General features: G+C 33.2%; 7 protein-coding genes, 1 long non-coding RNA gene and 1 pseudogene across 12 annotated transcripts; 5 read left to right on the forward strand and 4 right to left on the reverse strand.

The window, feature by feature from the left end:
• The first annotated feature begins 9,789 nt into the window (after window positions 1–9,789).
• Window positions 9,790–15,327, forward strand: LOC133310483 (nuclear transcription factor Y subunit A-1-like). 2 transcript variants are annotated; one of them, XM_061511415.1, is made up of 6 exons: window positions 9,790–9,945; window positions 10,725–11,013; window positions 11,167–11,279; window positions 11,469–11,540; window positions 12,824–12,988; window positions 14,774–15,327. In XM_061511415.1, exons 2-6 carry the CDS (start codon window positions 10,737–10,739, stop codon window positions 15,194–15,196), a joined length of 1,050 nt encoding a protein of 349 aa, XP_061367399.1. In that variant the 5' UTR covers window positions 9,790–9,945; window positions 10,725–10,736; the 3' UTR covers window positions 15,197–15,327. The 2 variants fall into 2 exon arrangements, with proteins under 2 accessions (XP_061367399.1, XP_061367398.1); XM_061511414.1 differs by lacking the exon at window positions 9,790–9,945 and adding an exon at window positions 10,245–10,314.
• A 2,703-nt stretch (window positions 15,328–18,030) lies between these two features.
• Window positions 18,031–23,203, reverse strand: LOC133310494 (uncharacterized). The gene is made up of 5 exons (XM_061511425.1): window positions 23,071–23,203; window positions 22,076–22,390; window positions 20,079–20,280; window positions 18,576–18,804; window positions 18,031–18,409 (listed from the first exon to the last, which is right to left on the reverse strand). Exons 1-5 carry the CDS (start codon window positions 23,155–23,157, stop codon window positions 18,148–18,150), a joined length of 1,095 nt encoding a protein of 364 aa, XP_061367409.1. The 5' UTR covers window positions 23,158–23,203; the 3' UTR covers window positions 18,031–18,147.
• Window positions 23,204–28,889: 5,686 nt separating this feature from the next.
• LOC133310500 (uncharacterized) lies at window positions 28,890–31,253 on the reverse strand. Of its 2 annotated transcripts, none has more exons than XR_009751465.1 (3): window positions 30,959–31,253; window positions 29,732–29,829; window positions 28,890–29,312 (listed from the first exon to the last, which is right to left on the reverse strand). It is a non-coding gene; the product is annotated as an uncharacterized LOC133310500 (long non-coding RNA). The 2 variants fall into 2 exon arrangements; XR_009751464.1 differs by having other exon boundaries at window positions 28,890–29,552.
• Window positions 31,254–39,895: 8,642 nt separating this feature from the next.
• On the forward strand, window positions 39,896–43,757 carry LOC133310471 (uncharacterized). The gene is made up of 3 exons (XM_061511400.1): window positions 39,896–40,061; window positions 42,320–42,646; window positions 43,402–43,757. The coding sequence occupies exons 1-3, from the start codon at window positions 39,896–39,898 to the stop codon at window positions 43,563–43,565; spliced, it is 657 nt and encodes a 218-aa protein (XP_061367384.1). The 3' UTR covers window positions 43,566–43,757.
• A 5,916-nt stretch (window positions 43,758–49,673) lies between these two features.
• LOC133310495 (mRNA export factor GLE1-like) lies at window positions 49,674–55,615 on the forward strand. Its single transcript, XM_061511426.1, has 15 exons — window positions 49,674–49,818; window positions 49,904–50,071; window positions 50,155–50,298; window positions 50,453–50,570; window positions 50,720–50,868; window positions 51,490–51,658; window positions 52,100–52,277; window positions 52,800–52,909; window positions 53,235–53,305; window positions 53,455–53,536; window positions 53,931–54,005; window positions 54,125–54,208; window positions 54,792–54,923; window positions 55,025–55,147; window positions 55,220–55,615. Coding segments are annotated over exons 1-15 (1,830 nt in total). The 5' UTR covers window positions 49,674–49,816; the 3' UTR covers window positions 55,445–55,615.
• A 99-nt stretch (window positions 55,616–55,714) lies between these two features.
• On the reverse strand, window positions 55,715–59,833 carry LOC133310472 (glycosyl hydrolase 5 family protein-like; annotated as a pseudogene).
• Window positions 59,834–61,600: 1,767 nt separating this feature from the next.
• Window positions 61,601–66,879, forward strand: LOC133310497 (THO complex subunit 3). The gene is made up of 11 exons (XM_061511429.1): window positions 61,601–61,825; window positions 62,013–62,108; window positions 63,217–63,346; window positions 63,713–63,804; window positions 63,971–64,039; window positions 65,096–65,153; window positions 65,283–65,382; window positions 65,569–65,655; window positions 65,755–65,833; window positions 65,969–66,101; window positions 66,643–66,879. The coding sequence occupies exons 1-11, from the start codon at window positions 61,763–61,765 to the stop codon at window positions 66,675–66,677; spliced, it is 942 nt and encodes a 313-aa protein (XP_061367413.1). The 5' UTR covers window positions 61,601–61,762; the 3' UTR covers window positions 66,678–66,879.
• A 2,114-nt stretch (window positions 66,880–68,993) lies between these two features.
• On the reverse strand, window positions 68,994–69,677 carry LOC133310473 (uncharacterized). The gene has a single exon (XM_061511402.1). The coding sequence runs from the start codon at window positions 69,675–69,677 to the stop codon at window positions 68,994–68,996; it is 684 nt and encodes a 227-aa protein (XP_061367386.1).
• Window positions 69,678–82,935: 13,258 nt separating this feature from the next.
• Window positions 82,936–87,951, forward strand: LOC133310498 (sugar transporter ERD6-like 5). 3 transcript variants are annotated; one of them, XM_061511430.1, is made up of 18 exons: window positions 82,936–83,381; window positions 83,468–83,530; window positions 83,612–83,701; window positions 84,116–84,175; window positions 84,459–84,524; window positions 84,619–84,684; window positions 84,805–84,880; window positions 84,975–85,039; window positions 85,203–85,295; window positions 85,434–85,514; window positions 85,596–85,680; window positions 85,806–85,849; window positions 85,966–86,028; window positions 86,107–86,166; window positions 86,250–86,303; window positions 86,857–86,916; window positions 87,013–87,127; window positions 87,507–87,951. In XM_061511430.1, exons 1-18 carry the CDS (start codon window positions 83,181–83,183, stop codon window positions 87,653–87,655), a joined length of 1,491 nt encoding a protein of 496 aa, XP_061367414.1. In that variant the 5' UTR covers window positions 82,936–83,180; the 3' UTR covers window positions 87,656–87,951. The 3 variants fall into 3 exon arrangements, with proteins under 3 accessions (XP_061367414.1, XP_061367415.1, XP_061367416.1); XM_061511432.1 differs by having other exon boundaries at window positions 83,249–83,381; window positions 83,453–83,530; XM_061511431.1 differs by lacking the exon at window positions 85,966–86,028.
• Window positions 87,952–120,797: the final 32,846 nt, after the last annotated feature.

A 120,797-nucleotide genomic window follows, 5' to 3' on the forward strand; every position in this document is an offset into this window, starting at 1 on the left:
AACATTAAAATTGGGAAGAACAGTAAGAGCAATAGAAGCAGGAACTGTAGATGCATTAGGGAAGCCAGGCTTAATATTCCATAGAGGAAATGGAAACCTATGTTCATTAAATAAAACATCCCTTGAAATAAAGACACGGCCATCTGGATTTTGACACAAGTAACCCTTATGATTGGGAGCATAGCCAAGGAAGATACACTCTTGAGATCTAAATTCCAGCTTGTGCTTATTGTATGGTCTGAGAAAGGGAAAACAAGCACAACCAAAAATTTTGAGAAATTAGTAATCAGGTATAACATGAAACAGCTTTGTATAGGGAGTTTGAAAATCCAGTACTGCTGTAGGTAACCTATTAATAAGATATACAGCAGAAATAAATGCATAATCCCAATACTTCATTGGTAGAGAGGCAGAAGAGAGCATAGTGAGACCAGTTTCAACAATATGCCTATGCTTTCTCTCTACCACTCCATTCTGATGATGGGTGTGAGGGCATGCTATTCTATGGTTGATTCCATGAAGAAGAAGAAACTGGGTAAAGGATCGAAACTCCCCTCCCTAATCGGTTTGGATGGACTTGATAGAGACATTGAATTGTGTTTGTACTAGAGAGTGAAATTTTTTGAAAGTTTGAAGTGCATCTGACTTCTGTTTCAAAGGATAAATCCATGTAAATCTAGTATTTGCATCAACAAAGGAAATATAGTACAAGTGTCCCATCATGGATTTTATAGGAGCAGGGCCCCATAGGTCACTGTATATCAATTCAAAGGGAGTATTGTAAACGGTATGTGAGGGGGAAGAGGGCAAACGATGGGTCTTACCAATGCAACAATCTGAACAAAACATCTCAACAGCTTTATTATTCACAGGTATATTACAAGCTTGAAGAACAGATTTAAGAATTTCTTTATGTGGATGTCCTAAACGACAATGCCACATTGAGTAAACAGAAGTTCCTAGCTCAGAAGACTGAGTAGCAGTCACTGGATTATTACTATTACAAACTAAGATACTGGTGAAGAAACAGTATTACAAATAGGAGATATCAAGCTTGAAGGCTGCTGAAAAAAAGTACATGAGACACTTTGTGGAGCATGAGTTGGTGTTTGATGAAGATTGATGCTGTTGAATTTATAAAGACCACTAGAGTCAAGGATACCTTCAAGCAAGACTTTGTGTGTCCCCTGTGATTTAACAAGACAAAAGGAAGGGTGAAATTCAAAGTACACAGAATTATCTTTGGCAAATTGGCTGACACTCACAAGATTTTTCATAATGGAAGGAACAAGAAGGAGATTTGTAAAACGCAAGTGCGTGTGTGTGTCAAAGGGATAAGAAAAATTGGAGGAACCAATAGCTGTGACAGCCAAACCTTGGCCATTGCCTAACAGTATTTGGTCTGCACCACTCAATTGCTGACTCTACATCAGATTCTGAGGGTTGGAGGTGACATGATGCGTTGCACCAGAATCAGGATACCACTCCAAGGCAGGTGCAGGTGTGGGCAGAATTCCAGGTTGAGCAGTAATCATAGCTTGTGGTTGCACACTCTGAGGACGAACATACTGGAAGGAATGACGTTGTTGAGGTATCTGATTTGTCTGAACCTGAGCAAACATCTGAGGAAAAAATTGAGAATGAGAAGTGATGTTGGGTGGGGGAAGAGTGGGAACAAAGTGCTCATCAAATCTATGCCAACAAGTTTGAACATCATGTCCAAACTTATAGCAAAGTTGGCAATAAACATTAGATCTTCCTCCACTTGCTCCACGTCCTCTTCCTCTATTGTAGTTGCGTCCTCCATAACGTCCTCTGCCTCTGTTTGGCACATATGAGCGACTGGAGTTGTGAAAACCAGTGCTCTGTTCCTGGTTACGTAAAACAAGGGCAAATAGAGTGTCATTGTTCATAGCATTGCTATTGTTACTCTGTTTTCCAGCTTCTGAATTGTGCTGAGTCAAATTCACTGCTGCAGATTCTGAAATCAACGCCTCTGATTGTCTCGTTAGTATTTGTTCATGAGTCATCAATTGAATACTCAAATCTTCAACGGAGTAAGCATTTTCGCGCGCATGAACAGACGCAACAAACGCCATGTATTCAGCTGGTAATCCTCCAAGTATAATATCTGAACACTCTTCATTACTAACTGGACTTCCTATTGACTTGAGAGAATTACAAATACCTTTGATTCGAGAAAGGAACTCCTTCACAGTCTTTGATCCTTTTTTGATGGTGTGTAATTCAGATCTCAGCAACCTTGCTTTTGATTTCATCATTCCTTGGAACAATTTGTGTATTTTGTCCCACGCTTCATATGAAAACTTTACTCCTAATATCTCGTTCAGAATCGATTCTGAAACGGTTGAAAGAAGCCAAGACAGAAGCATTGAGTCTTGTGTTATCCATTCCACATACTCAGGATTCTGGACATCACTGATTCGATCATCTTCTGACAGAAATTGAAGAGGTATCTTAGGATTAACCAAGAAACGATGCATCTGATGTGACGTGATGATTGGATCTACAATTTGATTCCATAGCAAGTAATTCTCTTCCGTCAATTTCACTGTTATCTGTTGATTGAACAGTTGTGGAGCTTTGTTCTCCATCTTCGAAACTGATTTTGCATGTGACGATGGATGAGATGAAGATTCGTGATGTGAAGATTCTCGATTAGAGGAAGGTGAATCCGAAGCGGAAGACATGAATAGGCTCTATATGGATCAGGCATTCAGATCGAAGGCTCTGATACCATAACAGAGATGAATACAGAAGAGAAAATGGGGGAGAGAGAGAGAAGTCATTGATATGATTCTGATGTAAAATGTATATTCCATAATGAACTGATACAGAGAGAGATCTATTTATAGATCAGGTGTTGCTGACTCAACAGATAACCATCCTAACAATCAGTAACAAACTCTAACAGAATCAAACTCTAACAGAATGAGTAATAATCAGGTGTGTGACACACCATAGAGACAATACTACAACAATACAGTAAAACTAGTAAACTAATACAAAGCCTTAGTTGTTTATATGCTAATATAACTCAGAATCTCCGTAAACATACTTCTCAATGACATTGAACTCATATTTTTCAAATTCAACTACATTAAAATGACATATGTCACACTCTCTAATTTATTATTCCACAAATTGCTTCAGTATTGGAAACTAAGAGGTCATTGTAGAAAAGTATACTAGCAAATAAAATTACAAAAAGTTTTTAAAATGAGTTTTACATTTTTCTTAATAACATAAAAACAGTTTTGTTTTTTTTTTTTAAAAAAAAAACTATATGATCCAACCGGGTCACCAGTTTGTCCAGGTTTTGACCGAGTTTGACCGGATTGATACATGACCGGTCCAATGCTTAACCCAAACAGGTCTGATAACTGGTTCTCCGAGTTTCGGGTCGAGCCGGGTTTTACAACAGTGCTCTCCCTTATTCATTTGCCGATTTTAACATTCAAATCATATATCATCAAATATTATCTATAAGGGCAAGCAAAGGAATCTCCCTCAAAAAATTTCAATTATAAACGAAGGAGACTCTGAAACATGTATATTAAGAGGAAAATTTTAATTAGAGCCAATTTTTCATCCCGTCCTTGTATATTAAATTTTAATTTAAAAAATATTATTTATTACTAATTATTAATGTAATTATAAATTTTTAAATAGCATACGAGATTGGGGTATATAAAATGTGAATCAAAATGAATTAAAAAATACATTAAATTCAATTTTTATAATTCTTTGGTATTTGGGAAGGACGGGACGGCACGCATGAGAGAGAATTTAGGGGTTAAAAAATATATTAACAGGACGGGTTTGTCTCATATCATCGTCACATGTGAAAATATTCAATCCGAACACGATGCATATTTATTTAAGCTTTTTCATCGTTTTGCTCCTCATTAATTATTTAGTAACTATTTTGTCATTTATTCAGAATTATCTACCAATCTGTCCCTCTTTAATCAATTAAATCAAAATTTAATCGATTAAATAATCAAAATAGGCAAAATTCGTTGACTGGAAGATTTAGTCGATTAAATCTCCCTATTTAATTGACTAAATCTCCCATACATAAGGTTGTTCTTCTGATAAAGAGGAAGATTTAGTCGATTAAGTTGAAGATTTAATCGATTAAATCTTTATTTGACTATTTAATCGATTAAATTTTTGATTTAATCGATTAAAGAAGGGCACATTAGTAGATAGTTTACAATAAGGGACAAAATGGTTATTAAATAATTAATGAAGGACAAAAAGGTAAAAAAGCCTATTTATCTACATATAAAAAATTCAAACACTTATACACACATTGCGAATTACATGGATTGAAATGTATACCAATATCAATAATATTTTTATCGCAAATAAATTCAAATCGGTGTTAGAAGAATTTAAATAAAAGATACGAAAAGATTAAAAAAAGATAAAATTAAAAATTAAGTGTATATATATATAATTTTTATTATTTTATTTTATTTTTTATTTTTTTGTCTTACTTTCTTTTCTGCTCTCCTATATATATATATATATATATATATATATATATATATAAAGAGGTAAACAATTAAAGGGGGTAGTATATTTACAAAAAATAAAAAAAAAAAAAAAAAAAAAAAAAAAAAAAAAAAAAAAAAAAAAAAAAAAAAAAATAAAAAAAAAAAAAAAATAAAATAAATAAAATAAAAGTTATATATATATATATATATATATATATATATATATATATATATATATATATATATAAGTAAAAATTAAAAAAGGTGTGAAAAAAATGGGAAGGGGAAAATAAAGAGGAAAATGACTAAAAAGGATTTGTCTGAAACCTAAAAATAACAAACAGGTGTAACCATTATCCATTCTTATATCTCATTTCAACAAGTTTTGTTTTACTACCTTTCCTCAAGTAGGTTTCAGTGTATCTCTATCTCTCTTTGTGTCGAGCTCTTAGTAACAAATTTTTGTTCTTATGAGAGCATCTAGAGGCCTTCTCATACTTTTCTTGGAACCCTATTGTATACTTTCTCAATATCTATGAACATCATATGTAAGTCCTTCTTCTTTTCTCAATTTCTTTCCATTAATTGTCGCATCAAGAAATGGCTTCCATGGTGCATCTTCCTGGCATAAATCCAAATTGATTTATAGAAACCTTGGTCTCTCTCATCAAGCAATGTTCAATAACTCTCTTCCACAACTTCATAGTATGGCTCATTAGCTTAATGCCTCTATAATTAAAACAATTCTGAATATCCCCATTGTTTTTGTAAATAGGCACAAGCATATTTTTCCTCCATGCATCAAACATCTTATTTGTCTGACAAATCTTATTGAAAAGATTGGCCAACCATTTTATTGTCACATCCCCAGGCCTCTCCACACTTCAATAGGGACATCATCGGGTACCAAGGCTTTTTTAGTCTTCATCCTCTTTAAAGCCTCCTTAACTTCATAAGTATTGATTCTACGCACAAATATTCTATTCAAATCATCACAAATGTCTTCCAAGTCCATCTCGCTTTTATCGTCATCTCTAACCCGCCAAAACAGGACGGGTTGGGTTGAGGTTTTCAATCCGCCAACCCCCTTCAACCTGCCCCGCTAAAAGTGGGTCAAAACGGATTCAACCGACCGGATCAGAATTAATTTTGTTTTTCATAATTAAGTAGTATTTTATTTGTCACTAAGCTTTTGTGATATCCAATTTTTTTTATCTTAGTATTCCCTAGAAAAATAAAGAATAAAAACTTTATTTATGACAGATGTTATCTATATAGGGAGACAAATGAGTTCTTAAAAAATGTTTAACTGAATATTAGTATATATTTAAGATTGAAATTGGAAATGTGAAATAAAATTAAGTAATATTATAAAATTCATAAAATATTATTTATTTTTGAATTTTAATTATTATTATTTTAATTGACGGGTTGGGGGTTAACCCGCCAATCCGCAAACCCACTATAAAACGGGGAGGGTTTATTTTTTTAACCTATATTCAATGGTGGGTCAACCCGCCCCATTTTTAGCGGGTTGATGGCGGGTCAGGACTGGCCAACCCGTATTGTCATCTCTAATTAAAATGCTTGTTAAAGTAGTTCTTCTATCTTTCATTTACATATTTTTCTCTTAGCAGAAGTTTTTGATTTTCATCTTTGTTGCATCTAACTTGGGTGAGATCTTTACTTTTATTATCTCTTATTTTTGCAAGCTTATATATACCTTTTTCACCATCTTTACTCCCAAGATTTTTATACAAATCAGCGAAAACCTTGCCTCTAACTTCTCGCACAACTTTCTTTACATTTTTCTCGCCAATCTAAACTTTGCAAGTTCTCATCATTGGGACTTTTATGCAAAGATCGAAAGCATTTCTCCTTTTGTTTAATTTCCTCCTGCACCTCTCCATTCCACCACCGTGTTTCCTTTGTATTAAATCTCATTTCCTTTGCTTTCTCCTAGCACCCTCTTTACCACATTTGGATACACATAATCTCATTCCATATTTCATTTGCTTCTCCATCAAATTCCTATGGTCCTTCATGCAATATTTTTTCCTTGAACTCTATTTGTTTTTCCTCTTTTAGCTTCCACCATCTTATCCTTGGGTTCTAAGCCATCTTCCTCATTTTAAGTACTTTGATGAACCGAACCTCTGGTTCTACCAGCTTATATTGCGTAGTGACACACTCTCCAAGATAGACTTTGCAGTCGACACAAGAAGTTCTATCTTCTCTTCTAGCCATAAAGAAATCAATCTGACTACGATTTTGGTCACTATGATATATGATTAGATGTGACTCCTTTTTTCGAAAAAAGTGTAAGCTAGCATCAAATCGTAGGCTAGTGCAATGTTCAAGATATCTTCTCCAGTCTCATTTCTCGTCCTATAGCCAAAACCTCCACGAATTCTATCGAAACATTCACTGCCAACATGACCATTTAGGTCTCCTCCTAAGAAAATCTTCTCCTCTCGTGGTATTCTCCTCAAAACCTCCTCCAAATCTTCCCAAAATTGGCTCTTATTGTTTGATTGCAATCCAACTTGGGGTGCATACACACGAAGAATATTCAAAATTAAGTCACCCACTACAAGCTTGTAGAAAATCAGAATTCAAATTCAAATATTTTTCCGTTTTTATTTATTAGGAATAATTAACATTAATTAGGATTGATTGTTTTTTATTTCCTAGTAGTTAGGATTATTGTAATTAATTAGGATTAATTGTAATTAATTAGGATTAATTGTAATTAATTAGAATTAATTGTGATTAGGTTTAGTGAGTCATAGCTGAGTCATTCTTATGATTGTGATTAGGTTTGGTGAGTCATAGCTGAGTCATGCTTAGCTATTTTTTCTTGTATAAATACTCCTCATTCCTCATGTAATTATTCAATATCGATATACTGAAAACCTTTCTCAATATGGTATCAGAGCAGGTTGGTTCTGAGAAAACTCAACCACCACAACCACCGTCAAACCGGCGGCACAACGCCGGAAAACTCAACCTCCAACCATTATTAAGGTTATTTTCCCTTCCTACAAAGTCCCAAGAGCAAAGTAAAGCTACCAATCATTGTAGAAGGCAAAATCCCAGCTTTCCACCGCCGTCAGCCACCGTCGGAAATTTTTTTTGACGACATTTCCGACCAAGATCCGCACCATTCGAAACAGAAGGAGCCGATCTACAAGTTTCAAGAAGGACCATCGGATTCTGCTGAGCCACGCGCCCCCACGCGCTAGAGAAAGGACGGAGCGTCCGCCCTACGCGTTACCACACGCAGCCACGTTGATTGAAAGTAAATTTCCATCCAGCAATGTTGCTCAACAAGGTATAGCGTTCCATGTTGATAATAGTAGTCGATGAATTCTTGATTCAGGGGCTTCAGATCATATGACAGGTAATGCAACCTTATTTTGTTCTTATACCCCTTACTATCAACAATCACGAATAAGAACAGCAGATGGAAGCTTATCTACTATTGCTGGAAATGGATCCATTAAACTTCCTGAACACATTACTTTGAACTCAGTCCTTCATGTTCCCTCTCTTACTTGTAACCTTATCTCTATCAGCAAACTTACGTCTGAGTTACATTGTGTTGCCAAGTTTTCTGTCAATGCTTGTGTTTTCCAGGAACATGACTCGGGACTGATGAGCAGATTGCAGATATTCTCACTAAGGGCCTACACCGGCCAGCCTTTGAAGACTTGATTGGCAAGTTGGGAATGATCAACATTTAAGTGTAGAAAATCAGAATTCAAATTCAAATATTTTTCCGTTTTTATTTATTAGGAATCATTAAGATTAATTAGGATTGATTGTCTTTTATTTCCTAGTAGTTAGAATTAATTGTAATTAATTAGGATTAATTGTAATTAATTAGGATTAATTGTAATTAATTAGAATTAATTGTGATTAGGTTTAGTGACTCATAACTGAGTCATTCTTATGATTGTGATTAGGTTTGGTGAGTCATAGCTAAGTCATGCTTAGCTATTTTTTCTTGTATAAATACTCCTCATTCCTCATGTAATTATTCAATATCGATATACTGAAAACCTTTCTCAATAAAGCTTAACCAGAATAATCCTATCGCCTTTCCTTTTGACGTTGACAATTTTATCTCTAAAACTTCTATCGATCATAATTTCAAAACCATTTCAACTATTGTTTATACCCGTATACTACAACTTGAAACCTATACCATCCACTTCCTTTGCCTTTTCTCCAACCCATTTAGTTTTTTTCAAGTAAACAATATTCATTTTCCTTCTAGAAAAAATATTTGCTAACTCCCTCAATTTACCCGTCAAGGTTCTTATGTTCCATATTCTCAATCGTATCCTTAAACCCTAGGCTATACTTGTCTGCCATGCTGGCTCATTTGCGTATTGGGACCCTGACTTACTTGTCACCAAATTCAGAAAAAGACCTGGCACCTTGCGTTAAGGCAAAGACCTAGCTCATTTATCACAATACATGTAAAAAATAAAAAAATTATTTTTAATAAAATCATAAATAAATTAAATAAAATATATGAATTATCCCATGATTCACAGCGGGTTGTATCAAAATTTTAATTTTTTTATTTTAGACAAAAAAAATTATAGACAAATCAACTCAGAACATGACACAATAATAATTATTGTCAATTTCTAAATACTGAAATACAGACACAATATATTTTATTTACAAGTTAACACGATACATATTTTGATATGTTATGTTGCAAGTAATGATAAATTTTGTTTCAAAAGAAATTAAATCGACAGTTGCTTCAAAAAGGAATTAATTAAAAAGAAATAGATAAATAAAGAAAAAAAATGTAATTTGAAACCAGAAGGGGACACGTGGCCAAGGTTGCTGTCAACGCTGGGACGATGTGGTCCCCACAGAGAGGCCACGCGTTTCGCGGATTTCTGCTTGTCAAGTGCGTGTCACGTGGGCCACAAATTACTCTATTTGGTTGCCTTTTAGAAGGGGCCCTGATAACCTCACCCGCCCCGCCACTCTTCACTCGCATCCCGCTGTCGCAAGTTCCTCTCACATCCGTTTTCCCATTACAGTCAACGTGTCCCAGCCGTAGAATGGGTGGACCCACAGGCAGGTGACGTCATCATTACCTCTGTCACTGAATGTGGAAAATAATTAAATAAGGCAAAATTGGAAAAGAAGAAGAAGAGGAGACTCAAGACTTAAAAAAGACCAAGACTTTTAGACTGTTACATTTTTATTTTATTTTATTTTCTCTATTATTATTTGTGTTGTTGTTTTTAATTTCTGGTTCTAAATTGAGAGAACTCAGGGAGAGAGAGAGAGAGTGAGAGAGGGAGGGAGGGAGAGGAATCTACCCTTTGAATTTCCTATCAGGCTCTGAGTGCCCAAAATCTAGGGTTTTTTTGTTCTTCACCAGGTAAGTGAGTGCTTTGATTTTGCTTCGATTTTTCTCTTGATTGATTTGGGGGATTTGGTTTGATTGCATGATTCGTTTCTTTCCGAGGCTTTTTGTGGATTAGGGTTTTTGGGTTCGTTCATCAGGGAAGAATTTTCCCTTTTTTATTGTTTTTTTGAATCTGGGTCGAAGAATTCTGTGGTTGCATGGGAATCAGGGAAGGAGTTTTTTTTTTTTCTGAGCTAGGGCTGATTGTGAATGTGGAAAAAAGGGGGAGAATTGGGGGGTTTTAAGGTGGTGTTAACTAACAAAATTGATGAAATTCTATGAAACAGAGCTTCGTAGATAGTGTCTATGGTTGTCCAGCCGACAGTAAGATTGCATGTGTTGGTATGTCCTATGGTTCTGTTTGGTTGTCTGTTTGACTAAATATGACTTAAAAAAATAAAATTGTTGCGTAGTTAGTGTTAGGTTTTTTGTTCCTCTGGTTTATATCTTTGCCTGTATCTAATAGTTGAAAGGTGTTCTGTTTCAAGAGTTGTAACTCTAATGTATGGTCAAGTAAAAACAAAATGAACACGAGTTTTGTAACTTCTGGTTGCCTAAGAAGATTTATCTATTTCCTTTCATGATGAATCGTAATCAATTTCACTGTTTTTTTTTTTTTTTTTGTATCGTGCATTATTTTAAAAGAATTAGATTTGCCCTTATGAAACATGTCAATGTTGTTTTACTATGATATAGCTTTGTTTTAGCATAAGGAATAACATTTGTATGTCACTATATTTCACATTTTGTAGGGATCTGAAGATATGCAGTCCAAGTCTGAAACTGCAAATCGACTGAGGTCGGATCCGCATTCCTTTCAACCTAGCAATGTTTATTCTGAACCTTGGTGGCGTGGTATTGGGTACAATCCCATGGCCCAAGCAATGTCTGGGGCAAATGCATCCCATTCATCCTCTCTTGAATGCCCGAATGGTGATTCAGAATCCAATGAAGAAGGCCAGTCTTTGGCCAATAGTGGGTTGAATGAGGAAGATGATGATGCAACTAAGGATTCACAGCCTGCTGCTCCTAATCAATCAGGTGCTTTAGTGTATCATGTAACTATTTACAAACAATGAAATAAGGGAAGATCAACATTGGAACATCGAATTATATTTGGGGTAATTTTTTCATTTATTCAAGTATTATAAACTCATGGAGATACTGAAATACAATTCTCTTTTTTCTTCGTAGGAAATGATGGGCTAGAACACCAAGGGATGCAGCGTACTTCATCATCTGCACCTTCCATGCGTGAAGAGTGCCTTACTCAGACGCCGCAGCTGGAACTTGTTGGTCATTCAATTGTAAGTCTTTGCCTTTATTGTTATCACTTTGTTAACATAAAGACATGGTGCAAATATCAATGAACTTATTCAATATCATATATCTATACTGATTCTTGTCTATCATTTTGATGGAAATTCTGTTATTATAGAACTAATAGTTGCATGCATTTGGATTGGATGGGTATTCTTCAAATTCTTTTGATGCAGGCATGTGCTACAAATCCTTATCAGGATCCATACTATGGGGGCATGATGGCAGCTTATGGTCACCAGCAGTTGGTATGTCACATTAGTCTGCTTTAATGCATGATTAGAGGTTGTCATGACCAGTGTTCTTAAAACGTAGTTTCTAACTAGAAACGAAAGGGATAAGCAAAAACGTAAAATCGTGAAACGTAAACGAAATGTATGAGTTTACTACGTACCAAACAGAAAAAGATATCCAACATATATATAATCAAAACATATAAATACATAAATCATCATACGTTTAATTCCAAATATTAAAGAAAATAAAAATTAAGTTCAATATTATTTATTTTTGGGAGACTTAAAAACAATATTAAATTGCAATTTTACATTTCATGTCACGTGTGCGCTGTAGTGTGTGAGGATGCAATTTTGTTACCCGTTATTGATTAACACACCCTCCGCCCTTCTTTCTCTCTCTCTTACCTCATCACTTCTTTTTCCCTTTCTTTTCTTTTTCTATTCTATTCCTTTTCCCTCTAATATTCCTTCTTTCTCTCTCTATTATCCTTCTTCAGTCCACTGTCATCTTCTTTCTCTCTCACTTTCCTCCTTCTTTTTCCTTCCATTTTCGGCTTCCCCTAAAACCATCCAATTTTCGCCATTTTTGTTTCTCTGTTTGGATCTGCTGCTAGCTACTAGTCAACTTTTTTATTTGAATTTCGCTTCTGCTTTTCTCAACTTGAGGTCATGATTTTTTCGTTCTTGGTTTCTCAAATTTTCTGCTTTGCTGAATCGGGTAAAGACAAAATTGATTGCTACTCTCTCTGTTTCTGTTCCAGGTATGGAGACCATGAATCTATTGTCGGTCGCTGTTTTGTTTTTAGTATTTTCCCCCCTTTCTGAAGTTGCATGTGTTTTTGCCACGAATCCGCTCTCGCTGTCTTTGCAATATAGTGTTGGTACAAAAAAGGTGAAAACCAAAACCTTTTAAAAGCTGAATTTTTTTTTAAAAAAAAAAAACTGAGTCAACTTGCGAGTTTACCGAGTTGACTCGTCGTTTCAACCGAGTCAACTCAAAATCCGTTTCAAGCATCGTTTCAACACGTTTTTTGGGTCAGAAATGTAGACTCTTCCGTTTCTACCGAGTCGACACTACGTTTTAACAACAATGGTCATGACAGAATTGCTGATTTACAATTTTCCATAAATTAGTATGATAATAAATGTAGGTTGTGCATAATCCTGAAGGGATATGCTTTTATTATAATGGTAAATTTGTTTAACTCCTTTTGTGCTATTGTCTTGTTCAAACCAATGGCGATATTTGGATAACAGTGAGATAAATAACCATATGATATTTTTACTCTTAGGGATATGCTCCTTTTATAGGAATGCCTCAGGCCAGAATGCCTTTGCCCCTTGAGATGACGCAGGAGCCTGTTTATGTAAATGCCAAACAATACCAAGGAATTCTGAGGCGAAGACAGGCTCGTGCTAAAGCAGAGCTTGAAAGGAAGCTAATAAAAGCTAGAAAGGTACTAATGCACAAGGGTTTATGCTTCTTTATGTATGTTTCTTACTTTTTTACTACTGTAGTTGAGTGCTGCTTTATTATTTGGACCAGTGATATCTAACTGCGTTGCAGGTGAGATATTTTTTGTGCTATGTTGCATTTTACTGTATTAAACCGTATTACTCTCTGCCAAGCTAAAAAAATTGTTTAGGACATGAAGGAATTTTAACTTATGGGTGAATGTTGTCTTTCATGGATAGAATATTAGTAGAAAAGAGGAGCCTACCTTTAAACATATTAAAATCACTAAAACAGCGTTCCATATGCTTCCTTAACATTTAATCTTCAAAGATTTTATGGATCTTAAAATCTAATAAAGTCATCACAAGAGCGAAGGCTAACCTCAAGTCCTTAAATCTTGATAAAGCCTTGTAATATCTGGGCCTTAAAACATGTTAAAAACTTAAGATCACTAAAAGAGCCTAGCATAGTGCTCCTTAACCTCAAATCTTAGAATCTTGTTTGGATCTTGAAAGATGATAAAGTTCCCACAAGAGCTAGGGCTAACCTGACTAGCTTCTTCCTCATGTCCCATTTCATCCCTCCATGTTTATCCATTTTTGGGCAATATTCTGCTTGCTTCAAACAATGATATTATCAAATTCTTCAGTTTTACTGCTGTCTAGCTAGTGAAGAAACCAGGGATTTACTATACACTTTGTGTGACCTGGCTGCTGCTCAATTTTTGTTCTCGTTTATTTACTGCATGAATGTGCTTCTGTGTTTGAAAGGGCATAACATGGCCACAAATATTGGACATCTTAAATGAAGAAGTCAAGAAGGATAAGGATGGATTGTGGCATAGTCGGGTGTTGGCCAAATAGGCATTGCATTCCTAGTAATGCATCCTTACTCATTAGAGCTGCATTTTATCATCTCAGATTTAGGAATTTGAGCTCTCCTTCTTGCAAATAACAGTGTCCTTTCTCCCCTGCCACCCACTCCCAAAGGAAAGCAGCAGAGTATTTGCGGGGAGTATTAGCAGAAGTTGGGGTTGGAATTGATAGATTTAGGCAAGACAGGCAGTCAAAATTATTTTTTAATTTCCTTTGGGAGATTTAGCTTTGTTTATCCTGGAAGTTGTGTATAATTTTTTACATGATATTATCTGATTATTTGCTTAGTCTTTAGTCTAGAAACTTCTGTGAAATATTTTAGTGTGCATGTGACTGGAGAAGTCTTTGTATTGAAAATCGTTCCTTATTTTATATAAAGAGAAAACAAGAAATTTGCTGCTAATACATAAGACTCAACAATAAAGCCCTTGCCACCTTTACACTGTTGTCTATTGCATCCATCACTAACTAATGATTGGAAAAATTGGTTCTCCTTTATTCCATTGGAACTATGAAAAGACTTACATGAACCACTATTACCCAATACTGAAAATCATATAAAACATAAATATGGTTCAACTTCTAATTTATTGTTCATAAGGATATGCTGGTGGAGGTTCAAGGAAGTCAGTTGTATCCTAGTCTGCAAGAATTTGGAAATATGACCTAGTAGCCTCAAATGATTTTGCTGCATTGATTTCTGTGGATTCCATTGTAACTTTGCCTGTGTATGCTCTCACCTTTATACAAATAGTAATTTGATTGAAAATGAGAAAAGCAAATAAGGAGTTATGTAATATGTCAAAAATAATGTTTTGAATGAGACATTGAATTTGGTTCTACTAGTAATATTATCTTGCTTAATGTTTTTGGGTCCTCCTCTGGGCTATGCTAATATCTTTTCTGCGCAGCCGTATCTTCATGAATCTCGGCATCAGCATGCTATGAGAAGGGCAAGGGGTACTGGAGGACGTTTTGCAAAGAAAAGTGACACTGAGGCCTCAAACAACTCAGGCAAGGAAAAGGATCATGGTTCTGGTCCAGTCCTGTCATCACAATCAATTAGTTCATCTGGTTCTGAACCATTACCTTCTGACACTGCTGAAACTTGGAATTCTCCCAACATGCAACAAGATGCAAGGGGATCAAAAGCACATGACAGATTTGAAGCACCCAATTATGAAAATGATAGAGGATCCTACCATGGACATAATGGTATGCAGTCTTCAATGTATACCTCAGGTGAAAGAGTGGAGGAAGGGGATTGTTCAGGTCAGCAAAGGGGAAGCATCTCTTCGAAGCACGCTTCACATAGGCGTGTTACTATTCAGTAGACCCCTGCATGCATGGGGGATAGATGCCAAGGTTGGTGGTATGTATACTGGAGATATATTTGATGAATACCTTGGTTATCTGTAATCACTCTTGGCAATATATATGTCAAGCGGCAAATCATTCTTGGCTTTGTTCTTGTGTTTATGGTGTGAATTATATGGAGGAAAGAATGAGTGATTGGCTATGTGGTTTCTGTTGAAGTCAATCAATCCACTTCATTCTTTTCTCATTTTTGCATTTTGTACAGTGTTGTAGTGGTTAGTCAAACTCATGCAGACATGGATTGTCAAGATCGGAGCAAACAAACACTTGATGTGCCAAGTCTAGTTTGACGGGTTTATCTTGTGTAACAACCGGTTGTTAAATGCTATTTACATGAGACATCGTAGGAAAATGTTATTTAGTCACATTATTTGTCAATTTTTAGCATTTCATTGTTTCTAAGAAAATTATATTTCCTTCGTCTCTGTAGCTAAAATGACAGAGAAAAAGAAGAAAAAAAACTCTAGTAGATTCCTGGACAATTCTTGATTTTTTTTAGGTGTTTGGTAGAGGAGAAATTTTTTTTTTATTGGAAAAAAATAATTTTTGAGAATATGATGAGAATTTTTTTTTTTGGGCAAGTTACTAAGAGGTGTGGTGTTTGGTAGGCTAATTTTTTTTTTGAAAATGTTAAGTTAATTTTAGTGATCTGTTAATTTTTTCAATCATATGGAAAAAATAATTTCATCCCTTCAATGATAATTTTTTTCAACTATTTAATGATAGGAGAAAAAAAAATTCAGCCATATTTTTATTTTATTTTTTATTAAATATAGGCTAATAATTATTTTTTTACCTCCTATCATACACCCTTTTAAGCATCGTAAAAGTGGTCACGAAACCCGTCCGAATATTCTATTCTTTGTACTTTTAAAAGTGGTCATGAAACCTTCGTCCGAATATTCTTGGTACTTTCGGATAAAAGGGGAATATGATTCTTTTATAACTTAGGGCAAGTTGCGGCTGATTTGATTCGAATTTATTTTGTACCCTCATGGTTAAGAAAGGGATATTTTGTCCCCATATAGTTTGCTCTGTTAGAACATAATTATTTTATAGATTTTTTGGTCCTAATTTTTAAAAGGGCACTTGTTAGAGTTTATGAATTTGGTACTCGTTAAGTTTGATGATTGTGATATCACACATTTGTTTTAGGGATTTATTATTCTTATGTTACATAAGAAAAAATTTATCTCCTACACACACAAATTCAAGACGAGTCTCACTTTATTTTATTTTTTCTCTTTCTTTAAAAGTGGACTCCACTTATACAAATGAGTCAGTAGGAGATAATTATTATCTCCTACTACATAAGAAAACTATTACCCTTTGTTTTATAATGAAAGTATGACATGAGAAATTCATTGATAATGTCTCCAAAAGAAATTCATTGATAATTTGTTTATTTGTTTAGACTCTTTTTTTGTGAGATTTGGTAATTTTTTTCCATTTTTTGGTAATTAAAACTTCCATGTTCCTTACATAAGTTTCTAAGGTTTATGAAGTTATTTTTATAGTTCTAAACTTCTAATACGTGATTTTATTTAGGAATTAGATATAAAAAAAATCACTAAGTAATTAATGTGTTTTTCATCAAGCAATGATAATGTTAATTGACTCAATTTAACATAGGGTAATATTTCTTACCTATAAGACTCTTACGAAATTTTCATAACTCTTATTAACACCATTCATTATTTCTCTTTCTCTCTTTTCCTTTTTCATACCCACGTCAAGCATCCACATTCCACACGTTATGTGATTTGTGATACATTGTGTACAAGTAATATTTCCCTCAAAAAAGAATCTAAGATGACAGATAACAAAAAAAAAATTAAAAAAAATCTGAAATATGGAGGGTTTCTAGCCAAAAGGAAAGAGTTTAAAATTTCTAAAATTACTTTAGATAAGTTTATCTAATGTTTACCAAAATAAACACAAAAAAATGTGTAGGATCCATGTTGACCCATGTGAAGAGAAGAGAGAGAGAAAAAAAACATGAGCCCACACATTTTTTTGTTTGTATTTTGATAAACATTATATAAAATTATTTAAAGTAATCAAAGTAATAACAAGTAATCTGTTTTAAACGGATGGGAGTTTCTTTCTGAAGAATAATAACAACTCGTCTATTTTGCCCAGAGGCAATAAAATGAAGCATTTAATTTTCATGTATGCATTAAGTGTCTGTGTGTGTTCAGGTTAGTTCTACACAACCTCTCTATATTTGCGTATTGAGACTGCATGTTGATTGCGCGTATAAATTCTACTTTCTGATTGTCACCCCTTCGTATTCTTTTTGTTAAAAAGAAAAAGAAAAAGACATGAATAGAAATTATTAAAGAAATTTTTTCTAATAGAATTACAAATACAACTACGTAAGTGCATGACTTCATATTACTTTGTTAACTAGTTTTTAACAATTACAGTTAGAGAATTAAAAGGACCAAATTCCAATCAACATGAGATTATTTTTCCAACCAATTGATCGGAAATTTGATTTGAAATGTAATTAGTCCAATTCGAGTTCTTCTCTATACATATAAAAGACATCTCTTACAACACGATTTTTTTTCATTTTTAGAATGAAAACTCGAGACTTCTTATTAAAAGGAACAAATTCCTTCCCACTTCATATGCTTCTTTTTAACCAAAAGTCTAATTCACATCAATGTGCCTATCGAGAATGTTATGTAAAAACCAGCTTAAAGTATAAAGCAACATGCTGTCAACCCCGTTGAGAAGCACAAGCACACTAGGAAGGAAAACACAATCCTTTAAAAAACATCAATTTGAAAACGAACCACTTTTACTGTTATTATTTCATACACGGTACTTTTACACTCAAATAAAAGGAAAATTGTGATCTAGTCACTAGATATATATGATTTAGGTATATAACTGCCATTTAATCATATTGTTTATCTTCACCTGCATCCTCTAAGTTATCAATGACTTCTTCAGTACTAAACTGTTCCGTGTAAGTCTTTGCATCATCACCATCATCAGGTGGAGCTGTGTGCTCCGGTGTTTTGCTCGGTTGTGAGTCAGCATCAGCGGACCCTGTGGCATTAACCACATTTGTTTGCTTCTCCATCATCCCAGACAAGGCTAAACTTGGAGACCATTCAAGAACATCATCAATGATGTTAGATACTCTCTTCTGGTACCTGCAGAAAGTCAAATATACAGCCAAAGATTAAACAATGAATTAGACAGAGCAACAGAATAGCCCTCCCATCATGTGTCTCATAGATCCAACCAAAAAGGAATTTAAGCTGTGAGTGAGAGCATGACTGCAAAAAAGTGCAAGGCTCCATCATGTTTAGGACTCACCTTGCTCTGGCAGCTTCATCAGGTGCATGATGCCTCAGCAATAAAATGAACAGCACAGCTACCACAGCATAGAATAGCCTCGTTGTCCACTTAGGTCTTTCCTCTTCATCTTTCTTAGGCCACAATCTGAACAACTCCCGCAGTGTTGCTTCCTCGGCAAGGATGTTTGGGAAAAACCAGATCCGCTTTCCAAGAATAATATATAAAGCGCCAAATATTGTACCTCTTACTGCAATATTAAAAAATATTCATGAGGCCCAAAGAACCACTGAAGCAGAATGGGTGCACTCATCCAGTATAATTTCACACAATTAATCACTTCTAATTGAAAAATTATAAGTGCCAGGGCACATAAATAAAGTAAAAACAATATCCGATTCCTTGAGCATTTAATGATTATGAATTGTACATTCTAGAAGTCTACAAAAGCTGAAAACAATTAGGAAGGTATAGGAGTCTAAAACAGTCATAAATTGGGACAACTCCTGCCAGTAAATACCAAAGTAACTAATAGATGTAATCCAGAACAAGGTGTATGCAAGAAAAAAATTGAAAGAGCCTTTTTCCATTTTGATAGATTATAATAGGATTGTAGGAGATATAAAAAGCCATTGGTCCATGTGGGACTGTAAGCAAAGAAACTAATATCAGGTATTAAGGTCCCCAAAAGTATACATAATAAAGATACAACATGTTAATACATACGTATTTCATAGGTCTAAACTCTAAAGCACCAGTTTTCAAGCCATACGATTCATGAAGGTGCATGTTCTTCTGTAAAAGGGTGAGAGCTATTCAATGATTATAAATTCACTGCAGCAGAGGTATCTTATGTCTCCATTATTGTTGAAAAATAACCACCTCTTTTAAGTTTATTATCGAAAAACAGAAAATTCACTTTTCCTTTTCTTCCTTCATGTATATTTATTTTGGGGCGAAAAACACCAAACCTCCCACATTTGCCTTTATTGTCACAAAAATCCCACTTTTTTTGAAAACGTATGCAAACCTCCCTTGAAACTACAGAAACCAACCATGAAAACCTACACAAACAAACCCTGGATTTTCCTGACTTTTCAAAAAGTGTTCCCGTTCATGGGAGGTTTGAGACAAATCAGAATAATCTAGGGGAATATATAAGATTGAAGAGTCTTTTATTATTATATTCTTCATCATGGATGAACGATTAACCATTCAAGTGCTAAACCTAAACCTTCAATTTTCTCTTCCTCATCCAAGGCCTAAATATCTGAATTATTGTCATGGTAGATTGACTTCCAATCACCTCACGTGAAAGTTTTTTTTTTTTCTCTGTTCATATTACATAGGTATCAGCAAATGAGTCAAGATTGTAATTGTACACATGGTAAAAAGCTACAACATATAATGGAATTGATGTGAGACATAAGCTTGGTAAAAACAGTCTAACAGGGTAATCAGAATTCAGAAGTGAAGAAACTAGGCAAAAACAATCAAATATTAAAAAAAAAAAGCAAAACTTACTCAAAAGTAGAGAGAGAATAAGAAACAGGATCCCAGCGCATGAGTAAAGTATTAATATCTTGCAGCGATGAGGGTACACAGGAAATAAGCAAATAGCCAATGTTAAGACAGGCCAGAAAAATGAGAGGAGCGTCTGCCAAAGTGGATGGCGTTTTACAAATGTCCATGCAAAAAAAGCATCATTTTCAGAAAATACTTGTTCCTGCCAAAGACAATCAAATTTTGTTAGATTCAAACACACAAAAAATCCAATCCCATAACCTACAATGGAGAAAAAAAAATCAACAGAGAATATGCATTTAAAATATATCTTCCTTAAAGTTTTTAAAAATGTTTTCTTTAAAAGAATAAAATATCCTTGATAGCAAAAATACACAAGGTAAATATAATTTTCTCAGTATACCATACAATATGTCATGCACATATAGCTAGCACAAAAAATAGACCTGTTTATAAATGGATCAGCTATTGATTAATTGGAATTCAAAAAACAGACACTCATTAATGCAAACATACATATACAAGATAAAACCAAAAAGAATAAGATGACCCCAAAAAAAGTGGCCAATAAATTGTTTGATTGAATCATCAGGTCATCCACTTTCAACATAGCACAAATAACCATGTCAGGCAGAGGCAAGAATACACTGTCCACTAAGAGCTATGTTGCACCGACACCAACACGGGACACGAGACACAACACTCCAACACGTTAATTCTAAAAAATGGTAGATTTCGACACGTTAGGACACGTTTTGGTATTAAATAATATTTTTAATTTATGTAGTGTATATTATATTTAATATTCAATAATTTATCAAAAAAATGAAGTTAAACTTATAATACTCATCAATTTTGCAAAGAAACATAAGATATCACAAATATTTATATTAAACTCAATAAAATGGTAATCGTAATCCAACGAATCTAATAGATGGAATTAAAAACGCAACGCAACATTTGAATCATTTTTGAGTCTCTGCAACGCGTGTTGGAGTGTCGGATACGACACATTAGGTTTTTTTTGAAGTGTCAGTGCATCATAGACTAAGAGTGACCATAAATTTCCAAAATAGAAACTTTTTTATGGATAACAAAAAACAAAACACAGAAAATAGAGATAGAAACTTGTAGTATATATTTAGTGTCCTGAAAAGATTATTACAATGACTAAGAGGTCAGTTGTCTCCCTCAGCACAAATGCTACCCAAAATACTCAACCCAATCAGGCAATCACTACCTATTGACTAACATGACCCCCCCCCCCCTTTCTCCCCTTCTTCTTGTAACATAACCCCCGATGCACAAGGCTCCCCAACGTGCGAGGGTAGGGAAGAGGGCTGATTGTACACAGCCTTACCCTTGTATTTTTGCAAAGAAACTGTTTCCCACATTGGAACCCGTGATCTTCCAGTCACAAGGAGCAACTTTAACACTGCTCCAAGGCTCGCCCTCTCCCATTTTTAACATGACATCATAACAGAATTACTCCCCTAACAGAATTGTTCTCTCACTCTCCAATCGGCCAATCCCATGTGTCCAAGTCAGCTATTGGGTGCTGGATTGTCTACATCCAGCTTACCCTTCCTAATGTATACTCCGGTCACAACAGGCCTACCCTTTACCCTTGTTGGCTATATTTTTGTACAATATAGTATTGGCTAAGTGTAGTGTTCTCTTAAAATCCTTCAATCACACTATTTTGGACATTCCCTGTAATTAAATCCTAGTTCCAACCCTTATCCTGGATAGCAGCAGTCTGAGAACTTCAGAAATAAAGCTTGCGAACTGAAGAAGAAGAAACAAAGAAAGAAAAGGATTTTGGTAACAGCTAATGAAGATCAAAGAAGAATATAATATCAAACAGGTTAGTATTGAAGATTCTGAAATATTGACACATCCACATGTAAGCACATCTAAGTTAAAATTTCTAACATAATCACGGCAACTCAATAATTGCAGTAAGTAGACTCAAACCAAAAATAAAAAGTACTCACAGGGAAAATTTCTAAATGCGCAGGCCAGGTAGACAACTTTTTCTTCCCAGGACGAAGAGTTTTAACCACACGATCACAGCGAACTAAAAGACTTTTTCCAAGTAGAATGTTGGCAATATCCTCTGTTTCTAAATTCTTATCTGATTCTAGAGTATCTTTGAGCTCAGGATGATTCTTCAAGAAGTTCACGAAATCCTTCCCTCTAAAATATTCAACACGTGTCTCCTGTAGAACAGCCCATCTAGAAACCAAATCCTTATTGTCTCTCACCTTCTCAGCAAAAACCTGAAACACATCTTTCTTGGCAGCTTGTTTCTGAAAGCAAAACAAAATCCCAATACAGTCACAAAATAACATAAACAACTTTTGCTTGTCAAATAAAAACGGGGCATAAAAAAGACCAAAACAGAGCGCAATTAAACATAACCCAACAAAATGATCTTGTGGGAAGAGGAAGAAAAAAGCTTTCAGAAAACCAGGTTTTGACATGATCAATATATAAATCTAAACACACACACACATTCACCAGATCAAATGTCAATAAGAATTACAGTACAGTTTCATGTTTCCCTATTAAAAACACTAGAGAAAAAGAAAACAAAAATTATAATTATAGCAAAAATCCTGTCTTGAACGACAAAATGGTATGCAAAAATTAAGCTAAAAATATGATTAACACCCACCAAAAAAAAAAATTCTTATAGTTTATTTCAAATATGCATATATTTTTGTGGTACCGAAGTTCCAATCAGCACATTTCTGAAATTCAAACTCCCAAAAAAAGCACAGAAAAAATAAAGAAACTGTAAAATTGATCTAAAATTTTTCCTTAGAAACGAACAATTATGAACAATACAAAACGCATTCAGTCCAGGTGAGTAAATAATGACTGCAATGCAATTCAAGCACATTTCGGAATGAAGAATTATGATGGGAAATTGCGAATTGGAAGAGGAATTGGAAACCCTAGAGAGAGAGAGGAGAGAGAGAGAAACCCTAGGAGGGACGTCGGAGTTGGGATCTGGTGCGGAGGAGCGTCGCACCCTCTTCTTCTCTGCTGCGCCTCCTGATGACTTCTTCATATTTTGTGTGTGTTACCCTACGCACTCACACTCTCTCTCTTTCAACATTCTAATAACGCTTAATATTCATGAGTAAAAACCAAGTTCCAATTTACAGTTATTATTAGGAAAAAATGTGTATCATTTCAATGGATATAAAATTGTGTGTGAGAAAAAAAAGATAAATCATTGGAGAGAGTGTGAGGGGAAAAAGTTTTAAAAATACAGGTCTCACTTCTTTGCGAGAGTGAAAGGATGTAAGATGAATCATTTAAAATGACACATTTTTTTCCCCATATTATTATCATCCTCGTCATCCAAAAATAAAAAGACTTACAAAATTGTAACCCCGCAATAATTTATAAAACAAGTGCTTTTAATGACATGATTAAAGAACAAAATTATAGTTACCAGGTTTAAAGATGAGTGATATCCACCAAGACGTGGATCAATTAGTAATGGTTATCAATGTTGTTAAAATTGAAATCTTACGTAAAATTGAGAGAGGATTAAAAAATCGTAAAATGTAAAATCGTAATATAAAAAAATCGTAAAAAATTATAAAAACGTAAAAGCATTTGAAATATTAGTAAAATCGTTTTGATGAAAAATATTGTAAAAACATAAAATGGTAATGATAAATCAAAATTTTAACAAGAATGATGATTATTTCAACTTAATTAATGATTTTATTTTTTTACATGCATGCTAGATACACATCTGGATAGAATTTGAATTAACTTGGTATATAATTTATAGGTTTGGTGTTTGTCATTTTAAATGATATAAGTTATGTCATTTTAGGAGAGAGAGATAGACACAAAAAAATGGAAATCATGGGAGAGAGAAAGTGGATAGTTTTTTTTATTTAAAATTTAAATAAAGTTTTTTTTCTGTGTTTGTCTCTCTCTTAAAAGGACAGAGTTTTATATTATTTAAAATGACAAACATTTTTCCTATAACTTAATTAAGATATATAATTATTAAAAATTTTATAGGGGAGAGATTTTATCGGTGAATACTTGTGCAACTCCATTAAATGAATAAAAGATTACATCAGTGTATATTTTATAAATACAAAAAAATGAATGAAGCTAAAAGTAAAGAATAACAAAGAACAAATTTTGGTAACCATGCTAACCAACTAAGCTAACAAAATAACTAACTAAACATCGCTATTAATATTATCATGTGGTGAATGGGCAACAATATCAACTGCATCTGCATCTTCTGTTGGGAACTCGGTTTCCTCAAGCTCGGCTCAGGGGCTTTTTTTTTGCAGAAGTCAGTTAGTCTGCAAGATCCTGATATCATCTCGACAATACCTCGGTCTGAACTTTACCAGGTCGGACAACGCAGCGGAAAATCAAAACAAAAGACTGGAGAGAGAGAGAGAAGGAGAGAGAGAATACAAGCAGTTTTTAACGTGGGAAAACCTTCTTCAATGAAGAAGTAAAAACTCACGGGACCTAGTCCAGATTAAAAATCCACTATGAAAATAATGGTTACAAAGAATCAAATACACCAATGTGGTGGTTAACTCAACCTCTCCAACAATGGTGATAATCAAACTACCCTAGAGATGTTTCACTCAAACTCTCTTTAGAGATCTCTCAAATGCAAAACATAAAGCTTTGCTCAAATCTCTCAAATAATTTTCTCTCAAATTTCTAATCTCTCAATCTAACCTAGCATCTACCCTCAACTAATGAATATATAGAGGAGGTGTAATTTAGGGTTTAGGGTTTTTGAGAAACCCCTCAATGAGCTTGGGCTTAGCATTGAAGGAGGAAGCCCAACAAATCTCCCCCTCCGACTTCAATGCGTCGGCTTCAGAATCAGCCCGGCTCCTTAATAGCAGTCTTCAAATTTCCTTGCTGGAACCAGCTTTGTCATCATGTCGGACCAATTTTGGTCAGTGTGAACTTTGACGAGTTCGAGCTCTCCACCTTCCACCACATCCCGGATCCAGTGATACCCCACATCAATGTGCTTAGTGCGGGAGTGATAGGTCGAATTCTTCGCAAGATGGATTGCGCTTTGATTGTCACAACCCAGCTCGTACTTGTCTTGATCATGGCCGAGTTCCATGAGGAACTTCTTCATCCACAACATCTCTTTGCTTGCCTCAGTAGTGGCAATGTACTTAGCCTCAGTTGTCGATAGTGCAACACATTTCTGAAGTCTTGATTGCCAAGAGACAGCTCCTCCAGCAAATCTCATCATGTATCCCATCGTCGACTTCCTTGAGTCGGAATCTACCCCTAAATCAGAATCCGAGTAGCCTTGCAACTCGGCTTTGCCTTCTCCAAATCGGAGGCATACATTGGTTGTACCTCGGGGTTTTCGTTTTTCATGCAACAAACGAAAACCCCATAAACAATTCTCGATTTGAAAGGCTGATGTTCATCAATCGATACAAACTGATTTAAATCACGGTGACTGAACCAAAAAATTGATAACTGGATTAATCAAAAACTGAAAAATAAAAAATCGAAAAAAAATCACAAATTTTAATGGGATTTGATCTATTTTCGATTTTGGTTGGTGAAAATCGACCAATATATTATGTATCTATTGTTTTTGAAAGACGGTGACTTGGAATCTTATTGTTTTGTAAACTTGGAATTTTGGATGTTATTAATAACAAACTATATTGTTTTAGTTTTTTATTGTCTATTAACCTATTTTAACTCTTCATGAGTTTAAGACTTGAATTTTTCAGTAGTTTGTAACTTTAAATGACTTTATTTTGATATAGCTAGTGATTTATATGACTGACATTTTAGACTTTTCGAAAAATCGAAAACTGATCCAATCAAAATCGAATAAAATTGGATTGGATCGTATCGTATCGAATTTTAAAAAAATATCCAAACCAAATGGACGATTAAATGATCGAACCGAAGCGATTGGATTGGATGACTTTTGCTTCAAAATCAATCTCGTCCGGACCTTAACACTCCTACTTCTGGGTAACCCAGAAAAGCACACTTATGTACTCTTGATAAGAACCTTAGGGCATGTTTGGTGCATAGTATAAGATAAGGCCTGATAGTATAAGACCTGATTGTATAAGACCTGATTAAATTTTAATACTATTCTGCGTTTGGTATGGTATTGTATAAGATAATATCATCCAATATTTTAAAAATTAATATATTAAAAAAAATTATTTTAATATATTAATATTGAAATAATATATTAGTTCTTGAGAATTGTACTTTAAAGCAACATTAATACATCAACCTTTTATCAGGCCTAATCCTACCCCTTAAGCTTGATTAAGTTATACATCATTTTAATGTATAAAGAAATAATGCTGTATAAGCTTATACTATACGATGATCACACCAAACAACTGAAAATGTTATAACGTATAAACAGGCCCTTATATGATGGGAGGAATTGGTGCTTGCATAACTAAGGCAACCAAACACTTCAAGATCAGTAAGTGTTGGAGCTAACCGATATAAGATTTCGTAAGGGTATATATGGTTGAGAAGTGGTGTGTTGAGCCCATTCATAAAGTAAACACATGTTTAATTGTGTAACACCACAAGCTTCGAGGAAGACCACATTGAAAAAGCAGACTTCGTGCAATATTTAATATATGTTGATGCTTCATCTCGATGATACTGTTTTGTTGAGGAGTATCAATACAACTCCTTTGGCAGATAATTTCTTAGCTATTATAGTAATCATGCATCGAGAATTTGATAGCATTGTCACCATGCTGGATCTTTAGTGTCGTCTTGAATAGATTTTCAACAAACTGACAAAATTTTGGATATGATTTCTACTTCAGCTTTAGTTTTCAGAGGTATTGACCAAGTGTAGCGTGAATGATCATCAACCATAGTTAGATTAAAACAATGCCCATGTATAGAAGGAAAATAGTAAGGGCTCTATATATCTACATCTAATATGTCAAAGATGTGTATACTTTTTGTATTATTGGAATGAAAAGGTAACTTTCGTGGCTTACCAAACCGACATACATTACATGGGTTTGTATGATTTGGAGGAATAAAAGGAAACTTTGTTGACATTTGTTGAAAAATTTAATAGGAAAGATTACCCAAGAGAAAGTGCCACAATTTTTTCATCGCTAAGCGAGCTTATTGCCAATGAAGATGATGTGTTTCCCAAGGCAACATCGTTGATGTTGAATTCTTGGAAGAACTAACATGTACAAGCAAGAGGAGTTATGAAACAACAAATGGTAGGAAAGGGAAGTAACAAGTTTACAAATGCATATCAAGTTAACATTGAATTCTGAAACGTAAAGTACATCAAGTAAAACGAGGGAATAAGAAATATGTATTGTTCTAGAAAAGGCAAGTCAGTTCTTGAGAACCATTAAGAAACACAATGGAGATGGCTATGATTCGACGAAATAAACGTGATATTACCAAACTGGTGTGATTAGTTTCTTCTACGTCAAAGAGCCAACAAATAGAATCATTACCTAGTACAATATTGGAAAGTTAGCTGCCATTACAGAGCTTCTAGTAAACTTAGTCTCTTGCATACGAGTGTCGTGAACTGCTGGTTGAACTTGTGTAGAATTTAGAAGATTGATGAAGTTATGTTACTGTTCATATGAAAAAGAAAGGCCACTCTTGACTTACCTTACTTCTTGACTAGTGGAGTCACGTTCAAGAGCATCATGCATAACAAAATTTGTTGATCCACGAGTCTTTGACATCGATGAAGATTTATAGCCCAGAGGGAATCATGCTTCCAATAAAATGTATTAATTGTGTGATTGTTCTTGCCACAATACGTACATGTTTTAGTACTGCTATGGCCAACAACTTTGGTATTGCAATCTTTGGTTTTGTTAGAGGAGAACTTTCAATTATTATCAGCGGTGTTCATGCATAGACGCGAATCAGCAAAATCAAAGCTCAACTCTGAGTAGAATTGCTTCTCCTATTGAGTAACCAAGGAGAAAGCCTTATTTATGTTGGGCATAGGATCTTGAAGCATGATTTGAGATCTCACATGAGCATATTGCTCTTTGAGCCCCTTTAAGAACTGATCATGTAGTCCCAGTCTCTCTATGATCTCACCAGAGCAAGTGCTCTACAAGAACAAAGCTCAACAAATATGCATCTTGGCAATGGCTTGAGGTACTCTAACTCGTCCTGTAATATCTTCAATTGTGTATAATAATCAATGATATTTGCACTTCCTTGTTGCAGCTTATAGATTTCCTCCTGGATATCTGACACTCAGAAAACATCTACCTATGCAAATCTATTCTTGAGATCAACCTAGGCTTAGTATGCCTCATCAATCCAGAGAATGAATTGCGCAATAGAATTGGTGATAGATGTAACATCCTCGTATCGAGCCGGTCAGTTAACATGCATATAGTATTAAAGCACAACGTAATTTAAATGCCTAAGCAAAAGACTTACTTTAAAGTTCACTGTTAACCTATGTAACTTCGAGAATTAACTTTTTCCTTCTCTTTTTATGATGTATCACATTGCAAATAACTTTTCCATAATATTACTGATTGTACAGTCTCATACCTGCACAACAGATTTACTTATTAATCCTGTGACCATAAGCAGCAGTCAAAGACCATCAGGGTATGATAACCTATACCAACCCCGACAAAGTCACACGAATAATATTTTCACTGTAAATTGGAAAATCTAGGGATTAAATCCCACTCTTATACTCAATATCTGTCAATCAGAAAAGTCCAGCATATATGCATATAACTGATAGCCCATTCATCGAACCTAGAATCCATCCACAGATTCAATCAACTATTGGCTCCGTGCCAATACACATCTTATCTAACTTGACAGTATAAATAATTATACATGCTACTAAAATATGCATCTCAATGAATAAATACATACATATATGCCTGAACTACCAAATATACATACACCATGTATGAACAAACATCTCAAAATAGTACAGACCATATACAACTGTAGTGGTCATATATCATGACCCAAAGTAATAGATGTACAATCTAAAAAGTACGACATCACAACCCAACTGAGTCCTCTAGCCCTGGACAGGGTTCTTGCTTTGGGAGGACTCTCCTGCTCTGGCACACCGAAAACATGTCCCCAAACGGGGTGAGATTACTATCTCAGTAAACTTAGGGTTTATAGAGTAGTCTCCACCCATGAGTCAACTTCCTACATGAGAGGTCAGATACAAAACATCATATATACATATCATCATACACATGTAACTTCCAAGAGCTTGGGTCCTCCAGTGGATAGTCTAAATAGAATCTCCTGAAGGCTTGGGTCCCCCCGAAAGTTCCAACATGATAATCCAAAGGCTTGAATCCCTAATAATTTCATGCACTTAAGGCTTGAGTCCCTTATGGAGGCTTGGGTCCCTCCGCATGATATACTCTTGAGGCTTGGTCCCTCAATGAAAGCATAGGCATGCAAATGTTCAATGGTTAAGAACCACAAAGCAAGCATATCATATCATATTACATACTTATCTATATAACATTCAATCACATAATTATCCATACCATAGCCTTATTGGACCATGGTGGAACATACAAGAAAATAGAAGGTTCCTTAAACCATAAGCTTACCTCTTGAAGTTCCCACACAAGGCTTACTTGTAACACAAGCAAGCTAGTCACCTCCTTCCACAACTTGATCTTCCAATTCAATATCTCTAGGCTCAAACCTAATTAGGAATCAACACCAATCATTACCATATATGTCATATTTCAAGTGTTACATACAAAGCTTCAACACTTTAATGATTCCTTAAATTTTCGTAAATGACATTCAAATTGGTTTAATAACATTCCATTCATGCCATAACACCCCTTAACATATTTTCATGCCAATATATGTCAAACACACAAGTCATTACTAATTAATTCACAAGTTAAAGAATGGACCTAACCTAGTTAGCTTTTACCACTAACTCAAAGTAGATATCTAACACTTTAAATAGGCTTATAATGTCATCAAAATAGCCTACAAATCATAACCAAAATCTAACATGCTTCCAATCAATTTATTCACATCATGGCCGAAATTTGTGAATTCATCAACTTTCAAGGTTCTCCAATACAAATCACTACCATGTTCCTTGAATCTCAACCACCAACAAACAACATTGAATTATTGTCCACATAATTTTCCTTAACATGTCATAAACATAACAATCAAACTTAATAAACTTAACAAGATTTTTAATGACAACCACTTAGTCCATTACACATTACATGATCTAAGGATCATTATCCATCATCATTCAATAATTAAACAACTTCCTACATAGTTGTTCTCTCACATGGTCGAATGCATACATATAGATTTCATAAACACTCTTAGCTTCACATAGTTTTTAAACACATCTTTCATCAATCCTTTGATCAATAATCATCATTTCTTATTCACAATTTATCAAACACATGATCTTCACTCGTTTTTATCCAAATGGCCAAATGACCACTTGTTCTTTAAACAATCCCACATGATTTTCTTTCAACATTTACTAGTTCTTTCAACTTTCAATGTATCCAACAACCAATAATCATCAATAAACACATTAAAATATTATGATCAAACCATCAAATATATAAGACTTAATACTTTTCATGACTAAAATCTCAAGGTGGTCTAAATGGTGAGCTCATCGATTTTTCCTTATCAAGAAGCAATCCTAAGCATATTTTGTAAAGGAACATTCATTTAAATCAACCTCTAACTCATCATACCATTAAAATTTCGAATTCACTATTCATAAAAACCTATAATTCTTAAAATTTCATGAAAACAAGAAAAAAGAGGTGATTCCTTACCACAATGGATCAACAATGGAGGGGAAAATGGACTCAAGCTCCCATTTTTCTCAAGAAATTCGAAATCTTTGAGGAAGAGGAACTCTCTCTACCGTGAACCCCACTTCAAAATATTGGTACCAATGGATTCCTCTCGAAATTTCTTTTGAGTTAGGCTTTGGAAGCACTTGATTTGCATGTCTAAAACTCAAAATATGATTTTGTGAAATTTTTCACTCAAAACTTTCTTTTTCCTCTCATGGTGGACGGGCTGCACGAAGGAGGAAGGGAAAATGGCTGAGTTTTTGTCTCTTTCTTATTTTCTTTAGTCACATAAGTGACCAGTAGATATTGGTTACACCACTAGACATACAAACTTCATGTTTTAACTTTGATTTCTTACTCATTTCTAGCCATGACTCAATATTTTTTTTATATGTGTGTGATAACTCATAACCCATAAATTTACTCATATATCATGGATTTTAGCATTTAATAATTTCATGAGATATTTTCTTGTATCTCATCTAAATTTTTCGGTAATTGTAAAAATTACTGTATTTACCTAAAATTACAGAAATTTCACTTTTATCTTAAAAGTGATTTTATTTCATTAATTATATTTCGTATCTATTAATTCATCTTAAACATAGCAAAAATCCTAATTTCTCATTTTACTGGTGTAGGCTATTATAATAGACCTATGAATCCAAGCTAAGACTGTAGTGTTGCAGCACTGCTACACATTATATAAAGGATCCCACCATAGATGGAACAATGCTTACATTAATGAAGCTAATCTTGTTCTTGGATGGGAGCGCCATACTCATTGCATAAGCCCAAATGTGATAATTCTCACTATTCATTAATGGAGAAATCAATATGAGAAAAGGATTTTCACTTGAATGCAAAAAGAAAGGGTGTGAAGGATTTGTGAGAAAGAAAAATGGTGAAAGAAGCAAGAGAATTCGCAAGAAAGCAGTGAAAAATAGTGAGTAGCAAAAATGGTGGATACCATAGCTTAAAGTTATGATACCTTATGACGAGTGAATATTGAGTGCAACTCTATTGAATGAATAAAATATTACATTAGGTGTATATTTTATAGATACAATAAAAGAATGAATGAAGCTAAAGCTAAAGAATAACAAATAACCAATCCGGCAATTGGGCTAACCAACTAAGGTAACAAACTAATTGACCATGGTTATGTAATATCATCACATGTGAATGAGTAGTAGTATCAATTACATCAGCATCTTCTGGTGTAATGAATGTTAGTGCACCAATATCATATTCGAGTTGTATATGTAATAAGAGTTTAGTGTTTTTTTTGTTGTTGCAAAAAGAGAGTTTAGTGTTTTTACATGTATAGTGAGAACCGAATCAGTCGAGAAATCGATGAATTGGTAAATAAAATCAAAGAAAGGATAGATGTGTTGGAAGTATTCAAGTATGAGTTGTAATGAAGTACCACATTGGCTAGACCTAGACCAAGTGATGACCATATAAGTGCAAAAGACCCATAAACTTACAGCCTTAAGGTTTTGGGTTAAAATGTGGTGTCGGCCCACTTATTGTGGTTTATCGCTTGGCCCATGGTTGTATCCCTTGCAATGGGTTTTGGGCTCCCTCATACCATTCCCAACAAGATGAAAAAAATATAATGAATAACTTGAATATTTTTTAACATAATAATAATAATAATAGATTTAAGAGATTAATGTTTCTCATGTCATAGGAGATAATTGTATCTCTTACACACATATAAAAAGTGTGTGGGGCCTATGTGAAAAGAAGAGAGAGAAAAATAGATCCACACACTTTTATATGTATGTAGAGATAAAATTATCTCCTATAACATAAAAAATATTAATCTTGAATTTAATTATATAATCTCATCAAAACTAGTGAAGTGCCTTACCACGAGTTCATATCTAATGCCTTGAGTAGTCTATATATAACCACTATAAAATTATATATATGAATGAGTTAAGGTTATATATATATATATATATGATTCGCTTTTTCTATATTAATTTTTTAATTCAAAACGATGCCGTTTTGAGAGCAAATATAGATAATTTAATCTACATTCAATGTAGAAACATTAAAGTCACACACACACACATATAGGTAAAATTGTTTCTGCAGCCGCTTTACGTACATCAAAGGCAGGTGTATGTTTATGATTTCTCACATTTAATGCTTTTATCTTTTGTATGGTTATGATTCCCAATATTTAATACTTTCACGTATATATATAGCAAGTATTTGACTAAGTGGCGGACCTAAAATTTTTTTTTTCATGTCTGCACCATTTAGTGATAAGGACTTATGTATGCCTTGCATATAAGATAATAAATGTAAACCTTTTAAGAACTTGTATGGATTAACAAGGTTTACATAAAAATGATATAAAAACAGCATGTTCGTGTAGGGGGTGGGGGTTAAACAATTTTTTTTTCATCCACATATAAGGGCACTGTTGGCACTTGGCACTCATTCATAGAAAGGATGGCACTTGGCACAAAGCCACAAACACTGAAACTACAGAGAAACATCAAAGGTCAGTGTAAACTAAAGCTGCATGCTAACTTCATATCATCTCTCTCCACTGTTTCCATTCTTCTATATATATTCACCTTCTAACCATGTCTATAGTCGTTCTCTGTTCACGTACCAAAGCTCGTTAAAATCTCGTGCCTTATGTGTTTGTGTCTGCACTTGCAGTCACTTGCACATGAGTAGGTCCGTATTGATTTGACCGTTGCACGTACATCAGTTGCAGAAATATATACTATATATATATATATATATATATATATATATATATATATAATGCAAGATATTCTTACATCGGTGTAAGAGTTAGAAGTCTTGCACCCAATCTTGAGCATTGATTCACTTGTATCCAACGGCTCACATTATCAAAAAATTAGAGCCCTTAGATATAATTGGAATCAATAGTTAAGATTAAAAGTTGTAAAATGATCCTAACCTTATATATATATATATATATATATATATGGAGAGAGAGATAGGATCATTTGACACCGGTGTCAAATTTAAAAGTTTGACATCTCATCTGAGAGCCGTTAGATAAAAAAGATCAATGGTGTAACATGCTTACAAATCAGAGTCGTTGATCTTTTTTTATCTAACGGCTCTCAGATGAGAGGTGTCAAACTTTAAATTTGACACCAGTGTCAAAGAATCCTGTCCCATATATATATCTATAGGGAAATATTTTTCTCATGTTGAATGAGACAAATTGTCTCATGCAACACACAAAATGAGTGAGATCCACTGAGAACAAGAGAGAGAAAGGAAAAAAGTGGGTCCTACCCACTTTTTTGTGTGTTGCATGAGATAATTTGTCTCATGCAACATGAGAAAAACATATCCCTTATATATATATATATATATATATATATATATATATATATATATATGGGTCAAGATCATTTTACACCAGTGTAAGTTACACTCTCAATCTTGTCCATTGATTCAACTTATATCTAAGGGCTCAATTTTTTTGGTAATGTGAGCCATTGGATACAAGTGGATCAATGGTCAAGATTGAGTGTAAGACTTCTAACTCTTATACCAATGTAAGAATATCCTACCCCTATATATATATACTAGTGAATTACCCGTGCGATGCCCGGGGAAAAAAGAACAAAATATTTGTCGTCCGCTGTGGTTGGTTAATCGCACTGCAAACCTTATACTTACAAAAACCTGTGTTGTTATCTTGTTCTATATTTATGGTGGAAAAAACTACAACATTGACACAGAACTTTACAAATGTCAACCATAAACAAAAATCTGCTATCTAGAGTGATCAATATTATGCAAATCAAATATAATTATCTACTCGATGAGTTATGTAAAAAATAAATACGCCATAGTAGACTATGTTAAAATGAGGATGGTTAAAAAAAGAAAAAATGCATACAACTTATTGCTAACTATAACAGTCACTAATAAAATCAAGGTAACAAACAGACCAAGCAAACATGGAATTAAAAGATCAGCTTGTACCTATACTATTAATTCAGTGTCATTCTGTAGCAATCATTGGAGGGATGAGTTTAACACATACCAAACATGTGATTTCCTATGTTTATGCATTATCAGGGACATCCTCTTCTACCATCATATTTATGCCTACGATACAAAATGCAAATGCTCATTAAATAAATTACGCTAATATGTTAACACCCAGAAGTAATAATCTCAACAAAAAAAAAATAGGTTATTTTTTTAGAACCCAAAAAACGTTGTCTGAAAGGGATTTGAAAGCAAATTATCCAAATGGTTATGTATGAGTCATATTTTTTGCTTACATTGGAACAAATGTGTCTAAACAGCATCGAATCAATACACATGTTAAAAACTTGTAACAATATAAAGAACCCACAATGATAAATTTTTAAAAAATAACAACATACATTTGGGTCCACCAAAGACTTAAAGAATGAGGTGACAATAGCTTCACTGCTTCAAACACTTGAAACTTGATATCTTGGCTCATTATATGACTCCAATTTTTTTTTTACGTTGACCTTAAATAACATGAATTTTTCATTAAGAGCGTTCAGTTTTCTTGGATAATGTTCCAAATCAGCACCCTAAGTAAAAAAGCTTCTTCAAAATTAAGTGTAACTCGTGCGATGCACAGGAAAAAAAGAAATTTGTTTGTTTGCTACCTATAACTAACGTTTTTATATTTATTCACAAAAAAGGCTCTTATAATTACGTCTAAGATTTTCTATTTTATCTCAGAGATGAACTTTCATTTATTATAATTAGATTTATAAAATAATAATAAATAATTATTTTTTTGCAAGGATTTGTGATTTTGTGTAGTTAGTATTTGGAATTTTATAAATTCGCATTTACAAAAATTGAAATCTGAATTAGGAATTTAATTATAAAAGGAGAAAAGTGAAATTTTAATTTAATTATTAAAACGTGTTGGCAGGCGAGGCGTGCAAGCCCTTTGGGCCAAGCCCATTTTGCAACCTCTAACTATAACTGTTTTATATAAATAATTATTCTTTGCAAGGATTGTGTCATTAGTATTTTGAATTTTACAAATTTGTATTTTCAAATTTTGTCTTTTTTAATGATTTTAATTTTGTGTCGTTATTATTTGAGATTTTATAAATTTGTATTTACAAAAATTGAAATATGAATTAGGAGTTTAATTATTAAAAAAGAATAACAGAATTTTAATTTAATTATAAAAATGTGTTGGAAGGTGGGGCGGGCAGGCCCTCTAGGCCCAGCCCAGTTTGCAACCTTTAACTATCGCTCTTTTATATAAATAATTATTTTTTTGCAAGGATTTGTGTCATTAGTATTTTGAATTTTACAAATTTGTATTTACAACAATTAAAATCAGATTTAAGAATTTAATTATAAAAGAAGAAAGATAAAACTTTAATTTAATTATAAAAATGTGTTGGTGGGCCGGCCCTTCGGGCCGATCCCAGTTTGCCACTTTAACTATCAGCATGCAATAGAATTTTATATTTATCCACACAAAAAGTTCTTATCGTCACATTTAAATTTTTATATTTTATCTCAGAGATGGACTTTCATTTATTACAATCAGATTTAAAAAATAATAATAAATAATTATTTTTTGCAAGAATTTGTGTCGTTTGTATTTTAAAGAATATTTTTATAATTTTAAATATTTTTTTCGTTTAATTAGTAATTTTTTTATTTAAATTAAGTTAATTTTATACAAATATTTTTTCCAGTTTGATAATAAATTCTAATAGTTATAATAATTAAGTCCAATAGACATAATAATAACTATCATTAATATGCTTAATAATTTCCCATACAGAAAGTAGTGATCAATATTAAATGCTGAATCTTTTCCCACCTCTCAAGTTCAAAATTCAAATTTAAAAAGTTTAAATTTTAAGTATTGAATATTTTCCCTCTCAATAGACATAGTTATAAATTAATAGGCTTAACAATTTTCTATGCAAAAAATAAAGGGAAACATGCATAGAAGTCTCTGCACATTCTCAAAGTAATAGCTTCTAGGTAATCATTCACGACATAGGAAATTGTGTTAATTACACTCTTACATTAAAAGAATGAAAGTTTGATTTCTTTATAATATATTTAATTTTAAAATTTAAAATTCAACATGATAATAGAATTAATTATACATACTTTTAAAAAATAATTTTTTCTTTTTTAATTTATATTATATACATATATATATAAATACATTTAAAATATTTATCTTAAGTATTTATTAAAAAGTTTCTTGTACGATTTTTTTCCTTTTTGTATCATTATTTTAACTTAAGATATTAATTTACTTTATTTTAAATTATATTTTTATAATTTTAAATATTTTTTCCGTTTAATTAATAATTTTTTATTAAAATTAAATTTACTTTATAGTGGTTTCATTGTTATTATAGTTTTTCTTGGATGTAGCGAAATTAATAGACTATATTTCCAAGGCAGAAAGTGTAATTTTATATTTGTAATAAAAGATGACCTATTTTCACACACATCATGTTTAAATTTCAAAATTCAAATCTGAAAAGTGAAATATTTTGTAATGAATGCTGAAATCTTTTCTCACTTATCAAATAAAAATTTAAATTTGCAACGTTTTTAAAAGTGGAAAAATTAAAGTGGTATGTAGTATGAATGTGGATATTGGAGGAGAGAGCAACAGTCAGCAACTTGCCAAATAATGATTTTCCTTTAAGTGTAGATATAGAAGATATGTCATTTCTTCTTTTTTATTTAAATTTTGAATTTAAATTATTTTTTAATCAACTATACATTATATATAATTTTAAATATTTTTTGTTTAATCTATAATTCCTTTAGTTTGACTTTGTAATTAGCTAATTTGTTTTATGATGCTTTTGATTTGAATTCTGGGTTTTGAGTCACCAGCCACTATTTATACACAAAAGAATTTTATTTTTGTTACTAATTAAGCTCAATAGTTGGATATTAATAGGGTTAAGAATTACTCATGCAAAAAAAATTTTAGGTATAATAATAAATATCATTAATAGACTTAACCAATTTCAATGCATCAAGAAGTGATAGAATTAAAAATTTGAATTAAAATTTTGAATTTTGAATCTTATTAAATAGGAAACATTTTAGAGTGATTTCATTGTTATTATAGTTTTTCTTGAATGTAGCGAAATTAATAGACTCAATTTCAAAGGTAGAAAGTAGTGTAATTTTATATTTGTAGTAAATGATGACCTATTTTTCCACACATCAAGTTCAAATTTCAAAATTCAAATCTGAAAAGTGAAATATTTTGTAATGAATGCTTAAATCTTTTCTCACTTATCTAATAAAAATTCAAATTTGCAACGTTTCTAAAAGTTGAAAAAATTAAAGTGGTCTATATATGAATGTGGATATTGGAGGAGAGAGCAACAGACATCAACTTGCCAAAGAATGATTTTCATTTAGTATAGATATAGAAGATATGTCATTTCATATTTTTTATTTAAATTATTTTTAATCAACTATACATTATATATAATTTTAAATATTTTTTTGTTTAATCTATAATTCCTTTAGTTTGACTTAGTAATTAACTAATTTGTTTTATGAGGCTTGTGACTTGAATTCTGGGTTTTGAGTCACCAGCCACTATTTATAAACAAAATAATTTTATTTTTTTACTAATTAAGCTCAATAGTGGGACATTAATAGGGTTAACAATTACTCATGCAATTATGTCTAATGGTCGATTTCAGTCAACGGATACATAATGGCTAAGCAAAAATTATTCACATATTCAACCATTGCCAACGATGCATGCATTATAATAAACACAATTCCATAATTAGTACATTATTGGTAGGATAAATTAAAAAAAAACTTTGCCTTTCTAAATCAACAAACTACGTCATTAAAGGGCGCAGCTCTTTTTTTTCTTTTTTTCCCCTTAATGTAACTATAATCGCACAAACTAATGATATAGAATATAGACTATAGAGGCGTTATAATTCAAAGAAACTAATCAAAAATTGACGACATGCTCCCTTAGGAAAGAAGAATGTTTGAAGACTTGACATCTCTATGTATAACAGGCTTCAAAGCTTCCCTGTGTAGGTAATCAAGGGCTTCTGCGATCCCAACAGCTATATTAAATCTCATTTCCCATGTTAAGATAGATCCATCCTTGTTCTTTCCTACATTCATTTCAAAATTCATATTAGCATCATTTCCATCTTCCAGCAATTCAAATGATGGGTGAAAAGGGAAAGCAAAAAACCACTGAAACATTACCATGTAGATTTTCCTCTAAGCTGTCTTTGGGGAAAAAAGATCAGATTACTTACCACCGTAATAATAGGCAGTGGACGGGTAACCATTCGGAAGATAAATCATGTTGGGATCAATGAAATCTTGTAACACTTGGGTTACAGACCGTTCATATGGAGGGATCTGGCCATTCAACTGAACCATATTGATTGCTATAGTAGCCTACACGGAATTTGAAAAATTAATTTAATACCACGGAAAGAACTGAAAATGCATATAGCCAGGTAAAAAGATCTCATTTTATTCTCAGCTGCTAATATTATAATGTTTCAAATGCTACACTAACATCAAGAGGGATGAAGTTCAATCATGAATCACTGACAGACATAAAAACCAAAAAAATTACCTTCTTGGCAGGCTCGGGAATTTCCCAGGCCTTGGGATGAGTATCTAATGATAATTTTTGTAGCAAATCGGTTGCTTCTGTGTAAACATGAAAGTGAAGGAAGACAAAACTCTGGCGTAATCAAAGTTTACAGCAAGTATAAAACCAATAACTCACAACTTACAAACACACAAGAAAAAGAAAAAAGAAAAACCCCAATACCCAAAACATGAATCATCAAATTACAATATCATTTATAAAAGACATCAAATATATATAAAATGTATTCCCGAAACAACATTGCTATAGAGAGCATTGAAGATGAGATCTATGTGCATCATTATCCGGTACCAGAACTCGAAGATCTGGAGAGGAAGAATGGTGACGGGGAAAAGGACCAGAGGGAGAGGGAAGAGAGGGAGTTCAACGATGTCGTCGGACTTGGGGGTTCAACTCTCATGCAATATATCTTCTATTAGGGGTTCAACCCTACAAAAAAGATGCCATCAAAAATTTGTCATCAGTAACCACACACAAAGAATTTCACAAACCCTATTGAACTGATACAACCAAGGAGAGCAAGAAAGCGTGAGAAGAAGAAACCTTGAAATGCTTGTGGAGACGCGAATGAGAAGCTTCGAGATCCTTGAGGATTTCAGAGTGAGAGCGATCGATCCGGCGCTTAAGATCGTCAACACCTGAAATGGCAAGGATCTTGAGGTCCAAGATGTTGTTCGAAGCCCTATGATTGCAAGGTGGAGAAGAGCTGTTTGCCAGAGCGTTAGTTAGAACAATATTAGAAGACGAAGAAGATAAAAAGACAGAGAATGGAAAAAATATGTGCACGATTAGCACATGAAAATATCCAGAAACATATCTTATTTATACACAAAATAATTTCGTAAATTAAACTTAATTTTGCGTATTAAAGATTTGAAAAAAAAAATTATTGCAAAAAAACCTATCAGTTTCCACTAAGGCATAACTCTGAAAAACTTCTCAACTCCCAATAAGATTCAATAATTTAAAAAACTTTTCAGCTCCCAATAAGATTCAATAAATTGTTGCAGCTTCCAACTTTCGCAGCTTCCAATAAAGAGATAGTGGAAATCTAATTATGTGTGTCAAAAACTATTTTTTTAATCGGTTTTCAATTTATTTTTTTAAAATTATAAGCCTAAAAACAATTTAAAAAGTTACTATAACAGGAAACATTTCAAATTCCTTTAAGTGTGAACACAAACCTCATATTCAAGGAGAATGCGACACATCATCAAAGTTTCCAATAAACGGTTTTACTTTAGAATAATATATATATATATATATATATATATATATGTATATATGTCAGGATCATTTTACACCTGTGTAAGTTACACTCTTAATCTTGTCCGTTAATCCCACTTATATCTAAGGGCTTAAATTTTTAAGTAATATGAGCCATTGGATACAAGTGGATCAGTGGTCAAGATACAAGTGGATACAAGTAATATGAGCACATGAATGGATTGCGTTGTCCTTACATAATTTAACTTTAACTTGAATTTTTGAGGAACTTCGTTTGTAACTAGGGATGGCAAAGCGGGCTGCCCGCCCCGCCCCAGCCCGTCATAAGCCCACCAAAAAATAGGCTGGTCCGCCCTGCCCTTGAAGGTGGGCAAGAAAACTCAGCTCGCCCCGTCCCATTTGGGCGGGCGAGGCGGGCTGCCCGCCAAGCCCATGACATTTACACTAAAAAAAATAAAAATAAAATAAAAATTCCAGCCCCGGGCGGGCTTGGCGAGCGGCGGATTTGACAAAATCAGTTTGTCCCGTCCCATTTGGCGGGCGAGGCCGGCCGGCCCGGCTCGGCGGACTGAGCCCGTTTTGCCATCTCTATTTGTAACTAAATAAACAAGTTCAAGTTTGTGTATGAATTTTATTGTATAAATAAATCAAGATTATACTTCAACATTAAAAGTTTCTCTCTATCTCTTTCTGTTTCTTTAACATTAAAATTTAAATTTAAAAGGGATATAAATAAATTTATATATTTCTGTTGCTTAATAAATTGTCAGTTTATCTTAAAAATTAATTAATATTCATATTTTAATAAATTTTCATTCTCTTTGTTGGCTATGTTTACTTCTTAGTGTAACATAAAAATGTCTATTAAATATCAAATTAACAAACTTAAAAATACTTGAACAATAGTTTTGATAAAAAGAAGGAAATAATCTGTACTAAAAAAAGAAGAAGTAAAAAATAAAATTATAAATGAGCAAAACAAGTTGAGCTCAAATTTTATATTTTACATTAACTAAAACTAAAAATTTAAACTTATAAATTAAATTTTTACATCATATTTTTCGTACAAGCTAACTTAAACATGCAATTTCAAATTTAGAATTTAAAGTTGTCTCATTTTCTTATCTGTATCTTTTATAACCAGAATACCCTCTAACTCTGTAGTGTGCCTTAGTTGCTTTAATTCCCGATATTTAAAAAGAAAAAAAGAAAAAAGAATACCATCTAACTGTATTCCATTTCTGCCCGTATTCCTGTTTACACCAGCACGCGTTACCAAACGCTGATATTAAAATATCAAAGAATGTCGCTGTCACACTGAATAACATTATTATTTATCAAAATAAAAATAATAATATAAAGGCATAACATTATCTTCAATTCCATGGCTTGTGTTGTGTTTTAGACATTTAGGTGAGTGAACACTGAACATTTGTGTTTTAGCCTAAACTTGCTTTTCTCAATGCAGCTTCTTTGCTTCTATAAGCATCCACCACCATTCTTTGCATCATTTTCTAGACAATTACTAGTACATAGTAGTGAACAAGGCATAATATTCAAGAAGAGGAAGCTAAGCACAAACCCTTATTATTCTTCATCTTCTTATTGCATAGTTCATGCAGTGAAGGAAGATTCACAGCAATATGAGATAGACCCAGATGAGGCCAGAGAAGCCCTTAAAAAGCTTGACCAACAATTCCAATCTCTCTCCAATAAACGAGTTTCATCCTCTCCAAAACTCACGGGTACCCTTTCTTTCTCTTGCTTACATCACTAAAATTGTTAATTCTTGTAGTGTTTTTCAATTTTGAGAGATTAATATAATATGGTATTAATTTTTTAAAATCATTACTTTTATATTAAATGTTACTGACTAAGTAATAAAAGTTATCAAATGAATAATAAAAATATATAGATTTATAAAAGTGATAGATTAAGAAATAAAATTTGAGAACTTTGTTTGAGGAGATAACAATCTTAGGTCACAGTTGTACAGAAACACACACCTTCATTTTCTTTTTTCAGCTTATGGGCTCCATATTTCTTATTATTAAACGAGAAAAGTATTGCCCATAAAATTTAGGAGTTTATAAATCTTGTATTGATGCACCAATTTTTTTTTTTTTTTTTACGGCTGAGACAATAAAAAAGAGAAAGAAACTGAAACGAAGTAGAGAAAAAAAATTTGTAGTCCCCACATGTTTATTATCTTAGCTGCAAAAAATTTTTTGGTGCAGTAAGATAAGATTTATAAACCCCTAAAATTTATAGGCTTTAATAAGCCAGTTTGTAATTTTAATTATTCAGTCTATACAATATTTAATAATTTCTTTTAAGGAGTAAATCTCATATCATCCATTTGATTTTTAACTGTAAAGAACCTTTATTGAATTTATTTAATAAATATTATGAATCATGCCTATGTTTACAATTATGGCATTAAGGTTGCTCACTAGCAATGAATCTTGACCTAAACATTTTTCGTTCAATCTTTATGCAGTTTCTGACGTGAAGCTTACCAAAGAGCAAGCCAGTGACACTGAAAAGCTAGGATTTTCAGAATCGTTTCTTTCATCTTTAGCTGTTGGTCTGGTTCTGTTTACTATATTTTACAATGTGCTATTTTACACTGTAATTAAGCCATCCATCGATGCGTACTACTAGTGTGTATGTATATATATACAAGGGCGAAGCATAAAGAACCTTGCTATATATATGTCGCAGCCGGATCGCGACCTGGCGAAAGAGATTGAATGTTAAAAATAATGGAGTTGCCAATAAGATTTATTTAGAAAAATATTGGAAAAACCTTTTTGTTTGAGAAAACTGGTCTTTCGAATAGAAAATTGATTCAGGAGTCCATTACGAGTAGGAAATGTGTTAGCACCTTACACCGTCCATTTAAAAAAAACGGTTACCTTATATTAATTGAGTAAATTAATGATAAGATTTTAATATTTTATTTCACCCTCAAGAATTAAATAAAATTGATTAAAGAAAAGAAAACTAATTTTTGTGCTTGACGGGGTGGGTCCCGTTCCGATGTATATAATAAGGAACTCAAAGCTACGTCGTTCTGTAAAAAAATATTTGTGTGTTGATTGAATTTAATTTTAAAAAAAAAATTAAAAGAAAATCAATTGGAAAGTTTTGGCTTTGATGATTTATATTTATTTTAATAATTTTATTTTTATTATTATAAATTTTACATTAAATTTTGAATTACCAAGCCGCCACGGCTAAAAGGAACCAACATAAAATATGCAGGATTAACAAACCGTCACGGTTAAATTAACCCTTTGATGAAAATCTTAATGTTACAAGTTTTATTATTATGTTTTTTTAGATAAATTTTGGATCATCAAACCATCATGGCTAAAATGAAACAAAATAAAATACGCGGGGTTAACAAATCGTCACTGTTAAATTACCCTTTTTTAACTGATATTGGATTAATTTGAAATTTATATACCCTAAATAATCTAAACTAAATGCTGTTATTTTTCTATTTAAAAGAAAAGTCAATTTTCATATTCTTATCATTTTATTTTTTTCTATTATTATAGTAATAAAAAGGTTTTAGTTTGAATTTATTATTACAAATTGATTTCAAATAAATTTTACTGTATTTATAACAAATCATGCGAAGTATTAGCAACTGATACGAGAAAGTCGGACAATGGAATCTTATTATTTCCTTTATTTTTTGTCTTTAGGTTTTTTTAGTTTCCTTTTTTTTAATAGAAAAAAATGTCCAATGTTGGCCTTGCTAAGGTTTATGCAAGTAGCGCGCAAGTATATGCGACAACAAGTAATATAGGGCGTATTTAAGACCCCAATATCGTTCCCACAAGGATCTTTTGGCGAAAAGTTCAAAAGCACAAAGTGCAATTGCTTAAGACTAAATTAATAAAAAGATAGTAACAGTAAAAATAACATAACACAAAACTGCTCTGAAATAGCAGTGACTACGCTACTGTTTTCTGTTTTCTTTTTTTTTTAGACTTTCTGAATTAATTTCTTGAATCAATTATTCTAAAGGATGAAAAATACTAGGAAATCAATTTAAGTACTGTTTTATTCATTTTTTATGTAAAAAGATTTTTTATAGAAAAAAATATAAAACAAAAAGATGATTAAAATTCTTAATCAGATAGAAACTGAGTTGGTGAAAATATTTAGAAAAATAGGTTTAGCTCCTATCCATAAGAATGGAGCTCAAAACAGTAAAAAAACAAAAAGAAATTACAACTAAAAAATAAAAATCAACAATGCAAAAGCTACAACCAAAGGAATAACTCTCCTATAGTACCCAAAAAATAAAATTAAAATTAAAATCTGACTTCTCAAGAAAAGTTCTCAACAAGAATGAAAAAGAGGAAGAAGAAGCTCCATACAGTGATGCTCTACCTTATTTTATATCCGCATCTTTTGCATGTGAAAACCTCATGACCCTTGCATCAACAGTCACGTGTACTCACTCTCACGCTTTGATCATCCCTTGTTCAAGCATCTTCTCTTTCCACGCCCACTCCTTGCAACAACCCGTAATCGCATAACAACCTCTAGCTAAAGATTCTGTATTTTTCTCCTTTTCTATTTTTTTTCAATGATGTGGTTGGTTGGTTGATCTATATGGGTGAGAATCAACGCACCAAAAGGTTTTTTGGCTCAATGCTTTTACACACTCAGAGACAAGTGAGGTTGGGTGACTCAATAAACCAAAGATTAAGAATGGCTAGGGTTTGGTTGAGCTTGATTTGGAGTGAATTTAGTTTATTATGATCGCTGCTCTTTCTTTTACTCAACCTTGATTTTCATTTACGTTTCTACCCTTGCATTGGGTCACTGACGTGGGCTGATTTTTGTATGCCATGCTCTCTGTATTGGCTTCTTTTGGACTTGGCCTTTTGGGTTTTCAACATTCTGCAATAACAACCAAATACAAGTCTCACAGCCCAATTTAAATCAAAACACACTAGAAATGAGACATAAATAGCAGTGAACAAGTCTTCTGATAAAGAGTTATTACACCCACAAACTTATGATGTTGCTTGTCCTCAAGTAACAAATACATTGCAACACAAAAAAGTTCTTGCAGCATACAATTGAGAAACATACAAACAAAGCTTTTCATTTCACACCAGATATGCATAAACAACACAATTCCGTAAAGAATCGACATATATGTTTTATTTTTCATCAAAAAAATCGACAGCTATGTTTTATTGACAAAATTTTTTAGGGAAATGATTCGAGAGAATTTAGATTCCGTAAAGAATTTTAACAAAAAAAAAATTGTTGGAATTTTTTACAGAAATATTTTTCGTCAAAATTGTCGTTGTAAATGCGTCCTGCTGAAAATTTTAATGGAAATATTTTTCGTCAAAAATTTTGACGGATATATTTTCCATAAAAAAAATTGACGAAATTATTTTCTGTCGAATTTTTTTAAGGAAATGTGTTTTGTCAAAATTTTCGACAGAATTATTTTTCGTTGAAAAGTTTGACGGAAATGTTTCTGTCGAAAGTTTCGACGGAATTTAGATTCTATCAAGAATTTTGATTGAATTTTTTTTTTCCTAAAAATATTATGTCAGTAGTTATAACAAAATCTTGTTTCGTCTCTAATTTCGTTTCTAGTTTTGACGGAAAATTTTTTCGTCTCTATTTTCAACATAATATGATTTTGGGATAGGATATTGTAACAACCAATTAGTGTTACTACCAATGTCACTACCAATCAATTTCACCGTTAGATCGACTGTGGATCCAACGGTTATATTTATTTCCATCTTTGTGTGTAATGAAAGTGTTTCTCAATATGGAGAGCAAATATGAAAACTCTTAGTATTTTGAATGCTTTAATAGTAGGGGAGGGATATACTTACCACCAGATAAGTTTACTACCTTTACAACCAATTTAATCACCGTTAGATTAGAAGTAAATCTAACGGTTCATGATTATCCCATATAATTCTAATTTTTTTCTCTCACATTCCCTCTCTGTCTCTCTCTAGGTTTCCTCCCCTCTCTGTCTCTCTTTATAGGTTTGAGAATCACCTCTCTACTACAATTCATTATTCATCCCGAACCGTTATATGTATATGTTGATTGATAATTCTCTCTCAAATACTATTCATTATTCACTATTCATTAATTATTCATAATACAATATATTTTGTGTGCTAATTGATAATTCTCCTTGGCAGCCATGAGTTTCTTCAAAGGAAAATCGTTGTCAACGTCGTTGGTATGAGGTTTAGGGCGACAAATAATGAATTGTATAATGGCACTAATAATTCATAATAAAAAAACGAATTCATAATACCCTCCCACCGGTATCATAAACGGATTCATGAAATATGTTAACAAATGGGAACAAATCTTGAATTTCGATAGAGTGCTAGTGAGAGAGAGACTGTAAGGATGAAGAAAGGATGGAAACCTAGAGAGAGACAGGAAGGGAATGTGAGAGAAAAATTAAGATTATAATGGATAATTATGAGCCGTTAGATTTAATTCTAATCTAACAATAATTAGATTGGTTGTAAAGGTGATAAACTTACTGGTGGTAAGTATAACCCTCCCCTTAATAGTATACACGAAATAATTTTGTTTTTTTACAAAATATTTATTATTTTTTTAAGATTATGCAGCATTAATAGATTCTCATGTAGAAAGTAGTGGGATATTAATATAGCTATCTGCCACCAAAAAATGTTAAACTCTTCTGCCACCTATATCAAGTTTAAAATTCAAAATTTAAAAAAACAGTGAGATATTAATACAGATGTTTACCACCAAATAATTTTGAACTCTTTCCCACTTACATAAAGTTTAAAATTCAAAATTTTAAAAAATAGTGGAATATTAATACAAATGTGTGCCACTAAATAATGTTGAACTCTCTCCTACCTTCCCAATAATTTTTGTTTGTGACATGATTTTACAATGCAATATGAAAACAACAGCAAACTTAAAATAACACCGAGAATGATAACAAAGCAAAATCAAAATACACTTAAACCAAACTCGAAGAAAACCAAACATAAATTAGTCAAACAAACTGAAACCTATGTCATCGTCAAATTCTTCAGTGGGCTCCTTTCTTTTCCTCTTCCTTGGCGCGACAGCAGCAGGGAAGCACTAGAATCTGCAGCAGGTGCGGCAAAAGCAGCTACAACAAATTTACGTGGGTCCTGCATTTAAAATAATTCGTATATAAGAAAGATAGAAATAATGGATCAAAATTTTAGTGTCAGTTCATCAAAATGTTAAATCCAATACCATTAGGAACTCTTTAACCTTGTCCGCATGAGGGCAAGAATATTTCGTTCTCAACTGCTACAGCAAATATAAATAATAAGAATTATAGAGAAAATACTTGTAGAAGAAAAGTAGATAGAGAAGAATGTCATACTTTCTTCTGAGGAATTACAGAAGTACATATCTTAGTGATTCCAAATCATTCCATCAGTTTTGCTCTACAACAGAGCTGCAAAAAAAAAACGAAAAATATCACATGTTCATTTAATAGAAGAACAGCTTGAGAAGATGAAGAAGATAAATAGATAAAGAAGAGAAGAGAAGAAATGTGTGCACAGAAGCTAATAACCAAATGAAAAGACCTAGTAACACATTCTATTTATATGTGAAATAACTTTATTTTTTTACAAAATATTTATTATTATTTTTAACATAATAATGTTTTTTTAATGCAGCAATAATAGGGTTAACAATTCCCATGTAGAAAGCAGTGGAATATTAATACAGTTGTCTGGCACAAAAAAAATATGTAACTCTTTTCCCACCTATATCAAGTTTAAAATTCGAAATTTTAAAAAAAGTGAGATATTAATACAAATGTTTGCCACCAAGTAATTTTGAACTCTTTCCTACTTATATCAAGTTTAAAATTCGAAATTTAAAAAAGCATTGGGATATTACTACTGAAGCAACAAAAGAAAAAAATGGAGCAAAAATCTGCCATGCATGATCCTATTTATACACGTAATTAAAGAATTTTTTTTAAATTAAATACAGATTGAAATAATATACACATTTAACAATTCCAATGTAAAAAGTAGTGGAACATTGAATGAGCTGTCTGCCACCATAATTGTTCAAATCTTTTCCCACTTATATCAAGTTTATAATTCAAAACTTAAAATCAAATTTTAAGAAAGTAGTGAGATAATAATTTAACAATTCAAATGTAGAAAGTAGTAAGACATTAAATGAGTTATCTGTTACCACAATTATTCAAATCTTTTTCCACCCAAGTTTAAAATTCAAAATTTAAAATCAAATTTAAGAAAGCAATGCAATATTAATACAAATGTTTCCCTGGCAATTAAGGATGAACTATTTTTCCTTTTAATTTATTTTAAAATTTCGAATTCAAAATTTATTTTAAAGGAAATTTTTTAAATGGCTTAACTTTATATATATATATATATATATATATATATATATATATAGTTATTGGGGAAATATTTTCTCATGTCGTTGAAGAAATTATTTCTCATGTCACTCCTACATCAATATGTGTGTTATATTTATTTTAATTTCTGAATGATGGTACTTACCTTGAACATGTGCGGGTAAGAAAATTTGTTAGGTTAAAGAAGAAAAACAAAGTGCATAGATATTTGGTTAACGGTAACGTATTGCTGGCAAGGTTAATTTATGAAACTAACCCTTCTATTTAATTTTGTTTATAATGTTTTTGCTTTTTCAGCCTCCATCAGCATCGTTCAATCCCCACTCTCCTCTCTCTCTCTCTCCGATCATAGTTGTCGTTTTCCCTATTGATTAACAAACGTACTACCTATCCAGGCAACTCTGCTTTGTTTTCTTCGCTGTCTCGAACCAAATCTCTTGTTGCCGGAAAGTCGTTTCGGTTATCGCAAATGTAAGATTTTTTTATTTATTTTTTTGCTTCCTGGTTTTGATTCGTATCGAGGGAGATGAATTTTAATTCATTATGTTATTTGCAGGGGAGCTTTGAAATTGGGTCTTCCTTTATCGCAAAGAGTTGATGGCATTGCTTTTGACCCTGAACCTGATTGGAGCTTTGATGCTCTTGTTTCGGAGCTTGATGCTTTGGAGATCAAGCTCGCTACTTCTTCTACCAAACCCTGGCCTTTGGATAAAACAATATCCAGGTACTTTAATTCTTTCTTTTATTTCTCCATGCACATGTTGCTGTCGATTAAATAAATCAATTCAATGTTTGGGACTTGTCTAGTGGGAATGAAATTGCGAAATCCTTTGTACTGCATGCCTACGAGTATGAGATGGAGGACACTGAGAGTGAGGACGACGATGATGATGATGACAGATCTTTAGTTGTTGCTGGCAAACGTATTACTTGTGATGAACTTTATCTGAGGTGTCTATTTCTTAAACCCTAGCTTTATTCACCAATTTTGAATAATAAAAAATGTCAATTTTGAACCCTATATTCATATTGTTTGTTGATTCAGTTGAATTTTTCTCCATTGGGTGTTTTGAGAGTAACATTTGCACTTCCTCGGGTGTTTCAGTGACAGTGATGATGATTCTGACGATGCCTCTGGTTTTGAAATGCAACTGATGGATGATGTGGGAGAGGTAGAAGGTGCCTTGTTTGAGTTGACCCATGAACATCAGGTCAGGGTTAAGGTGAGTGATCGTGTTGATATCAATGCACTTGTTAGTTACCTAACTGGGCATTCTTGATCACCATATAATGCATAGCAAATTGCAAAACAAACTCATGGTTTTGTTATACGCTGTATAGTAGACTTGTTTCTGATCTTCTGGATTGACAGGATGAAATTAGGAATAAGATCTCAGCATTGGAGACAGCTCTTGTGAATGAAAGTCAGAATTCTACTTCTGCCCTTCTTCAAGTTGAGAAATATAAAGAAACAAGGCAGGAATCGGATAAAAATTTTGACACTCAATATCAGCGCTGGATGTAAGATGTCACGGTCCCCCCTCACCCCTTTTTTACTTTTCTAGCCAATATGATTCTTTCCTTCACATATCTGTCTTGTCTGACTTTAATATAAGCAATGACTATGAATTGTTATGGACAAGGCAGGCTACTCTAGTATTATGTTCACGTTATCAATGTGTTTTATGAGAGCTTTGAACTATGGATTATTTGCATGAAATGATTTTGTTAATGTGTCATGCCATTTGTGGATATCCATTAAGTATTAATATTATTATTTTTACCATTTGTTTGCGCTGGAGCATGATATGTTTCACAAAAATACTGTTGAAAGGATACATGTTTAATTTTTTTTATAGGAGGAAGACAAACCGTCAGGATGCACACTAATTTAAAGCTGTGGAATCTGATTTTATTTGATGAATACATTTTTATGAATATTGAACTTGATTGTGCTTTTATATTGATGCTATTTCTCATTTTCATAACTAAATTTGACATGCATAGTATGTTTTCTATTTGTTCTCCACCCCCAAAACATTTTTCTCCTTTTCGTTTATTCTCTAGTGAGATAGTTATTAGTTGCTATATTTGAACTAGTTGAAAATGAAGAAACTGATGTTTATCTCCCAATTTTTGCAGTGCAGAAGCACTTGATAATCACTTGACAGCTGTTCAACGTGACCGTGAACTCAAATCACAAATAGAAGAAAGGAAAATAAGAAGTGATGCAGCTTCTGAAGATGCCAAGAGAAAGGCTGCTTTGCAAGAGGAAAAGCAGCAGCAAGAAAAGGCTAAAGCTGAAGCAGAGGTACCGTAACTTTATCTTTTAGTTGATTGTATTATTTGGCAAAATATATATGTTTCAAATTTCATTTGAGTTGAAGCTGCCGATGCTTAATGAGGTTAATTATCACCTGTTTACAATTGCAAATGCATGTTTTTTATATGAAGTCTATTGGTTTACTATTTCTTTATTTTTATTTACTTATTTTTTGTTACAATGATGTTCTGAGAGTCCTAAACTGCCACAAATAAATTTAGTGTTGCATTGGTTTGGATTGTACATTGCTTGACCTGCTACTAGCCTATGACTTGGTAATATTTTCACAGATATTCATGTGTCCACCACTATTTGTATCTTGTTAGTTGACACTTACCTTGCCAATTTTTTTTTAGTACATAATTTTCTTTATAGAAGCTTTAGCGCAAATGCTCTTTCATTCATTATTTTTCAATTTTGTGGGTGCAGGCCAAACTTAGAGCAGAGGAAGCAAAACAAGCTGCATTGGAAGCTGAAAAAAGAGCAGCAGCAGAAGCTGAAAGAAGAGCAGAAAAGGAAGCTATAGAAAGGAATGTTACTGAAAATTCCAAAAGTGTCAATTCAGATACTGCATCAAGCCTATCAAATGTTAAAACCAAGGAATCTGGTATTGGTTTTCTTTTTTTTCATATTCTTTCACATTTAGAATTTACTAGCCAATGTTGAAGTTTACCTGTTTTCCCACATCTGATATTCAGGAACGCTTTGCCTTCTCTTTTTTATTTGACTATTATTTAGTTGGAAAATTGTTTTTTTCCCCTATATTTCTATGCTAGTGAAATTAGTTTACTTCTTCCCTGTGTCATCAACATTTATTTGATGAAGCTATCTGCATAAGCAACAAATTTGGTGTCATTTAAGACATTTGAATCTTATATTTTATAATTAGTCACCACATTGTTAACTACTAAAGTTTCCTTCATACACTTTATTTATTTAAAATCTTTGCTGTAAAAAAACCATTGAAATATGGAACCCCTTCTAACGTTGTAAGGCTTTGGTGCAATTGGTGTTAATTTATAGTGCATGTGGGTATTCCCTTGCATTTCATGTCTAGATCTATGTATTAGTATTTAGTTTTTATATTGTTTTATCATCTGAGATTTCAACTGGCCTACACAATCTTTAGGTAATGTATACCGAGCTGCTGCAAGTGCTTCAAATCTAGAGCATGGGAGACTACAGAAATTGAAAGAGCTATCTGAGAGAAACCAAGTGATAAGATCAAGTTCTAACATGGTAATAATAATTAGATATTGCATCTGTTTATCTCAAGGCTGTTAGTTTATTATACTACATGCAATAAGCAATACGAATTATTTGTTGATTTTGCCTTTCGTTTGTTATCATATTTTTTAATTGAATGTTGTTCTAGATAATATAATGTATATTTTTCATGGTTTTTATTAGCACCTACATGTCTGAGGCATGAAATTTCTGCAGAACTGTTTTATATCACAAGAAATCTGCTTCTGCCCTTCATCATTTTGAAGACTAACTTGCCCATTAGCACACTCTTGATTTTGATGAGATAACTCGTTTCTTTGTGTCAACATCTGTTCAGGATTATACCCGCCATGAGAGTCATATTTCGCGGTTGATAAGGCAAATAAGGGGCACAAGAGACAGTGTTAGGTGAAGTGAATATTTTAATTTCACTATGCATAATGCTGATTATCAATTTATCATTCTTGCACTTCTTTAATTCCAAATAAAGGCAATCCAAATCCTTTAAACAGGGTATTAGTTTTGCACGTCTATTTACTCTTTTGAACATTATGTAGGTCAAAAGCAAGTGATCTCATTAAACTTTTGAATGATCCTCGATGTCCTCAATCAATTGGCATTGAGATATTTGCTAAAAAGGTTAGCCATTCTCTTGTTATAGTTTCTTTCTGCTTTATTGGACTAGAACAAAGATCATATGACAAACAATAGACTAATCTTATAATTGGGTTTATTTGTTTATTTTTTGCGTTAGTGGTATATGGATTATGGAAGATAGCAAATAAAAGGAAAAAGTATACAGCAATTAAAATGTTAAAGCTCTAAATTATGACTAGTCTGTATAAAACCTTTTTATTTTAAAATCCTTAAAAGAGGTATTTGGAAATATTTGTGATCAAAAAACATTTGGCTGAAATTGGCTAAAAATATTCAAAACGAGGAACAAAAACTAGTGAGATATGGTAGAATTTGTTACCGTCTATGTTTGTTAGTAAATGAATTTGTTTGTGACAAGTGACAACGCACTTCACAGGTTGTTTCATGCTGTGGAATCCCTGGTAATGCTCCCTTTGCAAGTGCCTATGTCATTGTTCTCGTTACATCTCAGGTACAAGTTTAATTTCTAGCCTTTAGGATTAGTTAGGAGGATGGTATAGAATCAAGCCTTCAAGGAATAATAATAATTTATTTGCTTTTGGTTTTAATTATTTTTCATTTGCAAGGCAGGTCCCACAGGCAATGGATGTTTTGCTGGCTGAGTTTCACAGGGCCTGCCTATACACCGTCCCAAAGCACATGGTTTACAAAAAAGTAATTTGATATAACATGAGAACATTGCTGAGCCATTTATTCTTTTTGTCTAGTTTCCTAGCCTCATGTTAAATAGATTGTGGTATAGTTGATTTGTTGAGGAGACAGTTAATATATTTTAACTTTCTTTAAACTCAATTTGAAGGAAGAAACACTTTTGCTACCTAAAATTCGTTTATTCGTCCTTTTTATACCACATTTTGCCTAAATAAGAGGTTTGAGTCCATTTTATCTCTGAGAGAAGCAATAAGATTTTGCTTTAACTGCTATAACGTAAACATTAGCTATCCAACTTTTTGATATAACAATGACATTTCTACAGAGAAAGATAAATTACTGCAAAAAGCATAATTTTGCAATATTGGATGAGGATAGATATATAAGAGAAATTTTTGTTTAGTTCTTACTAGTGCTAATTCTTCACTGCCTTGAATATTTTAACTCAATATATAATATTACTCATGGATGGAGGATAATTGTTTATTCTGATAATATATGCTCGCGGATGTGTTCTTTAAATATAATTTTATAGACATGGGGTACTTACATTATTGAATCTGGTTTCTTAATTTTCCCCCGTCAGGCTACCTTTCAATCAGAAGAGGCATACTTCAGAAGTATTGGTTATCGAGAAGATGATGGAAAGATGGAGAGTACAAAAAATTATTTAGAGCGGTTAGAATCATACATGAAGGTGTATGGTGCACTGGTTCAGGTCTGTCATGATTGTCTCAAATTTTTAACAAATTTACATGGACCAACTGTTTCTCATCTCACTGATCTCATTTGATCTGTTTTCCATGCTTCCTTTAACAGACTGAAATTCCAAACGTTCAAAATTTGCATGGCATGCAAGAAGGTTGGGCATGGCTTGCAAGGTTCTTGAATGCTCTCCCAGCCAATCAATATACAGCTGTTTCGCTCAATGCATTCTTGCAAGTAAGTAATTTAGAATGTTGAAGTGCTTTGTTATATACATCTTCTAAGGTTAACAAATTCTTACTTTTTCAGATGGCTGGATTTGCTCTCTATAGAAGATATAAATCTCAATTCTTAAAGATGCTGAAAGTCATCTATGAGAACTTTTTAGTTCAGCTGAAATCACGGCAAGTACCAGAATTGACAAGGACTGTTGTGGAAATACAGTCTTACATAGAAGATAAGAAGTTCCTTCAAGAGCCAGAGGGAAAGAGCCTACAGTCTAATTTGTTGTCAAATGCATCTGTTCATTATTGATGGTTGTCAAACTTTGTTGGCTTTTTTTTTTTTTTTTTTTTTTTTGTAGAAGAAAGTTTAGGGAGAAAGGAAGTTGTTTAAAGGAGAGTTGAGGAATACAATTACAACAAATAAAAATATAGCATTTTTGTAAATGAGTAACTTCAATATGGCATTTTTGTTGTTTAAATTCACAAACTACATCCGGCCACAAATAAAAACATAGCATTTCAGCATAATAAGAAGATTTCAATATGGCAAGTAAAAAAGGCTAAGGGAGTTACACAAAACCTAGAAATTGTCAAATGCTCGAGAAGGGATGTTATCATCAAATTCCCTCATCATATCCCATGATCCATCTCTAACTCCCGCCAAAACTATTGACAGTGGATACTCACTGCAATTTAAAAGGAATATAAGAATGCAGAATAGTACTACACATGAGAGAAAACTAGAAACTTACCTTGCTTTTACGTTTGCATCTACTGCCTTCTGTTCCTGTGGACTTAAGTGGCCATGTTGTGTGTCGATGCTTCGGGTCACCTGTGGCAACATGCTGTGTATCAGTTTTTGAAGCCCAACCACAGGGCAGAAGCAAGGGATGTCTATAATAGACTAATAATATTTTATCGTAGCATTGACAGAATTGAGGGCATTTAGTTTTCTTGTGCAGCTGGTAAGATGTAAATTATGATATCATGAGCTACAGTAGATATTAGCATTACCAAGGCAAACCAAATGAAACTATGCTTGCATGTTACAAATAAAGTACCGCAGTTTCTTAATTTATGATATGAGACTTAAGATGACTGATGTAGATACAAAGTACTTAAAAGTGTACCTCTCAACCAACCGTGTGAACTGTGAAATATGAATCAGAGAATTACCTGTCCATATGCAATTATTACAAATACATGGTTATACCCAACCTATATGGTTTGGCTTCTCATAAGCCTGTCCCTGCATGTCATGTCATGAGGAATACAATTACAACAAGGACTAGGATATATAAAATGGGAAATATTATTCTCCTTTTACATGGGGTAACTTATCTCATTTTCTCTCACTTCGATTTTCGCACCTCACTTTTTTTTTCTTTTTCTTTTTTCTTGTAATTGTGGGACCCACCCAGTTTCTCTCTACAACATAAGATACCCATCTTATGCAAAAGGAGATTAATAAAACCCATATAAAATTTACTTAACATACTTTAATCCTTGTCTAAGAATTACTTCAATTTAATCCAACCTATACAGGATGAATCAATCATTATAAACAGTAACATACGGTATAACAAAATATACCAAAGCTTTTCTTTTTTTTATTTTTTGGTTATACCCAAGCTGGTTAAAAATGAAATTTTACATAAAAACATAAAATCAGGATAAAAATCGTAATATAAAAATGTAAAAGCACTTGAAATATTGATAAAAATATTTTGATAAAAAAAATCACAAAAATATAAAAATATAATGATAAATTAAGATTTTAACTACCATCGATATACCTCGAAAAGGAAGTTGAATGTGATAGATCCTTTGTAAGAAACTTGTATTCCTAAGCTGGGTCCAGTCCGAATTGAGAAGACCATAATACTCGATCATTCCAATAACACCTTGTCTAATGTAATAACTGCCAACAAGTGTCCATAAGGCCCAATCAAAGTCAAGCTCAGCTGCCATTGCCATGAAGCAACTGAGGTACCTGTTGTCGTTTACATTGGTACCTCTCAAGTCCACCCCAAACTCACTAACAAACAATGGCCATCCTTGGTCCAATTAGAACCATGACTGTGTCATCATGTTCCATGTAACTTGGCCACACATTTGGTTTGGATTCCCTGATTTTCATGCTTCACCGTCACTGAAACTATACCAATGCACCTCGAATACTAGTTTCCCATTGAAGCTCAGTTTCACTGGCTAGTTCCCAAGGAATGCTAAGTTTGTGTCGAAATTTAGACCCGAGAGAAATGACAAGAACATTTGGGTTTGCAGCATGCTCGGCTTTTGCTCCTTTTTACATGTACCTATTGATCATAACAATATAATTAGAGAAAAATGTATATCATTTTAAAGGATATAAAGTTGTGTCATTTTAAGTGAGAGAAAGAGATAGATAAAGGAGAACAGAGAGTGAACAGAAAAATATAAAGTTGTGAGTCCCACCTCTTTGTGAAAGTGAAAGGATATAAAATCTGTCATTTAAAAGAGGACAAACACTTTTCCCATATAATTATTATTGCCAATTTGCCATGTTTGGTTTGAGGCTTTCAATGGAAGAAATAAAATGGAATTGAGAATATTAGAATAAATCTGCTATATCATTATGGGTAATATGTCTCTTGTGAAATAAGAGAGACAAAATTTCTCCAGCACACTCATCGAAAAAATACTTTTTTTCTTTACAAGAGATTCCACGTAAATTTGTCTCTGCAAGGAAAATAAAATTTCTCAAGTTACAAGAGAGAGATATTACCCTATTATTATTTAGATATTTAACAATGAAAATATAGGATGAAACCAATATATTATTAATTAATCTCCTTACCACTTCCCTTTCCTACTCAAAAAGTAACTTTACTTCATTCCATGCTTAACTATATTTTTCATTCCACGTATCAAAATACAATAGTAGTGTGACTTTGCTTGAAAATAATTTATCATTCATGTATTAAAACGTGGATGATAAATTGAGCTAGGCCTAACCCAAAAACAATTTACCTCTACCAATCATTAAGATTTTGTTTGGGACCTCGTAGCTCATTTCTCAAGCTCATGCCTACCACATTAGTGACCCCATTGAAAATGGTGGTCATCTTGGTAAGTCCCATAATCCAGAGATCTGGATCAAAATACTGGTCCCCAAAGAACCCATTTCCGTCAGTGTTACTGCAGCAGCACCTCGGCTGGGTCATGTGGTTGTCCAAAATCACCATTACCTCGTTTTCCCCAAGGCTTTTCACCACTGCCTAGGGTAATATAAATAACAATATTGCCTCATTTAAAACATAAACAAACCTACTAGGTATGGTAACGGTAGTTGGTGTATTGGTTCTAACTATTAAATACAGTATTCAATTTGATACTTACGAATAGTAATTTGATGACCAAGGAAATTCAAATAAATTTAACGAATCTTCATTAATAGGGGTGTAAATAGATTATACTAGGCTAAGCTCTGTCTTAAATAGATTAGACATGTGTTAAAAAAAAAACTTATATTTGGTCTGGCCTGTTAGTCTGTATAGGCCCCAAATTACAAGTCTAGTCTGACCTCTATTTAAAAAATAATAAACTTGACTTAGGCTTGTTAACATGTTTAAAAAACATGACGTAGGCCTGTTAACATGTTTAAGCCTATTAAACATTTAGCAATTAAAAAAAATAACTAAAATAATATTACTTTATTATTCAGAATTATTAAAATAATTTTTATTTATTTTATTTAAATAAATAATATCATATAGCCAGGCCTGTAGGCTTATAGGCCCGACATGTACAAAGAGCCTATGACTTGCTTTCTAAATATGTTTTTTTAAAAGTTTGGACTTGTTTTATTTGACTATTTGTAATAGGCCAAGTTTGACCTAATATAGACTAGGCCATAGGCCCCTGTAGCCAATTCATTAGTACAAGGTGATATCAATAGTTTGATTAAATACCAAATGTACTTAACGGCGATAACTTGATGCATAATTTTGAAAATATAGTAGATTGATAAATAATTTTTAAAATGAGAGTAAATTGATCATTCTCCCAGCTAAAGCACCATTCTACGACTTTTGAGCAACAGAATTGTCCAGTTAAAGCTAATTGGATAAGTTTTTCTAAACTAACACAGCCAAACACGTCACTAGTATTGACGGGACTAGTCTTGTTAATGATACTGACGGAACTTGTGCCATGTCAGCGCCACCTGGGCAGTCCCGTTAACGTAAACGTAGTTTGAATTTGCAACAATAGTTCCACAATTATAAGATCATTTAAATTCAAAAGATTCTGAGTTATTTTGGGACTCCGGTCCCCTTTTTGGGTTTGGGCTCCTTCTACGACTTCGCTACTTGCGCTTGTTATTTTTCTTTCCTTGAGTACGGATGAGATATTGCTTCAACTTTTCCTCCCTAATGTGTTTCTCAATAACATCTCGAAGGTCCCAGCATTCATCCGTAATATGGCCATTGGCATCGTGAAAGGCACAATATTTAGGTCGGTCCAAACCGCCCTTATTCCTGATGGGCCTATGTCTTTCGACATTACGCAGCTCGGTCTGGGAAACCTCTCTCCACATTCGAGATCTGGAAACATTGAGAGGTGTATAACTGTCAAACTTAGTTCTTGAGAAGCGTTCATCTGGTCTTTTATTGTGGGATCCAGCTGCCTTTTTTGGTCCCTGCCAATCTTTATCCATATTCTTCTTGTTTGGGCTTTGGCGACCTGGGCTTCAGCCTCGATCTTCACCACGTCAATGTATTTGTTCGACCTTCGTCTGAATTCCTCCAAATCATTGACTTGGCCAGAGGGGATTCGCCATCCAGTCCCGAGATAATTAGTTGCAGATGGACTGCTTTAGTTAAGTTTCGCTCTTTGAGTGCAGCTTCCTTGAAACGGTCGAGATACTTTTGCAACGTTTCTCCTTCCTTTTGTCGAATTCGACCTAATGCATAGGTCGACATAGGATGGGCTTTACTGGTAGCAAAGTTCAGATGGAATGTGCTAGCGAGGTTCTCGAATGAATCAATCGAGTTCCAGGGCAACCTCATGATCCATGTCATTGCCTGACCTGTCAGAGTAGTTGCTAAGATTCTGGCCTTGATGGGTCTAGTTATCCAGTTAAAGAGCATCTTCGTCTTGAAAGCCTCCAGATGGGCCTCAGGATCTTGACTCCAGTCATAGGGAGGCGTTTTGGCCTTCTTGAACCTCGGTAGAATTGCCATGTTCATGAGCCTCTCAGTGAACAGGCTATCATTTGCGTCTTCGTCATCATGAAAGTTATCGTTGTTGGCATCTCGGCCATTACCCCGACCTCCATCATCGTTATGAGTCTCGTCCTAAGTACCTCGGCCATTACTATCTCCTTGGTTCTGGCCTTCCTGTTCGGCTTGATTGTTGATATTCTGGTTTCGTAGCCTGTCTTCCAAGGCTTCCATCCTCTAAGAATCCTGTCTTTGTCGTGCTAGGAATTTGTCCTCCATCTCTTATATCCTTAACAAGATAGTGTTAAGGGCCTTGTTGGCAATATGGTTGTCAATTCCGAGTTGTTCATCCCAGGGGGCTGAAGTGCCTGATTTGGCGCAGGGTCACCTCGACTTATGATCAACATTGTTTCAGTCCCAGCCTCGCCTACCTCCACCTCCACCAATACTGGATTGCCTACATCCTGGAGTTGATCGATGGCGGGTTGATGCTGAGGATGGGGCTAAGTATTGCCTGCTATTCCATAAGTGTTTGTCATCGCGGAGTGGGATTCGAAATTTACTGTTCCCCACAGACGGCGCCATTGTTTGATCCTAGGTAGACTGTGAGTATTACCGTATAGGTATGCGCTCAGAGATATCTATGAGAGAAATATCTAATTGCTTCAAGGCCAATATATCAATCACTGGGGACAAACAATAGGCTTATAGTCAAGACGTGAGTGTGTGTGCTCAGTGTTGACAGCAAGAGTAAATAGATTAAAAGTGTGTACCTGAGAAGCTTTAACCCTTTATTTATAGAAGGGGTTACTTGTAGGCTTATTCACTAGTAGAAGTGTAATTCCTTGATCCAGTCCATAACAACTATATTTATTGTTTCCAATGTGAATTTACAATTATATCCCCACTTTTAACAAATTAAATTGTTTCTTAAAATCAAAGGAGATAATTGATCTAGCGAATAATCGTATATTTGGCGTTATTATTTAAGAATTTACATGAGTTTAATTAAATTATAACAATTTAGACTTGAATAATTAATTTATTTTTTATTTCATTTTAAATTTAAGAAATTATAACTCGGCCAAAAAAATACAAGAAATATTTTTTTTCTTTAATAGAATTATTCGAGTTTCACCGGTTTCCTACCTCAAAACAGTTTAGATGGAGGATGTGAAAATACAGGGAAATAAAAACAGAGTAAAAAATATAATGAAAATAAGAAATATCTATTTTGCTCTGTTATCGCGGGAATCATAATTGTTTTTCTATTGGTTTAGTCTGTAATAATTCTAAGGTAAAAAAACACAAACACTTTCTGTGCGTTTCGACTACCATCAGATACTGCTTAAAAACGATCACAGTCTCTGGGAATTTTTCTACTTTAAGTCTGAGAAAAGTGCCTCAGATTCGTTGCTTCCAACATGGAGGAACAAATCCAATTTAAGAATCTCCATAGCAGAGAGTATTCGGGTCACAAGAAGAAGGTACCCTTTTGCTCTTTCTTTTTCTCTCTCCCTCTTCTTTTCTCTTTGATGGTAAACGAGTTCAAAGTTCAAAACTTTTCATGCTTGTTGTGGTTTAATACCCCAGTTTATGCGAAAAACAAGCCCTCTCTCAACGTTTCTGTTTCAATTCTGAAATGGGTATTTTTTATTGTTTCCTTTCCAAAAGGTGCACTCTGTGGCCTGGAATTGCATTGGCACAAAACTTGCTTCTGGCTCTGTGGATCAAACTGCTCGAATCTGGCATATTGAGCAACATGGGCATGTAAGCTTACTCCTAAATTCTATTTTTGTGTCTTTTTTTTTGTCTAAAATTTCTGTTAATGTTCTTTCTGGTAATAGCTCTTAGAAGAACAATACCTCAGCATGTTCTTATTTTTTATTTTTTTTTATCACACTATGTCTGTTATAATTGACTCATTTCCAAATGGAAATTATTTTACTGTTTTATTTCATGGATTACAGGAGCAAAGACCATTTATATTAGCCTTTGACTTAGGCTAGTATTTTTATTTGTCCCACCTGAATATGGATTTAGGGCTAATAGAGTAAAAACTGACAGCTTAACTAGATAGAGATGGTGTCATTTGATTGGAGAAAACATAAGTTCATGTTTTACAAAGAAATGTGGTAGGTTTGCTGTTTGTTTACCCCTTAAGTATTGATATCTAGTTTGAATTCACCACTTTGAAATTTCTGCAAGAAATTTTAATGAATTTTAAGTTATGTCCTTCTCTTTTTTACTTTTGGTGGATGAGATAACATGACCTCTAAAGGATTTGGCTTTCAGTAAATATGTCATTTCATATGTGATGTTGATACTTTTTTGAATGTGACTTAACCAAGGGTTAATCCTTAACAACTGTTGGTCAAAAGAAGAGAAAAATATAATGTAGAGGTTCAGCCTTAGTATGAGAAGGACTAGGGATCAGTTGAGATCAATGGATGAGGGGTATCTAAGAATCACCACCCTTTGGTTGCCTTCCATGATCCAAATTGACCGTACTATCAGAGAGGATGTATCTATGAAAATTAGGACTTCTTGAATTAAATCAAGAAGCATTTTGAATCATGTATGATCAGAAATGAAATTGTTGGTGAAGCTATAGTGTAAATTAAGGCCAACTGTGAGTTTTTCCTTCTGCATCTTTTCAGAAATGAAACATTAGCCCATTATAAAAGTGAGATGGGGCGGGGGGGGTATCGAGAAGCTGAACTATGGTACCATTTTGCTTAGAGATTCTCTTCCACTTCTGGCTGCGACTTTTATGTAATTGTTAATGATTTTATCCTTCTCACTATTTTTTGGTTAGAAATTTGATTGTTCCATTTTGTGTGTGTGTGTTTTGGGGGGTGGGGGATGCTTATTATAGGGTAAGGTCAAAGATATTGAATTGAAGGGTCACACTGATAGTGTGGATCAGCTATGCTGGGACCCCAAACATGCGGATCTGATTGCAACTGCATCGGGTGACAAGACTGTTCGTTTGTGGGATGCTCGAAGTAAGTGATTCCAGTTTTACAAATTATCTTATTTTGTGATATTAGAAGGGAGGAAAATTCTTATAGCCTTTTATATTTTGGTTGTCTTGTAATGCATTTAATGGCTATATTCTCTTAATCCCATGCACAATTAACCATATATGGATAATGAACTAAGCAAACAATTGGATTCTTAATTTGAAAATACTTCTATAGGTAAGATAAATGCTTTTGTTGATGAATAGTAGGAAAAAAAAAAGGCTAAATTTTTCTCCTTTTGATTTAGCTTAAAGTAAGTCTAAAAATATATTAACAGATAATACTTATTATTCTTTGAGGGCCAGGGAGGGGGTTTGAAGGAAAGCTGCTCATATTTGGTTTCTGCAGGTGGAAAATGCTCACAACAGGCAGAACTTAGTGGTGAGAATATCAACATCACCTACAAACCTGATGGGACTCATGTAGCTGTAGGAAATAGGGTATGTTACACAATCCCTTTCATTTGCTTAAAGCTCTGAAGTACAAATGTTGTGACTGGAGACGTTAATATCTACTATATCTTGCATATGTTTGAATTGTTTCTTGTTCTGGAATCATTGTGCTTTGTAGTTACTAAATATTTCCTTGTTATTTTGTTTTTCGTAGGATGATGAATTAACAATACTAGATGTTCGGAAGTTCAAACCAATTCATAGGCGTAAGTTCAATTATGAGGTATTACCTAGTTTATACTTCATTCTTGCTGTCTGATCTGTTTCTGACAGTTTGTTAAGGCTTATTTTTAAGGCTAAGAAATGAAATTGAACCCTGAAAATTGTGAGCAACTTGAGTTTATACCACATTCTTATAAATTGTACATAAAATGTGAATATGCATTGACCTTAAAACAACTTATGTTAGTTTCATTTTCTTCTCTTCTAAACCACCCAGCTATGTTCAGGAATTGGAGTTGAAATCTACAGTCCAATAAAGAGTTTGTTAGTTGGAGTTTAAATTACACATTGCTATATAATTTGATATAAATTTGCAGTCAATTGGCAGAACACCAGAATTAACCATGAATTTCCATATTTTTGTTCTGTTTGACTTCCATATTGCTTGAATATGAGTGACTTGCAATTTCCATGCCTTGAAACCTGATATGCCTGTTAAAAATACAGAGAATGATGTTTTTACTTACAACCACACCAATGTTAGTTATAAGAAATCACCCTAGATAGAGAAGTTTGGATTCCTAAAGGTATGAAAATTATAAGTATATAGTATCTTTTGACTGTAGAGGTATTAGGCATTACCACCATAATGCTCCTGCTCCTGCTCCCTAGCACTTATCCTTACTTTCTGCAAAACCTGTGTTTTCTGGTTTCTAGCTCTTGTTTTCTTCTATGTTGGCTTTTGTCTCCCCTGAAGTTCCAACTCCTTCAACATCGTTCATTATGATGCTGTTTATGCCTGATTTATCGGGAGGTCATAACTGTCCATCCATGATTACTTAATTTTAATACCAAAAATTGCACAGCCTTGCCGTTTAGTTGTATAACTGATAATCAGTTGAAAACAGACATGAACTTAACTATTTAAGTGACCTTTCTTGTACTCGTGTTTCACACAATGGCAGATATTTAACTCTATTGAGAAGAATTAATTTCAATATACTCAATGATTCCATTGTATTTTTCCTAGTACATGTTTCACACAATGGCAGATGTTTAACTCTATTGAGAAAAATTAATTCCTATATACTCAATGATTCCATTGTATTTTTCCTAGGTAAATGAGATTGCTTGGAACATGACAGGCGAGATGTTCTTTCTAACAACAGGAAATGGTGAGTTCATTTTTTGACTTGGTGCCTTCTAAAATATGAACCTCAACTCAATACATTTTGTGTCATTGGGTTTGTATGGTGTAGAAGTAGAAAAATATCTTATATTTTATTACATGCTCACCTACTTAGGGACTGTGGAAGTACTGTCTTACCCGTCTCTTCGACCTCTTGAGACCCTCATGGCTCATACAGCTGGTTGTTATTGCATTGCAATTGACCCAACAGGAAGGTATGTTTCTGGTGTTTGTTATTTATAATCTTGGTAATTGCACTTGAATATATCTGATTATAAAAGTGATCTATTAGTGCATTTTGTTTTTCTTCATTTCACCCAGTAGAATATCTTCAGTTTCCATAGTTTAGTGTCTATATGAACATAAGAAACAGATATCCTCATATTATTGAGTTGAGACAGATATTTTGCTGTTGGGAGTGCTGATTCCCTTGTCAGCCTGTGGGATATCTCAGAGATGCTCTGTGTACGCACATTTACAAAGCTGGAGTGAGTTTTCTTGGTTTCTATGTATTCAGCTTTTGCTTTTCAGGTATATTTTGTTGTATTTAGCTTCTTGTGAAAAATGGGGCATGTTATATTTCTCAGATGGCCTGTCCGGACAATTAGTTTCAACCATACTGGGGAGTTTATTGCTTCTGCAAGTGAAGACTTGTTTATTGATATTGTAAGTTATGCATGACAATTTTGATAATTCTTTTTTAACAAACACGTGTTTTGCTAAACCTATTGGTTTTATTCATCTATGAAATGTAATATGCATAAAAAGATGATATTAAAAGTTTGCTACTTTATGAAACAGTCAAATGTTCAAACTGGACGAACAGTGCATCAGATTCCTTGTAGGGCTGCCATGAACAGTGTTGAGTGGAATCCTAAATACAATTTACTTGCATATGCTGGTGATGACAAAAACAAGTATCAGGCTGATGAAGGTACACACACACACACACATATATATATATATATATATATATATATATATATATAGGGTTTTATTAGTGTCATGTAACATGATGTAAGTGTTGTTTCCAACTCTCACATCAAAAGGGAGAGAGAAAGTGGAATGATGAAAGAAAAAGAAAAATATGTGTGTGTAGGAAAGTGAAGTTATATTATGTTAAATGATAAACATAAAACCCATATATATATATATATATATATATATATATGAGACAGGATCCTTTGACACCGGTGTCAAAGAAAAAGTTTGACACCTCATCTAAGAGCCGTTAGATTAAAAAAAATCAACGATTCTGATTTGTAAGCATGTGACACCATTGATTTTTTTTAATCTAACGGCACTCAGATGAGGTGTCAAACTTTTTCTTTGACACCGGTGTCAAAGGATCCTGCCTCTATATATATATATATATATATATATATATATATATATATATATATATTCCTTTTTTTTGGAAACACAAGACTCATAAGAGAAGCTGCAGTTAACTTTTCTGCATTTGATGTTTGCAGGTGTTTTCCGAATTTTTGGTTTTGAAAATGCCTAAGTTTTGGTAAACGAGGGAGAAAAGAACTCAAGAAAAAGGAGACTTGTTTGTCAGATCTTTACTGAGAGAGTCTGGTGGTGAACATGATTTGTAATCCGTATATTTATAAAATTATCTACTCTTGTTATACTTTTTTAGAAATATAGTTTTTGGAATTTATACCGTTATTAATCAATGCTACGCTTTTGGAAAAACTTCATTTTCACCCATTAATTTTATGATTTTATCAGTTAAACTCTTGTGGTTCTAAATTTGTCACTTAGATTTATTGTGCTTAAATAATTAATTATTTAATCTTATGTGATTTTAAATTTTTATTTACATTCATTGTGGTTATAAAAATATATCATTTAGGCTTCTTGTAGTCCTTCTTATAAATATAAAAATATGTACATTTTCTAAATTTTGTTTTATATAATTATGATATATTAAATTAAAAAATATTTCAAGTATTTTATTTTGAAATTATTTTATAAATTATCTTAATTTTTTATTTATTTTAAAAATATAATTAGAGGTTAAAAAATATTATTATTAATTTTTTTGATGACATAAAAAATATTATTTAAAATAAATTAAATATGTATTATCAAAATAAGATATTTAGTTTTTTAGATAATTTTATAATGATATAACGTAAAAAATAGATAAAATAAAATAATATTTGATTTTTATTTATTTTATGTTCATAATAAAAATAAGCGAATTTTTCTATAAATTTATATGTATAAAATTATAAGGTTATAGTTGATATTATTATAAATTAAAATTACTTTAAATTTGAATAAATAATTTATATTTCTGTACAAGGGAAAATAGTTTGTCATGTTACATGATAATAAACTATTTTTCCTACACACACAATCTAAGTTGGGTCTCACTTATAATTTTTTTTCTCACTTTACTATTTAATTCAAGTATTTTTATTTTGAAATTATTTTATAAATTATCTTAATTTTTTTATTTATTTTAAAAATATAATTAAAGATTAAAAAATATTATTATTAATTTTTTTGATGACATAAAAAATATTATTTAAAATAAATTAAATATGTATTATCAAAATAAGATATTTAGTTTTTTGGATAATTTTATAATGATATCGTGTAAAAAATAGATAAAATAAAATAATATTTGATTTTTATTTATTTTATGTTCATAATAAAAATAAGTGAATTTTTTTATAAATTTATATGTATAAAAATTATAAGGTTATAGTTGATATTATTATAAATTAAAATTACTTTAAATTTGAATAAATAATTTATATATTTCTGTACAAGGGAAAATAGTTTGTCATGTTACATGATAATAAACTATTTTTCCTACACACACAATTTAAGTTGAGTCTCACTCATAATTTTTTCTCTCACTTTACTATTTAATGGATCCCACATATATCATGAGTATGTAGGAAAATAATCTCTTGTCGTGATGTAACATTACAAAAACAAAACCCTTTAATCACAATAAATATAATTGAAAATTTGAATTCACGTGAGATTAAATAATGAATTATTTAAGCACAGTAGAAATGACAAATTTAAAAAATTACAGGGTCAAATAATAAATCATAAAACCAGAATGGATAAAAATAAAATTTTCCCTTAAAATCATAAGGGGGTTTCAAAAAAAGGTTGAATGGAATTATTTTTATTTTTATGGAAACAATGCGAAGTTATTGCAGACAATGCTATTTCAGAAGTATTTTCGCTCCCACTTGAACACGTAAAAGGAAAACGAAAAAAGATGTATTTTGCATATACACTAAAACAAAATTTTCTTTTATCTGAACAGTAGAAGTTCGAAAAATGAATTGTAGTGCTTTTATTTTATAAGATATTTCAACAAATAGCAGTACACAACGAGTCAAAACTGGAGCAGCTCGCAGATCAACAGCATCATCTTAGATAGAGAGTTCCCAAAATCAAATCAAGAACTCAGCACACAAGAGGTGTTGCTTCTTAACAGTATTACGCTCTTGAAGGATCTCCAGTCACATATGCCCCATCCTTGCAAAATTTGGAGTTTGCATTGAAATCTGAGGCCTTTTTTCTTATAGAAGTTCACTTGGTAACATAGTGACTTCAAAAGGTTTGCCTAATTTATCGGACCACAAATGCTTCATTCCCTGGCAGAGGCTAAAAATGCAAAAGACAGAAACCATAAAAAAATCAAAACCCATGAACAAATAGCATAAATGAAAATGAAATAAAAAATTGACCAAGATCTGATAACACAGAAAACTTTACCACAACCAGTCCCTCAGCAACATCCATCCAAATCCATGCTCCATGGAGAGAGCCCAATCCATCATCACAAGCAGCAAAGAACAAACTTGGAAGCAGGAAAAGCCAAACCTGTAAAGCAAACAAGACAAATGGTGAGTAAATTCTGATAACACCAAGTGAGTGGCTTCCATTTGATCTCAACACTAGAGCTCTTCATCCTCTTCACACTCTGAGGCTCCTTAGACAAATCAAAGCTTGCCCCTTTCATCCTCAACTCCTGAATGCACCTAGTCAAAGCCCTGCTATCATTCCTCTCCCTTTGCAACTGCCCCCACACCTTCCAATACCTATGCACCTTCACCTGAACAAGAAACACAAACACAAGGGATGTGCAGAGGGACACCATGGAAGGAACCCACCACTTCTTACAAACACTATGGTGTTGTTGTTGGGCACTGACCCAAGAAGTGAACAAGAGAGTTGAGAAGAACCCATGAAAGATGAAGAAAAAAGAGCATAGTTGGAAGAGTTCAGATTTTATAGAGTCCATTCTGGTCTCTTTTCTGGCAATGCGTTTAGCAAAGAGATCCTCTTCTCTCTGCCATAGCTTCAATAGCAAGAGATGACCAGGACTCTCTGAGATCTCGGTCAGAGGGTGATCTTCTATGGCCTCAATGATGTTGTTGGACAACATTGAAGATGAGAGCTTGTTGTTATGCTCTTCATCTATTGGGATTACAACAATGTGGGTGTCTTTTGTTTCTGCCATTGTTGTTATTGTCGTTGTTCTTCACACAAAAAGCTTAAAATGAAAATTGCAATAAAGAATGATGATGAAAATGAAATGAATGAACAGAGAAAAAAATGTGATAACGCAAATGTGAAAAGATTGAGACTTTGTTGAGAGAGAAGAGAGATATGTGGATTTGTTGAGAGAGAGAAACACATTTTGTAACATTTATATCAGTTTGATTTCCAACGGTTATATCAAAGTTCCAACGGTAACTTGGTTCTACGCCTCTCTCTCTCTTCAATTTTTATTTTTTAGTTTTATATTAATCTCAACGGCACTTCTTGAAGCCTTTTCTATCGCTCATGTCCTTACAAATTAATAATTGTCAATAAAAAATTTTATTTAAAAATAATTAATCCGTTGAAATATTTTAAATATTTTACTTAATTGATATTGATTAGTATCCGTTAAGATTTAATTAACAAATTATAACAGTTAACATTAATTGATAAATTAAAATGTACTCTAACCCAATTCAAATTATGTCGTATTTATATTCTGTGGTAAGCATTTATTTTTAAAATGTGTATTTTATGATCAATTCAAGAGAGATAACATTTTTAATATGGGTTTGATTTTGTCATTTTAAATGACATAAGTTATATCATTTTAGGATATAGATAGACACATGAAATGAAAATCATGGAAGAAAGAAAGTGGGTGATTTTTTTAATTTAAATTTTAAATAAAAAAATAAAATTATATGTCTATATTTATCTTAAAATGACGTAAGTTTATGTTATTTAAAATGACAAACATTTTTCCCTTTTAATATATATCTAAAAGTATTTTTCCAATACTTTAAAACGTGCTTATCTTGTGCATTTCTAATGAAGAAAGAAAGTGGGTATTTTTTTTAATTTAAATTTTAAATAAAAAATAAAATTATATGTTTATCTTTATCTTAAAATGACGTAAGTTTATGTTATTTAAGATGACAAATATTTTTCCCTTTTAATATATATCTAAAAGTATTTTTCCAATACTTTAAAGCGTGCTTATCTTGTGCATTTCTAATAATTTTAATATATATATATATATATATATATATATATATATATATATATATGGAAAAGTATTTCTACAGCCACTTTAGATAAAGTGGTCTACAGCTACCCTTTTTTACTAAGTACGACCGGTCGTACTTAGTTATAACAATAAAGCTGTTCTTTTTTTCTCTTTCATCAGACATTGTCGGCTGACGTGGCGGAGAGAGAAATTGCATTTTTTTTTTTTTTTTGATAACAAGAAATTGCATTTTTAATGTACGACCGGTCGTACTTAGTGAAAAAAGGTTAGTTGTAGACAACCTTATCTAAAGTGGCTGCAAAAATGTGTGTGTGTGTATATATATATATATATGGGAAAAATGTTTCTGCAGTTACTGCAGATAAGTTATCTGCATTTATTCCCAAAACGACGTCGTTTTGGTATTAAAATCTTCAAAAATTATAAATATAAAGACTATATATGTATATATATATATATATATATATATAGGGTTCGCTTTTTCTGCAGATAAGTTATTTGCAGTAAGCCCAATACGACGTCGTTTTGGGGCAGATATCATGGTGTTTTTATAGTTTTAATTTATTTTAGGGTTATAATAGTCTTTATATTTATAATTTTTTAACATTTCAATATCAAAATGACGTCATTTTTGAAATAAATGCAGATAACTTTTCTGCATTAACTGCAGAAACATTTTTCCCATATATATATATATAGGGCATGTTATATTTACAATCTATTTTCGTTTACAACTTCTTACAACCATATCTGAATCGTTGATTTCTGTTAATCAACGGTTAACATTTTCGCAAATCAAATTTATTAATTAATTATTGATTCACAATAAATGACAACCATTGATTGGCGAAAATCAACGGTTAAGATATGGTTGTAAGAGTTTGTAAACTATTTGGGTTGTAAATATAACCTCTCCCATATATATATATAATTGATATTTTTTATGATCACATTAAATTAAAATATGAAAAAATTCACCCGGAATTAATCTTAGGCATTCAAGCAAACCAATAACAAGAATCAAACCCAGAATTGATGCTTACCAATTAAGTAAAGGTGAAAATTGATTAAAAAAAAAAGTATAGGTGGAAATTATCACGGTCTTTAGTGAGTTGATGGGTTCTTCTTAACAAGACTCTCAAGTTGTTGGGCACTAATGGGTTAATAGCCCACCATTACGACAAATGTTGGAGTCAAGGCCATTAAATATATAATTGATATTTATCACGGTGTTTCGTGAGTTGATTGTCATAATAAATGGTCAGCATATTCTAAAAGTAAACTATCCAGTTTTCAAGGTCTTAAAAAATAAATATTTTTGTCATAAAATAACAGCTTTAAATTAAAAAAAAATAGAGAAAAGAAGCATACGCTATCAAGTGTCAAATAAATCCCAGTAACTTATGGATTCAACTAGAAAAACATAAAGGCGATTTACAACACAAGCCCAGTGAACAAGTGATTGGGCCAAAAACAAAATAAGTGAGATTTACAATTAAAACAAACTAAATCCAATAAAAAATCTTACAAAAAAAAAAAACAAAAAAAATGTAAAGGTCTGTTTGATTGTGTTTTTTTTTTTCTCTTAAAACTATTTTATAAAAGAGTTATGGAAACAAGCATTTTTTGTATTTTTTTTATTTTGAAAGTTAGAAGTTTAAACATAAAATAAAAATAACTCTTATATGTTCTCTAAATTTGATTCTAAAAATAAAAAAATAGTTATAATTTTTAATTTTTTTTCTTCGCAAAATGGCCTTATCAAATGTATTTTTCTTCTTCTGAAAATCAAACTTTTTAAAAATAATAAATTTCTTATAAGATAACATAATCTGACTATGTAAAAAAGTAAGAAATAAAAATTATATGAACTAAATAAATAAATATTGAGAAAGTTACACCTGCACATGGCAAGTGGCGATTGGGACCTTAGAATAAAAATAGGTAACTAAGATTTATATTTTTTTTTTCTATCAATTCTATTATCCAGATGAGGTGATTTAAAGAGTAAAACGCAAATAAGAAATCATGAAGGAGCCTATTTTAGAGTGAGAATATTTACACTAACTTGTATTCACGCTTTCTATTACTCACTACATGCCATTTGATAGATCACTACAATTTATTTGTAACATATTTTTTCCTGTGTTTTATATAATTTTATTATTTTAGTATTTGCATTTTATGTATAAAAAAAAGTATTTGCATTTTATGGATATTATTTTATATTTGCATTTTATGAATTAAATGTGCTTAAGTGAAAGAAAAAAAAAGATTGAATAGTTCAAATTTGAATCCATGACCAGACGCGTCTCACGTGAATCGTAACTCTTGATCATATGTGTTGGTTTGTATTTTATGAAAACGCAAATTATCTTTTTATTTTCATTAAAGCTTATATAATATCCATTTTATCTTGAGTGTGTTTGACCTTTTTTTAGGTAAAAGTTATTTTTAAGTCAAAGTTAAAAATAAGAGTTTAAAAAATAAAGCTAAAAGTTTTTTGTTTTTATATACATTTTTTAGTTTAATTTTTTTTGTTAAAATTCAATCTAAAAAGTTATTTGGTAAAATATCTTTCGTAAACTCTATTTTTACTTAAAAGGCTTTAATGTTCTTACAATGAATGTAAATAAGTTAATAAGTTATCTACATACATTTATTTCTAAAACGACGTCGTTTTGAGTTTGTTTTGTCTATGTGACAGAGATGTCTAGCCTAGGGCTAGTAGGTCAATATGGGATTTGTATTCTCTCTAGGTATCTATGGATTAAATACATTGGGGATAACGAATCACCATACACAATTATAAGGCTTTAGCCAATGGGATGATGTGTATGCACAGTGACAACATGATAATAAGAGAGAGATTAGTCCATAATTGTGGTCTTTACCTCTTATTTATGGAGTTTACCTTTAGGGTTTGAACAATCTGGACCCTTTGCTTCATGAGCCAAGTTGTCTTCTTGTATAGCTGTCAAGTGTCTGTCCTTTATTGGGCCTTTTAGGCATATGGGCCTTATGTAGGTCTATAATAGTTGCTCCCCAACTCGTTAGCATAGTTGTCCACGCTACCGGGATGCATGCGTTTTGCAAATAATTTTCTCTGCCTGGCTTTTTGCTTTGGCTTGGTTCAGGAATAAAAACTCTTTTAGCCGAGTCTTTTCTTTGATCCTGCTGGCTTAGGGGCTTTGTTTCCGCTTTTATATGCTTCATTACGAGTTTAGTATGATCCATATTTGGACTGTGTTGACCTGGGATGCAGCCTGAATCGAGGCATAAAAGCAGCTTGAATCGAGTTCACACAATTATAGAACCAAGGCATGGGGATATCCTATGATCCATATTTGAACTCTGTTGACCCGGGATGCAGACTGAACCGAGGTGTAAAAGCAGCTTGAACTGAGTGCACACAATTATAGAACCAAGGCATGGGGATATTCTATGATCTATATTTGGATTTTGTATACTTTCGTAACCGAGGTATTGATATTACCCCTGCTTAACTCCTTTAACAGTATAAACTCTTCATATCCCTGCTTATCAGGCTCAATTTGCTCCGCGAGACGTTATTTCTTCCAAGCAATGATAACTGCTTTCTACGTGGCATTTTTTTATAGGTCTGACATGCGTCGTTATCCCTTCCACGCCGTTTGCATTTAATACAAACTGTCAAGACGTCCCTCAATCGTATTGTCTGCTACATGATATTACCAAGATACCTTTGCCTTTTCACTTCACGGGCTTTAATCGTTTGATTTTTTTCCTTCCTTTTTATCACCCTCATGTTTCATTTTGCCCCCTTGTTTACATTTGTTTGCGTTGACATTTCTGCTACTCTGCATTTGCAGGTTGTCATTCTCCTGCTGAGGATTTACTCGATTCTTCATCCCTTTCTTCGTCTTTTCTGATAGAAAAATGACCTTGAAAGTCGAAGCATGTGAGAGGGAAAAACAAAATTTTTCAAGCGGAATAACACATGCAATCAAGATTCATGCTTTAAGACAACATGATGTTACCTTTGTTTGTGATTCAAACACCAAGGAGATCAGTGCCAGGTTTGAAGGGTTCAAACCTTCTAACGTTGATCCACACCACCCCACGTCAAGATGCAAGAACTCTTCTTGAAAAGCCACCAATTGATCACCACAAAAGCTTGCTAGGCGTCCAATGTGTGAAGGAGGAGGCTAGGTAAAGGTGTTTAGAAGAGTGAAGTCTTCAGCATAAAAACTTCACAAAAGTGGGGCATGGATGCTCTTAGAAAAGGCTAGGTTAATTCCAAAACACTTAGGGAAAAACCTAACTAAAGTGGCGCACCAAAAGGATGAGAGGAAACAAGGATGCAATCAAATTTTCTACTCCAAATTCTGATCACAAATGGCGCACATAAAGGGAGAGAAAGGGTGGAGTTGTTGCAATTCAAAATTCCCAACAACCTACCATACAATCCTCATGAGACTAGATCTTTATCTAGTCAAAATTCTGACCTAATGGCCATCATATGGCCAGCCATATGTGCCCCATTCAGCCCCAAAAGGGCTCCAGATATGTTGAGCAGTTGCATTCAAATTTGAACCAACTCACTCACTGATTCTCTCAACCAACCAAATCTGATTGGAGCTTATTTGGTTGACTAGATGACACTTATAATCACACCAAATCAGCGCCCCAAACAGCCCTTGGTGATCTCCAAAGATCTCCTCTTGATACAAGGGATTTGTTCCAACAAGATCTTATCTTATCCTTTTGTTATGAAACAACTTTTCATAGCCAATTCAAATTCAAACATTTAAATTCAAACGTTCAAACATTTAAATTCAAAATTCTAATTCAAAATTTAAATTCTAAACTCAAAATTCAAATTTCAAATTCAAATTTCAAAATTCAAAATTCAAATTTCAAAATTCAAATTCAAAATTCAAATTTCAAATTTCAAATTCAAAATTTAAATATTTGATAATTAATTTAACTAATTAAATTAATTAGTAATGTCTTGGACCATCCAAGCCCACTACACGATCCATGCGCCCTTTTCCCTTTTAGGTGGACTTCCAAACTTCTTCTTGGGCTAACAACCATTATTAGGCCCAATACCTTTAATGCTAGCTCATCATGACAATAAGGTGTTAGTGTGTGACCCATTAGGTCCAACATTGCCACTGACATAAATGGGCTCGGGCCCAACAAGCCCACAACTCATTTAATGACAACACAGAGCACTAGCAATGCTTTGTTGCCCCAGAACTAGTTAGATTAATGACTTGATCATCCTATTACACATATTTGGTTGTCGTATGTATTTCCTTTTGTCTCGGTTACCTTCCCTTTAAACCTAGGGTGAGGAAGTGTATCAACCCTTGCGGTTTAGGGTAAGCTTTAATTCGAAATAGGGAATCTTCAATTTACTGACTCTAAAGGCAGATCATCTCATGATCTCTTTTACTATGCATAGATTCCCGAGTCCTGTAAATGTCATCCCGATTTCTCCGATTTACAGATAACCTAATCCCTTACAGAGATTTGACGAATTCCTTCAGCTTATCACTCTAGGCCTGTGCTCTTTCAGGACATGCCCAAAAGTATATCTATGAGTCTCCATGTTTCAGGCAGACGAGGTATACAATCAAAATATGCCTTCTAGAACACAGTCTAGGTGACAACTTATGGTCTAAGGAAAGACATACCCAAATATTAAGAGACTGCTCTAATGATACTTTTGTAAGATTTCCTCATAGAGTCTCTTTGTGGGTCTGTTCAGTGGGAGCTATATCCTTATAAGTCCACCCACGACTTTAGCTAAGACATCTCCATATCTGTAGCTCATGAGGTCTTTACCTTGTATCTGAATACAAGTAGATAAGTCGTTCTAGTCTTATCCGAGATTACTGATCCCCATTCTCAGTGTCTCTAGACTAGGAACATAAAATTAGGAATAAATATCTGGTATCCTTAAATCTTCATGATCGTGATCTCATCACAGATACTCAATAGATACCTATTTTATTCCAAGGGGTTTATCCAGTTACTCATATAATATAATAACAATAATATTGAGACAAAATATGAAACAGGATAAAGAGTGCTTTTTACTTATTTGCGACAATATAAAAAGGTCCACATATGTCCTAATCTAATCAAAATATTGTCTCTAGGACATCCATATACTAACATTTTCTACCAAGTATTCCTCCTTAATCATAACTTCTCAAGCAATTTATGCATTCTGGTATGCTATTACGAATACCATTGCATTTTTCAAATGTTGCTTTATGATTCCACTGTTGAGTTGCCTATGAATACTTCTTTTGCATTGTGCTTTCTGGGTATGCATGCCTTTTTCTTTCTTTACTTTCATTATTAGTCACTAGACTTGCGAACATGTTTAATATGAGTTTTCCAAGTCACCCATTCTTACTCCTCCCTTCTGAACCCATTTCTTAATATGAGTGAGGGAAGTTCCAGTGGACGGGAGAAACCAACTTTCCCTCGTGGTTTTGGTCGAAGTGATGAGATTGATGAAGAAGATGAGAGATTTATCCAGAGCCTCCCTCCAGGTCCGAGGTTTTGGATTTTTGGGAGACCTCGGACCGAAGAAGAAAAGCAAGCAGCATTATTAGGGGGATACCGAGGAGGTGAAAGTAAAGTAACATTCTCGTGACTCATTTTGATCTCATCCAATGGTAATCAACGTATTTTGCTTGCTCACCATCTTTAATTTCTGATGTTTTGTGGATACCAACATATCCCAGTTATAGACAGTTGGCCTCCCCATAATGACATTATATGGTGAAGAGAAGTCGGTTACAATAAACCTTACCCTTTCTGACTTATATGCCTCATTTGACCCCAAAGTTAATCTACGGTTAATATATCCCTTAGGAGAGGTGTTTTGGCCATTGAATGCAATCAGGGTTGTTTTGCAAGGCTTCAAATATTCTTCATCCAAATTCATTTTCTTGAATGCATTCCATAGGATTATATCAGCACAACTGCCGTTATCTACAAACATCTTAACCCGGAAATTTACCAACGTGTCTGTAATTACCAGGCCATCCACATGCCCAGGCATCACATCCTCCAACTCTTCTTTTGTCAAATACAATAGTGGTGGTTCTGGCTTGCTGGAGTCTTCCTTAAATTTGGGCCTCTCTCTGACTGAGAGCATTTCCTTCAGATATTTTCTTCGAGCACTTCCTGTATCTCGACTACCCCTTAGTGCTCCACTAATCACGTTACATTCAAACTCTGGTTCTATGAACTCATCTTTGTCTTCATCTGGTTTCTTTCCTCTGTTTTCCTCCCTTGGTTTCTTTTCTCTTGCCGGGCTCCAATTACGGCCCTTTCTCTTTGTATTATTCCTTCATCCTTGTGTTTTGATTAGATACTAGTGTAATTTGCCATCTCTAATATATTTTCCAATTGCATCCCTTAAGTCCCAACATTCATCTGGGGTATGTCCTGGGCCATCGTGAAATACACAATATCTCGTCTAGTCTAAGCCATTCTTGTTTATTAGAGGCCGAGGTTTTTCTACCTTTTTCATCTTGGTTAGAGCTACCTTCCTCCAGAACTGGGAGCGCGACAAGTTGAGTGAAGCATATTTTTCATATCTTTCCCTTGGTGGTGGTCTTTCTTCTAGCTTTTTACCCAGGAAATCACCTTGCCTTCTATTTCCAGGCTTCTCCATTCTTCCCGGGCTTCTCTTTACATCAGAGTTCTCTATTTCCATTTGTTCCAGCTCAAGGTATTTTTTTTTTACCGAGCTGTGAATTCCACTAATGTCCTAACTGGGTCCTTGTAAATGGATTTGCCAATATAGAGGACCCATGCAACCCGGTCGCAACTAAGTGCCGTGAACGTTTTCAAATAATCCCGGGACTTGTAATGCCGCTTCTTTAAAGCGGTCTAGGTATTTCTGGAGGGATCCATCGGGTTGCTGTCTTATCTTTCCCAGAGCAAATTCTGACTTTGGCTGCTTTTTGCTGGTAGCGAAGTTTAACAGAAACCTCCCACTAAACTCCTCAAAAGACCTAATAGATCCTATCGGCAATGAAGAAAATCACATCTGAGCTGCTCCTGTTAGAGATGTCGCAAACAACCGCATAATCAATGGTTCTTCTATACCCTTGATATACATTGTAACGCCCGACCGCTTCAAGAATCAATGACTATCCCCACATATTAACACGAGACTTTTCAGTGTGCTTTTTCCTCACTCGCACACTTTCCGGAAAAACTTCCCAGGAGGTCACCCATCCCAGAATTGCTCCAAGTCAAGCACGCTTAACTGTGGAGTTCTTCCGATCCGGGCTACCGAAAAGCAGATGCATCTTGTTAGTATAGGTAGTACCAATTAATTCTTATAAGCTCTCCCAAACTGTGCAGTCTCATATATGCACAGTTTTTGAAATCTCTCTCTTTCGGGTGTCGATTCGATTCATTCATGCATATAACATCTCAAGCGCTGACGAGGGCGGGGAGTGATCGCCGGTGCAAAGAGGCACGAAGGCCGCTTTAAGAATCAACGACTATCCCCACATACTAACACGAGACTTCTCAGTGTGCTTTTTCCTCACTCGCACACTTCCTGGGCAAACTTCCCAGGAGGTCACCCATCCAGAATTGCTCCAAGTCAAGCACGCTTAACTGTGGAGTTCTTCCGTTCTGGGCTACTGAAAAACAGATGCATCTTGTTAGCATAGGTAGTACCAATTAATTCTTATAAGCTATCCCAAACTGTGCAGTCTTATACCTGCACAACCTTTGGAATCTCTCTCTTTCGGGTGTCGATTCGATTCATTCATGCATGTAACCCTCCGCTGGAAGCATGTCAGAAGCCGCTCCTTGTCCGTGCCTCTTTGCACCGGCGATCACTCCCCGCCCTCGTCAGCGCTCGGGATGTTACATGCCCACCAGCTTCCACCTGGTTCGTCCTCGAACCACACCGTACTGGATGAGAGGCCCTACTCTGATACCACTTGTAACGCTTGGCCGCTTCAAGAATCAACGACTATCCTCACATACTAACACGAGACTTTTCAGTGTGCTTTTTTCTCACTCGCACACTTCCTAGACAAACTTTCCAGGAGGTCACCTATCCCAGAATTGCTCCAAGTCAAACACGCTTAACTGTTGAGTTCTTTCATTCTGGGCTACCGAAAAGCAGATGCATCCTTTTAGTATAGGTAGTACCAATTAATTCTTATAAGCTCTCCCAAACTGTGCAGTCTCATGCATGCACAGTTTTTGGAATCTCTCTCTTTCGGGTGTCGATTCGATTCATTCATGCATGTAACCCCCCGCTGGAAGCCTGTCAAGAGCCGCTCCTTGTCCGTGCCTCTTTGCACCAGCGATCACTCCCCGCCCTCGTCAGCGCTTGGGATGTTACATACATGGTTGTATCAAAAGTTTCCAGATGAACCTGGGGTCCTGACTTCCATCATACTTTGACAACTCCGACAAGTTGAGATTCTCAAGAAAGGGTGCATCAACAATTCCGTCAATAAAAAGGCTATTATTGTCTTGCCCCCTGTGATATTTCCTCTTGTAAAGTTCTGTCACATCATCCGGGTTCCTTGGTTTCCTGGGTTGACCATGATGCAGCCGAGTATACTTAGCTCTCTTATGTGCTTCGGTATCATCCCCTTAGATATTGCCTCTTCCTCCATCTTGCAAGTGACTTATTCTTTCTTGCATACCGAATTGTTCATTCTGGATTGCCTTATTCATTGCGTCCTCTGGTTTTCCATCTCGTCTACCACTTGCATGATCAAACCATCTTCAACTTCCTTTGCCGACTTGTATTGTCTGGCTGAGGTCGTTTCTTCCCTAATCATTGTTTGGCTCAGTCACCCTTCGTGGAGGACTTGATATCGTCAGATCATTCATAACTCAAGTCATAGCTTGCCTAGGATCAAGGTTCCTTGAATGCAATAGTCTTGCTTCCAGACCCCGGATCGGATGCGCATCCTCCTCTTGTTGAAGCTGATTACGTCTCTCCATCTCTTCCATCCTTCTCAACACTGCAGCGACTACAAGATCTGTAACACATTGGTCTTCATTGATATCAGATGGGATCTGCACAACGTTTGCAATTTGCGCAATCAGTAGTTGCAATCCTTGTACATATGGTGCATTCTGATTCACCGCTGGGGTTGAAGCCGAATCAGAATGCACGTCACTGATATGAACAGCATTGTGGTCAACCGCTTGTTGATTCTCAGGGCCATGTTGATCCACTGGAACCTCCTCTATCACCGGGTTTTTTCGTGGCTCAGGATTTGGCAATAGTGGCTGTTGATAACCACTTCTGGTGCGTGTGGTACGTGCCATGATTTTCGTGGGATTTCGTGGGTTCATTTCCAACAGATGATGCCAATGTTTTGTCTATGTGACAGAGATGTCTATCCTAGGGCTAGTAGATCAATATGGAATTTTGTGCTCTCTGTAGGTATCTATGAATTAGATACCTTGGGAATAGCGAATCATCGTACACAACTATAAGGCTTTAGCCAATGGGGTGGTATGTGTGCACAGTGACAACATAATAGTAAGAGAGAAAGATTAATACATATATGTGGTCTTTATCTCTTATTTATAGAGTTTACCTTTAATGTTTGAATAATCTGAACCCTTTGCTTCATGGGTCCAATTGTCTTCTTGTATAGCTGTCAAGTGTTTGTCCTTTATTGAGCCTTTTAGGCATATGGGCTTTATGTAGGTCCATAACCGAGTTGAAAGTTTAAAAAATTGTAATGATAAAGACTGTTATAATCTTGAAATAAATTATAATTACAAAAATATCTTCATTTCCGTCCCAAATACTATGCCATTTTGATTCAATGCAGATAACTTATTTGCATTCACTACAAAAAAATGAACCCTAATTAAAATTATCATAAAGGGTATTAGATATCTCCATTATTTAGATAAATACAAATATAATAAGAAATAAAAGACAAAGGTTTTAAAGATGAAGATTTTAAAGGAAAAAATAAGTCCAAGAATGAAAAAAATATATTCATTCTTCTTGGGGACATTCTCAGCATTTTGGATGGAAAGAGGATATCGAATGATTTGTCATTAAGATAGAGAATAAAATTTATAAATATAATTTTAGAACAAGGGTATAAATGAAAAAAAAAAAAAACTAACGTACATCTTAAAAAAAAGCTCACGAGGGTATTTATTAAAAAAATTCTTTTTTTGAAAAGAACTTTTATAAAATATATTTGATTAAATTCATCCTTGAGAAGAGAAATTAAAACAAAAGACCCACCATACGAATAGTAAATAGGGATTAGCTTTGGACATACTCATTAATGGTGAAAAAAATTAAATAATTATATAACAAGTGTCTTTTTTTTAAATATTTAATTTTATACATGTTTAACTTGATTTACTCTTCCAAACATTAATGTATTTGTCTAAATATCACATGCCTCTCGTAATTTTGTTATATACACATTATTTGAACTATGTGTAAACAAATGAAATATTTCTTAAAACTATTTTGTAGAATAGTTAATGAAATATGTATTTTCTGTATTTTTTGTTTTGAAAATTAAAAGTCACAACACAAAATAAAAAACAAAAATAATTCAATATGTTTTTTAAATTTAATTCTAAAAACTATATATATATATATATAATTTTTAGAACTATTTTTATAAAACGTACATTATCAAACAAATTTTTTATTTTTTATTCTCAAAATCAAAAATCTGTTTCTTAGCTGCTTCATCAATTTGGTTCTTCAAGTAAGCATTTGATAATAGAATTTTTAAAATGGGTCGGCCCATATAGATAAGGGCCAAAAAGTTTGCATATTAAATAGTGGGCAAAATAAGTTTTCTGTTGCTGCAAAATTCATGTTCTCCTGCCAATACATCAGGGAGACCTATTTAACTGTGTCAGCCGCCAAAAAAGTCTCTTGTTCTACTGCTAGAGAAGATGCAATCCCTTAAATAATTTGTATAGGCTAAAAAAATATATAACTCAATAGGTTAGAGTCAACTCACTCACGAGCTAAAAACTTTGATTTTTTGAAATTTTACAATAAAATTATCAAAATTTTATAACACGTGTCAAATTAAATTCCTGCAAAACGACTTTGCTGTGTCACGTGTTCTGCTTAGTACTACAGACTGATTGACTCGCTATATCCGACTTCTGAGCTTCTTAGCCTCAGAAAATGTGTCATATCTGTAGCGAGTTTGGACGCGTTTGAAAAATTATATTCGCGTGACGTTTTGAAACTTTTTTTTCGCAACGATGTAAAGTTTTGGTGACTGTTCCTGAGATGTTGTTCAAAACACAATATCCATATCCGAAGACAAGTCTAATAATCTCACGTACTTTCCCATTTGTTGTTTTGGTCAACACGAGGAACCCCAATTTATAAACTCTGGGAACCACGTTGCTGTGTCTGGTTGTTTTAACACAGAAATCATGGATAGTAAAAGCAGTGAAGCAAGCGAATTTTCAAGTCCTCTGCTTTCGACAGGCAACGTTGAATCACAAGGTGATGGTGGCAGCAATGATGACGTTGACCGTGAGGGACAGAGTCAAAGAGGAAACTCTTCTATCCCAGCAACTCTTATACTTAGCACCCTTGTTGCTGTTCTTGGTTCTTTCGTTTTTGGGTCTGCTGTAAGTTAGTTAACCATTTTTCTCACATTTTAGTTTGGCAAATCCATCAATGACCACTGTCACATGAGTAGTGATTAATTTTGCAGGTGGCATATTCATCCCCTACTCAATCTAGAATCATGGATGACCTCAATCTCGGTGTGGCTGAGGTTTGAACATTGAATAACAATTCACAACCTTTTGCTTTTGTTATATTTTTTAGTACTTAATTATTCATTGCAATCATGTAGTTTTCACTTTTCGGTTCAATATTGACGATTGGAGCGATGATTGGTGCCGTTGGGAGTGGTAAAATAGCAGATTACGCAGGTCGTCGAGTTGTAAGTTTCTCTGATTTATTATGTCTTTTTCAAAAAGTGGCTACAATTAATTTTAGAGTAAATACTCTTTTTTGATCATCGTCAAATTTCCCGCTTTAATTTCTAGCAAATAAAAAGATTATTTGTATTCCCTAATAAATTCAAAATGAACCCATTTAGTTGAAATCGTGGTCCCTCACAAATTCAAAAAAGATCCATATTAGTCCCTCAAAAGAAAGGATTATAATGGGTCCACTCTGGATTTTTTCCCTCAAAAGAAAGGATTATAATGGGTCCACTCTGGATTTTTTAGGATCACAAATAGCCTTTTTATTTGCTAGGGACTAAAGCGGTCATAGTAAAATTTCACCAGGACCGAAAAATGTATTTACTCTTAATTTTAAATTGAATGTTATTTTGCGTTTTGCTGAGCAGGCCATGGGATTCTCGGAGGTATTCTGCATCTTGGGATGGCTTGCCATAACATTCTCAAAGGTTTTTTTTCTCTATGTTGCTGACATGGTAGTTGAATATGTCTCATAACTGGTAATTTTAGTAACCTTTCTACGGTAAGAAGGAAAGTAGTTACATATATATTTCAAGGAAAGGGAAAAAAGAATTCATTGTAACTATTGAAGATATGAAGTACATGTCATGGTGTTAACTATGAAACTTATTTGCCTGACAAAGAAAATTAGTAATCCTTTTAACAAGACTCCAGCACAAAATTTCTGTTGAGTAGCTGCTTTTTTTATAACGCTTGGTGGCTTGTTTGAAGGTTGCTTGGTCGCTCTATGTTGGAAGACTGTTGGTAGGATGTGGGATTGGTCTTCTATCTTATGTGGTAATTGTTGTGACGTGTAATTTGTTATAATTGCAGTTCAAACTATGTTCAGTCGCTCCAAAAATACAAATAAATAGTTCCTTTTGCATAGTAGGTACCGGTTTATATAGCAGAAATAACACCAAAGAATCTTCGAGGGGGATTCACCACAGTTCATCAGGTAAAGCAGTACTCTAATCTCTTAATATCATTTTACTCTTATTGTGTGTATATCTATCTATGTTTGGCATATGTCACGTGTAGGCTTATCTTAAATCCCTATTTGGTATTACTTTGACAGTTTATGAGTTGTTGTGGGATGTCATTAACTTATCTTATTGGAGCATTCTCGAATTGGCGGATTTTGGCTCTAGTAGGTAATATTCTTCTTTCTGGTGTTCACTTTACAAAATAAATAAAATTAAAAAGGGTGCCATGTAACTTAATTTTTTTTTTTTGTCTTTATCTCAGGAACTATTCCGTGTCTTTTACAGCTTCTGAGTCTTCCCTTCATCCCTGATTCTCCTAGGTGGCTGGTGAGTTGTTCATGGCTGCTGTAAGTTTGTTGTTTGGACTGTATTTGTTGGACACAGCTCTATCCCAAGCAAATGAAAATTTTCATCACTTTTGTCAAATGGTTGTAGTCAAGATATGTCATTAGGCTAACATATGACAAGTGGTACTTGCAATCTTTTGCAGGCAAAGGTTGGTCGCTTGAAAGAGAGTGATTCTGCTTTACAGCGCCTTAGGGGGAAGAATGCTGATGTGTATCAAGAGGCCACTGAAATTAGAGTATACAATCAAGTTTTTGTTCATTAGAATGTTACTATTGGCTTACAATCTAACCAGGAAGGAAAAGAAAGGAAATAAAAAAAAGAAGAAACCGAAGAATCTAATATATCATTTCATACATTGTACTTTTATTTGTAGGATTATACAGAAACCCTTCAGCGGCAAAAAGAAGCTAGCATTATTGGCTTATTTCAATTGAAGTATTTGAAGTCACTTACTGTGAGCATGCTAAATTAGCTCCATTCATGCTCCTTATCTTTACCTTTTGCAGACTCTTATGGTATTTATTTACTTGGTTAGGTTGGAGTTGGCTTGATGATACTGCAACAGTTTGGAGGGATTAATGGCATTGTTTTTTATGCAAATTCAATATTTACCTCTGCTGGTATGTGTAAGCCCTTTTATATGCATCTATCATTTGATTCATTTGACAAGTAAGGGAAGATGAATGTGAGAATATTAGATTTATGATACAATTCACATGAAAGCAAAGTTTCTTATCCATGACAGGGTTTTCGGATAGTATTGGAACGATAGCAATGGTTGCTGTTAAGGTTCTTATTTCTCTTTACACTATTTCATCATTTCTGTCAGCTTAATTCTGTATAAGATGAGATAGATGCAATTGTTCCGTAGTCTCTTCACACAAATCTGTCATTTGTATTTATAGTTCCCAATGACAACTTTGGGAGTACTTTTGATGGATAAATCTGGAAGACGACCACTTTTGCTGGTAAATAGGTTGAGCTTTTGTTTCTCCTTTTTATGGTGTTCTGTAAATTCTTAACCCAAAATTCTGACTCTTGTACAGGTGTCTGCACTCGGAACATGCTTAGGATGCTTCCTCGCGGCCCTATCATTCTTCATGCAGGTTCATTTAACAAAATAATATGCTCTACTAAGTTATTTTTCGCATGAATTATTTCCAAGAATAATTAAGTTTGCCTTATGCAGGACTTGCATAAATTGAAGGGCGTCAGTCCCATTCTGGTGCTTGTTGGTGTACTGGTAATACTTATGCCACTATGCCTATATATAAATCTTTTTTTTTTTATACAACGGTGATATTGAGATTTGAACCTATAATCTCATGTAAATTACTCAAACCCCTCACCACTAGACCAATGCTAATGGCTTTATATACAAATCTTCAACTATAGCACAAAATCTCATAAATTTAATTTCAAGCTCTAGGTACCTAACTTGAATGTATTCAATCATTACTCTGTTTTATGACCGTGAAAGAGTGATGTCAAACTATTAGCAAATTATCTTTTGGGCATTAATTGCACAATTGAGAGTAAAATTTCGTAGAAGATTTGTAGTACTAGGCTACTAGCATATCTAATGTAGTTCTCGAGTTCTTCCTTGAACTTAAATTTTGAGTTTTCATTGGCCTTTTATTTGCCTTCTCGAAATAGAATTGAATTTAATATTTGAATGATGCCCCTAAAGTTAGAAGTTTTAAAATATTAACTCAATTCCTGATGTCTATTCAGGCCAATTTACTTATAGATTGACATATAATGGTAATTGTCCTTTTGATTTTGTTAATGGCCAGGTATACGTAGGATCTTTCTCGATAGGCATGGGACCAATTCCCTGGATTATAATGTCCGAGGTAGCTTCGTCTTATTATGATTCAGCTCATGAAATAAAAATTCAAACATAAAAATCATCCGCATGATGAATTAATGGTTATATTTTTATTTTCCAGATATTTCCCATAAACGTGAAGGGCTCTGCTGGAAGCTTTGTGACCTTGGTTAGCTGGTTGTGTTCTTGGATTGTTTCATATGCTTTTAATTTCCTCATGAGTTGGAGTTCCGTAGGTAGGTTTGCATTTATTTTTGTTGATCCCTGCTTCCCATACATAAAAAATAGAAAAGTTTATAGAAATATTATTTCTCGTTTGCATTAAACAAATTCTCATGTTTTTTTTTCTTTTCTCCTTAGTAGTTCACACCTACTTTTTGGTGTGTTACATGAGACAATTTGTCTCATACAACATTAGAAACAATATCCCCTATATTTATAGGGAAATCTATCTCTACAGAAATTTTTTGTAGCTTTAATATTTTTATTATGTACTTCCGGGAGTATATAGTAAAAATTGGTTGTAGAAGACGATTTTTTTTGCAGTTAGAGTAGAAAATTTGAACCTATATTTATATATGAAATGAAATTAATTATAATGTTATGTTGTGGTAGGAACTTTCATCGTATTCTCTAGCATATGTGGCCTCACTGTTCTATTCGTAGCAAAACTAGTACCGGAGACCAAGGGGCGTACACTAGAAGAAATTCAAGCTTCTTTGAATCCATATTCAACAAAGACCGCAGTAGAATTCAATGCATAATAAACCCAGTAAGAATTTTTCGAAATGGATTGATAAAGGTTCCGTGAAACAAGGTTGTTCATTTTTTAAAAAAAGAAAGAAAGAGGGAAGGCTACGAATACTCAAGCGTGAATGAAGAAAATAGCAATCAGCAAGTCTAATGTAGTAGGCTCATGATTTACACATATTCTTACGATTAGGTGTTTATGAAAGGACACAACACAAATATTCTCTCATTCAATTATGTATATGTTTTTTCCTTCTCACACTCATCGTAATACTTATAATAAAAAGTCATTCTACTCATTTTTTCTCTCGATCCGATTGAGTGTTTACGTATATATATATATATATATATATATATATATATATATATATATATATATATATATATAGTGAGAGAAAGAGGTATTGATGCTTATCATTCTAGGTTGGCCGAAGATACCTTCTAAGCTTTAATATGTGGTAGAGATTGGTACGTAATAAGTATGACTTAAAGAAAAAATAAAAAGGTATAAAAATCTTTTTTTGTTTTTTAATCTTATTTTTTTTCTTTTTATTCTTTAATCTTATTTTTTGTTTTCTACATTTACAATTTGTTTGCCAACTTATGTAACCTTTGAATTGTATTTGAAGGGGAGAGAAGATGATGAGAAGTTTTTGGCTATTACAAGTATCATGATGTGTTTGTTGAATTCATGTAGCTATTTTAATTTAGCTAGTATGGATTGGTTTGTTGGATCTGATGAAACATATGTTATTTAGTTTGAGCATTTTGCTTCTGAAAGTGAGTAAAATTTTTTGGCATAGGCTTGAGCTTGTCGGGATAAAGTTTGGCTCAGCTCAACCCATTTTCATCCCTAAGCCACTCGTATCATTCAAAATAAATTTTATTTTTAAATTAAACTAATAAGAATATATTATTTTTATATTTTAACATATTATAATTATAATTATTTGAAATCAGATTAAAAGTATATAAATATTTAATTATATATATATATGGCATGATATTCTTACACCGATGTAAGAGTTAGAAGTCTTACACTCAATTTTAACCATTGATCCACTTGCATTCAATGGCTCACATTATTAAAAAAATTGAGTCCTTAGATATAAATGAAATCAGCGGACAAGTGGATACAAGTGGATCAATGATCAAGATTGAGTGTAAGACTTCTAACTCTTATACTGGTGTAAGAATATCCTATATATATATATATATGGCAAAATGTATTCTTCTATGACAGTAAATTGTTTATCTTATGTCACTCTTAGTTCGTAAAGCGTGCCTAATCTTTTTTTCTTTTTTTTTTTTACAAAAACTAGTGGGACCCAGCTTGTTTCTATGTGCAGAAAAACTTGGTGATCTTCGACTACTGTAGGAAAAACAAAGCCATATATATATATATATATATATATATATATATATTTGAAAGATTTTAATTGATAATATTAAAGACAAACAGACAAGCTTACGAAGACATCATCGACAGATTGAATGCCAATGGTTTCAGATTATGCAATGAAAAATTGTCCACTTATCTAGTTTCACCAGAGTAACAAAAAAAATCTCAAGGTACCTCCAATGAATCAAACTAATACTAATAATTGAAAGCAACACCATATCTATCTCAACTCAAGTCAAGACTTATCTCAAAGCACTGCACTCCCTGTCGTTTTGTGCAACACAAAGATGCATTAACTCTGTTCATTACCTTCAAAATGTGTGGTGCTCCTGAGTCTCGGTGTGGGTAATAATCATCGACACTAAGGGGGCGTTTAGTAGTGGAGAATTTTTTTTTTGTCCGGAAATCTCGATTTTCAAAAATATAATTTTTACACTCAATTTACAATAATATCTGAAAATTAAAAATTTAGAAAAATTCAGTTTTTCAAAAATTCTGAAAAATGATGTGTACCAAACGTCCCCTAAATGCACAAAACCAAGCGAATTTTCAAGTCCTCTGCTTTCCACAGAATCAAAAGGATATATGGCCGCAACGATGGCGTTGACTGTGAGGGACAGAGTCAAAGCAGAATTTATTCGTTACCACCTATCCTTATACTTAGCTCTCTGGTTGCTGTCTTTGGTTCCTTAGGTTTATATGTATAAAAAAAATATTGTTGGAAGAGCTATGAATCTAGTCTTTCACACAGGGACGAAGAGATACCATAAAAATAATAATCATTTAATCATATCAATATTTAAAGTAAATAATTTAATTAAACATTACTAAAATATAATTTCAGAAAAATAATTATTGAAATATCACTTTACAACAAAAAAAAAGTTTTTTTTCCCATGAAATCATGATATACAACTTACTTAACATTCTATATTTCACGGACTGCTATACCACATAGTTAATAACGAGTCACTTTCCAGAATTATTTTCCTAAAACCAGTATGTCAAGCTTCCTCTAAACCATGCAAAATATCCCATAGTTTCGCTCTAAAAGCCGAATAAAACCCCAGCTTGTAATCATACCCCCTCAACTAGATACCTTGTGAATTTCTGATCACACCCCCACATACTGCTAAACCAGGATTTCCATGTGCTGCTTCATTAGTATTAATCTTCACATAACCCTCCTCAGGGAATTGCCAGGCTATATTAATTTGAGTATGCCCCGCTCTAGACTGCAACCCCCTACTAGTAGACGCTTCCTTCACATACATAGCTAGCCTCCTAATAAGATTAATCTTGACCTCTAAGGGAGGCACATCTTCACCCTGATTAACCTTATTCCTCCAATTCCAGATCTTCCAGCAAGCTGAGAGAAATATAGTTAACCAGCCATCAAATGCATCATAGTTAATAGATACCCTAAAATTAGAAATAAACCACGTGACTGTTTCCTGACTAAAAAAACTTGAAACAAGGGTAGTAGGAATAAGAATCTTCCATACCCTTTTAACACTTGTACGATCCCTCAACGAATGCATCAATGATTCAGATTCCCTCTTACAGCACGGACATAAATTATCACCTCCACTCCATTGAGCAATTTTACATTTCGTTAGCAAGTTTTGACGCACCATCTTCCAAGCAAAAATTTTGATCTTCTACGGACCATTCCAAGACCAAAGCCTCTTCCAGGTATTCTGCTTGTTCTCATCTGTTATAGCATGAATTGATAGACATCTATATATTGCTCCAACCGAGGCTGAATTAGAATCAGGAAGACACCATATTCTTCTATCAGGACCATCCAGAGGAGTGGGTGGAAGACAACTACGAAACATATCAATGATATTACTTGGCAACCAGGAACTCATCAAACTAAAGTTCTATTCACCAGAAGGATTGACCATTTCAGAAACCTTTAGCTCAGTGTTCACCTCTTGATTATCACCAATAAACAAATCCTCCAAAGATCTCGAAATTAGAAGCCATCTATCTTTCCAAAATCAAGCTTCCCTTCCATCTTCCATCTCCCAAACCAGTTTATCCTCCAAATCATGCCACAACCCGCACATGTTAATCCAAAGACGAGAATCACACCTACGAGTCTGAAACAAGGCATCAGCTCTTATCCCTGTCATGTATTTTGCATGCATTACTTGAACTCAGAGTTAATGAGGTTCAGAATACAACCTCCATGCTTTCTTAGCTAAGAAAGCATCGTTCATGATCTCCAGACGTTTCAAACCCAAACCACCATCCTCTTTCAAAGACATAATAGTATCCCAACTGATGGAATAATGATTACGTTGATTCTCTGTGAAAGAAACTGAACTTGAAGGTCGAGGCATGTGAGAGAGAAAAACAAAATTTTTCGAGCGGAATAACACATACCATATCAAGAAACATGCTTTAGGGCATGGATGTTACCTTGTTTGCTTTCCAAAACTGGAGGATGATCAAGATGAGGCTTGAAGATGCAAGCCCTCTAATGTTGATCCACACCACCCTTTGTCAAGACGGAAGAACTCTTCTTCAAGGCCACCAACGAAAACACCAATGGAGGCAAGCTATGCGCCCAATGTGTGAAGGAGGAGGCTAGGTCAAGGTGTTTAGAAGAGTGTATATTCAGCAAGAATAGACACAAAAGTGGCGCATGGTTTTCTTTTTAAAAAGGCTAGGATATTTCGAAACTCTCTTAAGAAAAACCTCACAAAAGGAACCCACAAGGAGATGAGAGAATGAGTTAATTAAAATCTAATTTTCTTCACTCAAATAAGGCCCTATATATAGCGCACACTAGGGGGATGAGTGGAGTTGTTGCAAAATTCAAATCTTGTCAACAACCTCCTCTCACATCCTCATGATATCAAGTGAATATCTCAACAAGAATCTGACTCAACAACCATCATATGGCCAGCCATATGGTGCGCCCCACTTGGCCTCATAACAGTCCAGATACATTGAACAGTTGCATTCAAACTTGAACCAACTGTCTCACTTATTCTCTCAACAAACCAAATCTGACTGGAGCTCATTTGGTTGATCCTATGACCATCATCAGATACCTAAATCAGCGCCCCATATCCTCACTAGAAGATTCTCAAAGATCTCCTCTTGATATTTGGGATTTGTTCCAACAAGATCTTATCTTATCCTTTTGTTATGAAACAACTTTTCATAGCCAATTAAAATTCGAATTCAAACATTTGAATTCAAACGTTCAAATATTTAAATTTTAAATTCAAATTCAAATTCCAAATTCAAATTCAAATTTCAAATTCAAAATTCAAATTCAAAATTCAAAATTTCAAAATTTAAACATTTGATAATTAATTTAACTAATTAAATTAATTAGTAATGTCTTGGACCATCCAAGCCCATTAACTAACCATGCGCCCTTTTTTTCCTTTTGGTGGGCTTCCAAACTTCTTCTTGGGCTAACAACCATTATTAGGCCCAATACCTTTAATGCTATATTGTCATGACAATAAGGTGTTAGTGTGTGAACCATTAGGCCCAACATAGCTACTGACATAAATGGGCTTGGGCCCAATAAGCCCACAACCCATCTAATGACAACACAGAGCACTAGCAATGCTTTGTTGCCCCAGAGCTAGTTAGGTTAATGACATAATCATCCTATTACACATATTTGGTTGTCGTATGTATTTTCTTTCGTCTCGGTTACCTTCCCATAAAACCTAGGGTAAGGAAACGTATCAACCATTGTGGTTTAGGGTAAGCTTTATTCGAAATAGGGAATCTTCAATTTACTGACTCTAAAGGCAGATCATCTCATGATCTCTTTTACTATGCATAGATTCCTGAGTCCCTGTAAATGTCATCCCGATTTCTCCGGTTTACAGATAACCTAATCTCTCACAGAGATCTGACGAATTCCTTCAGCTTATCACCCTAGCCCTGTGCTCTTTCGGGACAAGCCCACCAGTATACCTATGAGTCTCCATGTTTCAGGCAGACGAGGTATACAGTCAAAGCATGCCTTCTAGAACACAGTCTAGGTAATAACTTCTGGTCTAAGGAAAGACATACCCAAATATAAAGAGACTACTCTAATGATACTCTCTGTGAGATTTCCTTATAGAGTCTCTTTTGTGGGTCTGTTCAGTGCGAGCTATACCCTTATAGGTCCACCCACGACTTTAGCTAAGACATCTCCATATTTGTAGCACATGAGGTCTATACCTTGTATCCATATACAAGTAGATAAGTCATGCTAGTCTTACCCGAGATTACTGACCCCATTCTCAGTATCTCTAGACTAGGAACATAAAATTAGGAATAAACATTCGGTATTCTTGAATCCTCATGATTGTGATCTCCTCACAGATACTCAAGAGATACCTATTTTATTCCACGGGGTTTATCAAGTTATTCATAATATATTAACATTAATATCGAGACAGAATTATGAAACAAGATAAAGAGTGCTTTCTTTTATTTGCGACAATATTAAAAAGGTCTACATCTATGTCCTTATTTATTCATAAGATTGTCTCTAGGACACCCAAATACTAACACTCTGATCTCCCCATATGAAATCTCTGCAATTTCTCCATTATTTGACAAACTGAAGAGGGAAACTTACAACTTTGCATCTAAAAGAAAGGAATCGATGCTAAAACTGATTGAGATAACGTTATACACCCTCTTGACAAAGACAAAGTTGATGAGACCTAGGTTCCTTTGACTGCGCAATGGCTCCAGTGTTTTCGCACAGCAACTGTATGGGCTCATCCATGCTTGGAACCACCCTAAGTTCAGATATGAACTTCTTGATCCACACGGCCTCCTTAGCCGCTTCTGAAGCAGCTATATATTCAGCTTCTGTTGTTGAATCTGCTGTTGTCTCTTGCTTGGAACTCTTCCAAGATACTGCCCCACCATTTAAGGTGAATACGAACCCTGACTGTGACTTGCAGCCATCTTTGTCACTCTGAAAGCTGGCATCAGTGAACCCTTTCACTGTTAGCTCATCAACCCCACCATAGACCAGAAACACATCCTTAGTTCTTCTTAAGTACTTAAGGATGGTCTTGACTGCCGTCCAGTGACCCTCTCCAGGGTCCGACTGGTATCTGCTCGTAATGCTTAAAGCATATGAGACATATGGTCTCGTACATATCATGGCATACATGATGGATCCAATAGCCGAAGCGTATCAAATTCCACTCATGTGATCCTTCTCATCCTGTGACTTAGGACACATGGCCTTTGAAAGATGTACCCCATAACTGACGGGAAGAAAACCCCTTTTCGACCCTTCCATGCTAAACCTCTTTAGCATCTTGTCAATATACGTGGATTGAGATAAACCCAGCAGCCTGTTTGATCTATCTCTATAGATTTTTATACCAAGTATAAAGGCTGCCTCTCCCAAATCCTTCATGGTGAAACTTTTTGAAAGCCACTCTTTCGTCGTTTGTAATGTGGGGATGTCATTTCCTATTAACAATATGTCATCTACATAAAGTACTAGGAAAACAACATTACTCCCACTAACCTTCTTGTAAACACAAGGTTCATCCTCGTTCTTGATAAAACTGTTACTCTTAACGACTTCATCAAAACGAATATTCCAACTTCTTGATGCTTGCTTTAGCCCATATATCGACCTTTGAAGTTTACATACCATATGCTCCTAATCTTTGATTTCAAAGCCTTCAGGTTGTGTCATGTACACATCCTCCTTCAAGAACCCATTCAAGAAGGCGGTCTTGACATCCATTTGCCAAATTTCATAGTCGTGATATGCCGCTATCGTAAGCATGATCCTAATAGATTTGATAATGGAAACAGGTGAGAAAGTCTCATCATAGTCAACTCCTTGTCTTTGACGATACCCTTTCGCAACCAACCTAGCTTTGTAGGTCTGAACGTTGCCATCTGCATCAGTCTTTCTTTTAAAGACCCATTTGTTACCAATAGGAACTATTCCTTGCGGTTTAGGAACCAAGGTCCATACCTTGTTTTGATACATCGAATCCATTTCAGATTCCATGGCTTCAAGCCATCTAGAAGAGTCAACATCCTTGACTGCTTCTTCGTAGTTACTTGGTTCATCATCCTCGACGGTTTGCTGATTCTCAATCACAAACCCATACCTCTCAGGTGGATGGATGCCCCTCGTTGACCTACAGAGTTGTGTGTTTACTTCTCCATTGGAGAACGTCGCCTGCGGAGCAAACTTGGGTTCCTCAATCTGTTCATGTGGTTCTTGAATTTCTTCAAGATCAATCTTACTCCTACTAGCTCCTTCAGAGATCAAATCCTTCTCAAGGAACTCAGCATTCTATGACACAAACACTTTGTGTTCATCCATGGAGTAAAAGTAGTATCCCTTAGTACCTTTGGGATACCCCACAAATAGACATTTAGTACTCTTAGTGTAACATCCCTGTCTCGAGCCGGTTCAATTAACATACACATGATATAAACAGAAACAGCGGAAGACTTAACTTACGAAAATATGAGCTAACTTTTTCTTTTTCTAACTTAATTCTTACTCGGTGTAAACGAAAATCGGGCAGAGTTTCCTCTATAAATCGGACAACTGGGGATTTTCCAATCCCACTCAGAAGCATTTCCTGATAAACAGTTTATACAACATATCAATTCAGAAATACCAGATATCCAAATATAATCAAATACCCATACATGGGCGCATGCATAACATGGCTCCGTGCCACTATATCTAACAACATGCCATTAAAACGTAAACCTATCTGAATACTACATCATCATATAACGTTCCTGAATACTCAAATGTACATGCATCAAACTGACATACATGTACAAAACATATACAGGCCATATACAAAATAAAGGATCAATGTCATGATCCATCAAAGGCGGAAATACAAAATGACATTAATATACTTCCAAAAAGTAGTAGCCTACGGCCACTCAAAAGCCGACCAGTCAACTGCCTCAGCCACGTGTCGCGTCCCTGCCTAGTGAGGACTCACCGGGAATCTGGGCACCTGAAAATATGTCCCCAACGAGGGGTGAGATTACAAATCTCAATAAGCTCCAGGTTTATAGAGAATTCTCCATACCCCTGGCTCACTCCTGCATGAAAGTCAGATACAGAGTATACAAATACAACATATAACAGATATCATAACAGAACAGAGCATATATCCATATCATATCAGAGATGTGCGCCGTCATTCCCAAGGGAGGACCCCAAGCGGAAATCAACGCACGTGTTCCCGAGGGACGACCCCAAAGCGAAACCAGACATATCAGAGGCGTACACCATCAGTCCCGAGGGAGGACCCCAAAGCGGACATCTGGGTACTATACAATCAATGGCCAGAGATTGTTACAGAAATCATATTACAGAAGTCATATCAGAGCAAAACATATCATGTTATCAAATAACTCTATATGAATGCATCTATACAAAGCATCTAAATCACAGTCATACAGTCCAACCATAGTTCACTAACCATGGTGGAGCACTCAAGCAGGAAAAGACTCCTTAAACATAGAGCTTACCTCTTGAAGCTTTACCAATACCCTTACTTGTTGCACAAGTTACTTATATATCTTCAAGAGATTCTGATTCCTTTTTAGTCCCTAGGTACACCTAGAGCAAGAATCCACAAATACCAATTAATAAAATGCCATCATGCCTAGTTTTCACATAAGGCATACATTTTATCGCTTCTTTTCATTTCTTAGCGTTTTTGCCAATCCTATGCCAATACACAAGTCTAGACCTCTTTATAACCGTTGGTGTTCTTTAATTTAATCACCTATTCCCTTAGGAATTTTCAACATAAATCATGCTATTTTTCTTCAAAACTCATCACTTTTATACAATTTATTACAACACATTTTATTTAAAATAAAATGTACAAAATATATCCCTAAACCACCCTATAGGTCGAATTCCACAATGACAATAGGCAAAAGGGTTCTTTTCTTTTTACTTATTCTTTCTTCACTTAGTTAGTAACTTACACACACATGTATATATTTATATATATACATATCCACAATGTCTAATTAAATTTTAAACATTAAACTCCTCCAATATACATCAAGGTCGAAACATAGGAGCATACTACATAGGATTTTTTCCCACTTTGGCATTCTCACTAATGCACCAAATTTTCACTTATTCCAACATATTAAACCTTCCCAATACATACAATAAATTTTGTACATCATCCCCTAATTACCCTATCAAGGTCGAAATCTAGGGCATCTCACCATGGGATTTTTTTTCCAATTTTATACATGTTTACATGCTTATTCCACCTTCCTACATCCAACACATCAACAATCCATCATCAATTCAAATTTTAAACTAATTTGTATCTCACTCAAAACATGCTCATAAATTCCAAGACATAAATCACAAAAATAAAACTATAGGATTAGAGGTTTATCACCTATAGTAGCTATTCCAAGCTCCAAAGAACAAACCCCAAGCTTTGCTCACTCAAAAGCCCCACTTTTCTACAAGCATGAATAGTGTCACGAATTGGGTTTGATGAATAACTCTCTCCACAAGCCAAATCAGCCCAAATGGAGTGGTGGAATGGATTCACTAGCCTTTTTCCTTAAAGATTCATGTATGGCATCATGGCTTTTGGTGAGAATTTGAGTGGAAATGAGAGGAAATAAAAAAAAAACTAACCTAGGTCCCTTTCTCCATGGAAGCGTCGAGCATCAGTGAGAGAGACGGAAAAGAAAGGAAACAGCGCGCAGAAAGAAGGAGAAATAAGGATTTCACGGTGTGTAAAATTTAAGTTACTTTAACTGGGTAAAGGTTTATCTATCTACACTCCTCTATTTATTACCAAACTTTACCTAATGGACTAGAATATTTTTCTAGTCATATTTTTAACTTTACTTTCACTTTTCGGGTAACTTTGTTTACCCTTATTTTTATTCCTTAACTGTCATTTTAACTCATTTTTCACTAAGGGTGACTTTATTTCTTTTACTTCTAATTATTCTTCAATATTAAATCCCCAATTACTAGTGAGGGTTATTATACTTAGCACTAAGCTTGTCTGATGCCAACGCTTTGACGTAAGCCGGCGATCCCCATACCCTGAGGTAACTCAGGTTGGGTCTCTTACCATTCCATATTTCATATGATGTGGTCTGAACAGATTTAGACGGTACCCTATTTAGAAGGTATGCCGCTGTGTCTAGGGCATATCCCCAAAACGATTTTGGAAGTTGAGTCTCATTCATCATAGACCTGACCATGTCTAACAAGGTCCTGTTTCTCCTTTCGGAGACACAATTTTGGCGTGGTGTGTAAAGTGCAGTAAACTGCGAGAGAATTCCATTTTCTCTCAGATAATCCTGAAACTCATGGCTCAGATATTCACCACCACGATCTGATCGTAATGTCTTAATCATCTTGCCACGCTGTTTCTCTACTTCATTACTAAACTCCTTGAACTTTTCAAAGGCTTCGGATTTATATCTCATTAGGTACACGTACCCAAATCTTGATTTGTCATCTGTAAAGGTAATAAAGTAGGAGTATCCTCCTTTAGCCTCTATAGACATTGGCCCACAAACATCAGTGTGAATGAGTTCTAATAACTCACTACCCCTATGACTCTCAATCCCATTGGGCTTGTGACAAGTCATTTTCCCAGCTAGACAAGATTCACATTGTCCATAGGATTCCAAATCCATGGAATCTAGGTATCCATCTGCATGCATCCTAGACAATCTTGTTTCGTTTATGTGCCCTAGTCTACAATGCCAAAGATAAGATTGATTATCTATCCTAGGTCGTTTCACAGCTACATTGAGCACTTCAGTTCCCATTTCCATAACATACAATCCATTTATTAATGAAGCAGTACCATAAACAATATCATTCAAAATGATAGAAAATGTACCATTCTTAATACTAAAAGTAAAACCATCTTGTTCTAAACAAGAAATAGAAATAATGTTTCTAGAAATGTTCAGAACATAAAGACAATTATTCAAATGCAGTAAAAGGCCCGTAGGCAAAATAAGGTCGGCATCTCCAACAGAATGAGCAGCAACCCTTGCTCCATTGCCAACGCGAAGATCCACCTCGTTTCTCTCCAATCTCCTTGGGCTTCTAAGCACCTGCAACATATTGCAGATATGAGAACCACAACCGGTATCCAATACCCATGAAGTCGGATTAGCACAAGAATAATTTATCTCAATCATGAAAGTACCTGAGGCAGAAGAATCACCATGCTTCTTGTCCTTCACACTCTTCAGGTAGTCTGGACAATTCCTCTTCCAATGGCCTTTCTTGCCACAATGGAAGCACTCAGCATCGCCTTTGTCCTTGGATGCTTTCTTACCCTTCTTGTTGCCCTCCTTCTTCTTGGATTTTCCTTTGGGCTTAAGGGAGTCACCTTTAGCAGGCTCCTTACCCTTACACTTACCCTTGGCCTTGTTAGGCCCATCAATCAGAAGAGCTTGTGTCCTATCCTTCTTGATAGACACTTCAGCAGTTGTTAACATGCTTAACAATTCAGGCAAGCTCACAAGCATCCATGCATGTTATAATTCATTATGAATTGACTGAAGGAAGGTGGAAGTGAGGCCAGGACTAAGTCATTACTCAGTTCGGCATCCATCAAGAAGCCTAGATTTCCTAGCTTCTCAATCAGCCCGATTATCTTAAGAACATGACTGTTAACAGACATGTTCTCAGACATCCTGCAAGAGAACAGTTCTCTAGAGGCCTCATACCTCTCATGCCTGCCTTTAACGTCATACAACTCCTTGAGATGTAAGACAATAAAGGGAGCATCCATATGCTCATGCTGCTTTTGCAGTTCAGGTGACATGGATGCCAACATGATGCATACTGCCATCGTATCGTCATCCATGTGTTGTTTGTGGGCCTCGAAATCATATTCTGCGAACCCATCTTCCCCTTCCCTAGGAGCTACGGGTAATGGACCATCAAGGACGTAGGCAATCTTTTCGGCCCTAAGAACAATTCTCAGGTTCCGATACCAGTCCATAAAGTTTGAACCGGTCAGTTTATTCGTATCAAGTATTGAGCGCAGTGACAGTGGATTAGTCATACTAAAAACTGAAAAATGTAAAGAAAGATTAATTAACATATTGTCGTGTTACAATTTATTAAAGACTTTAAATAAATTGGCCCTCCCACTATTTTATCTAAGTCAATGACCCTTACCATTTGACTTAGGGTTAATCTACTTTTAGATTTTACCTTAGTGAGATTAAGAGTGCGATTATTTATTTTAACCCTCGTCTGAGACCGCAAGATTAATTTAAATAATGGGTTGATCAACAGTATCTCATACCCTCTCTTAACATTAGGTTGACAACTCCTTGTCACTTAGTGGTGCATCTCATGCAACCAACCTAGCATATTACCCTAAGCCCATAAGCTCGGCTGGGCCTGCAACTTATGCCTTAGTTAAGCATCAACCAGCACCTTAAGTGTCTAACACTTCTAATACTACTCTTACTCAACGAAACAGTGGGTCCCAATTGAGTTGTGGAGCACCACTATGTAGAGGAGGTTCGAGTAATATTGGTGGTGGGAGGTAATCATATGCTTAATAATTTATTCCTATTAAGGGTTCCTTTTATTTAGGGATTTTATTAGGTCTCATCAAGCGTATTAGTATATTATCATGCTAGTCGTAACCTATGTCATATATCTATCGGTTTAGACTAGTCGAAATTGGACGTGCATAATAATACATACAAGCGTGCTTTGTCCAATTCATGCATACTAGTCGTTTAAAACATAAAAGCATACATGCTAATAAAACAATTTTATTTGAGACGGTTATGGTGCTCGTGCATTCGTCCTTCCGCTTCTCAAGCCATGGCTCCTTGTCGTCTAAATGCCACTAGCCTATTTCTCTAATTACATATAATTGAAGAAACTCCAAAACATCTTTGGAGGGACAAATACAAAATTTAAAATTCAAAATTACATTTTAATTCAAATCGAACAAAATTACACCTTTAATTTAAAATATAAAATTTGAAATTTAAACTCGGGCACCATGACCATCCCCTTCCAATTTGTACCTATAAATACAAATAACTAGCAAGCACATAATATCACATATTATATAACATGTTCATCCATACGTCAGATCATTTTAACATTTAAAATATCAACACAAGAATCATGATTCAAATTTTCTTAATGGCCGAATTATATAACAATTAATATAATTCAAATTTTGATGACTCTTTCTCAAAGGACACAAAATTAAACCACATATGCTGACACCACACATGGTATGGCCGAATCACATATCACATATATGATTAAATTTTTAACAAAATTTCATGTCTTTCTCATGGAAAGATTCACAGCGAAAATTAAGAAAACAATCAAGGTACTCATAGTACCCCTCATGGCCGATTTTAACCCTTTCAAAAAGGTGTTTCTTTTAAAACTTTCACAAAGAAAAGAAACAAAACCATGATCACATACAGACACATGAACATAGCAATCACATTAACATGTTCATAAAATAAAAACTTTAACGATTTAAAGCATAGTATTTCGAAATCCATATGCTATGATTCACGTTTTATTTCTTTAAAGAATTTTGACCGTAAAGAACAAGTTTTTACAAACAAGGTACCATCACCCGCCGATGGTAAAGCAACCGAGCTCTGATACCACTTGAAAGAAACTGACCTTGAAGGTCGAGGCATGTGAGAGGGAAAAACAAAATTTTTCGAGCGGAATAACACATACCATATCAAGAAACATGCTTTAGGACATTGATGTTACCTTGTTTGCTTTCCAAAACTGGAGGATGATCAAGATGAGGCTTGAAGATGCAAGCCCTCTAATGTTGATCCACACCACCCTTTGTCAAGACGGAAGAACTCTTCTTCAAGGCCACCAACGAAAACACCAATGGAGGCAAGCTATGCGCCCAATGTGTGAAGGAGGAGGCTAGGTCAAGGTGTTTAGAAGAGTGTATATTCAACAAGAATAGACACAAAAGTGGCGCATGGTTTTCTTTTTAAAAAAGCTAGGTTATTTCGAAACTCTCTTAAGAAAAACCTCACAAAAGGAACCTACAAGGAGATGAGAGAATGAGTTAAATAAAATCTAATTGTATTCACTCAAATAAGGCCCTATATATAGCGCACACTAGGGGGATGAGTGGAGATGTTGCAAAATTCAAATCTTGTCAACAACCTCCTCTCACATCCTCATGATATCAAGTGAATATCTCAACAAGAATCTGACTCAACAACCATCATATGGCCAGCCATATGGTGCGCCCCACTTGGCCTCATAACAGTCCAGATACATTGAACAGTTGCATTCAAACTTGAACCAACTGTCTCACTTATTCTCTCAACAAACCAAGTCTGACTAAGCTCATTTGGTTGATCCTATGACCATCATCAGATACCTAAATCAGCGCCCCATATCCTCACTAGAAGATTCTCAAAGATCTCCTCTTGATATTTGGGATTTGTTCCAACAAGATCTTATCTTATCCTTTTGTTATGAAACAACTTTTCATAGCCAATTCAAATTCGAATTCAAACATTTGAATTCAAACGTTCAAATATTTAAATTTTAAATTCAAATTCAAATTCCAAATTCAAATTCAAATTTCAAATTCAAAATTCAAAATTTCAAATTTCAAATTTCAAATTCAAAATTCAAAATTCGAATTTCAAAATTTAAATTCAAATTTCAAATTTCAAATTCAAAATTCAAAATTTAAACATTTGATAATTAATTTAACTAATTAAATTAATTAGTAATGTCTTGGACCATCCAAGCCCATTAACTAACCATGCGCTCTTTTTTTTCCTTTTGGTGGGCTTCCAAACTTCTTCTTGGGCTAACAACCATTATTAGGCCCAATACTTTTAATGCTATATTGTCATGACAATAAGGTGTTAGTGTGTGACCCATTAGGCCCAACATAGCTACTGACATAAATGGGCTTGGGCCCAATAAGCCCACAACCCATCTAATGACAAAACAGAGCACTAGCAATGCTTTGTTGCCCCAGAGCTAGTTAGGTTAATGACATAATCATCCTATTACACATATTTGGTTGTCGTATGTATTTTCTTTCGTCTCGGTTACCTTCCCATAAAACCTAGGGTAAGGAAACGTATCAACCCTTGCGGTTTAGGGTAAGCTTTATTCGAAATAGGGAATCTTCAATTTACTGACTCTAAAGGCAGATCATCTCATGATCTCTTTTACTATGCATAGATTCCCGAGTCCCTGTAAATGTCATCCTGATTTCTCCGGTTTACAGATAACCTAATCTCTCACAGAGATCTGATGAATTCCTTCAGCTTATCACCCTAGCCCTGTGCTCTTTCAGGACAAGCCCAACAGTATACCTATGAGTCTCCATGTTTCAGGCAGACGAGGTGTACAGTCAAAACATGCCTTCTAGAACACAGTCTAGGTAATAACTTCTGGTCTAAGGAAAGACATACCCAAATATAAAGAGACTACTCTAATGATACTCTCTGTGAGATTTCCCCATAGAGTCTCTTTTGTGGGTCTGTTCAGTGCGAGCTATACCCTTATAGGTCCACCCACGACTTTAGCTAAGACATCTCCATATCTGTAGCACATGAGGTCTATACCTTGTATCCATATACAAGTAGATAATTCGTGCTAGTCTTACCCGAGATTACTGACCCCATTCTCAGTATCTCTAGACTAGGAACATAAAATTAGGAATAAACATCCAGTATTCTTGAATCCTCATGATTGTGATCTTATCACAGATACTCAAGAGATACCTATTTTATTCCACGGGGTTTATCAAGTTATTCATAATATATTAACATTAATATCGAGACAGAACTATGAAACAAGATAAAGAGTGCTTTCTTTTATTTGCGACAATATTAAAAAGGTCTACATCTATGTCCTTATTTATTCATAAGATTGTCTCTAGGACACCCAAATACTAACACTCTGATCTCCCCATATGAAACCTCTCTGCAATTTCTCCATTATTTGACAAACTGAAGAGGGAAACTTACAACTTTGCATCTAAAAGAAAGGAATCGATGCTAAAACTGATTGAGATAACTTTATACACCCTCTTGAGAAAGACAAAGTTGATGCCAATTATTAAATCTATCTCTAACCTTCTGTATTATTTCTTCACATAAATTTTTTGAAACATTCCCATGTTGTATCGTTGCACCAAGATATCTACCCATGTTTTTAACTCTTTTAAAGCCACCGATTTGGGTTATTCTGTCTATAACTTCATTCGATGTATTTTTAGAAAAAAAATACACAAGTTTTTTCAACACTAAGTCTTTCACCTGATACTTCTTCAAAAAGATTCAAACACTTAAATAAAGTATGAATCTGATCCTCTTTTGCCTCCATAAAAACCATCAAGTCATCTGCAAAAACTAAATGAGAAATCTTTGGTCCTCCTTTACCAGCGCAAATGAGCTTCCATAACCTTCATTGAACGCAGTTGTGATAATGTATGACAATTTTTCCATGACCATGACAAATAGATACGGGAAGAAGGGATCCCTATGGCGTAATCCTCTCGAAGGTTCAAAATCACCAATTTTTTCCCCATTCCACAACACGTTAATATGAGTCGTTGTCACACATTTCATAATGATATTGATTAGAACATTTGGAAAATGAATCTCCTCCAAGGTTCTACGCAAAAATCGCCAAAAAACTCTATCATAAGCTTTGACTAAATCAATCTTAATGGCCATATATGCCTTTCTGCCTCTCATCTTATTCATGGAATGAATTAGTTGTTGCATAATTGTGATATTGTCTTGTATTTGCCGGTTGGGTATGAAATTGACCTGATAGGGTGAAACAATCTTCTCCATTACATGTTTAAGCCTTGAAACAATAGTCTTGGACAAAAGTTTATATGAGACTAGACATAATGCAATTGATCTAAACTAAGCAATTTTGTCTGGCTTCTTAGTCTTAGGAATCAGCACTAAGAGAGTTGAATTAATCTCTCTAATCACTTATGGATGATCCCACATTCTTTTGACTGCATCACAAACTTTATCTTTCACTTTGTGCCATTGCCTCTGAAAGAAAATGGAAAGGTATCCATCTATGTCAGGAGCTTTATAAGCTCCCATTGAGGATAGGAATTTCTATATTTCATAATCGTTGGGAGGGACCACTAACACATTTAGCTCTTCCTGATCCAGTCTTGGCCACATATTATCAGATATGATCCATCTATGATTATGCATTTCCTCCGAAAAAAGCTCTTTATAAAAACTACACACGTGCTCTTTTAATTCACAAAGGTCTTCTATCCACACATTCAAATTACTTTTGAGCCTTATAATCTTGTTACTGCACCTCCTCATCACAGTCTTAAGATGATATAATCTAGTATTCTTATCCCCCATCTACGATCTACTTGTGTCTAGATTTTTGAAACCACATAAGTTCCTCTTGATCAAGCGTTAAATTCGATTCATTCAATTGCTCCTCTATTTCTTGTAGTCTTGGACAATCTTCATATTCCTTTTGAATCTGAATATTTGCAATTTTATCAGCCAGATGTCTCTTTCTATTATTAATATTCCCATATACATCTCTATTCCACCTTTTAAATGAGGGGTTAAATTAGTGAGCATAAGGTTTACTTCCGTATCTGTATACCACTTGTCCTCTATAAGAATGCCAAATCCTAGGTGATCCATCCAAGATGCTATGAATCTAAACGGCCTATCACTCCAACCTTGCATACGATTTTTCATTGATAAAAAAAGGGGATTGTGATCCGATAGAATTCTGGGAAGAACTCGAACTGCAGCATCATCAAAGTTCAATCTCCACAACATATTTGCACAGACCCTATCAAGTTTCTTAAACACCCAATCAAGATGATTCCACTTTGGGCCCTGCCATGTAAATTTTGTTCCCAAACAAGTCACCTCCTTCATCTAACAACAATCTAGGAAAGATTGGAATCTTTGGCATTTTGCAATATCAGTATTCGAACCTCCTTTTTTTCACTGCTACACCTTATGTCATTAAAATCACCAGCCACTATCCAAGGCTCACTAATTGAGTTGACTGAGATGTTTCACTTCCTCCCATATTTCATGTCCAATCACCTCTTGAGGATTAGCATAGAAAGCTATTAATATTCTCAATCTCAATTCTCATGTGAATATATTGACTGCCTTGACTAATGACTTCCACTTTAGTTCTCCTAGAGTCCCACATAACCCAAATTCCACCTGAAAATCCAATAGCTTCTTCAACTATAACTTTATCAAAATTAATCTTTCTCATAAGCTTGCTACAATTACTTCCATTTGTCCTAGTTTCAGTTAAAGCAACTAGACAAGCATTATGTTTTTCAACCATCATTTTGAGTGTACTGCCTAATTTAGACTTGGTTACCCCTCTACAATTCCAAAAGATCAAAGACATTAAAAAGGCTTAGAGTTCAATGCAGGATGAGAGTGCACCCGCAACATATTATTCTTCAGCTTTGCTGTGTTCTTCTGTGAATCTTCGTTACCTTCCGAAAGCTCCATTGAATAGCCAATGGGACCAGGATCTGGAGGTCTGGGTTCCCTTGCTATATTACTCTCACTGGACATATTCTCTTCCACCATATAACCAACCACCTGACTAGATGATAACTTTGTGTTTGGCTGGGTGTTTTGGCTCTTTTGAGAAATGTCAACCTTCATTGTGTCTTCCTCTTGATTCTGATCAGCCAACACCTTGCTAACTACTTTATGCACCTTACTTATACCTTTAACCTCACTTGTTCTTTCAACATGGCACTGTAAATGGGTATTGACATCTTCCTTCACCTCCCACACAAGTTTGTACTCAGATTCTGGCTCTACCAATTGAACTTTATCCCTAGCTGCTCTTTTTTTTTGGACTTTCAACATGAATAGCTGGCCCTTGACTTCCTACTTTAGTTATTGCAATCTCTTGCCTATGATCAAATTTCTCCACCTCGTTTCTATCCTCCATATTTCCCAGGTTTATCAACTTAGTGTTTGATGTTCTTCTCGGTTGCATCTCTCTAACCTTATTCCTGTGAACACTCCGTCCTTTACCATTATGAAATCTTCCTCTTCGAGCCCTAGAGATGAGCATCCATGGACCAAAGTTGGAAATTATGTCCTCTCCATCTCTTTTGACCTCATCAGTTTGATCACCTTCCATGTTTGATGTTTCCACTCCATCTAGCAAAGCATGTGTTTCAGTTTGATAAGCAGAGGGACATGCTTTTGAGTTATGACTGTATTTTCCGCAATAAAAGTAAATGAGATGCAAACCCTCATACTCTACTTGCTTATATCTCCCTTCAATGTAATATTCACTCTTCAAAGGTTAATTAAGATCTAACTCCATGCTGATTCTAGTATATTTTCCTCTAACCAGCGTTGTAGTCGCAACATCTAGTCTTACAAACTTCCCTAACCAATTCCCCACACTTTTCATCAATAATGAATTCACATATTCAATAGGAAAACTTGGCAGTCTCACTTAGGAAATTGCATTGTTGATAGATGCTTGAAGGGCTTTAAAATCTGGTTCCCACGTTCTAATTGCCAGATAATGATCAAAGATTATCCATGGCCCAGCCAGTAAAGCAAAATCCATATCATCCTTATTCTTAAATCTAACCAAAAAATAATCATTCTCTATGTCTATAACAGTAATCCTACTTGCCCTTGCCCACATGTTCTCCAATCTTTTTTTCATGAAACTAACTGATACTTTCTTCCCTAGAAGCTTCACAATGAGAGTTTGTTTCCAGGATCTCCACGCCTTTTTCTTAAACTAATCTGACAACTTAAAATTTGTCTTTACATCCTCTCTAGTTTCTATCGTAACCTCTGTATGACTTGGCTAATTCTCCTATTGTTCCTCCTGGTTTCTCTCCACCAACATACCATCTTCCTCATCGGGATTTTGCTCCTCTTCAGACTCCCATTCTCCATTATGTTTCATTAAAATCTCCTTAAAACTTGCCTGGCCATCCATCCATTCCTCTTCTCGTTGTACCATAGTATGATCTTTAGAGAAAACATTGTTTCCCCCCTTGACTTTCTTCTTACTCCGTTAAAGGATATCTGTTTCATCTGACGACAAACCATGTTCAGCCGCCTTTTGCATGATTAGGGAACAAAACCTAAAACCCTAACAGAGCTCAATTTTTTTATTCTAATACACTTTAAAACATACTTTTTACAAAGACTGGGAGGTACATTTAAAACATACTTTAAAATTTTTGACTTTCTTCTTACTTTGTTGAATGATATATGTTTCGTCTTATATCTGATATACAGAACTGGATGAACAAAGACCGGGAGATACATTTACAATATACTTTTAGGGAAGGTAATATATGTGCTGATTGGATGACCAACTATTTGCTAAATCCACCTGAACACATTGATCATGTCTTCTTTGAGGAACCACCAAGAGGAATCCATTTGCTTTATGTGGCAGACCTTGCGTTTGTTGGGAGGGAATGTATTGTTTCCCTCTCTTGTTAGACTTTGTTTTGTTTTATTTTTTTGTTTGGGCTTTGCCCTTTTGATTACCAAAAAAGAGAGTCTATATTTCATACACATATGCCAAAGAGAGATAAATACTGAAAATGATCCCTCTTCCTCCCGTAACTTATTTTAATATTATGTGAAAAAAAATTCAGTCATTTATTCATAAATTAATTATTACAATTTTAATAACAAAATTCAAAAATTAAGAAAATAAAAATTAATTTTAATTGTTAACTAATTATCTCTAAATTAAATATATAATTGATATTTTTTATGATCACGTTAAATTAAAATATGAAAAAATTCATCCGAAATTAATCCTAGACATTCAAGCAAACCAATAACAAAAATCAAACCCAAAATTGATGCTTACCAATTAAGTAAGGGTTTGATTTTTCTCATATTGCATGAGACAATTTGTCTCATGCAATACACATAAAAGTGAGTGGAACCCACTAAGAAGGAGAGAGAAAAAGAAAAAAATAGATCTCTTTCACTTTTGTATGTGTTGTCTGAGATAAATTATCTCATTCAACATAAGAAACATATTTTCCATTAAGCAAAGGTGAAAATTGATTATAAAAAAAAAAACCAAAACAAGTAAAGGTGAAAATTATCGCGGTCTTTAGTGAGTTGATGGGTTCTTCTTTACAAGACTCTCAAGTTGTTGGGCACTAATGGGCTAATAGCCCAACATTACCATAAATGTTGGAGTCAAGACCATTAAATATATAACTGATATTTATCACGGTCTTTCATGAGTTGATTGTCATAATAAATGGCTAGCATATTCTAAATACTAATCTTAACAAATAAACTATCCAGTTTTCAAGATCCTTAAAAATAAATATTTTTGTCATAAAATAACAGCTTTAAATTAAAAAAAAAAAAACTAGAGAAAAGAAACTTACAATATCAATAAATCCCATTAACTTACGGATTGAACCAGAAAAACATAAAGGAGATTTACAACAAGCCCAGTCAACAAGGAATTGGGCTAAAAACAAAATAAGTGAGATTTACAATTAAAACAAACTAAATCCAATAAAAAATCTGACAAAAAAAAAAAAACCAATAAGAAATATAAAGGTATGTTTGATTATGTTTTTTTTCTTTCTTAAAACTATTTTATAGAATAGTTATGAAAACAAGTGTTTTTATATTTTTGTTATTTTAAAAGTTAAAAATTAAAACATAAAATAAAAATAACTTTGACATGTTTTCTAAATTTGATTCTAAAAATAAAAAAATAGTTATAATTTTTTTAAATTTTTTTACAAAAAATGTTATCAAACGAGTTTTTTTTTCTGAAAATCAAAAATCTATTTTTTAAAATAAGAAATTTCTTATGAGATAACATAATCTGACTATGTAAAAAAGTAAGAAATAAAAATCATATGAACCAAATAAATAAATAAATATTGAGAAAGTTACACCTGCACATGGCAAGTGGCGATTGGACCTTAGAATAAAAATAGGTAACTAAGATTTTTTTTTTTTCTATCAATTCTATTATCCAGATGGCTTGATTTAAAGAGTAAAACGTAAATAAGAAACCATGAAGGAGTCTATTTTAGAGTAACAATATTTACACTAACTTGTATTCACACTTTCTATTACTCACTACATGCCATTTGATAGATCACTACAATTTATTTATAACATATTTTTTTTTCCTGTTTTTATATAATTTTATTATTTTAGTATTTGCATTTTTTTGCTATGAAAGAGGTATGAACTAAAAGAGCTTAAGTGAAGGAAAAAAAATTGAATAGTTCAAATTTGAATCCATGACCAGACGCGTCACGTGAATCGTAACTCTTGATCATCTGTGTTGGTTTGTATTTTATGAAAACGTAAATTATCTTTTTATTTTCATTAAAGCTTATATAATATCCATTTTATCTTGAGCGTGTTTGACGTTTTTTTAGGTAAAAGTTATTTTTAAGTCAAAGTTAAAAATAAGAGTTTCAAAAATAAAGCTAAAAGTTGTTTGTGATTATATAAATTTTTTAGTTTAATTTTTTATTAAAATTCAATCTAAAAAGTTATTTGGTAAAATATCTTTCCTAAACTTTAATTTTAATTAAAAGAGCTTTAATGTTTCTACAATGAATGCAGATAAATAAATAAGTTATTTACATTTACTCCCAAAACGATGTCATTTTGAGTTGAACGATTAAAAAATTATAATGATAAAGACTGTTATATCTTTAAAATAAATTATAATTACAAAAAAATACCTTGATTTTCGCCTCAAAAATAATATCATTTTGATTTAATTCAGATAACTTATTTGCATTTACTGCAGAAAAAATGAACCCTAATTAAAATTATCATAAAAGACAGATTTTAAATATGATCAAGATTATAAAGAAAACAATAAGTCCATGTATGAAAAATAAAATATTCATTCTTCTTCGGGACATTCTCAGCATTTTGGATGGAAAGAGGATATGAATGATTTGTCATTAAAATAGAGAATAAAATTTATAAATATTATTTTAGAATAAAGGTATAATTGAATAAAATAAAATAAAACAAACTAACGTACATCTTAAAAAAAGCTCATGAGGGTATTTATTAATTTTTTTTAAAAGAACGTTTATAACATATATTTGATTAAATTCATCCTTGAGAAGAGAAATTAAAAGAAAAGACCAACCATACGAATAGTAAATAGGGATTAGCTTTGGACATACTCATTAATGGTGCAAAATATTAAATAATTATATAACAAGTTTTTTTTTTAAATATTTAATTTTATACATGTTTAACTTGATTTACACTTCCAAACATTAGTGTATTTGTCTTTTTTTTTTTTTTTGGAAATATAGTGTATTTGTCTAAATATCACATGCCTCACGTAATTTTGTTATATACACATTATTTGAACTATGTGTCACGTTTTTAGAAAAATCACTTTAATAAATTTTTATTTATAAACTATGAGCACACTTAATACGGTCTGTTTGATTATGCTTTGTTATTTTTGTTCTTAAAACTATTTTGTAGAATAGTTAATGAAATATGTATTTTTTGTATTATTTTTTAAGTTAAAAGTCAAAACATAAAACAAAAACATTTCAGATAAATTCTCTAAATTTAATTCTAATATATATATATATGAGGCAGGATCCTTTGACACCGGTGTCAAAGGAAAAGTTTGACACCTCATCTGAGAGCCGTTAGATTAAAAAAAATCAATGGTATCACATGCTTACAAATCAGAATCGTTGATTTTTTTTAATCTAACGGCTCTCAGATGAGGTGTCAAACTTTTCCTTTGACACCGGTGTCAAAGAATCCTGTCTCTATATATATATATATATAAATTTTAGAATTATCTTTATAAAACATATACTATCAAACAAGTTTTTTTATTTTTTTTATTCTAAAAATCAAAAAACTATTTTTCATAACTAAATTCTAACAGAACCATGGTCTGTCATGACCAATGAGAGGCATTTTATCCAACTGCTTGATCAATTTGGTTCTTCAAGTAAGCATATGACAAAGGAGAAAATTTTTTGTGGGCCTAGACCATGGTAGTCTCTCCCAAAAAAAAAAAAAAGAGGGATTGAGGAGGGGGGAAAGATTGATAGAAATGAAAGAAATTTTTTTATTTACAGGAAAGGGACCACTGAATAAGTGGTGGTCTGAAGTATATTAAATTTTGTCTTGACAAGCATCATATCATTAATCCATCCAATTTTTTTTTTTTAAAATAAAATATGGACCATCGACTATGATGCATTGATGCTCCTTGATTCCTAGTCTATTCCTTACTATAAAGCACTAAACCTAGCTATGTTGTGACCCTTATAAAGATGAAACTATAATGGGAAAAAAACAAGTGACATAAATGAGAGAATATATATATATTTGAGTTTTGGTTGCTATATGCCAATTCGTACGTGAACCTTTACTTAGTTTTGCCCATGAAAATAAGGGAAAGAAAATACATGTTATTGCTTTGGTACTTCTTTTTCTTTAATAACCGTTTGGTACGTGTTAATGGGAGCATCATGATCATCCTCTTCTTTAAATTTCTATCACACATTAATTTACAGAAATGAAGGGGACACGATGAGCCTTTACTTTTGCCACTAAAACTATATGCAATTTTTTTTGTTATTAATTAATGGAGGGTATCCCATGAATCCCCCAACATTAGCTAGCCATTGCATGTTATATAAATTTGTCCAAAGTGAGCAAGAGATAACCCATTTCTTTTTTTTTCAAAGAAATTCGTTTTCTGTATAACGTTAGTCAGATTAAAAAGGTGATGGTCTTTTTCATAAACCAAAATGTCGGAGTTTCTCAACCTTATAAGAAGATGGATGCCAGAATAATATACAGCACATTATAAAAGTGTTTTCGATATAATTTATGAATAATTGGATACGAAGCATAATATTTCTTTTTCTCGTTTAAGTGTTTTGGTTCGTTCGCATTTTTAACTTTGCTCTATGGTTTAGGGTAAATTTGAAAGTGATAACATCAAAAAATAAAACTAAAATGCAATTTCTATTATTCTAGTGCTAATACGTGACAAATAACTAAAGTGCTGTAATTTAAAAGCCACTTTTTTTTTATTATTTAGCATTCACACATATATAGTGATATACAATTTAGGTTTGGATCAATCTACTCTAGATGATTCTATATGTTTGTAAACACTGCATAAGAGGAAATTAAGAGTGCATTTGGATAAATTTAAGAAAAAGTATTTTTATGGCATGCATTTCATACAATTTTTTTTTAAAGTTGCCATTTTTAACTTATGAGAAAAATGCTAAAATTATTTATTTTAGAGTTTTTTCTTTTTCCTCAAAAAAATAATTATTATGTTTTTTTAACATGTATTTTAGTTTAAAAATATTTTTTCTTTAAATAAAACAAACACATGTCCCTAAATCTTTTACTGAATCAAATAATATATTTAGCCCTAAGTTTAGAAGACCTCTTCATTGACCTAGAAATTGTGCTTTTACTTTGTTTAAAAAAAAGGCTATCACTTTGTTTCAAGGAGTTTAATTTTTTATCGGTTGAAAATTCAAGTGCAATAAAGTCTCACATAGAATGAGCCTAAATGACAAATTCATAATATCAATCCAAAATCTTAAGACATTAGGTTTATGGATCAGTCACACTTCAAAGGAAGATTGTTGAAAATTCAAGTGTGAGTGATATAGTCTCACAAAAGAAAGAAATGAACTAAGCATGGAACAAAAACATAAACTTAAAGCTTTAAGACTTTTTATTACAGAAAAATATTCCTGCAGTTTATGCAGATAAATTATCTGCATTTATTTCCAAAACGACGTCATTTTGGAATTAAAGATTAAGAAATTATAATTATAAAGACTATAATAACCTTGAAATAAATTAAAATTACAAAAATTCCATAATTTTCACCCCAAAAAAATATCATATTAGGCTTACTGCAAATAACTTATCTACAGTGACCGTAGAAAAAGCGAATCCTTTTTATTAATATATGATATCAAATTCATTTAATAAGGTGAATTTATCACTTAAATCTATTGATGTGCGGATGATAATCTTCCTTATTTTAAGCTCCATAATCTTAGCAGGGTTGACCTTTAAAACATTCTTTTTAGAAATACATTATTTTAATTGTTAATTTTTGAAATACAAATTTAAGCAAATATCCAAAGTGAGTTAAATTTTATTAAAAAAACCAATTAAACAATTAGATTTTTAGACCTACATTATTGTTATTTTTGTCCAAAACACCAATTAAACAAAGTATTTGGAACCTTTTTGATTGGGTGGTTTATTCATTCTTACTATAACGCAATACAACATTACAACCTTTTTGTATATACCAAGATATAAAAATTTAGTCAGCATCAGTGGTCCATCATATATAGACATATAGTTGTGTTATGATTCGATTCAGATAGCAATTAGAGTTGTCTATATTGTTTAAGGCAAATAAAAAGTAATTTTATGTACCAAAAACAAATAGAGTATTTTTTTATTTCTTATATAAAAAAAATTATGTGTATGAAACCTAGCGCACTTCGCAAGCGATTTTCAATCCTAAAGACGTTTGGTAGATGATATATTTTTTTTTATCGAAAAAAGATATTCAAAAAATATGATGAGAAATTTTATGAAAAGGTATTTGGTATGTCTAAAATTTTTCCGTGAATGTTGGTTTAATTCTACCGATACTATTGCAAAATAAAAATACCATGTATCAGATAATATTTTTGTTTGGAAATATCATGTGTAAGATGAAATGATGAAAAAAAAAGTTTTCTGAGATTATTTTCAATTTCTTCATATCAAACGTTGGAAACAAATTTGCCTCACCCCACTTTCTCAGAATTTTTAGGAAAATCTCCATACCCAAAGAATATGTGGGATATTTAAGTGTGATGGAGTCTTATATTGGTTGATAATGGACTAAGTCAAATTCATATAAATAGGAGGACCTATGAACCCAGTGCTTTAAAGTTTTGTGTTAGAGATATGATGTTAGATTCATCTGAAGTGATTGGGTTAGATTAAAGTATTGGTGATGTTCTCCGCCATTTTTATGATATTTATATGTTTGTGTCGTAATCATTGTTGTCAAAATTGAGTTTTTATGTAGAAACGAAAATGGGTGATAGAAATGTAAATAGTAGAAACGACATAAAACGTAAAGTTTTTACTATTTAAGGTCAAGATATTAAAATTATATATATATATATATGTGTGTGTGTAAAAAAAATCACATGAGTCACTACTCAAAATTTAATGAATAACTTCATATTTAAAAGATATAAGTTACATAATTATATAAGACATATGTCTAAAAATACATAAAGAGAAAATTGAGTTAAAAAAATAGGGTTTTTTTAAAAATAAAGTCAAATAATTGAGTTCAAGTAAGAAAGCAAAAACTTACGTTTATACTATTTTTACGTTTCTAGGCGACGTTTCTACCTATTTTTATTAAGAACCGTTTTTACTTGTGTTTTAACATGTTCTTACACTACATTTGTACCGTTTTTACTTTTTTATGTTTTTAAACTAGTTTTTTTATATATAAATAAAAATTAAACACATAACTTAATATAATTTTTCTAAATTTTTTACTATTAGATCAATCCTAATGGCTTGACAACAATGGTTGCCATTATTTAAGATATTTAATGTGTATTTTCTTTTGGTAGGAATGTAATATGATTTTTTTTCTTTTAAATTGCAAATGATTCTTAAAGATTAAGGAAGGTCCTCGCTTTTTTTACTATATATTTTGGAACCCAATTAATTGTGGTGCTTCAAATTCCTAGTAAAGTGTGAGAATTTATGTGCAGGATTTAAGTACATGGCATGTTTCCTGTTCATAGAGTGAAAAAGTTTCCTAACTAAGTACGGAAAGAAAAAAAGTACAAGTTGAATTTAAATTTAATACTAGAGTAAATATTTTTTTTTATCCTCGTCAAATTTTACGATATTCATTTTAGTTCTTAACAAATAAAAAGGTTATTCGTGGTTCTTAAGAAATTTAAAATGGACCCATATCCATTTTAGTCCTTAGCAAATAAAAAGGCTATTCGTGATCCCTAAGAAATTCAAAATAGACCTATTTAGTTGAAATCGTGGTCCATCACAAATTTAAAAAAGATCCGCATTAGTCCCTCAAAAGGACTAAAATGAGTTCACTTTAAATTTCTTTAGGACCACAAATAGCCTTTTTATTTATTAAGGACTAAAGCGAGCATCATAAAATTTGTTAAAAGACCAAAAAAGTGTATTTGCTCTTAATACTATTAGCCGTTTGGTATGGAGAATATCATAAGAATATTGGGAAAGCGAGGTAAGTAAAATATATTAATTATGTTTGGTATGCCTTCAAGAAACAAAATACCGGTATATTATTGTTCATATGCATTTGGTTTTGAATTAGGCAGTGAAAAAAATAATAGCATTTGAAGTGTGGTATTTTTTTAATCCAACTAATGGAGAAATATTATTTACATCTTGTGAACAAAAATGCTCTGAAGTGGGGTATATCACGTACAACTTGAATGCTCTGAAGTGGGGTATATCACGTACAACTTGAATGGAGTGTTGTGTACTAGAGTGCTAAAACAAATTAACATAATGGGTAATTTCATTATATATTTTCATTAATATTTTATTATCAACCAAATATAGTATCACTAAAAATAACTCGACTTTTCTAGCAAATTTTTTACCTATTAAATACATTTTTGTAACTTATCCGAACAAAAAAATTTCACATCATATTTCGAGATTTTCTTTTTCCTGATAATAAAAAATTTCTCCCATACTAAACACCCCCTTAAATGATTCTTAAATTATCATTAAAGTTTATAGTGGATGACGATGTTATTACAAGATTAATTATAAATAAATAAGGGATAAGATATTATGACAATCAATTAGGGTATTATCATTAGATCGATTATATTGATCAAATAATTGTATTTATTTTTATTTTTATATGGTTATAATTCCTCATATTTAATGTGAAAGCATTCATTCACAAAAAAAAAAAAATGTGAAAGCATTAAATATGAAAAATCATGACCATACAAAAGTAGAAATAAATATAAAGTATTAAATATGAGAAATTATAAACATACAAAGATGAAAATAAATATAACCGTTGGATCAACATAATCGATATCTAACGATGAAATTAATTGATAGTAACGTTGATAGTAACCTTAATTGATTGTTACAATATCATATTCCAAGAAATAATTAATGTAATAACTCAATGAATATAGATAATTTAGTAACATATGTTGAATAGGTGCGGAGAGAATTTATGACCAATTTGTCTTAAAAAAAAAATTAGAATCGGTATAATAAAAAAAAAAAATAGTGATAGAGCTAATTAGGAGTTAGAGTTGACTCTTCACTCTACTCATAAAATTTCCGAACTCTACCATTGTAATATAGTGTTGAATATAATTTTTAATTAAGATTCACTCAACAAATTATAGTTTTTCTATTTTTATTTTTTTTCCCTTCCGTGTAAATGTGTTTTGAAAATATGAGGGATTCTCCTTTGAGTTGAATAGAATATCAAACATATTCTTCTTAACTTTTTGCATAAGAAAACGAATAAACTAGATTGGCTAATAAAGTAATAATGGTGATGGAGACATGAAAGAGTACAGTATTCAAATAAAAAGAAATGTGAGGGCCTAATATGCAGGGAGAAGAATATTCCGATTATATATATATATATAATTGTAAGATTGATGAGTATCATGTTATTTTCTTTGTATATGTTTGGTGGACCGGAAGGAACCTCTGATGCATCAAGTATCATATATCAGATAACAGTCGCAGGTATCAAATATAAGATCCTTCACTGCATCAATGTAATGTGACGTTGAAAAGTGGAACAAAGAAAAAGTGGAACAAAGAAACAACAGCTAAAGGACCTCTTTATGACTAAAAAGGTTGGTACTCCAGCACACCTTTTAATCCCTCTAAGATCCACTTTTATTATGGGTTACATCACCTATTCATCTCCTTTAATTTTTTTTAATAATAATAGTAAATAAATTATTAATTTTTATTTTTATGTATTGTGGTTACAAATTTTATATTATTTTTATTTTTAAATAATTGTCATCTTTAAATTTTATATTGCCTAAATATCCAAGTTGTGATTTTTTTTTATCCTAGAGAAATCTCCATTCAATTTCTTTCGGTCACTTTGTCCTCATAGTACGGTCCTGAAAGCTACCCTTTATTAAAACAACGGGTACATTGAGCTTCACCACCGGAAGACGAATGAGACCTCCCCTATTTGAGAAGAGAGATACGTCCTTTGGCCTCCAAATTTTTTCCAAAAATTTATTTGAGATAAAATTTGAACCCTTGACCTAAGCAAATCATTGGATGCATGTTTAGTACAATATAAAAGAGATATACTCTATGATTATTGTATCAATAAAATATAAAATTTATTGATATTGATACTTTAATGAGTTATAAAATATTGACTATTATTTTTTGGGATATGTTATATTTAATTTTTTTTATTTACAAACTATACTATGTACTTCGCATAGTACATATTTATAAATAAATATATTTTTCAAAAAATATAATATAATTTATAATAATTTTAAAACAAAAAATTTGTAAAGATAACCCATGTAACCCTCCTCTTGTTTTTTACCATAAATATTTAGAGTTCATTTAATATAATCACCAACCAACCAGTACTACATGGTTTGACTATAAAGACATTGATTGATACCTGAAAATTTTGTACTACAGAAATCCACCACAAAAATCAATACAAATAATAAGTGATTAATTGAAAAATCCACAACAAAATTCCCGAAAACTTTATTATATGTTTTCAAATAACTTAATTCAAGAGTTTTAACCAAAATGGCATCAAAAATCTTCAAGAACTATTTAATTTTGAATTTAAATTTTACCATGATATTTTATTTTGTTACAATAGTTTCTTTCATTCTAAATCTTATCTCTCCTATCACCGTGCCTTAGACAACATCGTAACAAATTTTTTTCTTCTTAATATATAAATATAAAAGGAAAAATTCTTTCTTAAGTTACACATATCTTTTTCCTCAAGCAAGATGCATGTTTTCTATCATGTTAAATTTTAAAGAAGGAAATTTTCAAATGTCAAAATCAGATGTACAAGTTTAGAACGGAAACGACAATTAGATGTCAACTTCTGTTTACTTTTTAGTTATGTTTCACACTTCATTGAATAGTAAAATGATTAAAAAAAAAACTAAATTACTCTCAAATAACATTAGATATCTCTTGTTATCATCCACTAATTATTTTAAAAAATTAAATTATTATATAAACATATATAAATGATTTTGAAATATACTTTTAGAAAATAATATCATATTTAAATAGTACAAAAATACTTGGTCATGAGAAAAAAATAGTCTAATCTAATCAAATATAAAATTGTTAATAGTCATTCAAATTTGTGTTGCGACAAAAGCGACTAAACATAAAATAATACGAAAAAAGTTTATTATTTTAAATAATATAATTTTATATTATTTAATTGAAATAAATGTATTTTAATGTATATTTAGTAATTTTTTACATTTTCTTTCTCTACAATACTTTTTTTTTTCTCTTCTATTAATTTTATGGAAGAGAGGGAATTAAAAAATCACTAAATATACGCTAGAATATGGTCATTTCACTTGAAATAACATAAAATTATATCTTTTAACATAATAAATACTTTTTGCTAAAATAATAATAATCTTGGTTGAACTTTATGGAAAATCTAAATCTCAAATAGCCACTTGCCACAACAAACAAAATAAGCGAAAAAAAAAAACAGAGGATCCCAAGATAGAGAAAAGTAATTGACAAGAGGATAAGAAAATTATCACTAATTTTTTAGTAAGATAAAATATGAAGAAGAATTCAAAATCATGCAACTTAAGTGTAGGTTGTGTGACTGTATTAGTTTTTAATGACTATTGAGTATACAGACAGAATCAATTTGTATTAAGGTTAAGGTTATACTCAAATTTAACCATTGATTATTCATATTTAATGATTTTAATGTATCAGATATAAATGAAATTAACGATGAAAATTGATTTAAGATCTTATTTATACACGGGTAGATAAGTTAATCTTATCTCTCTATATATGTGTGGAATGTGGATATATTATTCTTAATCATTGATGGACTTGTATTTAATAGCTTATATAATTACAAAATTAAAGTCATTAAATATAAATGAGATCAATAACTAAAATTGAGAATATGTTTTATACTTGTATAAAAGATGATCCTAATCAATATAAGTATATAAGTTTAATGTTTCTTGTGTCTTACAAGATAAAATTATTATTTACAATCTAAAACAATGTTGTTTTGCGACTTGAGAAGAAATATAAGATGGGTTGAGAAAATTCATATTATAATAAAAAATAAAATTCCCAAAAGAACGTGGATGTTTTTTTTTTGTTTAACTGAAAAATGATGCCATTTTAGATTAAAAAATAACCTTTTTAATCTAAAAATATACTTTTTAGATTAAAAATATAATATTATCATATTATAGGAAACTATTATATATATATATATATATATATATATATATATATATATATATATAAAAGTACAAATCATAAATCTTACATGTAAT

The sequence above is a fragment of the Gastrolobium bilobum genome, unplaced genomic scaffold (genome assembly GCF_033153095.1).
Source record: "Gastrolobium bilobum isolate Gb01-03AN ecotype WA unplaced genomic scaffold, APGP_CSIRO_Gbil_v1 utg441, whole genome shotgun sequence".
NCBI classification, from domain to species: domain Eukaryota; kingdom Viridiplantae; phylum Streptophyta; class Magnoliopsida; order Fabales; family Fabaceae; genus Gastrolobium; species Gastrolobium bilobum.

Coding starts and splice junctions, on each gene's coding strand:
- LOC133310483 (XM_061511414.1), top strand. CDS start 10,279: ATGGTTGTCCAGCCGACAGTAAGATTGCATGTGTTG. Junction 11,541..12,823: donor CTTATGGTCACCAGCAGTTG/GTATGTCACATT, acceptor TTTTACTCTTAG/GGATATGCTCCTTTTATAGG. Junction 12,989..14,773: donor AGCTAATAAAAGCTAGAAAG/GTACTAATGCAC, acceptor TTTTCTGCGCAG/CCGTATCTTCATGAATCTCG.
- LOC133310495 (XM_061511426.1), top strand. Junction 50,072..50,154: donor TTGGATAAAACAATATCCAG/GTACTTTAATTC, acceptor GGACTTGTCTAG/TGGGAATGAAATTGCGAAAT. Junction 54,209..54,791: donor AGCACATGGTTTACAAAAAA/GTAATTTGATAT, acceptor TTCCCCCGTCAG/GCTACCTTTCAATCAGAAGA.
- LOC133310497 (XM_061511429.1), top strand. CDS start 61,763: ATGGAGGAACAAATCCAATTTAAGAATCTCCATAGCAGAGAGTATTCG. Junction 61,826..62,012: donor ATTCGGGTCACAAGAAGAAG/GTACCCTTTTGC, acceptor CCTTTCCAAAAG/GTGCACTCTGTGGCCTGGAA. Junction 62,109..63,216: donor ATATTGAGCAACATGGGCAT/GTAAGCTTACTC, acceptor TGCTTATTATAG/GGTAAGGTCAAAGATATTGA.
- LOC133310473 (XM_061511402.1), bottom strand. CDS start 69,677: ATGGCAGAAACAAAAGACACCCACATTGTTGTAATCCCAATAGATGAA.
- LOC133310498 (XM_061511430.1), top strand. CDS start 83,181: ATGGATAGTAAAAGCAGTGAAGCAAGCGAATTTTCAAGTCCTCTGCTT. Junction 83,531..83,611: donor TCAATCTCGGTGTGGCTGAG/GTTTGAACATTG, acceptor GCAATCATGTAG/TTTTCACTTTTCGGTTCAAT. Junction 84,525..84,618: donor TTGGTCTTCTATCTTATGTG/GTAATTGTTGTG, acceptor TTTGCATAGTAG/GTACCGGTTTATATAGCAGA.
- LOC133310494 (XM_061511425.1), bottom strand. CDS start 23,157: ATGAAGAAGTCATCAGGAGGCGCAGCAGAGAAGAAGAGGGTGCGACGC. Junction 18,805..20,078: donor TATTCTCTCTCTACTTTTGA/GTAAGTTTTGCT, acceptor TTAATATTGCAG/TAAGAGGTACAATATTTGGC. Junction 18,410..18,575: donor GATGAAGCTGCCAGAGCAAG/GTGAGTCCTAAA, acceptor GACTTTCTGCAG/GTACCAGAAGAGAGTATCTA.
- LOC133310471 (XM_061511400.1), top strand. CDS start 39,896: ATGTATTCCCGAAACAACATTGCTATAGAGAGCATTGAAGATGAGATC. Junction 40,062..42,319: donor CGATGTCGTCGGACTTGGGG/GTTCAACTCTCA, acceptor CATTTAGGTGAG/TGAACACTGAACATTTGTGT. Junction 42,647..43,401: donor ATCCTCTCCAAAACTCACGG/GTACCCTTTCTT, acceptor ATCTTTATGCAG/TTTCTGACGTGAAGCTTACC.